The 144,179-nt window shown below is 44.4% G+C and overlaps 1 non-coding gene and 2 pseudogenes across 1 annotated transcript; 2 read left to right on the forward strand and 1 right to left on the reverse strand.

Moving 5' to 3' along the window:
• Positions 1–6,896: 6,896 nt before the first annotated feature.
• Positions 6,897–49,110, reverse strand: LOC138988583 (small ribosomal subunit protein uS14-like; annotated as a pseudogene).
• A 19,453-nt stretch (positions 49,111–68,563) lies between these two features.
• Positions 68,564–68,636, forward strand: TRNAG-UCC (transfer RNA glycine (anticodon UCC)). The gene has a single exon. It is a non-coding gene; the product is annotated as a tRNA-Gly (tRNA).
• Positions 68,637–78,272: 9,636 nt separating this feature from the next.
• Positions 78,273–79,172, forward strand: LOC138988584 (mitochondrial transcription rescue factor 1 pseudogene; annotated as a pseudogene).
• The last annotated feature ends 65,007 nt before the right edge of the window (positions 79,173–144,179 follow it).

Consider the following 144,179-nt stretch of genomic DNA (forward strand, 5'->3'; position numbering starts at 1 on the left):
ATATTCAATATGCTGCGATAAATGGTAAGAAGGCCTTGTGTTAGCCAGTTATGTCTGACTCTGCCACCCCATGGACTGTAGCCTACCAGGCTTCTCTGTCCATGGAATTCACCAGGTTCCTGTGAAACCTGTATGCAGGTCAAGAAGCAACAGTTAGAACTGGACACAGAACACACTGGTTCAAAATTGGGAAAGGAGTATGTCAAGGATGTATATTGTCACCTTGCTTATTTAACTTATATGCAGAGCACATCATGAGAAATGCTGGGCTGGAAGAAGCACAAGCTGGAATCAAGATTTCTGGGAGAAATATCAATAACCTCAAATACGCTGATGACACTACCCTTATGGCAGAAAGTGAAGAGGAACTGAAGAGCCACTTGATGAAAGTGAAAGAGGAGAGTGAAAAGGCTGGCTTAAAGCTCAACATTCAAACAACAAAGATCATGGCATCTGGTCCCATCACTTCATGGCAAATAGATGGGGAAACAATGGAAACAGTGATAGACTTTACTTTCTTGGGTTCCAAAATCACAGCAGATGATGACTGCAGCCACAAAATTAAAAGACACTTGCTCCTTGGAGGAAAAGCTATGACAAACCTAGACAGTGTATTAAAAAGCAGACACATTGCTTTGCCAACAAAGATCCGTCTAGTCAAAGTTATGGTTTTTCCAGGAGTCATGTATGGATGTGAGAGCTGGACCATAAAGAAGGCTGAGTGCTGAAGACTTGATGCTTTTGAACTGTGGTGTTGGAGAAGACTCTTGAGAGTCCCTTGAACTGCAAGGAGATCAAGCCAGTCAACCCTAAAAGAAATCAATCCTGAATATTTATTAAAAGGACTGATGCTGAAGCTGAAGCTCCAATACTTTGTCCACCTGATGTAAGGAGCCTGTCCAACATACATTTCTCTTTCTTCTGTTAATATAGTTCTTCTGATTTTCTTTTTGGGGAATCATTGTCATTAGAAAAGAACCTGATGCTGGGAAAGATTGAAGACAGGAGGAGAAGGGGATAACAGAGGACAAGATGGTTGGACAGCATCACTGACTCAATGGACATGAGTTTGAGCTAGCTCCGGGAGATGGTGAAGGAGAGGGAAGCCTGGTGTGCTGCAGTGCTGCTGCTGCTGCTGCTAAGTCGCTTCAGTCTTGTCCGACTCTGTGCGACCCCATAGACGGCAGCCCATCCCTGGGATTCTCCAGGAAAGAACACTGGAGTGGGTTGCCATTTCCTTCTCCGTGCTGCAGTGCATCGGGTCACAAAGAGTCGGACACGACTGAGTGACTGAACAACAACAGCAACAAGAATACTGGAGTGGGGAGCCATTCCCTTCCCCAGGGGATCTTCTCAACTCAGGGATCGAACCTGGGTCTCCTGCATTGCAGGCAGATTTTTTTAACATCTGAGCCACCAGGGAAGCCGGTGATAAACCCTAATGGATATTAAAAAGGAATATATGTATGTATAACTCAATCACTTTGCTGTATATCATAAATTAAGACATTTAAATCAACTATGCTTCAACAGAAAAATTAAAAATAAATGATATCCATAAAGCCCTTTGGAGAAGGCAATGGCACCCCACTCCAGTACTGTTGCCTGGAAAATCCCATGGGTGGAGGAGCCTGGTGGGCTGCAGTCCATGGGGTCGAGAAGAGTCAGACATGACTGAGTGACTTCACTTTCACTTTCCACTTTCATGCATTGGAGAGGGAAATGGCAACCCACTCCAGTGTTCTTACCTGGAGAATCCCATGGACAGAGAAGCCTGTTAGGCTGCAGTCCATGGGGTCGCACAGAGTCGGACACGACTGAAGCGACTTGGCAGGCAGCATAAAGCCCTTTAAATCAATTATCTCTAAAAAATTTTTGTCCCCCAGGAGAGAATCAAGACCCCACCTCTTCCCACCATCCAGTGGATGACAGTTGGATGGTTAAGAAGACACGTCATCCTGAACACATCCTAAAACTTAGGTAATAGTGTGTACATATGCTTTAGCAGTAAGAGCAGAGCTCCTCTTTTCATTCCATACATATATGACTTAAAGTCTACTTATTGAAAAATTATAGGCCAAAAGTACTGCTGATGCAAATGAGTGTTATTAAATACTGTAGGATTTGCCAAACAACCCATGACAAATTAAACTGATAATAACAAGCTAAGCCCACAGTAATTTATCATTAGCTAAGCAAAAAGAACAGCATTCAAAAACCATGGCCAACTCAAGAGAATACAAAGGCAAAATGTTCCTTCAGGGAATTATGGAAATTCCTACTATTGGTGTATACATGTGTGTGTGATACTGTGGGTTATTATTTGGCAGCCAGAATTCTAGGTGGAATACCAAATAAAAATGCTCAGTTAACTGCAGTGACTTGCTATTTTAAATTTATAAACACTATGTTTTAGTAAGCCTCAATGACTCACTTAGCATATATAGGCATAATGGATATCTGTTGGGTTTGCCTGTCCAACATACATTTCTCTTTCTTCTGTTAATATGTTTCTTCTGATTTTCTTTTGGGGAATCATTGTCTCATTCTATTTTTTTTTTTTAATTTATTTGGCTGCACCGGGTCTTAGCTGTGGCACAGGGAATCTTTGTTGGCACGTGCAGGATCTTTGCTTCGCCATGAGGATCTTCTGTTGTGGCATGCAGGCTCTTAATTGCAGCATGTGGGATCTTAGTTCCCTGACCAGGGGTCGAACCCAGGCTCCTCTGCATTGTGAGTGTGGAGTCTTAACCACTGGGCCACCAGGGAAGTCCCCATTGTCCCATTCTTATCCATGTGACTTGAGAAGGGCCAGCTTTAGAACTGGGCCTAGAACCAAGACTGGCCATTCAGTGTATGACATCTTTTTGCTCATAGTTCAGCCATGAGCACATATCTCAAGGTGATGAGACTTGCTTCCAGGATTTCTGCCATAGTTGCTAAGCTTGGAGAATGAAACTGCCTACAGCAGGGAGAACCAGACAGCTAACGGAGACAACAGAAAGGGAAGCAGGGCTGGGAATGGACAAACAGATTCCTGACACTGTTTGAACACATGCATCCAGCCAAGCCTGAAGCCTTAGGTGAAGTCTCCCTTAAGAATCAAGGGATTTGTACTTTTGGAAGGAATGATGCTAAAGCTGAAACTCCAGTACTTTGGCCACCTCATGCGAAGAATTGACTCATTGGAAAAGACTCTGATGCTGGGAGGGATTGGGGGCAGGAGGAGAAGGGGACGACAGAGGATGAGATGACTGGATGGCATCACTGACTCGATGGATGTTGAGTCTGAGTGAACTCCGGGAGTTGGTGATGGACAGGGAGGCCTGGCGTGCTGCTATTCATGGGGTCACAAAGAGTCGGACATGACTGAGTGACTGAACTGAACTGACTGAGGTGTCTCAAGGGGCTTCCCTGGTAGCTCAGCTGGTGAAGAATCCTCCTGCAATGTGGGAGACCTAGGTTCAATTCCTGGGTTGGGAAGATCCCTTGCAGTGGATTGCAGGGCAATCCACTCCAGTACTCTTGCCTGGAGCATCCCCACGGAAGAGTCGGACATGACTGAGCAACTAAGCACAGCACAGCACAGGTGTCGCAAGACCATACTCTGAAAAAATTCTAACCTGCACATGCTGAAACCTTGTACAAGCCCCTGTGTCTTTGTCTTTTGAAGTAAAATGCTGACTCAAGAGCGAATGAGTGGGAAATGTGAAGGTGTAGAAACAAAGAATAACTGTTGGGCTAGGGAACTGGTAACAATTTAGACAATAATTCCGCTGCATAGCAGAATCACTGAATTCCCAGTTCCCTGAAAGATACAGATAAAGGCCTGGCACACCGTCCTAAGTTGTTTTTACAGGAAGCAGACCAGATGAAAACTGCTTACCACAAGAACACAGACCCCAGACTGGATGAAACCAGAAGGTTGATGAGGCTTGAAACTTCACCTTGATGCCAACCAATCCAAGAACTGTCCATGAGCTGATCATGCCCCTGCTCCTTGAACACTATAAAACTCCTTGCTACCCCCTCCAAGGTGGGTCACATGATCTTGAGGGCATTGGCCCACTGTGGAGAAGGCGACGGCACCTCACTCCAGTACTCTTGCCTAGAAAATCCCATGGATGGAGGAGCCTGGTGGGCTGCAGTCCATGGGGTCGTGAAGAGTCGGACACCACTGAGCGACTTCACTTTCACTTTTCACTTTCATGCATTGGAGGAGGAAATGGAAACCCACTCCAGTATTCTTGCCTGGAGAATCCCAGGGACGGGGGAGCCTGGTGGGCTGCTGTCTGTGGGGTCGCACAGAGTCGGACACGACTGAAGCGACTTAGCAGCAGCAGCAGCAGCAGCAGCAGCCCACTGTGGCCCCCTGTGCCTGGCAAAGGAATAAAAGCTGCTGTTTGCTACTTCACCCCAAACTCCCTCTGTGTGTTTCTGTTCGGCACCTGTGAACAGAGGCCAAGTTTTGGCAGCAATGCCAATAAAGTCATATTTTATTTTTTTAAATTTATGTGGCCATGCGGAGTCATAGTTGCAGCATATGGAATCTTTGGTTGTGGCACATGGGCTTAGTTGCGGGCCCCGGGCCCCCACATTGGGAGCTTAAAGTCCTAACCACTGGACCACCAGGGAGATCCCTAAGTCACATTTTATAACTGAGGATATGTGTTGGAAAAATAAACCCCAGATGGGATTTTTTTTTTTTTTAATGTTTGCTATTGGTTGCTGAGTGAAATTCAAGAGCATTTCTTCTTCCCAGAGATTATGAGGGAAAAATAAGTATACCTCCTCCTGTAAGCCGGTTCTCTGATGTGATATGAGCTCAAAACTTTAGGCTTCAGGATATGATAATAAATGATGAAAGCAAATCACCCAGAGAAAAAGAGAAATGGAGAGAGAAGATGAGAGTGGAGTGACTGTGTTTTGAGAGGTCACTTGACAGTTATTTTTCCAGTTGTTCCAAAATGTTCATTACAGATGTTAGACAAGTCTTGGCAAACATGTGCTTCAAATTTCCTGTGTGGTTGTGTTTGTTTGCTAGGATTGCCGTAACAAAGTGCCATAAGCTCAGGGGCTTAACAGCAGGGATTTATCGTCTCATAGTTCTGGAGGCTGAAATCTGGGATCAAGGTGTCAGCGGGTTCTTTTTTCTTTCTAATAATTTTATTTCTTTAGTTTTGGCTGTGGTGGGTCTTCATTTCTGGGCACTTTTTTTTCTCTAGTTGCAGCAAGTGGGGTTACTCTCTCGTGGCAGGGGCTTTTCTTTGCGGTGGCTCTAGGGCTCATGGGCTTCAGGAGTTGCGGTTTCCAGGCTCTAGAGCACAGACTCAGTAGTTGTGGCGCAGAATTAGTTACTCCCAGGCATATGGGATCTTCCCGGGCCAGGGATGGAATGGGTGTCTTCTGCATTGACAGGCAGATTCTTTACTACTGAGCTAATCAGGCAAGCCCAGCGCTGATTCTTCCTGCAGGTCATGAAGGAGAATCTGTCTCATGTCTCTCGCCTTACTTTTAGTGACTGGCTAGCAATCTTTGGTGTTCCTTGACTTGTAGAAGCATCTCCCCAATCTCTGCCTTCATCTTCATAATGGTGTTCCTCTTGAGTGTGTTTGTATGGGTGTGTGTGTCTGTCCAAATTTCTCCCTTTTCTAAGGACACTGGTCATATTGGATTAGGAGCCCACCCTAGTTCAGTATGGGGGCTTCCCTGGTGGCTCAAACAGTAAAGAATCTGCTTGCAGTGCAGGAGGTGAAAGTGACACGGCTTCGATCCCTGGGTCAGGAAGATGCCCTGGAGCAGGAAATGGCAACCCACCCCAGTATTCTTGCCTGGAGAATCCCATGAACAGAGGAGTCTGGCGGACTACAGTCCGTGGGGACTCAAAGAGTTGGACACGACTGAGCGATTAACACACTAGTCCAGTAGGACTTTAACTAATCACATCTGCTGTGACCCTATTTCCAAATAAGTTCCCATTCTGAAGTATTGGGGGTTAGGACTCCAGCATATCTTTTTTTTTTTAATTTAAAAAGTTCGTTTATTTTTCATTTGGATGCTCCAAGTCTTAAGTTACGGCACTCAGGGTCTTCATTGCCACGTGGGGAGTCTTCCTTGCAGCTTGCAGTCTCTTTAGTTGCGGCATGAAGGCTCTAATTCCCTGACCAGGGACCAAACCCAGGTTCCCTGCATTGGGAGCACAGAGTTTAAACCAATGGACCAAAATGGAAGTCTGCTAATTTGCCTTTTTTTTTTTTTTGGTAGGGGGACACAATTCAACCCAGAATTCTCCATCTCATTTTATAAAGTCTTCAGTATAGCTGTGCTCTCAGGGACACATTTGAGGGGTTTTGTAGAGCTGGACTCTCTCACCCATTGGTTTCTCCAGCCTCCCATGTTTACCTCCCTGGAAAGCCTTGTCCTGCTTTCATCAGTGGGGTTAGTTGCTCCATTGTGTCTGACTCTTTGCAACCGCATGGACTGTAGCCACTAGGTTCCTCTGTGGATGGGGATTCTTCAGTCAAGAATACTGGAGTGGGTTGCCTAGCCCTCCTCCAGGGGATCTTCCCAACCCAGGGATCGAACCCAGGTCTCCTGCACTGCAGGCTGATTCTTTACCAGCTGAGCCACCAGGGAAGCCCTCAAATGTCAGTGTATGTCTCCCCAAATGGGTAGGAGGATCCTCTCCCCAAGGACCTTGGCTCATTCAGGAATGCCCCTCCAACAGCCAGGAATATAACCTCAGGTGACAGAAAGTCCTCTCTTGTCTGTGCATCCAAACCACTCATGGATTTTTTTGGGGGGGGTAGTTTTTAAACTTTCATTTTCTATGCAAAGAGCTAATATTGTTTCCACATAAGGTAGATGTGCTGAATGATCTATCCAAGGAACTTCAGTTAGTCTGATTTAACAAAGCCAACATCCTTCATGTACTGGTGGCCCATATTGAGGCAGTGTTTCCGGATCAGACCGTGCCTGTTTGAGCAGACCCGGCAAGTGAGAGAACCTTTGCTGAATTTTCTCAAATGGCCCCATTAGAGCTGCTGGTGACCCACGTTGCTGTCTTGACTGCAATGAGGCAAAAGGCTCACATATTTTTTTAAATTAAACACATTAAGTTGTAGTCAACTATGTGTCATATACCATTTTAAAGTGCATACAGTGCAGTGGCATTTACTAGTTTCATGGTGTTCTGCAGCTCTCACCTCCATCTAGTTCCAAAACATTTTCATCACCCCAAAGGAAGCTCCATACGATTTAGCACTCCCTCCCCAGTCCTTCCCTCCCCCCCGTCCCTGTCAACCACTCATCGGCTTTCTGTCCCTATGGATTTATCCTGAATGTTTCAATACATGGAATCACTCAATATGTGACCTTTTCTGAGCGGCTACTTTCACTCAGCAAAATGTTTTTGAGGCTCATCCACACTGTACCAGGTATCAGTGCCTCTTTTCTTGTGGAAACCTTTTGGTTTTATTAATTTTGATTGGAGTACAGTTGCTTTACAGTGCTGTCTTAGTTTCTGCTGTGCAACAAAGTCAATCAGTTATACGCATACGCGTACCCACTCTGTTTTTTAAGAATTCCTTCCCATTTAGGTCACCACAGAGCACTGAGTAGAGTTCCCTGTGCTATACGGTAAGTTTTCATTTGTTATCTATTTTATACATAGTGGTATATATATGTCGATCCCAATCTCCCAATTCATCCCATCTCCTCTTCCCCCATGGTAACCCTCAGTTTGTCCTCTAAATCTGTGACTCTATTTCAGCTTTGCAAATAAGTTTATCTGTACCGTTTTTCTAGATTGCCTTGTGTAGCTTTTTAAAGACAGACTTGCCTGGACAAATACATCTAGGTAAGGGTTGAAAAACTACGCCCGATGCGGGGTGGGGCTTCCCAAGTATGGCTCCCTGCCTCTTTATATAGCCTGTGAACTAAGAATGATTTTTACCTTTTAAAATCATTTTAAAAAGTTAAGTGAAGAATAGTCCATGGTGAGAATGATATAAATCTGAAAATTCAGTGTCTACAAAGTTTTTCTGAACCACAGCTACTCCCATTTGTTTCCATTTTGTCTATGGCCCCTTTCAAGCTACCAAGACAGAGTACAAGACAGAGTTCAAGGCTGGTCTGAAGGTAGTGAGTTATCTCAATTGATTGTTCACAGTCAGTTACAGATCGAACTCCTCGTTCTGCTGACTAGAAAAAAAAAAAAAGAAAAGAAAAAAAAAGACACAAAAAAGACAGAGTTCAAGACGGAGACGGTCTGGCCCCCAAACTAATGATACTGACCACCTGCGCCTTTAAGGAAAGTCAGCAGATCACTGTCCCAGGGAATGGACACCACCTAAATTTTCATCCATTCCTTATAAAGGACTCTTTCTCTTTCCCCTCATCTTCCCCCCCGACAAATGAAGCCAAACTCCTCCCAGAATCCACACGGAGACCCCTCAGTTAGAAAGATTAGTTCAAACCCATACATATCAGTTTGCTATACACTTGAAACTAACACAACATTGTAAATTAATTATATTTCTGGGAATTCCCTGTCAGTCCAGTGGTTAGGACTCCAAGTTTCCACTGCAGGGGACATGAGTTCAATCCCTGGCAGGGGAACTAAGGTCTTACATGTTGTGAGGTGCAGCCAAAAAAAAAAAAATAGAGCAATGATGGAATAGAATCAGAGGACCTGGTTTAGAACGAGGAGATAAAGTAAGCCTCTCTCCAAGGAAGAATTTTGATTCTGATGATTCTGATACTAATTCCAATGTGTGGCTTCCCCTTCTCCCCGCTATACCACCAAGCAATTTTCCAACGTACTGGGTGTCTTGCATTTCCACTCAGTTTTGACACAACCTGCAGATAGCATCAGGGTCCACAGGTTAAGGACTCGGTCCCATATGACTGCCCCCACTGCAGATGCCGAGCACAGTTCCAGGTTGTTACCTGTGTTTCTGACCAACTGGGTATAAATCAGAGGTTCCCATTGAGTCAGGAGATGGATGAGCCCCCGGAGGAAACAGTTAGAGTTGGTTCTCTGTGGACCGATTCTCTAAGAAGAAAATAGTAGGACAGTCGAGGGAGGAGGCTAAGCCCTGCCCAGATCGAAGATAAAAGCACCACGTATTTCCCATTCTCGAAGTCAAGGAAACTCTCTTGATTAGAAAGCTCCTTGGAGGTAAAAAAATGGAGGGGGTGTCACACACCCTCTTGGCCTCTTCAGTGGAATATATCTTGACTGACAGATGTTCATACACACATAGGGGGATCCTGAGATATACCACATATAGACTCAGAAGCAGGTGAATCAAAATGATTGGCCAAAGGAAACCCCGAAACGAATGCCCCTTAAAAGTAATTGACTACCAGAAAGGGGTGACTCTCTCTCTGAGTCTGCCCACGAGACTATCCACATGTACTATACTCTTTTCTTCCTCCTAGTAAACACTTGTTTCGCTGTGTGCTGTGCTAAGTTGCTTCAGTCATGTCTGGCTCTTTGTAACCCCATAGACTGTAGTCCGCCAGGCTCCTCTGTCCATGGAATCCTCCAGGCAAGAATACTGGAGTGGGTTGCCATACTCTTCTACAGGGCATCTTCCTGACCCAGGGATGGAACTCGGGTCTCCTGCATCGCAGGTGAATTCTTTACCTGCTGAGCCACCAGGGAAGCCCCACTTGTTTCACTACTTCTGTCTTTGTGGGAATTCTTTTTCTGCAAAGTTGAAGAGCCAGGGTCTTGTCACTGGGCCTCTGGTCTAGTGGCTAGGATTTGGTGCTCTCACCGTTATGACCCAATCCCAATCTCTGGCGGGGAACTGAAACCGTGCTTCAAGGCACTGCAGGACGAGGCCACCTGAGATCACCGTGACCCCCTTCTTGGGTTTGATTAATTTCCTACAGTGGCTCACTGAACTCAGAATACTAGAGTTTACTCACTAGATCATTTGTTTATTACAGTGAGACTCAACAGCCAGATTCAGAGAGATACACAGGCAAGATCCTGAACAAAGGAACTTCTGAAAGTGTTCTGGTTCACCAACCTAGAAGTTCTCTGGACCCCAATCTTTGAGTTTTTATGGAAGCTTCATTACATAGACATGATTGATTAAGTCCTTGATCACTGGTGATTGAACTCAATCACCCCAGAGGTTGGGAAGTGGGAGTGGAATTTTCAACCCTCTAATGACAAAGCTGGTTCCAATGGCAACCCACCCACATCTCTGTGTGCTTTCCCTAGCAGAACAAGACACGTTCATCACTCTTATCACAGAAATTCCAAGGTTTTAAGAGCTATATGATAGAAACAAGGATGAAGACCAAATATATATATTTCTTTTTATTTCTTTATTTTAGTTTTGATGTGCTGGGTCTTCGTTGCTGTGCTTGGGCTTTCTCTAGTTGCGGAGAGTGGGGGCTACTCTCTGGTTGCAGTGCGCGGGCTTCTCACTGTGGTGACTTCTCTTGTTGCGGAGCAGGGCCCTAGAGAGTGGGCTCAGTAGCTGTGGCACATGGGCTTAGTTGCTCCAAACCATGTGGATCTTCCTGGACCAGGGATTGAGCCCATGTCCCCTGCATTGGCAGGCAGATTCTTAACCACTGGACCATCAGGGAAGTCGCAAATATATGTATTTCTTATTATAAATCACAATATCACAGATCTCAAGCTTCCCTTTCTTGACTTGTCAATCCCAGGAAATTCCCATGATTTTCTGCCTGTCCATAAAGTATCTGGAATTGTCGATGGCCAGCTGCCTTATCACCTTAGGAAATCCTTGTGTAAACTCTCTTTCCCCCCATGAGTGAGAAACGTGGTCTCCATGGCAGCGAGGTTAAAGTTCTCTCTGATTTCATGTCACTTCATTGGCAGTTTAATTGTCCAGGACATGAGAAAAACAAAACACCAAACGCCTTATACTGATATGTGTACAACACAGATTTTGAATAATGCCCCTGAGGGAAACATTTCTACCTTTCTTTTCTGTTGCTCCATAATAAATTCTCAAAAATATTTCCCTGAAGCAATGTGCTTCAGTGCTTAAAATCTGCCTTAACATCTAGTGGAAATGAGACAGGAGGGAAGGGGGCAGACACAGCCTTTAAAAGAATGATGTAATCACTGAGGATACAACAAAAACTGATTAAAACTAATTAGCCCCAAGATGACAGGCTGCCCTGGGGGCTCAGATGGTGAAGAATCCACCTGCAATGTGGGAAACCTGGGTTTGATCCCCGGGCTGGGAAGACGCCCTGGAGAAGGGAATGGCTACCCACTCCAGTATTCTTGCCTGGAGAATTCCATGGGCAGAAGAGCCTGGAGGGCTACAGCCCTGGTGGGCTGTACTCCACAGGGCCACAAAGAGTCAGACCCAACCGAGCAAATAACACTATAGCACAGGGAACAATATTCGATATTCTGTGATAAACCATAACAGAAATATGTGTGTAACTGAATCACTTTTACTATACAGCATATACTGCCACAATAAAATTTTTTACAGAGTCAGCCAATCTGAGATATTCTGTTATAGCAGCCCAAACAGACTAAGACAGTTTCTATAATGGAAGAATTACTATTAAAAAAAGAACTCCACCTTGCTTATGTATCCTTCAGGTCTATGTCCTTGCGGGCAATGTGTCACTTGGAAAATCCCATGATCCAGATGGGAGCAAAAGTTCCCAGCTGTAGCCAACTGGCTTCCTAAATTGAGACTAGATGTTTGGATTGGCATCTCTGGTGGCTCAGATGGTAAAGAATCCACCTGCAATGTGGGAGACCTGGGTTCGATTCCTGGGTTGGGAAGATGCCCTGGAGAAGGGAACAGCTACCCATTCCAGTATTCTGGCCTGGAGAATTCCATGGACAGAGGAGGCTGGCAGGCTACAGTCCATGCGGTCTCAAAGAGTTGGACACAACTGAGTGACTTTCACTTTCAGAGGTACCGTGTGTGCCTGGGCTGATCACTAGTGTCTAAGGCTGTTCAATTTCTTAGTACATGTGATGCTGAAATTCTGTGATGTTCTGCCACTGGAAAGACACTCAGCCGTGGGATTCTGAGAGATACTCTGTGGTTGTCATGGGAGCACTTCAGGCAGAAGAGATGATCAGTTCCTAGAGTTAGGAGAAAGCTGTCCTCATAGAGTTAGGAGAGAGTGAAGGGCATCAGGAAGAAATTTAATGTTCAGAATGGCTAGCTGAAGTGAAGCCAGAAAGAAAAACAAAAGCCATATGATATCACTTATATATGGGGCTTCCCAAGTGGTGCAGTGGTAAAGAATCCACCTGCCAGTGAAGGAGATGCAGGAGACGTGGGTTCAATCCTTAGGTTGGGAGGATCCCCTGGAGTAGGAAATGGCACCCCACTCCAGTATTTCTGCCCGGGAAAATCCCATGGACAGAGAAGTCTGGCAGCCTACAGTCCATGGAGTCGCAAAGAGTCAGACGTGAATGAGCAGCTGAAAACACACACACGCACACACACACACACAAGCATACATACATATATGTGTGTGTGTTCTTTTATCAGATTACTGATATATATATATATATATATATATATATATATATATATGTATGTATGTATCTGCCATGTGCGCTCAGCCATGCCCGACTCTTTGTGACCCCATGGACTGGAGCCTGCCAGGTTCCTCTGTCCATGGAATTTTCCAGGCAAGACCTGGAGTGGGTTTCCATTTCTTACTCCAATATGTATGTGACTGAATCACTGTGCTGTACACCTTAAACTAAAATGATATTGTAAGTCAACTATACTTCAATTAAAGAAAAGAAAAAAACATTATTATTAGAGCACTAATTCTTAAACTTTTTGGTCTCAGGCCCCCCTCTTCACTCTTAAAGTTACTGAGGACCCTACTCAGCTTTCTTAAATGTAAGTTGTAGCTATCAATACTTACTGTTTAAACATTAAAATTGAGAAAATTTACAATGTGCATTTAAAATTTACTTAAAATAACAATAAAACCCATTGAATGGTAACATGAACAACATATTTTATTATATTTTCCAAACCAAAAAATTTAGTTAGTTAGAAGAATAGCATTGCTTTAAATATTTGCAAATCTCCTAGAAGACAGTTGTATTCTCATTTGTGAGACTACCTTATTACTCTGTTGTGAAATGTCATTTTAGTCCAAGTCTATGAAGAAAACCTACAAGCATCTAGCTGAAAAAAGTATTTCAATAGACTTCTCAGGAACTCAAGAATTCTTCTTTCAGATCAGATCAGATCAGTCGCTCAGTTGTGTCCGACTCTTTGCAACCCCATGAATCGCAGCATGCCAGGCCTCCCTGTCCAACACCAACTCCCAGAGTTCACTCAGACTCACGTCCATCGAGTCAGTGATGCCATCCAGCCATCTCATCCTCTGTCGTCCCCTTCTCCTCCTGCCCCCAATCCCTCCCAGCATCAGAGTCTTTTCCAATGAGTCAACTCTTGGCATGAGGTGGCCAAAGTACTGGAGTTTCAGCTTCAGCATCATTCCTTCCAAAGAAATCCCAGGGCTGATGTCCTTCAGAATGGACTGGTTGGATCTTCTTGCAGTTCAAGGGACTCTCAAGAGTCTTCTCCAACACCACAGTTCAAAAGCATCAATTCTTCGGTGCTCAGCTTTCTTCACAGTCCAACTCTCACATCCATACATGACCACAGGAAAAACCATAGCCTTGACTAGATGAACCTTTGTTGACAAAGTAATGTCTCTGCTTTTGAATATACTATCTAGGTTGGTCATAACTTTCCTTCCAAGGAGTAAGCGTCTTTTAATTTCATGGCTGAATTCTTCTTTAATGCTATACTAAAACTTGAAAAACTGGTAATTTAGTCAAGGTTAGTTGTAGTGAGGACTCTCCATTTCAGTGAGTTCTATTTTATTAAAATCCATTTGTCTACCTTGCACTTTTCATGTATTTCTTTTTTTTTTCTCAATATCACAGACATGTGGGATCTTAATTCCCTGACCAGGGATCAAATCCATGCCCCCTGCATTGGAAGCACAGTGTCTTAATCACTAGACTGATAGGACAAGTCCTACCTTGCACTTTTTATGACTCGTTCATTGGTCTTTTGAATAATATTACTTCACTAAGTCATACAGATCTTCCAAACATCGACGCATTTCATTACATAATATTTTAAAAACTCCGTTTGTTAATATCACCACCAATCTCAGAAAAGTCTTTCAGCGTTGGAACATTGTCAAACATGGTGACAAACACGTGTCTTCCAAAATTAAAATTTTCCCTTGAAGCTCAAATTTTACCACTGGCAACAAACACTGTCAGTTGTTTTCCTTGAACCAGCAAGTTCATTTCATTCATTTTTGAGAAAATTTCTGCCAGAACCCAAGTTGAAACCTCATAGACTGTCAGTTTTTTCCAACAAATTATAGTTCATGGAAAACTGGCCAATTCAACTCTTAAACACTCAACCAACTGCGGCCTTAAGGTATCTACTATCTGTCTATTGTGATTTGCTCAGAGGTGGTCATGTGATAAAGGCTGGACCAATCAGAGTGCATCTCAGAACAAAGAATTTCTATCTCCTTCCCTGAAGTTTGAAGCTTCAGGGCTACTGGCAGAGAGCTTTTGACCATAGGGTTGGCCAACCATAGTTTGAAGCCAACATCGTGAAGGGCACAGCAGAGAGACGGGAAGAAACTAAATTATTGATCACATCACTGAGCCAGAATACCAAGTCGTTCTTAAAAACACATCTTACTTTTTCATTTATGATGTCTGCTTGGGTGTATCATCCACTGGGTGACTTAAATAACAGACATTTAATTCTTACAGTTCTGGAGGCTAAGAAACCAACATCAGTGTTCCAGTCAATCAGGTTTCTAGTGAGAGCTCTGTTTTTGATTTTCCGATGGCCTCCTTCTTGCTATATCCGCACATGGCCTTTCCTTGGTTCAGGAACATGGTTGTTCGGTCACTCTGTCATGTCCCACTCTTTGCAACTCTATAGACTGCAGCATGACAGGCTTCCCTATCCTTCACCATCTCCCGGAGTTTGCTCAAACTCAGATCCATTGAGTCAATGATGCCATCCAACCATCTCATTTTCTATTGCCCTCTTCTCCTCCTGCCTTCAATCTTTCCCAGCATCAGGGTCTTTTCAAGAACATAGAGACAGTGTGATTTCTCTCTCTTCCTCTTTTAAAAATGTTTTATTTATTTATTATTTTTGTCTGTGCTGGGTCGTCATTGCTGCACAGGCTTTCTCTGGTTGTGGTGAGTGGGGGCTACTCCCTAGCTGAGGTGTGTGGGCTTCTTATTGTGGTGGCTTCTCTCATTGTGGAGTGTGGGCTCTAGGGAACACGGGTTCCAGAATTGCAGCATACAGGCTTAGTTGCTGTATGGCAAGTGGGATCTTCCTGGACCAGGGATTGAATCTTTGTCCCCTGCACTGCATTGGCAGGCAGATTCTTAATCACTAGACCACCAGAGAAGTCCCTCTCTTTGTATCAGGACTGCAGCTTTACTGAATTAGGCCCCACCTTTATGGCCTTATTTAGCCTTGGAAGTGAAAAATGTTAGTCATTCAGTCACATCCAACTCTTTGCCACCCACAAACTTGCAGCCCATCAGGCTCCTCTGTCCATGGAATTCTCCAGATTTCTGGAATAGAGAGTCCAATATTGGACTAGAAGTCATAGAATACTTAGAATTCTATACATAGAATACATGGAACAGAAGAATACTGGACTAGATAGTCATTCTCTTTCTCTAGGGGATGTTCCCAACCTAGAGATCGAAATCAGGCCTCTTCCTTTGCAGGCATATTCTTTACCATAATTGCCTCCTAAAAGCCTTAATCCAAATACAGTCAAGTTGGGGGTTAGGGCTTTAGCATATGAATTTTAAAAGGATGCAATTTGGTCCGTGGCAGCTAATGCTATGTCCAATTCAGTTTGAGATTTTAGTCACAACCAGAAGTATCCTAAACAATGCAGTGGAAACTTAAGTGATTTTTAGTAAGTCTGAGCCTCAGTTTTCTCATCTGCAGAATGTTTAAAAGCAGGAGGTCCTTGTCATCATCCACCACGGAGATTAAGTGAAACAATAAATTTGTGAATATTTGGAATAATATAAAGTTCATGGAAGATATTAATTAAAATTAACAAGAAGGTTGGAGGACTTCCCTGGCAATCCAGTGGTTAAGAATTCATGCTTCCAATGCAGGGGCTGTGCGTCCAATCCCTAGTCTGGAACTGGGATCCTGCATGCTTCGTGTTTGGGTCAGAAAAATAAGCAAATAAAATAAACAAGAAGGCTGCCAGACCAAGGGTCAGAGGTAGGCACAGCAAGGTGAGGAAAAAAGAGAGAAATGATAACCCTGTTTTTCTAAAGAGATAGATAAATAGTGATAGGAGCATGCATACTTGGGATATGCATGCCTGTCTCAGAAATACAAAAATAAACCTTCAGACCCTAAATGGGGAGAGTAATTATAAATAGAGCAATATTAGCTGTGAGTAACAAGCCCAATTAGAGAATGTAAAGATGATTTAGAAGGTCTTCATGCAAAGCATCTTGGGTTGCTATAAAAATATTTGATATTTACAGCTCAAGAAAGAGATGAAAATTAAGAGAAGATAGTTCAGGATCTGACTGTTGATCTGCTCTGTTGTAGGTGCTGTCAATGCCCAGTTTTTTCCTTCTCACTGTCAGTCATTACACCCTGGCCCAACTTCCAAAGGCCAGCTCTGCTGAGCTGTGCTCAGTCACTCAGTTGTGTCTGACTCTTTGGGGCCCCATGGACTGTAGCCAGCCAAGTTCCTCTGCCCGTGGGATTTTCCAGGCAAGAATACTGGAGTGGGGTGCCATTTCCTTCTCCAGGGGATCTTCCTGACCCAGGGATTGAACCTGCATCTCTTGTGTCTCCTGCATTGGAATCAGATTCTTTACCTGCGGAGCCAATGGGGAAAGCCATCAAGGTTGCCTGGAACCACTTTTAAAGTGGTTGGCATTGAAATGAAAACTGACCTTTTCCAGTCTGGTGGCCACTGCTGAGTTTTCCAAATTTGCTGACATTGAGTGAAGCACTTGAACAGCATCATCTTTTAGGATTTGAAATAGCTCAGCTGGATTCCATCCCCTCCACTAGCTTTGTTTGTAGTAGTGCTTCCTAAGGCAAACGACTTCACACTCCAGGATGTCTGGCTCTAGGTGAGTGATGAGACTGTCATGAGCATCCTGGTCATTAAGATCTTTTTTTGTACAGTTCTGTGTATTCTTGCCACCACCTTTTCCTTTTAATTTCTTCTGCTTCTGTTAGGTCCTTACCATTTTTGTTCTTTATTGTGCTTGCTTCATCCTTGCATGAAATGTTCCCTTGGTATCTCTAATTTTCTTGAAGAGATCTCTAGTCTTTCCAATTCTGTTGTTTTCCTCTATTTCTTTGGACTGTTCACTTAAGGCTTTCTTCTCGCTCCTTGCTATTTTCTGGAACTCTGCATTCAGATGGGTGTATCTTTCCCATTCTCTCTTGCTTTTCACTTCTCTTCTTTCCTTGGCTATTAGTAAAGCCTTACCAGACAATCACTTTGCCCTCTTGCATTTCTTTTTTGTGGGGATGGTTTTGGTCACTGCCTCCTTTACAATGTTACGATCCTCCATCCATAGTTCTTCAGGCACTCTATCATATCTAATCCCTTGAATCTATTTGTGACTTCCACTGTATAATCATAGGGATTTGATTCAGGTCACTCCTGAATGGCCTACCGGTTTTCCCTACTTTCTTCAATTTAAACCTGAATTTTGCAATAAGGAGCTGATGATCTGAACCACAGTCAGCTTCCAGTGTTGTTTTTGATGACCACAAAACAGCTTAGAGCTTCTCCATCTTCAGCTGCAAAAACATGATCAATCTGATTTCGATATTGACCGTTTGGTGATGCTCATGTGTAGAGCCATCTCTTGTGTTGTTGGAAAAGGGTGTTTGCTATGACCAGTGTGTTCTGTTGGCAAAATTCTATTAGCTTTTGCTCTGCTTCATTTTGTACACCAAGGCCAAATTTTCCTGTTACTCCAAGTGTCTCTCGGAGAAGGCAATGGCAACCCACTCCAGTACTCTTGCCTGGAAAATCCCATGGACGGGGGAGCCTGGTGGGCTGTCGTCTATGGGATCGCACAGAGTTGAACACGACTGAAGTGACTTAGCAGTAGTAGCCAAGTGTCTCTTGACTTCTTGCTTTTGCATTCCAGTGCCCTATGATGAAAAGGACATCTTTTTTTGTGTGTGTGTTAGTTCTGGAAGATCTTGTAGGTCTTCATAGAACTGGCCAGCTTCAGCTTCTTTGGCATCAGTGGTTGGGGCATAGATTTGGAGTACTGTGATATTGAATGGTTTGCCTTGGAAACAAACCAAGATCATTCTGTTGTTTTGGAGATTGCACCCAAGTACCATGCATTGGGTTTTGCAAGTAAATGCAAAACTTGCATTTACTTGCACTTTGGACTCTTTTGTTGACTTTGAGGGCTACTCCCTTTCTTCTAAGGGATCCTTGCCCACAGCAGTAGATATAACGGTCGTCTGAATTAAATTCACCCATTCCCATTCATTTTAGTTCACTGATTCCTAAGATGTCAGTGTTCACTCTTGCCATCTCCTGCTTGATCACATTCAATTTACCTTGATTTATGGACCTAACATTCCAGGTACCTACGTGATATTCTTCTTCACAGCATTGGACTTTACTTTCATCACCAGATACATCCACAACTGTCATTTCCACTTTGGCCCATCCGCTTCATTCTTTCTGGGGCTATTAGTAATTGCCCTCCACTCTTCGCTGGTAGCATATTGGACATTTTCCAACACGGGGGGCTCACTTTTCAGTGTCATATCTTTTTGCTTTTTTTTTTAACTTTTATTTTATTTTTAAACTTTACAATATTGTATTAGTTTTGCCAAATATCGAAATGAATCCGCCACAGGTATACCCGCGTTCCCCATCCTGAACCCTCCTCCCTCCTCCCTCCCCTACCCTCCCTCTGGGTCGTCCCAGTGCACCAGCCCCAAGCATCCAGTACCATGCATTGAACCTGGACTGGCGACTTTTTGCTTTTTTATGCTGTTCATTGGGTTCTTGCGGCAAGAATACTAGAGGGGTTTGCCATTCCCTCCTCCAGTGGACTATATTTTGTTAGAGCTCTCCGCCATGACCCGCCCATCTTGGGTGGCCCTGCACAGCATGGCTCATAGCTTCATTGAGTTCCACAAGCCCCTTGGCCACGACAAGGCTGTAATCCATGAAGGGGACATACACTGTACTTCCATTTATATGATCTCCCGGTAATGACAAAACTGTAGGGACAGATTGCTATGGGCTGAAGATGCCGGGAGGAGTTAATTACAAAGGGTCTTGAGGGAACTGCTTGGGGTTGATGAAACTGTTCTATATCTTGATTTTGGAGATGGTTCCACAGCTGCGTGCATTTTTCAAAACTCATAGGACTGTACACTAATCAAGGGTGAATTTGGCTGGATGTAAATTAAGCCTCAATAGAAAAGGTCACTTAAAGAAAGAGCGTTCATCATCATTGTCTTAGCTGGTTGTCATGACAACCCGGCAACAATCAGGCATGATTATTCATTTTTTCAGCCAACTGTTTTGAGCCTATCTGCACTTTGCAATGCCGCGTCCTTCTAAACCTGCTACTGATTGCTTTCTAGCCCACCAGTCCTCTCAAATTGTTCTTGTCGAGGTCATTAGTGACCGCATATTTGCTCAAGCCCGTGGTTAATTTTCAGCTCTCACTTCCTTGACCTTTTTTCTTTCTTCCTTTCTTCCTTCCTTTCGCTCCTCCCTCCCTCCCCCTCTTTCCTTTCTTTTTTAATTTTTTTCAAGAAACAATCTCAATTTTTTAAAATGTTTTTTAAAAATTTTAATTGGAGGCTAATTACAATATTGTGGTGATTGTTGCCATACATTCACATGAATCAGCCATGGGTGTACATGTGTTCCCCATCCTGACCCTCCTTCCCACCTCCTTCCCCATCCCATCCCTCAGGGTCAAGGTTATTTATTTATTTATTTGGCTACACTGGGTCCTAGTTACAGCAGGTGAGGTATTTTAGCCGCAGCACACAGAATCTTTTGTTGGGGCACACAGACTCTTAGTTGCTGCATGTGGGATCTTGTTCCCTGCCCGAGGGTCAAGCCCAGTCCTCCTGTATTGGGATCAGGGAGTTTTAGGCATTGGACCACCAGGGAAGTCCCTCCTTCTTTCTTTTTCTCTCTCTTTCATTCTCTCTTTCCCTCCCTCTCTCTCTCTCTCACTGTCTTTCATTCTTTCTTTCCCACTTGGCATCCCAGATGCTCACACCACAGCTCTGTCTCCTCCAGCCTGCAGCTTTCTCAATGCTGCTCTTTCCTGCTCTGCCTTTGACTGTCCTCAGTTTCTTCTTTACCCCATCCCTCCCCATTCACCTGCTTTTCCTCTCCTCCCCACCTCCCTAGGGGAGCACATCCAGCCTTTTGGCACCAGATAGCTCTTAGATACTCATGACTGCCAAATCTGGTTTGCATTTTATCCCCTTCCTTCCTGCGTACCTGGATTTCCAGTGTAATTTTCGTCAGTTGATTTTGCAGTCTCCAAAAAGACATTAAATCAGGGAAGCTTTGACTCACAGCTCAGGGCTGCTGTCACTAGGTTTCGGGCCACTTACTTCACTTCACATTTTCTTTATCTGTTTATTTATTGATGGACATTTAGCTTGTTTTCATATCTTGGTCATTGTGAATAATACTGCAATGAACATGTGAGCCTCAGATATCTCATCAAGACCCAGATTTCTTTTTCTTTGGATATACACCCTGAAGTGGGATTGCTGTCTCACAGGGTAGTTCTATTTTTAATTTCTTGAGAAACCTCCATACTGTTTTCTGTGATGGCTGCACCAATTTGTATTTCCTCCAACAGTGCACAAGTGTTGCTTTTCTCTACATCATTGCCAATACTTGTTATCTCCTGTCTTGTTGAGAATAGCAAAGGTTCATAATCTTGACCTCAACTGGCTAAAGACAACACTGTCCTGAATAAAGCTGATTAAAAGAGCACTATTTCATCTTCTTTTGAATTTGTATAGCTGTAAAAGCTATACACTTCAAAAATGCAAAAACTGGAAACTGATGACCTCCATTAATCTCTCATCGAGAGCTCACCCATATTTGTAGCTGTTGTTCAGTGGCTAAGTCATGTCCGACTCTTTGTAACCCCATGTACTACAGCACGACAGTGTCCCCTGTCTGTCACTATCTCCCAGGGTTTGCTCAAACCCATGTCCATTGAATTGGTGATACCATCCAACCATCTCATCCTCTGCCACCCCCTTCTCCTTTTGCCTTCAATCTTTCCCAGTGTCAGAGTCTTTTCCAATGAGTCAGTTCTTTGCATCAGGTGGCCAAAGTATTGAAGCTTCAGCTTCAGCACCAGTTCTGCTGTTGCTGCTGCTGCTAAGTCGCTTCAGTAGTGTCCTACTCTATGCGACCCCATAGACGGCAGCCCACCAGTCTCCCCCGTCCCTGGGATTCTCCAGGCAAGAGTACTGGAGTGGGTTGCCATTTCCTTCTCCAATGCATGAAAGTGAAAAGTGAAAGTAAAGTCGCTCAGTCGTGTCCAACCCTTAGCATGGACTGCAGCCTACCAGGCTCCTCCGTCCATGGGATTTTCCAGGCAAGAGTACTGGAGTGGGGTGCCATTGCCTTCTCCACGGCACCAGTTCTTCCTGTGAATATTCAGGGTTGATTCCCTTTAGGATTGACTGGCTTGATCTCCTTGCTGTCCATGGGACTGTCAAGAGTCTTCTCCAGCACTACAATTAGAAAGCATCAATTCTTCAGCGCTCAGCCTTCTTTATGGTCCAACTCTCACATCTGTTCATGACTACTGGAAAAACCATATTAGTGATTTGCAATTAATCCTCTCAAACATTTATTTATAAATGCCAATTTTCAAAGTCAGAACATGTTGTACATTCTGTTCTATCTGATTTATTTACTTGATAAGATATATTGGCTGTCTAGTGATTTGGTAATTGATTAATTAATTGTATATTTTTGGTTGCTCTGGATTCTCGTTGCACGTGGGCTTTCTCTAGTAGTTGGGAGCAGGGGCTACTCTTTGTTGCAGTGCGTGGGCTTCTCATTGCAGTGGCTTCTCTTGTTGAGGAAACAGGCTCTAGGTGTGCAGGTTTCAGTAGTTACAGCTCGTGGGCTCAGTAGGTGCGGCTCATGGGCTCTAGAGAGCAAGCTCAGGAACTGTGGTGCTCAAGGGCCCAGCTGCTTCTTGGCATGCGCAATCCTCCCAGACCAGGGATCAAACCTGTGTCCTCTGCACTGACAGGTGGATTCTTATCCACTGCACCACTAGGGAAGTCCAGAGACAGGATGTCTTTTAATTTTTGCCTCTGGTCAGTGTTTCTCAATGGGGGAGAGTTGTCCCCCAGGGGACATTTGGTTATAACATTTGAGGGTGGTCGTGTCCATGGTATCTTGGGGGTGGAGGCTGAATATGCTATTAGATGGAAACATCTTACACAGAACAAGACAGCCCTGCCCTACCCCCCACCACAAAGAGACATCCTGGATTATCCAAGTGGTTCCAAATGTAATCACGTGCATGCTCCATTGCTTTAGTCGTGTCCAACTCTTTGCAATCCCATGAACTGTAGCGCACCAGGCTCCTCTGTCCATGGGATTCTCCAGGCAATACTGGAGTGGGTGTCATGCCCTCCTCCAGGGGATCTTCCCAATCCAGGGATCAAATCTGGGTCTCCTGCATTGCAGGCAGATTCTTTATTGCTGAGTCACTAGGGAAGTCCAATGTAATCACAGGTGTCTTTATATTAACAAGGGGCAGGAGATCAGAGGCAATGTGATGATGGAAGATGGGGGAGAAAGGTACCTGAAGATACTACACTGCTGCCTTTGAAGATGGAGGAAGGGGACGAATCAAGGGATACAAGAAATGCATCTCTAGAACCTGGAAAAGTCGAGGAAGTATGTTCTCTTCTAGAGCTTCCAGAGACATCAAGCACAGGCCTACCAACACTTTGGTTTCAGGTCAGTGGAACCCAGCTGTGAAGTTAAAAGATGCCTTCTCCTTGGAAGAAAAATTATGATGAACCTAGACAGCATATTAAAAAGCAGAGACATCACTTTACCAACAAAGGTCCATGTAGTCAAAGCTATGGATTTTCCACTGGTCATGTATGGATGTGAGAGCTGGACCATAAAGAAGAATGAGCACTGAAGAATTAATGCTTTTAAACTATGGTGTGGGAAAATACTCTTGAAAGTCCTTTGGACAGCAAGGAGATCAAGTTAGCCAATCCTAAAGAAATCAACCCTGAATGTTCATTGGAAGTACTGGTGCTGAAGCTGAAGCTCCATTACTTTGGCCACCTGATGCAAAGAGTGACTCTGTGCAAAAGACCCTGATGCTGGGAAAGATGGAGGGCAGGAGGAGAAGGGGGGGCAGAGGATGGTTGGATGGTAGGATCAACTCAATGGACATGAGTTTGAGCATACTCTGGGAGATAGTGAAGGACAGGCAAGCTTGGGGTGATGCAGTGCGTGGGGTCGCAAAGAGTCAGACACAACTGAGCAACTGAACAGCAACAACAGTGGAACCCATTTCAGACAATACAGTTGTGCTATTTTAAGCAACTGAGTTAATGCATGTTTGTTAGAGCAGTGAGAAGAAACTAATACAGATGCTGTTCCATGTTGTGGCTTAATTTATCTAACCAATTTCCTACTGATGTCATTTAGGTTACTTAGAAAAGGTTATTTTATTTTGTGGTTTGTTTGTTTAGAAGGATAATTGTTTTACAGAATTTTGCTGTTTTCTGTCAAACCTCAACACGAATCAGCCCGTGTTTGTTTGTTTTTGTTTCTTTGGCAATTACAAATGATGCACATGGTAGATTGCCAAAATGGTATCAATTCTTCACGCTTCTCTTTTGCCAGTCACTTTGTAGCATTTTATTATTTTTGAATTTTAATTAAAATTTATTTATTAATTTATTTTCGGTTGCACTGACTCTTCGTTGCTGCACAAGGGCTTTCTCTAGTTGTGGTGAGTGGGGGCTGCTCTCTGTTGTGGTTCAGGAGCTTCCCATCGCAGTGGCTTCTCTTGTTGGGGAAAGCCCTGGGAATGTGAGCTGCTCAGTGGTTTGCTGGCTTTAGAGCTTGGGCTCAGTAGTTGTGGCACATGGTCTCAGTTGCTCTGAGGCACGTGGAAAGTTCCCAGACCAGGGATCAAACCTGTTTTCCCTGCTTTGGCAGGTGGATTCTCAATCACCAGACTACCAGGCAAGTCCTAGCATCCTACTGCTTTTACTGTGGGTTTACTATGACTTGCTTTGGGTCAATGGCATGTTGGTAGGAACATGCTTGAAAGGTCCCTATGTGACTAGGCTAACTCTTGCACCACTGACATCACCACGAGGACACACTGGGGATCGCCTTCAGGAGAGTGAGAGACGTGCGGCACAGAGCCAAGTTGCTCTTGTCACTCCACGGTCAGCCAGCTAACCATCAGTCATGTGAGCAAAAAGAGCTAAGATCAGCAAAGCCATTTGATCCTCCACTGACCCCAGACATATGTGCAACAAATTTACTGTCGTATGCCATTGATCACGACGCAGACTTTCTTATCTCTCCTTGCTATTCTTAGGAACTCTGCATTCAGATAGGTAAACCTTTCCTTTCCTCCTTTGCCTTTAGCTTCTCTTCTTTTCTCAGCTATTTTGTAAGGCCTCCTCAGACAACCATTTTGCCTTTTGCATTTCTTTTTCTTGGGGATGATCTTGATCACTGCCTCCTGTACAATGTCACAAACTTCTGTCCAGAGTTCTTCAGGCACTCCATCAGACCTAGTCCCTTGAATCTATTTGTCACTTCCACTGTATAATTGTAAGGGATTTGATTTAGGTCAAACCTGAATGGTCTAGTAGTTTTCCCTGCTTTCTTCAATTTAATTCTGACTTTTGCAATAAGGAGTTCATGATCAGAGCCACAGTCTGCACCAGGTCTTGTTTTTGCTGACTGTATAGAGCTTCTCCATCTTCGGCTGCAAAGATTATAATCAACCTGATTTCTGTATTGACCATCTTGTGATGTCCATGTGTAGAGTCATCTCTTGTGTTGTTGGAAGAGGCAAAGGAGAAAAGGAAAGATATACCCATCTGAATGCAGAGTTCCAAAGAATAGCAAGGAGAGATGAGAAAACCTTCCTAAGTGATCAATGAAAAGAAATAGAGGAAAACAATAGAATGGGAAAGACTCTTCAAGAAAATTAGAGATACCAAGGGAACATTTCATGCAAAGATGGGCACAATAAAGGACAGAAATGGTATGGACTAACAGAAGCAGAAGATATTAAGAAAAGGTGGAAAGAATACACATAAAAACTATACAAAAAAGATCTTAATGACCAAGATAACCACAATAATGTGATCATTCACCTAGAGCCAGACATCCTGGAGTGTGAAGTCAAGTGGGCCTTAGGAAGCATCACTACAAACAAAACTAGTGGAGTGATGGAATTCCAGATGAGCTATTTCAAATCCTAAAAGATGATGCTGTTAAAATGCTGCACTCAATATGTCAGCAAATTTGGAAAACTCAGCAGTGGTCACAGGATTGGAAAAGGTCAGTTTTCATTCCAGTCCCAAAGAAGGGCAATGCCAAAGAATGCTCAAACTACTGCACAATTGCACTCATCTCACACACTAGCAAAGTAATGCTCAAAATTCTCCAAGTGAGTTTTCAACAGTATGTATACCTTGAACTTCCAGATGTTCAAGCTCGATTTAGAAAAGGCAGAGGAACCAGAGATCAAATCGCCTACATCCATTGGATCATAGAAAAGCAAGAGTTCGAGAAAAACATCTGCTTTTGCTTCACTGACTATGCCAAAGCCTTCACTGTGTGGATCACAACAAACAGTGGAAAATTCTGCAAGAGATGGGAATACCAGACCACCTTACCTGCCTCCTGAGAAATCTGTATGCAGGTCAAGAAGCAACAGTTAGAATCGGACATGGGAAAAAAAAAAAAAGAATCGGACATGGAGGAAAGGAGTACATCAAGGCTGTATACTGCCACCCTGCTTTTTTAACTTATATGCAGAGTACATCATGCGAAATGCCAGGCTGGATGAAGCAAAGCTGAAATCAAGATTGCTGGGAGAAATATCAATAACCTCAGATATGCAGATGATACCACCCTTATAGGAGAAAGCCAAGAGTAATAAAGAGCCTCTTGATGAAAGTGAAAGAGAAGAGTGAAAAAGCTGGCTTAAAACTCAACATTCAGGGACTTCCCTGATGGTCCAGTGGTGAAGACTCCAAGCTCCCAATGCAGGGGGCCTGGGTTTGATCCCTGGTCAGGGAACTAGATCGCATATGCTGCAACTAGGACCTGATGCAGCCAAATATATATATATATATGAACTCAACATTCAAAAAATCAAAGATCATGGCATATGGCACCATCACTTCATGGCAAATAGATGGGGAAACAATGGAAACAGTGACAGACTATTTCCTTGGACTCCAAAATCACTACAGATGGTGATTGCAGCCTTGAAATTAAAAGGAACTTGTTCCTTGGAAGAAAAGCTATGACAAACCTAGACAGGATATTAAAAAGCAGAGATGTTACTTGCCAACAAAGGTCCATCTAGTCAAAGCTATGGTTTTTCCAGTAGTCATAAATGGATGTGAAAGTTGGACCATAAAGAAAGCTGAGCACCAAAGAATTGAACTGTGGTGTTGGAGAAGACTCTTGAGAGTCCCTTAGACTGCAAGGAGAGCAAACCAGTCAATCCTAAAGGAAATCAGTCTTGAATATTCATTGGAAGGACTAATGTTGAAGGTGAAGCTTCAATACTTCGGCCAGCTGATGTGAAGAACTGACTCACTGGAAAAGACCCTGATGCTGGGAAAGATTGAAGGCATGAGGAGAAGGGGATGAAAGAGGATGAAATGGTTGGACGGCATCACTGACTCTATGGACATGAGTTTGAGCAAGCTCCAGGAGTTGGTGATGGACAGGGAAGCCTGGCGTGCTGCAGTCCATGGGGTTGCAGAGTCGCACACGACTGAACGACTGAACTGATGCCACTGATATTTTGTGTTTATTTGTTACACAATATTATCATAGAAATAGGTAACTGATACAAGCTTGTTCTGAACATTTTTACAATTATCTCTCTGGGTTAGGGTTAATGTCAGAAGTGAAATGTTAAGAAATTGGATATCATAGTGGATACCTTTTGGAGTATCTACTTGTCCACAATCCTCTAACCTCCACCCCCTCTCTCTGGGAATCATTCTCCCATCCAAAGGAATGGTTCAGGAAGCCATGTTGGTGCAATGTGATTGCTCTTTCCTCCTAAATTCCAGACACAGTTGATTAGATTTGGAAGTGTATCTCACCCAAACTGTTTTAAAGCCTTAACTCTCCTTTGTAATTGGGACTAAAAGATTTTTTGGTTTAATGTACGCTTGTCCATTGATTGGAAAGCACCATGGAAAGGGGATTATTTTTATTTCATTCCCAACATACTGCATGTAAGAAAAGAATCACCAACCACAGGGAGTGATTACTGGGTTCCAGTCATTCTGCGTTTATTATCTAATTTTCTCACACTAGCCCTATTATTCAAGTCCCATGGTCATTCCCAATTTACAGATGAGAAAACTGAGACTTAGATTAAATACTTTGCCCAAGAGCACGTGTCAGAAAGAAGCAGAGACAGATCTGCCTTTCACATAGCCAACCACAGTGCCGTGTATTCTGCCAGCACGTGGCAGGTGGTCAGTAAACATTTGAACATGAATGAAGGGATGGAATCTTTTTTTGGTGTTAATTCTAGCAGGTCCTGTAGGTCTGCATAGAATTGTTCAACTTCAGCTTCTTTGGCATTAGTGATTGGGGCATAGACTTGGATTACTATGATGCTGAATGGTTTGCCTTGGAAACAAACCAAGATCATTCTGTCGTTTGTGAGGTTGCACCCAAGTACTGCATTTCGAATTCTTTTGTTGACTATGTGGGCTACTCCATTTCTTCTGAGGGATTCTTGACCACAATAGTAGGTATAATGGTCATCTGAATTAAATTTTTCCTTTCTGTCCATTTTAGTTCAACTGATTCCTAAAATATCAGTATTCACTCTTGCCATCTCTTGCCTGATCACATCCAGTTTACTTTGATTCATGGACCTAATATTCCAGGTTCCCATGCAGTATTGTTATTTACAGCATCAGACTTTACTTTCACCACCAGACACATCCACAACTGGGCATTGTTTCTGTTTTTGCCCAGCCTCTTCACTCTTTCTGGAGCTATTTCTCCGCTCTTCCCCAGTGGCATATGGACATCTACCCACCTGGGGGGCTCATCTTCCGGTGTCGTATCTTTTTTGCCTTTTCATACTGTTCATGGGGTTCTTGAGGCAAGAATACTGGAGTGGTTTGCCATTCCCTTCTCCAGTGGACCACACTTCATCACCGACTCAATGCACATGAGTTTGAGCCAACTTTGGGAAATAGTGAAGAACAGGGGAGCCTGGTGTGCTGTAGTCCATGGGGTCACAAAGAGTTGGACATGACTTAGCGACTGAGCAACAGCAATAGGGATGGTGCAGAGTGAGAAGACTGAAGCTAACGTGCAGGTATTGAAGACCTACTACGTTGTGATGATTTTTTAGGACAGGTCCTAGTTCCTGTGAGAAGAAAATTTGTTCTGCATTATATGCGGTAAGGCATGTCCTTCCCTTTTAACATCATTATCAGCATAATCATAATTTTGCTTAAGCTACCTTTATTTAGCTTATGCTAAGAACTTCTAAAAAATAAATAAACATAAGATGCATATTTAGGTTTTAAATAATATTTCTGTAATATAAATGTAATAAATAATATTAATATAACCTTGCCCTCCCAACAGTTTATAACAATGTTTACTCCCACAACAGCATAAATTAATGTCTGTCTTTCCACATCCTAGCCCGCACTAGATATTACCAATTAAAAAAATTTTTAATTTACTTTTTGTTTAAAAAAATATTTATTTATTAATTTGACTGTGCTAGGTCTCAGTTGCAGCATGCAATGTCTTTAGTTGCAGTGTCCAGGATCTTAGTTCCCTGACCAGGGATCTAACCCTGGGCCCCCTGCATTGGGAGCGTGGAGTCTTAGCCACTGGACCACCAGGGAAGTCCTTCAGTTTTTTTTTTTTTAATGTACAGGGAAGAGACAAGCTTCCTTTTATTTTCTCCAGGCTGGTAGATAAAGTTCTCCTGGTACCCATTCCCTAGGGTACTACCTAGTCCCACCGGAGTTCCAGCTCTATGTGGAAAATGTCAATTGCTATTTATCTGTTCACTCAGGACATGAGGCCCCATCTCTTGCCTTGCAGAGTCAGTAAAGCCCCTAATACTTCCTCTGTATTATGCTCTACAAGCTTTCTTGGTGCCATGTTGCATGCTTACCTCCTGACTCTCAGCTGTCTCTTTTCTGACTTCTGGGAAACCTTTTATTTCTTTTAAACGTTTTGTTTATTGTTTATTGGCTGCACCGGGCCTCTGTTGCTGTGAAAGGGCTTTCTCTAGTTGCGGCGAGGTGGGCTACTCTCTAGTCGCGGTGCGAGGGCTTCTCATCATGGCAGCTTCTCTCGTGGTGGAGCATGGGCTCTAGAGCATGCAGGCTTCAGTGGCTGTGGCACATGGATTTAGTTGCCCCTTGGCATGTGGGATCTTCCCAGACCAGGAATCGAACCCATGTCTCCTGTACTGGCAGGTGAATTCTCAACCGCTGGACCACCAGGGATGTCTCTTTTATTACTTTAAAGCTCACTTGTGCGTGTATGGGGCTTCCCAGGTGGCTCAGTGGTAAAGAATCTGCCTGCCAATGCAGGAGCCACAGGAGACTCTGGTTCAATCCCTGGGTCGGGAAGATCCCCTAGAGGAGGAAATGACAATCCACTCCAGTATTCTTGCCTGGATAATTCCACGGACAGAGGAGGCTGGTGGGCTATAGTCCATAGGGTCACAGAGTCAGATATGACTGAACACGAATGCAGAGACACACACGTGTCTATTTGTATGGCATCATTGAACATTAGGGAAATGCAAATGAGAACCCCAGCAAGATTTGACTACACACTCACCAGAATGACTATCATCCAAAGGATGGATGATGCCAATTGCTGGCAAGGCTGGGGAGTATCGTGCCCACTGCCGATGGAAAGCAGTATGGTAAAAGCTTTTTTATGGAGTTAAATGTATGCTCACCAGATGGTATTTCCAAAGCTGAGTACTTACCCAGGATAAATGAAAACACATGTCCACACCAGAGCTTGTATGTGATCATTCACAGCAGCTCTGTTTGTAATAGGCAAACATTAGCAGCAAGCCAAATGTCTATCAACAGGTGAGCAGACAAACCGTGGTCCAGCCATACAATGGCATATAATACAAAGGAACAGAAACTGGTACACAGACCAATGTGGATGAATCTCAAAAGCATTATGTTTCGTGAAAGGAGCCGGACACAAAAGAGGAGTTCATTTGTGTAAAATTATAGAATAGATGAGTTTACTCTACAGTGACAGAGAACAGATTGGTGGTGACTTGGAGGCAGGGATAGGGTGTTGATAATAAAGGGGCAAGAGGGAACTTTTGGGGTGATGGAAATGTTCTGAATGTTGATGGTGTTGGTGGTGATTACAGGTGGTGTGCGCTAGTAAAAACGCATCAAACTGTATACATCAGATGGATGCATTGTATTGTAGGCAATTTCTATCTCCATAACATTGATTACAGTGTGTTCTGTGTTATCTGGTAAGGACTCAATATATTGTCAGGGTTTTCTCCATCAGACTCCACCTGGAGGTCTTCAGCATATCTTTTGCCAGACCAACCGTTTTTAAGGACCCACTTTGTGGGGGACAGTAAAGTGATGTCTTTTTAAAAATAATTGTATTTATTTATTTATTTTTGGCTGTGCTGGGTCTTCATTGCTGCGCATGGACTTTCTAGTTGAGACCAGCTGGGGTTGCTCTCTGGTTGTGATGTGGGGTTGCTCTCTGGTTGTGATGTGCAGGCTTCTCATCACAGTGACAACTCTTGTTGCAGAATATGGGCTCTAGGTGTGTGGGCTTCAATAGTTGCGACTTCTGGGTTCTCGAGCACAGGCTAGATAGGTGTGGCCAACAGGCTTAGTTGCTCTGCGGCATGTGGGACCTTCCCGGATCAGGGATGGAACCTGTGTCTCCTGCATTGGCAGGCAAATTCTTTATCACTGAGCCACCAGGCAAGCCCCATAAAGTGCTTTCTTATTTAATAATCCCTTCATCATGATTATCCATTCAAGATTTTTAATTTTAGAAGGCTTCATAGTAACTGTTATGGATTGAATAATTTTTCCCCACAGTCTTAGACCCTTCAGGCTGCTATAACAGAATATGATAGTCTGGATGGCTTAAAAACAACAGAATTTATTTCTCCCAGTTGTGGAGGTTGGGAAGTTCAAGATCAAGGCACTTATAGATTCAGTACCTGTCGAGGGCCTGCTTCCTAGATGGCCAACTTCTCCTTGTGTTCTCAGGTGGCAGAAGGGATGAGGGAGCCCTCTAGGGTCTCTTCTTAAAAGGACATGAATCAGGACTTCGCTGGTGGTCCAGTGGTTAAGAATCCACCTTGCAATGCAAGGGACACTGGTTCAACCTCTGGCCCAGGAACTAAGATCCCACATGTTGCAGAGCAACTAAGCCCATGTGCCACAGCTACTGAGCCAGCACTCTAGAGCTTGGAAGCTGCAACCACTGAGCCCATGTACTACAGCTACTGAAGCCTGCGCACCCTAGAGCTCACGCTGCACAACAAGAGAAGCCGTTGCAGTGAGAAGGCTGCGCGTGGCTATGAATAGTGCCCTTGCTTGCTGAACTGAAGAAAGCTAACATGTAGCAATGAACACCCAACACAGCCAATAAATAAATAAATCTACAACAAAAAAGGACATGAATCTGAATCCCACTCTAGAAGGCTCCACCTTGATAGCCTGATTGCCACCCAAAGATCCCCTACCGGCAATTCCATCACATTGGGGTTAGGATTTCAACATATGACTTTTGGAGGAATACATTCAGTCCATAGCATACTTGAAAGTCTTACCTTGAAGCCCTATCTCCCAGAACATGGGAACCTGACCGTATTTGGAAATAGGGTCATTGCAGATGTAACTGGTTAAAATGAGGTCATTAGAGTGGACTCTAATCCAATATGACTGATGTCCTTGTAAAAAATGGGAAGCACAGTCACAGCCATGCCTATAGGGAGAATGCCATGTGAGCATGAAGACAGCCATCTAGAAGCCAAGGAGAGAGGCGGGAGCGGACTCTTCCCTCACAGCTCTCAGAAAGGACCAGTGCTGTTGCCGGCTTGAGTTTGGACTTTTAGTCTCCAGCACCATGAGTGAACAGTTTGATTGTTTAAATGTCCCAGTCTTCCTTCAGTATCTGTGGGGCATTCTTTTCAGCACCCCCACGGGTACCAAAACTCAGGGATGTTCAAATCCCTTACAGTTGGATTTATGAATTCATGGGTCCCCAGATCTGAGGACTGGTTGAATCCCTGGAATCCCTAGAACCCACATATGCCGAGGGCCAATTGTAGTTCATCCTGGCTGACCTAGAAAACTAAAACAGCAACTTAGGGTTCACTTTGTTATACAGCAGAAACCAACACATCATTGTAAATCAACTATATCCAATAAAATTAATTATACCACATACATACTCACACACACATATGTACATGTATATATATATGTGTGTGTGTATATATATATATAAATCATTAAGATAGGATGTGCCAAAGCTGGGGGTCTGACCACAGATTCAATTCCAGAGTTTGATCGCTTTCACTGTGTCCTTTCTTGGTTAAATGATTGGCTCACACGAGTAAGGGACGGGGGCATTTCATCTAGCATTTTGATCTCTTGCTTACCTCTCTCCTGATTGCCTCCCCCTCACTTTACAGAGAGACTGGACTTTGCTCAGGATTTATAAGCAGCAATTCTCCAGCCTGGGTGGCTGGCAAAGACATTCGCCGTGTGGGCGGTGGATGGTGTCAGAGTGTCGTATTTCCCAGCAGCTCCGTGTGTGCAGTTTCAGCTATGGGACTCAGAGAGTGACCTCCACCATGCTGGAGGGCATGATATGTTTGGCCAGCTGCCTGCTCTTTCGGCCAAAGGAAACATGATTGGGAGAACATAAATAATGACCCTCTTCCTTTGGGAGAGCTGGCTTAACGAGAGAGATCACTATAGATGTAAATGTGTATGTGGAACAGTTCTTAAGATTTATTGGGGGTGAGTGGGATGGATTAGGAGATTGGGATTGATATATATACACTGCTATATATAAAATAGATAATTAATGGAACCTACTGTATAGCACAGGGAACTCTACTCAGTGCTCTGTGGGGACTTAAATGGGAAGGAAATCCAAGGAAGAGGGGATATATATAGACACTTGTGGCTTCACTTTGCTGTGTAACGGAAACGAACACAACATTGCAGAGCAACTACATGCCAATAAAAATGATTTACTGGGGATTCCTTGGAGAATGTATTTTCCCTTTTGTATCTGTTCCCTTTGGTAGCCAGTGAAGAAAAAAAAAAATCAGGTCAAGCACACTGCTGAGAAAAATGACCTGAATCACAGGGATTCAGAAAGTAACTGATGGTGCTCTGGCAACAAAAAACTCGTTAAAACTCCATTTGCCATCCGGTTCCACTCTCTCCTGTTTTCTACCTTGTTCTGTGCCGTTGGAGGCTAACCAGTAAGAATGACATCACTGGGTTTTATTGTCTCCTGGCGTACTGGTGAGTGTTCTCCTGAGTAACAACCAATGTGGTTGTTGTTCAGTCGCTAAGCCATGTCCGATTCTTTGCAACCCCATGGACTGCAGCATGCCAGGCTTTCCTGTCCTTCACTATCTCCTGGAGTTTGCTCAAACTCATGTCCATCGAGTCCGTGATGCCATCCAACCATCTCATCCTCTGTCACCCCCTTCTCCTCTTGCCCCCAGTTTTCCCCAGCATCAGGATCTTTTCCAGTTGAGTTGGCTCTTCACATCAGGTGGTCAAAGTATTGGAGCTTTAGCTGCAGCATCAGTCCTTCCAATGAATATTCAGGACTGATTTCCTTTGACGGGTTTGATCTCCTTGCAGTCCAAGGGACTCTGGAGTCTTCTCCAGCACCACAGTTTGAAAGCATCAATTCTTCGGCACTGAGCCTTCTTTATAGTCCATACATGACTACTGGAAAAACCATGGCTTGATTAAAGAGCCTCTTGACGAGGGTAAAACAGGAGAGTGAAAAAGCTGGCTTAAAAGTCAATGTTTGAAAAACTAAGATCATGGCATCCAGTCCCATCACTTCATGGCAAATAGAAGGGGAAAAAGTGGAAACAGTGACAGATTTTATTTTCTTGGGCTCCAAAATCACTGTGGATGGTGACTGTAGCCATTAAATTAAAAGACGCTGGTTTTCAGGTTAGGTACAGAAATGACCTCTCTGAGTGAGTGATATTGTTAATGAAAGTGGGGGTCCAGCTGCTCACTGCTCACAAGTGCATAAAGGGGCAAAGTCGGTGGAAGGGAAAGTTTACTTTATCTGGGATGTTGGCAACTAAGTGGGTCGGGGAGGTGGGTCCAAAGGCTGACCTCCCATTCTGCACTCTACACTTTCCACCTGAGCCCCGATTTTCCCCTCTCACACAGTCCCCGCCCTGGGAAGGCCACTGACAATCAGCGGGCAAGAGCTTTTATAGATGGAGGGAGGGGAATACATGCAGAAAAAGCACAGTCAGCTCTGACAATCATCTTGAAATTGCTCGTGCAGTCTGACAAATGTCATCTTGATTTTTTTTTTGGCCCTGCCTCACAGCTTGTGGGATCTTAGTTCCCTGCCCCGTGATTGAACTTGGGACCCCAGGAGAGAAAGCGCAGCATCCTAACCACTGGACCGCTAAGGACTTCCCCCATCTTGATTGTTTTTAGTCGAGTTAATCTTCAGTTCCAGGGTCAGTTTGTCCCCATTTCCTTGAGGCCAGTTCTTGGAACTGTGGAAGCTTATGTCACGGCTAAAGTCTGGTCATCATGTCGTTAACTTCTTCCACCTGGTGGGGGTTTCAGTATCTACCAGACAGCTCACAGAATGTGGCTCAGAATATTATCTGTAGCCCTTGGGAAGGAACTAAAGGGCCTGGACTTTGGTTACTGACTAAACTATTGTTGTGTAGTCTTGTTTGACTGCTTGTCTTCGTTTCTGCATTTTCTTGCTTCTCTGATTAAACTTACTCTGTGGGTAAAGTTTTTTCACAAAAGGCAGGTGGAGGACATGGTGGGAAGGACCATAGGGTCCCACTCCATTACAGTATTATATCAGAGACCTGAACAAGTGATGGGGTGAGCTTGTGGGTTCCCTGAGACAAGGCAGAGGGAACAGCTGGTATGAAGCCCCTGAGGCCTAGTTTTTTGGCTAAATGTTCAGTGGGGAGAACACGTTTATTGAACACCTTAGCATCTCGCAGAAAGTTTATTAAGTGATCTCACCACACATTAAATCATTCCAGCAATGACTGCTGAGCATTTACCAAAATCCACCCCCTCTTCTTCTCAGGGATGCAGCTAGAATACATTCTCCAGCCTTTCTTGCAGTGGGTGCAGCTGATTTAAGTGGGAATTAAATGAAGTACCATCCTGGATATGTCTGAACTGGCTGACCATTATCCTCCCAGTCTTCTGATTGGCTCAGCACGTTACACTGCCTTCTAAAACGTCTTCGGTCATCATTTTTGTGGGCAGAATTGGAAAAGCAGTGGAAATTGTTGAGAAGGTACCCAGACTTTATCTGTTGGGCCAACTTCATCTTTCTTTGGGCTTCCTTGATAGCTCAGTTGGTAAAGAATCTGCCTCCAATGCAGGAGACCCAGTTCAATTCCTGGATTGGGAATATCTGCTGGAGAAGGGAATGGCTACCCACTCCAATATTCTGGCCTGGAGAATTCCCTGGCCTGTATAGTCGATGGGGTCGCAAAGAGTTGGATTAAACTGAGTGACTTTCATCTTTATTCCTTTGAAATTCTGTTTTAAACTTTTTAATTGGAGGATAATTGTTTTACAGTGTTGTGTTGGTTTCTGCTGTACAACAATGCGAATCAGCCATAAGAATATATATCCCCTCCCTCTCGAATCCCTCCCACCCCACCCCCATCCTACCCCTCTAGGTGGTCACAGAGTGCCAGACTGGGCTCCCTGTGTTATATAGCAGCTTCCCACTACTTATCTATTTTACACATGAGTGAGTGAAGTCGCTCAGTCGTGTCCGACTCTTTGCCACCCCATGGACGGTAGCCTACCAGGCTTCTCGGTCTATGGGATTTTCCAGGCAAGAATACTGGAGTGGGCTGCCATTTCCTTCTCCAGGGGATCTTCCTAACCCAGGGATCGAACCCAGGTCTCCTGCATTGCAGACAGATGCTTTACCGTCTGAGCCACTAGGGAAGCCCTATTTTACACATTAGTAGTGTATATATGTCAATGCTACTGCCTCAATTAGTCCCACTTTCTCCTTTCCCTGCTGTGTTCTCAAGTCCATTTTCTGCATCTGCATCTCTATTCCTGCCCTGCAGATAGTTTCATCAGCACCATTTTTCTAGATTCTGTATATATATGTGTATGTGTGTGCATTAATATACGATATTTGTTTTTCTCTTTATAACTTACTTCACTCTGTATAACAAGCTCTAGGTTAATCCACCTCAGTTCAACTGACTCATCAATACTTTAATAAGTCCACGTAAAAATTCACTCTAGGTGCCTTGATTATACGCTGCTTATATAGAATGTTTAGACATGGAAGCAATATCTAGACCATGCGAAAGAGATGAAATGGTTACTCCTTCTCAGTGTACATTGTTTTACCCCATGCATATAACTGCTCATAGCATGGAGAAACTGTCACAACAAATCAATGGGAAGCATCTTTCTTTTTACTTGTAAGCAGTAAAAAGAAAATTAAAAGTAATTTTTTTTCTGAAGAAGTAAATTTCTTTAATTAATTATTTTTTTGTTTGTAAAATTTTTACAATTTTGTGTGGGTTTCTGCCATACAACAACATGAATCAGCCATAGGTACACATATATCCCCTCCTTTTTGAACCTCCCTCCCATGTCCCTCCCCATCCCACCTCTCTAGATTGATACAGAAGCCCTGTTTGAGTTTCCTGAGCTATACAGCAAATTCCTGTTGGCTATATATTTTACACATGCTAATATGAGTTTCCATGTTACTCTTTCCATACATCTCACCCTCTCCACCCCTCTCCCCATGTCCATAAGTCTGTTCTCTATGTCTGTTTCTCCACTGCTGCCCTGTAAATAAATTCTTCAGTACCATTTTTATAGATTCTATATATATGCATTAGAATACGATATTTATCTTTCTCTTTCTGACTTACTTCACTCTGTATAATAGGTTCCAGGTCCATCCACCTCATCAGAACTGACTCAAATGCATTCCTTTTTATGGCTGAGTAATTTTCCATTGTGTATGTGTACCACAACTTCTTTATCCATTCACCTGTTGATGGACATCTAGGTTGCTTCCATGTTCTAGCTATTGTAAATAGTGCTGCAATGAACAATGGGATACATGTGTCTTTTTCAATTTTGGTTCCCTCAGAGTATATGCCTAGGAGTGGGACTGCTGGGTCATATGGTGGTTTTATTCCTATTTTTTTAAGGACTCTCCATACCATCTCCCATAGTGGCTGTATCAATTTACATTCCCACTGACAGTGCAAGAGCTTTCCCTTTTCTCCACACCCTCTCCGGCATTTATTGTTTGTAAACGTTTTGATGATGGCCATTCTGACTGGTGTGAGGTGATATCTCATTGTGGTTTTGATTTGCATTTCTCTAATAATGAGTGATGTTGAGTATCTTTTCATGTGTTTGTTAGCCATCTGTATGTCTTCTTTGGCAAAATGTCTGTTTAGGTCTTTTTCCTACTTTTTGATTGGGTTGTTTGTTTTTCTGGTATTGAGTTGTATGAGCTGCTTGTATATTTTGGAAATTAATCCTTTGTCAGCTGTTTCATTTGCTATTATTTTCTCCCATTCCGAGGGTTGTCTTTTCACCTTGCTTGTAGTTTCCTTTGCTGTGCAAAAGCTTTTAAGTTTAATCATGTCCCACTTGTTTACTTTTGTTTTTATTTCCGTTACTCTAGGAGGGGGGTCATGGAGGATCTTGCTTTGATTCATGTCATCGAGTGTTCTGCCTGTGTTTTCCTCTGAGAGTTTTATAGTTTCGGGTCTTACATTTAGGTCTTTAATGCATTTTGAGTTTATCTTTGTGTTTGATGTTAGGAAGTGTTGTAATTTCTTTCTTTTACATGTAGCTGTCCAGTTCCTAGCACCGTTTATTGAAGAGGCTGTCTTTGCCCCATTGCGTATACTTGTCTCCTTTGTCAACAATAAGGTACCCATGAGGGCACCTTGCGCTGCAAATGCCTGCACAGCGGAGCAACCCTGAGTGGTTGGCCCAGCCGACAGGTCTTACCAGTTAGCGCGGATGGCTCAACCAGAGAACGTGTACACTCTGAATGGATTTACTGTCAGATCCAAATGTGTTGTGTGGTCAAGTCTCAGAAACATGTGGTCTAAATGTGAGATTTTGGAAATAACTGAAGAGGGCACAAAGGTTTTGGACCTTTCAAATGGCATAGAGGAGGTGGTGAACACTGAGATGTCTGGAACGGTACACCCAAATTGGATAAGAGTCCATCTGAGAAAAGAGGCCTGGAGATGACAGAGATTTAACTGTGGATCTGTATGTGTGATCAGTCAGTCCAAAGCTGCTCTGCAATAAGTGCCATCTTTACCAGACCAACAAAAATATTTGAGAAAATTGAGAGGTGTAGACACGAGAAATTGTCATTTTTGAAAACTTTGTGTTGAAAACAAAACAGATCTTAGACTGCCTGTGTGGTGTATTCATAGTGCTGTTTCTGTATATGTGGAGGTGAGATGTTTCCTCTCCCTTTAAATATGTCGTCTTTCTAATCAGTTGGGAGGATTTATTTTGCTAAACAGTTTGCTAACACATATACTCACATTGCAAAAAAAAAAAAAAGGGTATTTTGGTTTCTTCTGAATAATAGTGTTTAAGATGGAAAATTATAGGTTTCTGACAAGCATATTATATGATACTACTTGGGGGGATGGCTTTGTTAGCAGTAACTCCTACAAAATTTTTGTTTTGTTTCTGAAGCTTTGCTGTTCCAGTTTGACTAATACTCTGAATTTAGAAGTATACTAATATGACACAAGATTTAAATAAAGTTTGTCCTTAAAGTTAAAAAAAAAAAAAATACTCATAGGTGCGTGGATTTATTTCTGGGCTTTCTATCTTGTTCTGTTGGTCAATATTTCTGTTTTTGTGACAGCACCATACTGTCTCATTGACTGTAGCTTTATAGTATAATCTGAAGTCAGGAAGGTTGATTCCTCCAGCTCCATTCTTCTTTTTCCAGATTGCTTTGGCTATTTGGGATCATTTGTGTTTCCATGTGAATTGTGAAATTTTTTGTTCTAGTTCTGTGAAAAATGTCATTGGTAATTTGATAGGTATCTCATTGAATCTGTAGATTGCATTTGGTAGTATAGTTATTTTCACAATATTGATTCTTCCTACCCAGGAGCATGGAATATCTCTCCATCTGTTTGTGTCATCTTTGATTTCTTTCATTAGTGTCTTATAATTTTCTGTGTACAGTTCTTTTGTCTCCTGAGGTAAGTTTATTCTAGATATTTAATTCTTTTTGTTGCAATGGTGAATGGGAATGATTCCTTAATTTCTCTTTCTGATTTTTCATTGTTAGTATATAGAAATGCAAGTGATTTCTGTGTATTGATTTTGTATCCTGTAACTTTGCTAAATTCACTGATTAGCTCTAGTAATTTTCTGACACTATCTTTAGGGTTTTCTATATACAGTATCATGTCATCTGCAAAGAGAGAGAGGCTTACTTCTTCTTTTCTGATCTGGAATCCTTTTATTTTTTTTCTTCTCTGATTGCTGTAGCTGGGACTTCCAGAATTATATTGAATAATAGTGGAGAAAGTGGACACCCTTGTCTTGTTCCTGATCTTAGGGGGAATGCTTTCAGTTTTTCACCATTGAGAATAATGTTTGCTGTAGGCTTATCATATATGGGTTTTACTATGTTGAGGTAGGTTCCTTTTATGCCCATTTTTTGAAGAGTTTCAACCATAAATGGGTGCTAAATTTTGTCAAAGACTTCTTCTGCATCTATTGAGATTATCATATGATTTTTATCTTTCAATTTATTAATATGGTGTATCACATTGATTGACTTGCATACATTTAGGAATCCTTGCATCCCTGGAACAAATTCAAGTTGATCATGGTGTATGAGCTTTTTCATGTGTTGCTGAATTCTGTTTGCAAAAATTGTGTTGAGGATTTTTGCATCTATGCTCATCAGTGATGTTGGCCTGTAGTTTTCTTTTTTGTGTGTTGTCTTTGTCTGGTTTTGATATCAGGATGAATGGTGGCCTTGTAGAATGAGTTTGGAAGTGCTCCTTCCTCTGCAATTTTTTGAAAGAATTTTAGAAGGATAGGCATTGGCTCTTCTGTAAATGTTTGATAGAATTCTCCCTTGAAGCCATCTGGTCCTGGGCTTTTGTTTTTTGGGAGAATTTTGATCACAGCTTCAATTTTAGCACTTATAATTGGGTTGTCCATAACTTCTATTTCTTCCTGGTTCAGTCTTGGAAGATTGAATTTTTCTAAGAATCTGTCCACTTTTTCAGTTTATCCATTTTATTGCCATATAGTTGTTCATAATAGTCTCTATAATCCTTTGTATTTCTTCATTGTCTGTTTTAATCTCTCCTTTTTCATTTCTAATTTTGTTGATTTGATTCTTCTCTCTTTTTTTCTTGATGTGTCTGGCTAAAGGTTTGTCAATTTTGTTTATTTTCTCAAAGAACCAGCTTTCAATTTTATTAATGTTTACTATTGTTTCTTTCATTTCTTTTTCATTTATTTCTGCTCTGATCTGTATTATTTCTTTCCTTCTACTAATTTTGGTGTGTGGGTGTGTGTTTGGTTCTTTTTCCAGTTGTTTTAGGTATAAAGTTAGGTTGTCTATTCGATGTTTTTCTTGTTTCTTGAGGTAGGATTGTATTACTATAAACTTCCCTCTTGGAATGTGGCACCCCACTCTAGTACTCTTGCCTGGAAAATCCCATGGATGGAAGAGCCTGGTAGGCTGCAGTCCATGGGGTCGTGAAGAGTCGGACACAACTGAGCGACTTCACTTTCACTTTTCACTTTCATGCATTGGAGAAGGAAATGGCAACCCACTCCAGTGTTCTTGCCTGGAGAATCCCAGGGACGGGGAAGCCTGGTGGGCTGCCGTCTATGGGGTCGCACAGAGTCGGACACGACTGAAGCGACTTAGCAGCAGCAGCAGCATAGGTTTTTGAGTTGTCATGTTTTCATTGTCATTTGTTTCTAGAAATTTTTTTACTTCCCTTTGATTTCTCCAGTAACCTATTTGTTATTTAGAAATGTATTGTTTAATCTCCATGTGTTTGTGTTTCTTACAATTTTTTCTTGTAATTGATATCTAGTCTCATAGCATTGTGGTTGGAGAAGATGCTTGATGTGATTTCAATTTTCTTTAATTTACTGAGGTTTGGTTTGTGACCTAAGATGTGGTCTATTCTGGAAAATGTTCCACGTGCACTTGAGAAGAAGGTGTATTCTTCTGCATTTGGATGGAATGTCCTGAAGATATCAATGAGAATCCATCTCATCTAAGACTTGTGTATCATTTAAGACTTGTGTTTCCTTATTAATTTTCTGTTTTGATGATCTGTCCATTGGTGTGACAGGTGTTAAAGTCTCCTACTATTATTGTGTTACTGTCAGTTTCTCCTTATATGTCTGTTAGTGTTTGTCTTATGTATTGAGGTGCTCCTATGTTGGGTGCATAGATATTTACAATTGTTATGTCTTCCTCTTGGATTGATCCTTTGATCATTATGTAGTGTCCTTCCTTATCTCTTGTAATCTTCTTTATTTTAAGGTCTATTTTGTCTGATATGAGGTATTCTTCTCCAGCTTTCTTTTGCTTCCCATTTGCATGGAATATATTTTCCCATCCTCTCACTTTCAGTCTATATGTGTCTTTAAGCCTGAAGTGGGTTTCTTGTAGACAGCATATACATGGGTCTTGTTTTTGTAACCATTCAGCCAGTCAGTGTCCTTTGGTTGGAACATTTAATGCATTTATATTTAAAGTAATTATTGATATGTATATTCCTATTGCCATTTTTTTAATTGTTTGAGATTGATTTTGTAGAACTTTTTTCTTCTCTTGTATTTCTTGTCTATATAAGCCCATTTAACATTTGTTGTAAAGCTGGTTTGGTGATACTGAATTCTCTTAACTTCTGCTTGTCTGAAAAGCTTTTTATTCCTCCATCAATTTTGAATGAGATCCTTCCCGGGTACAGTAATCTTAGTTGTAGGTTTTTCCCTTTCAGTACTTTAAATATATCCTGCCATTCCCTTCTGGCCTGCAGAATTTCTGCTGAAGGATCAGCTGTTAAATCTTTGGGGTTTCTCTTGTATGTTGCTTGTTGCTTTTCCCTTGCTACTTTTAATATTCTTTCTTTGTGTTTAGTCTTTATTAGTTTGATTAGTGTCTTGGTGTGTTTCTCCTTGGGTTTATCCTGTATGGGACTCTGTTCCTCTTGGACTTGATTGACTATTTCCATTTCCATGTTGCGGAAATTTTCAACTATAATCTCTTAAAAAATTTCCTATACCCTTTATTTTTCTCTTCTTTTTCTGAAACTTCTATAATTCAAATGTTGGTGCATTTGATAATATCCCAGAGGTCTTGGAGACTATCCTCAGTTCTTTTCATTCTTTCTACTCTATTCTGCTCTTCAGAAGTTATTTCCAGCATTTTATCTTCCAGCCCACTGACTCATTCTTCTGCTTCAGATATTCTGTTATTGATTCCTTCTAGAGTATTTTTAATTTCAGTAATTGTGTTGTTTGTCTCTGTATGTTTATTCTTTAATTCTTCTAGGTCTTTGTTAATTGATTCTTGCTTCTTCTCCATTCTGTTTTCAAGGTTTTTGATCATCTTTACTATCATTATTCTGAATTCTTTTTCAGGTAGTTTGCCTATTTACTCTTCATTTATTTGGACTTATGTGTTTCTAGTTTGTTCCTTTTCATTGTTATTTTTTTAAACTTACTGTGTTTGCAGTCTCCTTTTCCCAGGCTTCAAATTTGAATTCTTTATTCCTTTTGGTTTCTGCCCTCCTAAGCTTCGACATGGAACAACAGACTGGCTCCAAATAGGAAAAGGAGTACGCCAAGGCTGTATATTGTCACCCTGCTTATTTAACTTATATGCAGAGTACATCATGAGAAACGCTGGGCTGGAAGAAACACAATTTTCCTGGAATCAAGATTGCCAGGAGAAATATCAATAACCTCAGATATGCAGATGACACCACCCTTATGGCAGAAAGTGAAGAGGAACTAAAAAACCTCTTGATGAAAGTGAAAGTGGAGAGTGAAAAAGTTGGCTTAAAGCTCAACATTCAGAAAACGAAGATCATGGCATCCAGTCCCATCACTTCATGGGAAATAGATGGGGAAACAGTGGAAACAGTGTCAGACTTTATTTTTGGGGGCTCCAAAATCACTACAGATGGTGACTACAGCCATGAAATTAAAAGACGCTTACTCCTTGGAAGGAAAGTTATGTCCAACCTAGATAGCATATTCAAAAGCAGAGACATTACTTTGCCAACAAAGGTCCGTCTAGTCAAGGCTATGGTTTTTCCTGTGGTCATGTATGGATGTGAGAGTTGGACTGTGAAGAAAGCTGAGTGCTGAAGAATTGATGCTTTTGAACTGTGGTGTTGGAGAAGACTCTTGAGAGTCCCTTGAACTGAAAGGAGATCCAACCAGTCCATTCTGAAGGAGATCAGCCCCAGGATTTCTTTGGAAGGAATGGTGCTAAAGCTGAAACTCCAATACTTTGGTCACCTCATGCAAAGAGTTGACTCACTGGAAAAGACTCTGATACTGGGAGGGATTGGGGGCAGGAGGAGAAGGGGATGACAGAGGATGAGATGGCTGGATGGCATCACTGACTTGATGGATGTGAGTCTGAGTGAACCCTGGGAGTTGGTGATGGACAGGGAGGCCTGGCGTGCTGCGATTCATGGGGTCGCAAAGAGTCGGACACGACTGAGTGACTGAACTGAACTGAAGCTTGGTCCTGTGGTTTGTGTAAGTTTTATATAGGGTGAGATTTGTGCTGAGGTTTTGTTTGTTTGTTTGTTTTCCTCTGATGTGCAGCATTGAGTGAGGTGGTGATCCTGTCTGCTGATGATTTGGTTTGTATTTTTGTTTTGTTTGTTGTTTAGATGAGGTGTGCTGCACAGGGTGCTACTGGTAGTTGGGTGATGCCAGGTCTTGTATTCAAGTGGTTTCGTTTGTATGAGTTCTCACTATTTGATCCTCCCTAGGGTTAGTTCTCTGGTAGTCTAGGGTCTTGGAGTCAGTGCTCCCACTCAAAAGGCTCAAGGCTTGATCTCTGGTCTTAAGACTCAGTGAAGTGAAGTGAAGTCACTCAGTTGTGTCCAACTCTTTGCGACCCCATGGGCTGTAGCCTACCAGGCTCTGAATAGCCTCTCAGTCCATGGAATTTTCCAGGCAAGAGCACTGGAGTGGGTTGCCATTTCCTTCTCCAGGGGATCTTCCCAACCCAGGGATGGAACCCGGGTCCCCGCACTGCAGGCAGATGCTTTACTGTCTGAGTCACCAGGAAGCCTATAAGGTTCAGAGGGAGGAGCAAATCTGAAAGGCTAAAGCTGAAATACAGTGAAAGTCTATCTTCATTAAATTCTTTTACCCACAGATCCTATGTCTAGGAGCTGTCTTCACAGGATTCAGCAACTTTCTGTGGGTCTCACTTTGTTGCCAAAAATATAGTCATTGCTTTTACATCCTTCATTAAAGAGACAACAATCCATGGATTGGGATAACAAGCAGCACAGCCCTCTTTACAAGGGATTTGGGACAAAAGCGAGTTCTACAGAGCATTAGAAGGGACAATGCAGAAGTGGGGCACCAGAAGTATTTTTAATTCAATCTCATTGTGCTTGAATTTCACAGGCTTTGGGCTTCTTCTCTGGGCCAGTGGATCAGATGTTCTTGTTCAGTTGCTCAGTCATGCCTGACTCTTTGCGACCCTATGGACTGCAGCATGCCAGGCTTCCCTGTCCTACACCTTCTCCTGGAGTTCCTTAAACTCATGTCCATTGAGTTGGTGTTGCCAACTCAATGCCAACCATCTCATCCTCTGTCGCCCCTTCTCCTCCTGCCCTCCATCTTTCCCAGCATCAGGGTCTTTTTCAATGAGTCAGCTCTTTGTATCAGGTGGCCAAAGTATTGGAGCTTCAGCTTCAGCAGCAGTCCTCCCAGTGACTATTCAGGGTTAATTTCCTTTAGGATTAACTGGTTTGATCTTGCAGTCCATGGGACTCTCAAGAGATTGTTGCAATTGTGCTGCATTACAAACTACCCCAAAGCTCAGTGAAGTGAAGTGAAGAGAAGTGAAGTGTTTGTTGCTTAGCCATGTCTGACTCTTTGACCGCATAGAATGTAGCCTGCCAGGTGACTCTGTCCATGGGATTCTCCAGGCAAGAATACTAGAGTAGTAGTCATTCTTTTCTCCAGGGGATCTTCCTGACCCAGGGACTGAATCTGGGTCTCCCACATTGCCAGTGGATTCTTTACCATCTGAGCCACCAGGGAGGCCTAAAGCTCAGTGGCTTAAAGCAATAGACATATATACCCATGCACCTCTGAGTCTGCTGGGTTGGCCAATCTGGATAGGGCTCGACTGGTTGACTCAGCTCCATTGGTCTTTTATCTTTATTCTGGGATAGTTGTGCTCATGCTGACAACTCTTTTGAGAAGCAAGAGGGCAGGTGGGGCATGGGAGGTCTCTTTAGACCCAGGCTTGGAACTGGCTTATTGCCACTTCCGCCCACATGCTGTTGATCAAAGCAAGTCCAAAGTCAAGGGTTGAGGAAATACATGACACTCACAATAAGCTGTGACGAAGAGGGATACAGGAAGGAGTGAATAATTGAGGCCAACCTATTATTCACCAACTCTTGCAAAAGGCACAAGAGTTTAAAAGTTGGTTGACTCAGGATGGCCTCATTTGCATAAAGGAAAAAGCAGAACTTTTTGACATTTTCAAAGGACTTTTAAAGAAACCAGGATGGCTATTTATGTTCATCATCAAGTGACTCATACAAGTCATGTGATTTAAAAATAGGAAAATTCAATGCTAATTGCATAGGCTTCTGGCTTCTGGCATAACAATAATAACATCTTACATTGCAGAGCATTTTACAGCACACAATGCCTTTTCATATCATATGTCTCATTTTATACCCAAAACAGTCCTTCTCAAGTGTTATTATCCTAGTTTTGAACAGGAGGTGATGGAGGCTTAAGTGACTTGCTCAGGGTCACACAGCTTGCCACAGTTCAGCTCTGTCCTCCACACTCTGGCTTTTCTTTGAGTTACTTTGAAGCCTGGGGGTTCACCTAGTTGCTGAACTGAGGTTCCAGTCTCCCACAGAGAATCCCCCTCTACCCCACTTCTGTTGGTCCAAACCCACCTTCAAGGGCTGCATTTTTCCTAATTAATGTTTACCTCCATCTCTTTAAAAAAAAGAACATTTTAAGCACAAAGCAAAGAGAACACAATGAAAATAACAGTGGACGCCCTTGTCCCCAGAAGCCAGCTTCTTCAGTGAGCAATGTTGTGTTGGTCATGTTTATTTTCCCCTCCCTTTTGCACTGCATTAAAAAAAAATTGGTGGGAAATTCCTTTCACATGAAATTAACCTTTTTATTTACAATTTTTTTTTTCTGGCTGTGCCAGGTCTTAGTTGTGGCATGTGGGATCCAATTCCCTGACCAGGGATTGAACTTGAGGCCCTCTCCACTGGGACTCTGGAGCCTTAGCCGCTGGCCCACCAGGGAAGTTCCTAAAGATTTTTTTGATGTGGATCATTTTTAAAGTCTTTATTGAGTTTGTTACAATATTGCTTCTGTTTTATGGGGGTTTTTGTTTGTTTTTTGGCTCCTTGACCAGCCAGGGATTGAACCTGGCTGGTTTGAACCTCCTGCCCTGGAAGGCAAAGTTTTAACCACTGGACCAGCAGGGAAGTCTCTAACCCTTTCAAAGAGAACAATTCAGAGCATTTAGTACATTCACAGTATCATGCCACTTTTCTATCTCATTTTAGAACATTTCCATCACCTCAAAATGCAACCCTATACCCACTAGCAGGCACCCCCTATCTCCCCATCCCCCTGCTCCTGGCAACTGCCGATCTACTTTCTGTCTCTGTGGATTTGCCTATTTTTGGATATTTCATATAAAGGGAATCATACACTACATGACATTTTGTGTCTGGCTTCTTTCACTCAGCATCATGTTTTCGAGGTTCAGCCATGTTGTAGTATGTCTCAGTGCTTCTTTACCTTTAATGTGTGTGCGTTAATCATTCAGTCATGTCTGACTCTTTGAGATCCCATGGACTGTACCCCTCCAGGCTCCTCTGTCCATGGAATTCCCCAGGCAAGGATACTGGAGTGGGTTGCCATTCCCTTCTCCATCAGATCTTTCTGACCAGGGATTGAACCTGATTCTCCCACATTTCAAGCAGATTTTTTACAGTCTGAGCCATCAGATCAGATCAAGTCAGATCAGTCACTCAGTCGTGTCCAACTCTTTGCTACCCCATGAATCGCAGCACGCCAGGCCTCCCTGTCCATCACCAATCAGGGAACCATTATTTTTAATGACTGAACAATATTCCACTGTACAGAGGTGTTACTGAATCCAAGCTCCTACTGCTTGCTGCACAACAGGCCAATAAATCAAGAAACAAGTTGTGGGGTAAGCAATATCGACTTTATTTGGAAAGCCAGCAAACTGAGAAGATAGTGGGCTAATATTCCAAAGAACCATCTTCCCTGAGTTAGAATTCAGGCTTCTTTGATACTGAAAGGGGAGGAGGTGTGGTTGGTTGCTGCAAACTTCTTGATGTCAAGAATCCTTTGTTCGTGCAGCTGTCTGGGTAGGTCAGGTCACCATGTTCAAGTAAACCTCCAGCAAGACAAATGTCATTCTCTGTTCTGCAACTTTGCGGGGGGTGCAAACTGTGTTTATTGTAGTCTGCCGCTAAGTCACTTCAGTCGTGTCCGACTCTGTGTGACCCCATAGACGGCAGCCCACCAGGCTCCCCCAGCCCTGGGATTCTCCAGGCAAGAACACTGGAGTGGGTTGCCATTTCCTTCTCCAATGCATGAAAGTGAAAAGTGAAAGTGAAGTCGCTCAGTCATTCCTGACCCTTAGCGACCCCATGGACTGCAGCCTACCAGGCTCCTCCATCCATGGGATTTTCCAGGCAGGAGTACTGGAGTGGGGTGCCATGGCCTTCTCCGTTATTGTAGTCTAGGGCTTATAAAAAGAGATTGGAAAACACGTGGAATTAGAAAAAAACATTTAAACAGCAAACATTGATAAACACAGTACATCTGTGGCTACAAGGGGGGAAATCCATGGACGTTTGGCCAGAGTACACTGTTTGGGGCAGGCACTCAACAGGGGGTCTTTCCAGCAGAGCATGAGAACCAATGGCTAGAAGCGTACCCAGTACTGACTCTGGTCAGGGCGAGCTGGTATGTGTATCCAAACCAAGCAAGTTCAGTCGGAGGAACCCAAGCACGTATTCAGCAGAATGTGCCAGCTGCCCTCTGAAACAGCTGTTACATAATCATTTATAAAACAGGGGGCAAGAGCGAGAGGCTGTGGGGCAAGAGAGCCTGACCACGCCATCTTGGCTAATTTGCTCTCCCCCCACAAAAAGAGGAAATTGTAGGAAGGCAGGAGGAATCAGCATTTTCAAGAACCCAAATCTGCACATCCTGTGATTCCCATCAGCAACGTCAACCCATCTTGTTGCAATTGTTGTTTAGTCACTAAGCCGTGTTCTACTCTTTGCAACCCTATGGGCTGTAGCCCACCAGGCTCCTCTATGAATGGAACTTCCCAGGTAACAATGCTGGAGAGGGTTGCCATTTCCTTCTCCACATTCTGCAACTTGTTATTTCTATGTGAATGGTAAAGTGTTATACCTTTAAAGGTCAGAGGCTTGAAAATGGGCTATCCAGTATATTTCAGGCTATAGGCAACATTATTGTAGCAAAAGCAATAGACTACAAAGGTTAAAGTAAAAGATTCAATATGGAGTCACATTTCTTCTCCCCTATTACAGAGGATCTGAAATTTTGTTTATGCATTCATTACTCCTGGAAACGACCTATCACCTTAAGCATAAATACTTCAATATGCATCCCTAATACATAAAGACTTTAAAAAACAACATAATCAAAATACTGGGATTCCCAGGTGGTAACAGTGGTAAAGAATCCACCTGCCAATGCAGGAGACACAAGGGATATGAGTTTGATCCCTGGGTAGGGAAGATCCCCTGGAGTAGGAAGTGGCAACCCAGTACAGTATTCTTGCCTGGAAAATCCCATGGTCAGATGAGCCTGGCGGGCTACAGTCCATGGGGCAGCAAAGAGTCAGACAGGACTGAGCACAATCAAAATACTACTAAGAAACTTTATAAAAAGAACACTAATGCTTTAATATTCCTTAACACCCAGCCCAGGTTTAATTGCTCCTGTCTAAACAATGCTTCTTTCCCCAGCGAGGTAAATCCTCCCATTTTGATTCCACCTTACGAAAAACATGAGGCTTCTCTCTGCCCTAGATGCCTCTTATAAGACATACAGCTCATCTTTAAAAGGAGCTTCCTTTAAAAGGAGAAAGGGGGTCACCCCAGTTTTGGAAACCTAAGTCTACGCATGCAGCAAACAAACCTGTGAAGCTTGCCATCAATTGCCTTTTTGCATCCAAAGACTCAAATTTTCTTCTTGCTGCCTTTGTATTCAAATCATACAACTGCCTTTGCCTTAAGGGGGTGGGAGGGAGCTCAAAGAAAAGCTATTTCGCCGGAGAACAGAAGAGGCTGGGGGTGGGGTGGGGTTAGCAGCTGTCCTCTAATTAGTGTTTTTGTAAGGGCATCAATAATTTAGGTAATCTGGCGGAGGGGAGATGGTTAAATTATAAGTGTGATTCCACATCCATGCTGCTTCCCGCCTGCTACACACGCCCCTTCCGCAAACCCACTAAGTAGGAGAGACAGAGCCTTTTCTGGCTCCTTAAAAGAAGCTGCTCTGGAAGAAGGTAGAGGGGTGATACACAGCATCCTTCCAGAGAGTCCTGCCCCGTGCTGGGAGGTCGCGGTCCAGTGTTAAGGGGCAGAGAGAGGAGAGTAAGAATTCCCTTTTATTTTCCCCTGAGGAGCACTGTGGATGGGAGGCTGGATAGTCTCCCTGTGGTGGGTTCCCGAGCACTAAGTACTTTGCTGGAGATGATCAGGGGCTGATGACACGTTAGTCCTCCCCTGTCTCCTCCCAACATTAGGGAAACCTCCTCCTCTTCCTTCTCCCTTTCCCCCCTGTCAGCTGGCACAGAAGCCCCATTTGGCACCTGCCTTTGTGGGGAGCCCTCAGCTCCGAGCTTGGCTGCTCTTGGCATCCCCTTTCTCTCTCCTTTCTCCGGGGCCCCCTTTTCCTTTCCATTGGGCAGGCAATGGATGTGTGGGCATCTGCTGGCTTGGACCCCTGGGCGCTGACAAGGTGGGACCCTCGGGACAGCCAGAGGACTCGCTGCGCTGCCCACTAACCAAACAGCCTGAGCGCCAGAGCCCATGCCACACAGGTGAGTGAGCGATAAAATCTGGGGGGCAGAGTTTTGCAGGGAGTCTAATCTTTATTTCCTTTTTGCAACCTTACCTGTATAGGCAAAGGTAAGAACCCAATGACTCCCTCTTTCCTCTGAATAGCTTTTCTTTGGGGGTGGGCAGTTTATTTCTCTCCGCAGTTTCTCTTGCTGGGGGCAGACCCCCTGATTTCCAGCTTTTACTTCTTGCTGAAATATTCATTTTCTCTCGACTGCCCTTAGCCCTCGTGTACTACTTGATGTCTCTGCCACCTGCTCTGGGCCTGTGACATTTCCCCAATATTGATAGTTTCTAAGCTAAGTCTAATTCTACTTTTTTTTTAATGTCTCCCCCAACCCCGTCTCCTGTCCTCCACCCCGCCCCCGGCCATCACTCAAGTCTAAATTAGTCTCTTTTTGCTTTAAGATCCAGGCAGGCTGGACTAAGTGACGAGCTTAGAATCTTGCGCGCCTTCCCCTCCCCCATCGCCTACGACTTTGTTGTGGGGTGGGGGGACGGGGTGGTGGTCCCGGAAACAAAAGTTCACATCGCCCGTGTCGCCGGTCCTTGTTTGCTGTGCTCTAAGCAGCGTGAATGCGTTTGGAAAAAGGGAGATGGCAGATGGCTGTTGAGGATAATTACGCCGTCTTAGGCAACCTCTTGTTCTGTTTAATATTTAATATTCTGCCCTCCCTTGCTCCAAATGAAAAGCAGAGACAGTGCTTGGCACCCCTCTAGACCAACCCCTCCCTTTAGGAAATGTTTGGACAGAGCTGACTCTCCGGGTGGCTTTTATTTCTCAAGAAATGAGAGAAATCACTCTCCTTTCTGGCTCTCGCCCGCTGACAGCTTCTGAGAACACGTGGCTGGTGGGGGCGGGAGGGGGAAGCACCCCGCGGGCTGGGCTTCTCTGCCTTTTCCCGGGGCTCGGGCTTTGAGGGTTCCTGAGGGACTGAGCTGGAAGAAGGAATCAAAAGGAAATGTAAACAGGAGGACCAAATAGCTTCCAAGAGGCAGTGGCCTCCGCCGTGGTGAACAGACAAGAGGGGGCGCTCTTCCCTGGGCCGCCGCCTCATTCCTTAGCTCCTAGGTGCGGGGGTGGGAGTGGGGTAGGGATCTCCACTAGGTATTCCGGCTCCATCCTGAGTTTCCTGTTCAGAGTCTGACCTGCCATTTCCCCTGCGGGGTCTTTCAGGGACAGTCTTAGGTCTCTGGGGGATGGAGGAGGGATGCGGGGGCGGTGGGGAGGTGGGGAGAAAGGCAGTCTCCTGTGTCTATGGCTGACTCTGGCCCTTCACCCCCAACTTGGCTTCTAGACTTTCGAAACCCAAGCCCGGGGTTGCAGGAAAGCTCCCAGCTCCAGAGGTCTTAGTAGCTGACTATCCCATTGGTGTTTTCCTCTAAAACACTGGGATATACAGGCACGCATAAAGGTATTCCACCCAATGTATGGTGCCTAACTCTGCTTTTTGTAGAAGGAAATGGAAACCCACTCCAGTATTCTTGACTGGAGAATTCCACGGACAGGGAAGCCTGGCGGGCTATATAGTCCTTGGGGTTGCAAAGAGTCCGAAACGACCAAGTCATTGAGCACATAAAGATATTACTTGAGGCAAATGCCATCATCCCTCTAGATAAGACTAGATTACTTCAGTGCTGCCCCTCTTGCTCCCCCAAAGTAAGTGGAAAGATCAGAACTAAGCTTTTGGAGGCAAAGGGCAGATTTTTTTTCTTAACGTGTGTTTTTTGGGGTGGGGTGGAGTCGGGGGAGGTGGGCAGCACTGGCATATGGGATCTTAGTTCTCCCAGCAGGGATCAAACCCATGCCCCCTGCAATGGACGTGTAGAGTCTTAACCACTGGACCACCAGGGAAGTCCCCCAAGGGTGGATTTGACATTGAACAAATTACTGGGTAAATGACCTGCAAAGTAATGCCAAGTGCAGCTCTTGAACATCATAGCATCAGCAGAAGGTTTGACTTACTTGTTTTCTTATTCTTTTCAAAATGCTAGCTTACAGGACAAGAGGGCCCTTAGTGGCCGAGGGCAAGTGAGAGAAAATCTTATTCCAGGATCTTTCAAGCCAACTGTCTTCACAGTGACAGGCAAGGGCTCTTGGCATGCTCTCCTAACCCCCTCCCGGCAAGGCCAAGCCTGTCTGATGGCGGTCAGCGGTCAGCGAGACTGACTTAACTGAGCGGAGGAGGGGAGGAGGAGGGGAGGGGAGCTGGTCAGAATCCTCAGACCTTCATCTCAAAGTGCAGACCCTGGACTGACAGCATACTCTGCGAATGCAGAGTCTCAGGCCCCACCCAGGCCTATTGAGTTAGAATCTGCATTTCAACTGGTTTCCAGGGCAGAATCAGTTTCTTAGAAACTGGGGGCATAAGTCTGTTCATCAGTGTTCCTAGTTGACAGGCCAGTTGTGGCATCCCAATAGTAGAGGTCCTGGGAGACCAGGCCAGGTGATGCTCAGTGCTGGGCACACAGTAAGTGCTCACTAAATCTTGGCTACTTGTTTGTTGTTGATATTCTTGCAAGAATTGATTAATGAATGTAATGTGGTTTTGTAAAGTTTCATTTATTATGGGCTTCCTAGGTGGCTCAGTGAAAGAATCTGTCTGCCAATGCAGGAGATGTAGGAGATGCAGTTTCAATCTGTGGGTCAGGAAGATCCCCTGGAGGAGGAAATGGCAACCCACTCCAGTATTCTTGCCTGGGAAATCCCATGGACTGAAGAGCCCGGTGGGCTACAGTCCATGGAGTCACAAAGAGTTGGACACTACTGAATGACCGACTTGTTGTTCAGTTGCGAAGTTGTGTTCGATTCTTCACTACCCCATGGACTGCAGCACCCCAGGCTTCCCTGTCCCTCACCATCTCCCAGAGTTTGCCCAAGTTCATGTCCATTGAATTGGTGATGCCATCCAACCATCTCATCGTCTGTCACCCTCTTCTCCTTCTGCCTTCAATCTACCCAGGATCAGGGTCTTTTCCAGTGAGTTAGCTGTTCTCCTCAGGTAGCCAAAGTATTGCAGCTTCAGCATTAATCCTACCAAAGAGTATTCAGGGTTGACTTCCTTTTGGATTGACTGGTTTGATATCCTTGCTTTTCAAGGGACTCTCAAGAGTCTTCTCTAGCACCACAGTTCAAAGGCATCGGTTCTTCAATGCTCTACCTTCTTTATTGTCCAGCTCTCACATCCGTACAAGACTGTGAAAAGACCATAGCCTTGACTATGTGGACATTTGTCAGCAAAGTGATGTCTTTGCTTTTGAGCACACTGTCTAGGTTTGTGATAGCTTTCCTGCCAATAAGCAACCGTCTTCTAATTTCATGGCCGTATGCACCATCCACAGTGATTTTAGAACTCAAGAACAGGAAATCTATCATTGCTTACACCTTTTCCCCTTCTATTTGCCATGAAGTGATGGGACTGGATGCCATGATCTTAGTTTAATATGGAGTTTTAAGCCGGATTTTTCACTCTCCTCCTTCACCCTTATCAAGAGGCTCTTTAGTTCCTCTTCATTTTCTGCCATTAGAGTGGTATAATCCATGTATCTGAGGTTGTTGACATTTCTCCTGGCAGTCTTGATTCCAGCTTGTAACTCATCCAGCTCGGCATTTCCCATGATGTTCTCTGCATATAAGTTAAATAAACAGGGTGACAATAAACAGTCTTGTCGTGCTCCTTTCTCAATCCTGAACCAGTCAGTTCCGTATAGAATTCTAACTGTTGCTTCTTGGCCCGCATACAGGTTTCTAGGAAGACAGGTAATATGGTCTGGTATTCCCGTCTCTTTAAGAATTTTCCACAGTTTGTTATGATCCACACAATCAAAGGCTTTAGTGTAGTCAATGAAACAGAAGTCGATGTTTTTCTAGAATTCCCCTGGTTTCTCTATGATCCAGCAAATGTTGGCAATTTGATCTCTGGTTCCTGTGTCTTTTCTAAACCCAGCTTGGACATATGGACGCTCTTGGTGCACATAATGCTGAAGTGTAGCATGCAGGATATTGAGCATGACCTTTCTAGCATGGGAGATGAGTACAATTGTCCGATGGTGTGAACATTCTTTGATACTGCCCTTCTTGGGAACTGGGATGCGGTCTGACCTTTTCCAGTCCTATGGCCACTGCTGGGTTTTCCAATTTGCAGACATATTGAGTGCAGCACTTTAATAGCATCATCTTTTAGGATTTTAAATAGCTCTGCTGGAATTCCGGCACCTCCAATAGCTTTATTGGCAGCAGTGCTTCCTAAGGCCCGCTTGACTTCACACTCCAGAATGTCTGGCTGTACAAAAAAGATCTTAATGACCCAGATAACACAAGGATGTAGTCTCTCACTCAGAGCCAGAATGAACGACTTAGCACAAACTTATTTATTACCTTTCTAATCATTAAAAAATTGAAGTATAGTTATTTTACAGTGTTGTTAATTTAATGTTGTGTTAGTTTTAGGGGTACAGCAAAGTAATTTATATATACACACACACAATGCAGGAGACCCTGGTTTGAATTCTGGGGTCGGGAAGATTCCCTGGAGAAGTGATAGGCTACCCACTCCAGTATTCTTGGGCTTCCCTAATGGCTCAGCTGGTAATTATCCACCTTCAATGTGGGAGACCCGGGTTTGATCTCTGAGTTGGGAAGATCCCTGGAGGAGGTCATGGCATCCCATTCTAGTATTCTTGCCTGGAGAATCCCCATGGACAGAGGAGCCGGGTAGGTTATAGTCCAGGGGGTCTCAAAGAGTCAGACACGACTGAGTGACTAAACACAGCACAGCATATGTATGTATATATTTTCTTTCTCAGATTCTTTTCCACTGTAGGTTATTACAAGATATTGATCACCCTTCTCTGTGCTAATTTTGGCTACTTTTAAATTTCTCTCCAGAGCAAGGATGTGTATCCAGTTTCTTTTCTAATTTAAAATACACCCAACATAAAGTTTACTGTTTTTACCATTTTAATTTCACCAGTTAAGCAATATTAGTATATTTGTAATGTTGTGCCACCATTAACTCTATTTATTAATAGTTCCAGAATTTTCTGTTCATTTCAAAGGGAAACTCTCTACCATGAAACAGTTGCTCTCATTCCTCAATCCCCTGGCACCTGGCAACCACCTACCGGCTTTCTCTCTTTATGGATTTCCCTCTTCTCCGTACTTCATAGAAATGTGTCTGGCTTCTTTTCACTTCTGATTTCTTTTGTAGCTCAGACTTCAACTTTCCCTTTCTTTCACGTGTCCCACCCACCCCTCCCTTAGAGCATGCAGGTCAGATGAGTATTGGAAACATATCCTAAACCCTATTATTCCACACATTCATTCTTTTTTATTTTGAACTTTTTTTAAAATTGGCGTAGAGCCGATTAATGTTGTGATAGTTTCCGTGAGCAATGAAGGGACTCAGCCATACACATACATGTATCCATTCTTCCCAAATCCCTTCCCATCCAGGCTGCCACACCACATTGAGCAGAGTTCCCTGTGCTATACAATACGTTCTTGTTGATTATCCATTTTAAATACAACAGTGTGTACATGACTGTCTCAAACTCTCTATCCCTTCCTCCCCTGCCCCAGCAACCGTAAGTCTGTTTTCTAAGTCTGTGAGTCTCTTTCTATTTTGTAAGTAAGTTCATTTGTATCATTTCCTTTTAGATTCCACAAATAATAGATATCATACGCTATTTCTTATTCTCTGTCTGAATTGCTTCACTGAATATGACACTCTCTAGGTACATCCGTGTTGCCATGAATGGCATTATTTCATTCTTTTAATGGCTGAGTGATATTCCATCGTGTATCCACATCTTCTTCATCTATTCCTCTGTCAATGGACATTTAGGTTGCTTCCATGCCTTGGCTGTTGTAAATAGTTCTGAAAGAACGTTGGAGTGCACATATCCCTTCGGATCATGTTTTTCTCTGGATATATGCCCTGGAGTGAGATTGCAGGGTCATATAGTAGTTCTAGTTTTGGTTACCTTAAAGAACCTCTGTCCTGTTCTCCATAGTGGATGCACCAATTTACATTCCCACCAACAGTCCCATGTTCATTCTTAGTGAGCAAGAACAATGTAGGGAGGCTCAGTCTTCAAATATTCTTTTTTCAGGACTGGACACCCAGACTACTCACATTTTCTTTTTCTAAAAGTGATTCCGATTTTGGTATCCAGCTCTTTCCCTCCAGCCAAAACCATCACTACAATTTCTTTCAGCTCCAATGGGGAGGCTGTTTCTAGATGATATCTTGAGAGTTTTAAGCTCTCAAGGTGTGGAATAATTGAGTCACAGTGCCACAGAGTTGGTACACAGTAAATATTTGCTGAACAAACGATGTATGTCAGCACTGACGATTACTGTCATAACGGATTCATGTCTTCACGTAGTAATATGTTGATAACCATCCACAGCCGCTGGCTGGTCAAAGGGGCAGAATGAATGAGGGAGATCATGAAGTTCCTATTAATGCTAAATGCCAAGTCAAAAACACATGTACTGGGGACTTCCCTGGAGCTCCAGTGGCTAAGACTCCGTGCTCCTAATGCAGGGGGCCTGGGTTCCATCCCTGGTCAGGGAACTAAATCCTGCATGCTGCAACTAAGAGTTTGAATGCTGCAACTAAACATTCTGTGTGCTGCAGCTAAGCCCCGGTGCAAGCAAATAAATGAATAAAACCCATGTATTGAAGGCAAAGGATTCCAAAGATGCAGTTTGTAGGCAAAACTGTGCCCCTAACCCTGAGAACACAGAGGACAGCAAATGTCCCTTAAATGTTTAGTTTAAGGGAACAACATTAGAGCCTCATTCTCTCCTGGGAGGAGTTCTATTTTATTTTTTCCTGGCAGTCTATTTTTTTTTCCATTTAACCTTCCGGTTCCAATGGATTCAAGTAAGTTTAAGAGAGAAAGCGACAATAAAGGATGACAAGTGGAGTCAGTCGTCTGGAGCATGACTCCAGTTGTGATATTGCTCTGCACAAGAGGATCTGCCTTGTTTTTTTTGCCACACAACTTGTGGGATCTTGGGTTTCCCTGGTGGCTCAGACGGTAAAGAACCTGCCTACAATGCAGGAGACCCAGGTTCGAATCTTGGGTTGAGAATATCCCCTGGAAAAGGAAATGGCAACCCACTCCAGTATTCTTGGCTGGGAAATCCCACGGACAGAGGAGCCTGGCGGACTACAGTCCAGACACAACTGAGCATGCGTGCACTCCTCACATGTAGGAAATTACCATGTGTGGGTCACTGTTGCAAGCACATTACGTAGAATGAAATGATTTCATCTTCACAAGAGCTTGATGAAGTCTGTGCTCTCATCATCCTCATTCTACAGATGGGGAAACTAGCTCAGAGAGGTGAAGTGGCCTGCCAAAGGTCACACAGCAGGAAGGGACTGATCCAGGAACCAAGCAGGCTGGTTGCAAAGCTGGGGGCATTTCTCCACCAACTCTCATCAATCATTAGTTGAGGAATATTCCAAGGGTATTAACTTCGCAGAACCTCTGGCCTGTCCTTCGATCCTGCAGCCAGAGCTAGCCCCATGCAGGGAGTGGCAGATGCTGGAGGTAGAGAGCCATGGACACGTGAGCAGGTGAAGGATTTGGGCGCTGGTAAATTCTCTTGGAGGCTTCATGGCAGAATAATCTTTTTTTTTTTTTTTAAGATTCATTTATTTTTGGCTGTTCTGGGTTTTCATTTCTGCCTGAAGGCTTTCTTGAGTTGTGGTAATCAGGGGCTACACTTTGTTGCGATGCTCGGGCTTCTCACTGCAGTGGTTTCTCCTGTTGCAGAGCACAGGTTCTCAGTTCGCAGGCTTCAGTGGTTGTGGCCCAAAGGCTTTGTCTCTCTGAGGCATGTGGGATTCTCCCGGACCAGGGATCAAATGTGTGTCCCCTGCATGGGCTGGTGTTTTCTTAACCACAATTTGTCATTGTTGTTCAGTTGTGTCTGACTCTGCAACCCCATGGACTGCAGCACGCCAGGCTTCCCTGTCCTTCACTATCCCCTGGAGTTTACTCAAACTCATGTCCATTGAGTTGATGATGCCATCCAACCATTTCATCCTTTGTTGGCCTCTTCTCCTCCTGCCCTCAATTGCCACTCATTAACCACTAGACCACCAGGGAAGCCCCAGAAACATCTTAAAAAAAAAAAAAAAAACTACAATTCCCCTTTTATTTATTTATTTTGGCTGTGCCCAGGGGCATGGAAGATCTTAGTTCCTTGACCAGGGATCAAACCTATGTCCTCTAGCACTGGAAGCGTGCAGTCTTACCACTGGACTGCCAGGAAAGATCCGCAGAAACATCTTTTGAGCTGGACTTTGGAGGTGGGGAGATAGAAGGATATTCAGGATGGAGGCAAAGAGGTGTGGAAGTTAGGTTGTGTTCAGGATTGGCAGTGGGAAGTCTTTTGGGGATTGGCCAACAGATAACCTGATAGGCTATGATGAATTGAAGGGAGAGTTAGGGCTCAGAACACAGAGGAAAAGATTACAGTCCCTCAGCATGGATCGAATGAGGGTCTGAACCTTGGCAAGTGAAAGTGAAGTATGAGGCAGAGTTAGTAGCCCTGATGATGAGTAGAATGTGGGGTGAAGCAGGGAGAGAGGGAGCCCCACAATGGTTGGGTGATCACTTCTACGACTTTTTGGGTTTCTTACAAATCTGACCTCCAGGGAACGCCTGAGAACACCTGAGTCAGGTCATGTCCCTCCTCTGCTTAGAATCTTCCATGGCTCCCATCTTCAGTCAAATCAGTTCAGTCGCTCAATCGTGTCCAACTCTTTGTGACCCCATGGACTGCAGCACACCAGGCCTCCCTGTCCATCACCCACTCCTGAAGTTTACTCAAACTCATGTCCTTTGAATTGGTGATGCCATCCAACCATCTCATCCTCTGTCATCCCTTTCTCTTCCCACCTTCAATCTTTCCCAGCATCAGGGTCTTTTCCAATGAGTCAGTTCTTTACATCAGCTGGCCAAAGTGTTGGAGTTTCAGCTTCACCATCAGTCCTTCCAGTGAATATTCAGGACTGATTTCCTTTAGGATGGACTGGTTGGATCTCCTTGCAGTCCAAGGGGACTCTCAAGAGTCTTCTCCAACAGTTCAAAAGCATCAGTTCTTCAGTGCTCAGCTTTCTTTGTAGTCCAACTCTCACATTCATACATGACTACTGGAAAAACCATAGCCTTGACTAGACGGACCTTTGTTGGCAAAGTAATGTCTCTGCTTTTTAATATGCTGTCTAAGTTGGTCATAACTTTTCTTCCAAGGAGTAAGCGTCTTTTAATTTCATGGCTACAGTCACCATCTGCAGTGATTTTGGAACTCCCCAAAATAAAGTCTGTCACTGTTTCCATTGTTTCCCTACTATTTGACATGAAGTGATGGGACTGAATGCCATGATCTTAGTTCTTTGAATGTTGAGTTTTAAGCCAACTTTTTCACTCTCCTCTTTCCTTTTCATAAAAAACAACAAAAACAGCAACAGCAAAATCCTATGTCCCCTCTGTAATCCAGAAGGCTCTCTACCATCTATCTCTGTCACCGTCCTCTCTCAGCTCACTCGCTCACTCTACTCCAGCCACACGGGCCTCCTTGTTTTTCCTTGAACTCATCAGGCACGCTCCAGCCATGGGGCCTTTGCACGGGCTGTTCCCTCTGCCTGGACCTCTCTCTCCCTCTCCTCCCCCCACCCTCATGGCTCCTCCCTTACCTCCTTGAGATCTTTGCTCAAATGGATCTTTCCCACAAGGGTCCTTTCTGACTACCTTCTTCTTCTTTTTTAAATTATTATTATTTTTTTTATTTTGGCTGTGCAAGGTCTTTTTTTGCTACATGTGGGCTTCTCTAATTGTGGAGCATGGTCTCTGGCTCAATAATTGCGATAGGCAGACTGAGTTGCCCCACAGCAATGTGGGATCTTAGTTCCCCAACCATAGATGGAACCCGCTTCCCCTGCATTGGAAAGCGGATTCTTAACCGCTGGACCACCCGGGAAATCCTACCTTCTGTAAATGACATTCCGCTTCCCCTTCCTTTTCCTCCTCTTCTGTTTTCTTTCCTCTGTCTGCATACTTTTACTTGTTTATCTTGCTTCTTGTCTGTCTCGCTTACTAGAATGTCAGTTCCATGAGGGCAGGGAATCCATACTCCCTTTTGTTTACATATTCTCCTTTGATTACTGCTGGGTCCCCTACGATAGACACATAGTAGGTGCTCAATAAATATCACTGGCTAGATGAATGAATGAATGATGGAAAGGATAATGGAGCCATGAAACTATAATTGGGAGGAAGAATTCAGCTTGCGGTATTTCCCTGGTGGTCAAGTGGTTAAGAATCCACCTCCCATTGCAGGGGATGTGGGTTCGATCCCTGATTGGGGAATTAAGATCCCACATGCTGCGGGGCAGCTAAGCCTGCCAGCCTCAGCTAGAGAGGCTGCTTGCTGCAACTACGGAGGCTGTGCACTCTGGAGTCCGAGCACCACAACTGGAGGGAAGCCCATGCCCTGAAAGTACGACCTGATGCAGCCATAAATAAATAAATATCAGTGGTTCACCTGGATGTTGCCCAGAAGCCTGCACCGCAAGGGTTTCCCCTCCTTTCTCCTTCCTAAAGCCCAATCGGTGTCCAGAGGCTGCTGTGAAAAATCATCCAGCAATCCCAGGGAATCTGTTCATCCTGGTGGGAGGGAGTGTGTGTCTCCCTGCACTGTGATGGGCAACTGAGCAAGCAGGTGAAAACCAAGCCCAGCTGCGACATAGTTTCTTCTCACCAGGGGAGGGACCTTTGCAGCTGTACTCAGGGCTATTGCTGGCGTGCTGGTCTCAGCCTAGCCTTCAGCCTTTGCCATCTGGCTTGGCATTTTCTGTAGCTCTGTTCTCGTGTATGTGGGGCAATTCTGGAGTTTGGCCCCAAGTGACAAGAGCTCTTATTGGCCCTGGTTTTTTTCATTTCACCTGTCTCTTAGCTTCTCTTGGCGTAGGTGGGGTATGGGGTGAATTCACTCTGCCTTAGACAGAGTGGCTTTGGGTTGTCTGAATTAGCATGAAAGCTCTGATCTATGTCTAGATCTACTTATTGGTGCCCTCAATAAGTGGATGTCTGCACTGCTATATTTAAAATGGATAACCAGCAAGTACCTACTGTACAACACAGGGAACTCAGCTCACTCCGCTCCTTATTATGTAACAACCTAAATGAGGAAAGAGTTTGAAAAAGAAGAGACATATGTATATGTATAACTGAATCACTTTGCTGTACACCTGAAACCAACACATTGTTAATCAGCTATACTCCAATATAAAAGAAAAAGTTTAAAAAACAGGGTATTTTTAAAAATTTATTTATTTTTGATTGTGCTGGGTCTTTGTTGCTGTGCTCAGACTTTCTCCAGTTGCAGCGATGGGCGGCTTCTCTCTGTGGTTGCTTCTCTTGTTTCAGAGCACTGGCTCTAGGCAGGCTGGCTTCAGTAATTGCAGCATGCGGACTCAGCGGTTGCAACTCAAGGGCTCTAGAGTGCTGGCTCAATAGTTGTGGCACGTGTGGGATCCTCCTGGACCAGGGTTTGAACCCGGGTCCCCTGCACCAGCAGCCAGATTCTTAACCACTGGACCACAGGTAAGTCCCATAAGTGGGCATTTGACAAGACAAGAAGGCTGAAATGCTGGGGCAACTGTGAATAGTTAAGTACCTCCAAGAAGATGAGTGGATGTTTTTTGATCACCTGTTAAAGAGTTTTTTCCTATATGTTTTTTTGGGGGTAAGATAGACATAACATATCATTTACCAGTTTAACAATTTTTCGGTGGTCTTATGTGAAAGTGAAAGTCACTCAGTCATGTCCAGCTCTTTGCCACCCCATAGACTATACAGTCCATGGAATTCTCCAGGCCAGAGTACTGGAGTGGGTATCCTTTCCCTTCTCCAGGGGGTCTTCCCAGCCCAAGGATCGAACCCAGGTATCCCGCATTGCAGGCAGATTCTTTATCAGCTGAGCCACAAGGGAAGCCCAGGAATACTGGAGTGGGTAGCCTATGCCTTCTCCAGCGGATCTTCCCTACCCAGGAATCGAACCAGGGTCTACTGCATTGCAGGTGGATTTTTTACCAACTGAGCTATCAGGGAATTATGTACATTCATAATATTTTGCATCATCGCTATTCATCTCCAGGACTCTTCTTCGTCTTCTCAAGTGGAAACTCTGTCCCCATTAAACATTAAATCCCATTTGTCCTCCTCCCAGCCCCTGGCAACCCACCATTCTACTTTCTGTCTCTATAATTTGGCCTCATATAAGTGGAATCACAATAAACTGTGGAAAATTCTGAAAGAGATGGGAATACCAGACCACCTGACCTGCCTCTTGAGAAACCTATATGCAGGTCAGGAAGCAACAGTTAGAACTGGACATGGAACAACAGACTGGTTCCAAATAGGAAAAGGAGTACATCAAGGCTGTATACTGTCACCCTGCTTATTTAACTTCTATGCAGAGTACATCATGAGAAACGCTGGGCTGGAAGAAGCACAAGCTGGAATCAAGATAGCTGGGAGAAATATCAATAACCTCAGATATGCAGATGACACCACCCTTATGGCAGAAAGTGAAGAGGAACTCAAAAGTCTCTTGATGAAAGTGAAAGAGGAGAGTGAAAAAGTTGGCTTAAAGCTCAACATTCAGAAAACTAAGATCATGACATCTGACCCCATCACTTCATGGGAAATAGATGGGGAAACAGTGGAAACAGTGTCACACTTTATTTTTGGGGGTTCCAAAATCACTGCAGATGGTGATTGCAGCCATGAAATTAAAAGACCCTTACTCCTTGGAAGGAAAGTTATGACCAATCTAGATAGCATATTAAAAAGCAGAGACATTACTTTGCCAACAAAGGTCCATCTAGTCAAGGCTATAGTTTTTCCAGCGGTCATGTATGGATGTGAGAGTTGGACTGTGAAGAAAGCTGAGCGCCGAAGAATTGATGCTTTTGAACTGTGGTGTTGGAGAAGACTCTTGAGAGTCCCTTGGACTGCAAGGAGATCTAACCAGTCCATCCTAAAGGAGACCAGTCCTGGGTGTCCATTGGAAGGATTGATGCTGAAGCTGAAACTCCAATACTTTGGCCACCTCATACAAAGGGTTGACTCATTGGAAAAGACTGATGCTGGGAGTGATTGGGGGCAGGAGAAGGGGATGACAGAGGGTGAGATGGCTTGATGACATCACTGATTAGATGGACGTGAGTTGGGTGAACTCTGGGAGTTGGTGATGGACAGGGAGGCCTGGCGTGCTGCGATTCATGGGGTTGCAAAGACTCGGACACGACTGAGCAACTGAACTGAACTGAACTGAAGTGGAATCATACAGCACTGTCCTCTTGTAACTAGTCTCTTTCATTGAGCATAATACTCTCAAGGTGCATTCATATTGTAGCATGTGACTGGATTTCCTTCCTTCTCAAAGCCAAAAAACATGCCATTGGATATTTCGTTTGTCTTCATCTATCGATGGACATTTGGATTATTTCCCTGTTACCTTTCAGCTCTTCCACCAACAGTGCACGAGGGTTCGCTTTTCTCTGTATCCTTGCCATCACTTGTCATCTTTTATCCTTTTAAAATAATTTTATTTATTTATTTACTGGTTGTGCTGGGTCTTCGTGGCTGCTCAGGCTTTTCTCTAGTTGGGGCGAGCAGGGGCTATTCTCTAGTGGTGCAGACTTCTCCTTGTGGCGGCTTTTCATTGTGGAGCATGGGCTCAAGGGCGGGAGAGTTTCAGTAGCAGAGGCACATGGGCTTAGTAGGTGCGAGTCCCGGGCTCTGCAGCACAGGCTCAGTAGTTGTGGCATATGGGGTTAGTTGCCTGCCGGCAGGCGGTATCGTCCTGTATCAGGGGTCCCACCCATGTCTCCTGCGTTGGTAGAAGGATTCTTTACCACTGAGCTGCCTGGGAAGCCCTCTTGTCTTTTTGATGGTAGTGATTCTAAACAGCGTGAAACAGTATCTCATTGTGGTTTTGATTTGCATCTCCCTGAGAATTGGTGATGTTGAGCACATTTTCATTTGACTATTGGCCATTTGGATGTCTCTTTTAGAAACATGTCTATTTAGTGCCTCCATTTATTTTTTTTTTAAACTATGTTTTGACTGCACTGCAAAGCATGGGGCATCTTCATTCCCTAACCAGGGATCAAACCCATGCCCCCTGCAGTGGAATGTTGAAGTCTTAATCACTGGACCACCAGAGAAATCCCCTCTGCCAAGTTTTTTAATTAAAATTTTTATTTTGTATTGGAGTATGGCTGATGAACAGTGTTGTGATAGTTTCAGGTAGACAGCAAAGGGACTCAGCCAGACAATCAGTTTTTTTTTTTTTTTTTAAGCTACTGAGTTGTATGAGTTCTTTACAGATTTTGGATACCAACCCTGTATCTGATATATGGGGCTTCCCCCAAGTGGTGCTGGTGGTAAAAAATCCACCTACCAATGCAGGTAGATTTTAGAGACCCAGGTTCCATCCCTGGGTCCAGACGAGCCCCTGGAAAAGGAAATGGCAACTCACTCCAGTATTCTTGCCTGGAGAATCCCGTGGACAGAGGCACCTGGTGGGCTACAGTCCTTAGGGTCGCGCAGAGTTGGACACAACTGAAGCGACTTAGCACTCACATCCGATGCATAACTTGCAAGTATCTGCTCCCATTCTGTAGACTGCCCTTTTGTTTTGTTGATGGTCCTTTTGCTGTACAAAATCTTTTTAGTTTGATGCAGTCCCACTTATCGATTTTTGTTTTTGTTACTCCCTATTTTTTTTAATTTGAAGAATTATTTTTAAGTCTTTTTTTCTTCCCATTTTAAAAAAGTTTTAATTGAAGGATAATTGCTTTACAATATTGTGTTGGTTTGTGCCATACATCAACATGAATCAGCCCTAGGTATACATATGTCCCCTACCCCTTGAACCTCCTTCATCTTTTTTTTTTTTTTTGGCCTCACTTCGTGGCATGTGGGATCTTTCCTGACCAGGCTTCAAACCCATGCCCTCTGCATTGGAAGTGTGGAGTCTTAACCACTGGACTGCCAGGGAAGTCCTTTTTTTTGTTATAAGTTTTTACTTCTGGGTAGAACCCTGCACTTGTCCCTTACCTGTTCCAGAGATTGTTTAGGATCCAGAAATCACTTTTGCTGCTGCTAAGTCGCTTCAGTCGTGTCCAACTCTGTGCGACCCCATAGACCACAGCCCACCAGGCTCCCCCGTCCCTGGGATTCTCCAGGCGAGAACAGTGGAGTGGGTTGCCATTTCCTTCTCCAATGCATGAAAGTGAAAAGTGAAAGTGAAGTTGCTCAGTCGTGTCCGACTCTTAGCGACCCCATGGACTGCAGCCTACCAGGCTCCTCTGTCCATGGGATTTTCTAGGCAAGAGTACTGGAGTGGGTTGCCATTGCCTCCTCCAAGAAATCACTTTTACTATCAGCCAAGTAAAACATCTAGAAAGCGATGAATGCATTTGAAGGGCGGTTGAAAATGACATTTGAATTAGCTTCGTCCTGGCTGTTAGAATCCACGGTCTGTTGACTTTCATACTCTTCAGCCTAGAACTCAGGAAGAGATACCATTTTTTCCATAGGTCTTAGCAACACTTGTTTAGCCTGGGGCTAGTTAAGATGCCTTATTAACGGAGATCTTAGCACACAGAGCAATACAGGAAGGCATGAAACTACCTAAGAGAGCTCAAACAGCAAGTGGAAGAGAGAGAATGAAGGCTGAGAGAGAGGACAAGAGGGAAGAGGTGAGAGCAAATGGTTTTGTGCAGAGATGCTATCTTTAGCTGTCTTTTTAATGAACACTTTGGTGTTCTCAACAGGACTCCACACCTGTGTGAATTCTCCTTGAATGCAAAGCTTTCAAGGCATGAGAAAAACATTCATTGAATGAAACCAGTGTTGCTTCTATGAAGTAGTGTATCAGTTGTGTGTGTTAGTCACTCAGTCATGTCTGGCTCTTTGTGACCCCATTGACTGTAGCCTACCAGGCTCTTCTGTCCATGGAATTCTCCAGGTAAGAATATTGAAGTGGGTTGCCATTTCCTTCTCCAGGGGATCTTCTTGACCCAGGTCTCCTATATTGCAGGCAGATTCTTTACCATTAGGGAAATGCTATGTACTGGCTTATGTCCCCCTAAATTCATATCTTGAAGTCTCTAACTTCCAATGGGATGCTATTTGGAGATGGGAGGTCATGAGGTTTAAGTGAGATCAGGAGGTTGGGGCCCTCGTGATGGGATTGTTGCTGTTCAGTTGCTAAGTCGTGTCTGACTCTGTGACCCTATGGACTGTAGCCAACCAGGGTCCTCTGTCCATGGGATTTTCCCAGCAAGAGTACTTGAGTAGGTTGCCATTTCCTTCTCCAGGAATTACTGCCCATATAAGAAGAGACACCAGAGCACGCAGTCTCTTTCTTTCTCCTCCATGTAAGGACACAGAGAGAACGTGGTCATCTATACACCAGGAAGAAAACCCTCCTCAGGAACTGACCTGGTCTTGGAGTTCCAGCTTCCCAAACTGCGAGAAAATAAACGTTTGTTATTTAAGCCACTCAGTCTACGGTATTTTATTATAGCAGCCAAGCTAAGACAGGAATCCTACAGTAACAAATAGGCCCCCAATTGGGTGGAAAGTTAAAGGAAGAAGTTTGTTTCTAACTCACCTGATTACCCTGGAAGGCTGTTTCTGGTCAGTGGATGACTCTCCTCCTCCACATGGTGACTCAAGAACCCAGGTCCCCACCTTTTCATGGCTCCAGCACGCACAGGGCCCTTACTGTCTCCCATGTCTAGCCAGCAGAGGAGAAAAGGAACTTGTTGAGGGCGTGCCTGCTCCTTAAAGCTTTGACCCAGGGTGACACTTTTCACTGCTGCTCACATTCCATGGGTGAAGATGAGGCACATGGCCACACCAATTCAAGAGGAGCTGGGAAGGTAATCCCTGGCCACTGTTTATTCCCCAGGGTGGTGCCTCGATTTTGGTTGCAATATCTGTCAAATTTTCTTTTCTTTTACCATTTGATTGGTTGATTGATTTTTGGCTGCTCTGGGTCTTCATTGGTGCATGCTGGCTCTCCGGTTGTGGCAAGTGGTGGCTACTTTCTAGTTGAGGTACATGGGCTTCTCACTGCGGTGACTTCTTTTCTGCAGAACACAAGCTTGGGTCTCCCAGGCTTCAGTAGCTGTGGCTCACGGACTCTGGGGCACAGGCATAATAGCTGTCGTGCACGGGCTTAGTTGCTCTGTACCACGAGGGATCTTCCTGGATCAGGGATGGAACCTGCGTCTCCTGTATTGGCAGGCAAATTCTTTATCACTGAACCACCAGGGAAGCCCTTCTGGCAAAATTTAAAATGCACACAATCTTTGAAACAGCAATGCTTCTTCTAGAATTCATTCTACAGAAATACTTGTAGCATGGACTTCCCTGATGGTCCAATGGTTAAGACTCTGCACTTCCAATGCAGGGGGCACGGGTTCAATCCCTGGTCAGGGAACTGGGTCCTGCATGCTGCATGACATGGCCAAGAAATAAAAATAAATAAGAAAAGTAAAGAAGTTAATAAAAGAAATACTTGCAGCAGCTTCATGGGGATTTATATATAAAATGATGGCTACAACATTTTGAGGAATAGAAAAAATGAAAAGATCCAGATGTCCACACTAGATAAATTCTATGGGTTCGTGGAAAACTATAGGAACTGGTGTAGAATGTTGTTTAAGATATAATATTAAGTGCAAAAAAATTCAGACTTTTATGTATATACACATACATAAAACATATATGTATGTGTCTATATAGACAACTATGTGTATATGTGAATATATGTATATATATGTATATGTGTGGTCAGTTGGGCCTGACTCTTTGTGACCCCATGGACTGTAGCTGACCCACCGGGCTCCTCCATCCATGGCATTCTCCAGGCAAGAACACTGGTGTGGATTGGCATGCCCTCTTCCAGGGGATCTTCCTGTCTCAGTGATTGACCCAGAGTCTCTATGTCTTCTGCACTGGCAGGTGGATTCTTTACCATTGTACCACCTGGGGAGCACCCATATGTGTGTGTATATATATGTATAATTTCACTTTTTTTGGGCTAAGCCACGTGGCATGGGGGATCTTAGTTCCCTGACCAGGGATTGAACCTTGGCCCCTGCAGTGGAAGCATGGAGTCCTAACCAGTGGACTGACAGGGAATTTCCTTTTTTTTTAAATCTCACTTTTTTTTTTTTTAAACAAATGCTTGTACAGTTCTTTTTGTACACATATGGGATTGTGTAGTATTTTTTCTATGCTGCCATATCTAATTACCACAAATTGAGTGGCTTACCAACAGCATGCCGTTTCCATGGGTTGGAGGTCTGATAGGCTTGACTGGGTTGCAGTCAAGGTGTTGGTGGGCTGCGTGCTTTTCTGGACACTAGGGAGAGTCTATTTCCTTGTTCATTCAGGCTGTTGGCAGAAGTTGGCTTCAAGCTCTTGCAACTGACCTGGGGTTCTGTTTCCTTGCTGGCTGGCAGCTGGACGTTGTTCTTAGCTTCTTGAGGGTACCAGCATTCCTTTGCCTGTGGCTCCTTCATCTCAGAAGTAATGACCCAGGGTCAAGTCCCTCTCTCTCCCATGCTTCAAATCTCTCCTGCCTCATCTTCTGTTGCATTGCTGACCTATTCTTCTGCCTCCCTCTTACTTTTTTTCTTTTCTTTTTTTTCCCTTTTCTCTGTCTCTCTCTCTCTCTTTTTTTTTTTTTCGGTTTATTTTCAGCCTGGTGTTGAGGGCTGACTTTCAATACATCGCAGCGAGGGAGCTTCTCTGCTACTTCTGAAACTCTGACCTCTTTTACTTTTTAAAAAAATTTAATTTATTTTCAGCTGGATCTTCATTGCTGCTTTTGTTTGAGTTGTGGTGAGTGGGGGGCTACTCTCTGGTTGCAATGCTTGGGCTTCTCACTGTGGCGGTTTCTCCTGTTGGGGAGCGTGGGCTCTAGAGTGCAGCCTCAGTAGTTATGGCTCACAGGCTCAGTTCCCCCTCGGTATGCTGAATCTTCCTGGACCAGGGAACAAACCTTTGTCCCCTGCATTGGCAGGTGGATTCTTAACCCCTAGGCCACCAGGGACGTCCTGCCTCTTCTTTTAAAGACCTGTGTGATGAGCTTGGGCCCACGGGAATAACCCAGGATATCCTCCCTATTTTAAAGTGTGTAACCTAGGACCAGTTTCTTTCACCATGTAATATAACATACTCAGGTGCCAAGATCATGGGGGACACACTCTTGCCTACTACAGATTATGTTTCGGGAGAAGTGTTCTTGGTATGAAAAAGGCTTAGTGTCAGACTCTGGGTTGGACCTCAGAGAGAGGTGTTAGGAACCCCGAGAAACCTAGATTTGTATCCCTGGCCTGTTTGTTCCATGCCGTGGGACCTTTGGTGAGTGGTTGCACCTCTGAACCTCAGTCTTATCTATAACACAAGGGAGTAGATTTCCCACTTCCTCTGGGGCTTGTGTTTGGGTGGGGAGATTTGGCTAATATCCCTTTTTCTGCCCAAATCAAAGCTTAATTGTAGGGAGGAAGGGCATATCTACTTGCTCTTAGTGAATTTAATATGATTATTTTGCCTTTAAAAATATTTGTTGGTATTGTTGTTCAGTCACTTCCTGTCTGACTCTTTGTGACCCCTATGGACTGCTGCACACCAGGCTTCCCTGTCCTTCACTATCTCCCGGAGTTTGCTTAAACTCATGTCCATTGATTCAGTGATGCCATCAAATCATCTTATTCTCTTTTGCCCCTTTTCCTCCTGCCCTCAATCTTTCCCAGCATCAGGGTCTTTTCCAATGAGTTGGCTCTTCGCATCAACCCACTCCAGTGTTCTTGCCTGGAGAATCCCAGGGACGGGGCAGCCTGGTGGGCTGCCGTCTATGGGGTCGCACAGAGTCGGACACACTGACGTGACTTAGCAGCAGTCCTCTTTATGGTCCAACTCTCACATCCGTGCATGACTACTGGAAAAACCATAGCTCTAACTACACGGATACCTCTGCTTTTTAATACACCGTCTAGGTTTGTCATAGCTTTTCTTCCAAGGAGCAAGCGTCTTTTAATTTCAACAAACATGCCGAAAAATGCACAAATGAATTTTTACACAGAGTGTCAGACTTTATTTTTCTGGGCTCCAAAATCACTACAGATGGTGACTGCAGCCATGAAATTAAAAGACGCTTACTCCTTGGAAAGAAAGTTATGACCAACCTGGATAGCATATTCAAAAGCAGAGACATTACTTTGCCAACAAAGGTCCGTCTAGTCAAGGCTATGGTTTTTCCTGTGGTCATGTATGGATGTGAGAGTTGGACTGTGAAGAAGGCTGAGCGCCGAAGAATTGATGCTTTTGAACTGTGGTGTTGGAGAAGACTCTTGAGAGTCCCTTGGACTGCAAGGAGATCAAACCAGTCCATTCTGAAGGAGATCAGCCCTGGGATTTCTTTGGAAGGAATGATGCTAAAGCTGAAACTCCAGTACTTTGGCCACCTCATGTGAAGAGTTGACTCATTGGAAAAGACTCTGATGCTGGGAGGGATTGAGGGCAGGAGGAGAAGGGGACGACAGAGGATGAGATGGCTGGATGGCATCACTGACTCGATGGATGTGAGTCTGAGTGAACTCCATGAGTTGGTGATGGACAGGGAGGCCTGGTGTGCTGCGATTCATGGGGTCGCAAAGAGTCGGACATGACTGAGCGACTGATCTGATCTGATCTGATATACTATGTTCCTACCAGGAACCACGTAAAGAGTTAAGGAATTTCTAACCCTCAGTGGGCTGTCAGTTTAAACAAATTAAAAAATATAGAGAACACGTAGTTAAATTTGAATTTCAGATAAACAGTGAATAGATTTTGAACTTCCTATCAGTAGAATCACACAGTGGGTCCTCCTCTGTGTTGTTCTGTGAGATTCATCCACGCTGGTGCCTGTAATGCTTTCTTTTTCATTGATGTGTAGTGTTCCACTATACGGATACACCACAATCTTCCTATTTTCTTGTTAATAGACCTTTGGGTTGCTTCTAGTTTTAACCTACTAAAAATAGAGCTTTGTGAACCTGACTTTCAGTGGCTAGATGCACTTAGGAGCGAAACTACTGGCCATTTTTAGTTTAAAAATTTTCCTCCCAGATGGGAGAAAAAGACATCCTCCCACACCAGTGAATAAATTGAAGTCTTGTAGGTTACATTCCAGCCCCCAGCCTGGTCTTATTTTTATTTCCTGAATGAAGGACCTTGTGAGCATTTTGAGTTTCCATCTTCTCTAATGGGTCTAAGGAGCCTGTGAAGCTTTAGAGAATGTTTTTTCTCTACTTTTAATTTTATTTTCAATTTTGTAATTGAAGTATAATTGATTTACAATGTTATGTTAGTTTCAGGTATGTGGAAAAGTGATAGTTTCACAGTGATTCAGGAACATGTCCTTCAGTCACTAAGCTGTGTCTGACTCTTTAGACCCTGTGGTACTCTGGGCTTCTCTGTCCTTCACCATGTCCCGGAGTTTGTTCAAACTCACGTCTATTGAGTCGGTGATGCTATCCAACCGTCTGTCCTCTGTCGCCCCCCTTCTCTTCCTGCCCTCAATCTTTCCCAGCTTCAGGCTCTATTTTCAGTGAATCGGCTCTTTGTATGGTGGCCAAATACCTTTTCAGATTCTTTTCCTGTATAGGTTATTACAAAATACTGAGTATAGATCCCTGTTCTATACAGTAGGTTCCTGTTGCTTATCTGGTGTTGTATGTTACTCTCAAACTCCTAATTTATCCCTCCCCTCCCCTCTACGTTTCCCCTTTGGTAGCCTTAAGTCCTCTAATTTTAGGGGCCATATCTTTTACTGATTTTTAGGAGAGAGAAGGCTGCTTCAGGAGTTATTGGTACTTGTTTAACCCATGGATGGTGAATCCTGGTGCCCAGCACAGCCATGTAACTGTCCCTGTCCAAGTGGGGGTGGTGCACAGAAGCCACGCAGACTGCCTTGCAGTCCCTGCCTCCCTGCTCCCTCTCCCATAGCTCCTCAACCAGCTATATTCATCAGGAGCATCTCCAGGTGCCATCTGGTTGCTATGGCAACTCAGGCTGGTCCAGGCTTGGCAGTGGGGGTCAACCCCCATCTCGGCTGCAGTTCCAATTTGGATTCAGGGAAATAGATACACACGATACCTGGTGCTTTGAGGAAGTCCTGTTCTGATTACATTAACAGTAAGATTTTTTTTGTGGTCTCAGGCTTAATGCCGCTTCTTTTCTTCTATTTGCTTTACCTCCATTGTCATCTCTTTGCACCGTCTGTTCGTGAAACCTGGCCTCTTTCTAAGGGATGCAAACCCCACGCGCTTTGCCATTTCCTCTGTGCTGTGGTTGAGCAAACAGAGAGGGAGCAGCACACCTGGTCACAAGGCCCAGCAGGCGCCAGGAACGGACCCCCGGCTGGAAGCGCCCATTGGCTGGGGATGTGTTTGCTTCTTGTGTGTACACACGGGGCAGCTGGGGCTCTGTTGTTGGAAGCGCGCGTGATGGCTCTGCAGAGTGAGCTCCGTGGTGTTGCTTGAGCAGCCGTCCCCATCGCCCCCTACCTTGCCCCAACCCATCCAGCTTCCAGGCTCCACCCACCTGCCACAATGTCAACCTGAGAGCCAGTGTTGACCAAGCGCTTTCCATGGCCTGGCGCTGTGATCAGAGCTCTGACAGGCGCCCACTGACCCTTCACTATGGCTCCCTGTACTACTTATCCTTATCCCCACCTTGTGCAGGAGAAAGAGACTCAGAGGATTAAATAATGTTGGGGAACACACAGCTAGTTGATTGTGTGCTGGAGTCTGACGGGCCTGGCTCTGGAATAAATCTTTCCCACCACAATTTATCCCTTCCCTGCCCTAGACCCCAGGGAGCAGTGTTCTATGTGTTTGGTGATGTTTTCTTGGGTAGACTCATCTTTAAGATCATTCATCCATTCAGAATGCATGCAGGCTCAGTCGCTCAGTTGTGTCTGACTCTTTGCAACCTTATGGACTGGTGGGCTACAGATCTTCCCGACCTAGGAATGGAACCAGCATCACCCAAGTTGGCACATACATCCTTTACCATCGAGCCACCTGGGAAGCCCAAGTTGTCAGGGACCCAGTGGCAAGCAACATAGATCAAGATCCTTGTATGCATAACACTGACATCCTACAGGGGACACCAAAAGGCCACGAGGAAGACCTCATTGGAGGATGTGATGAGGAGTGCCTACATCCGACCGCAGCCTGAATAATGAGAGGGAGCCGACCCGTCACAGACGAGGGGAAGAGCATTCTAGGAAGTGGCCTGTCTGCATGCTTGCTCAGTCATGTCCGACTCTTTGTGACCCCATGGACTCTAGCCCACCAGTCTCCTCTGTCCGTGGGATTTTCCACACAAGATATACTAGAGTGGGTTGCCGTTTCCTACTCCAGGGGGTCTTCCAGACCCAGGGTTCGAACCCGTGTCTCTTGCAGCTCTTGTGTCTTCTGCACTGGCAGGCAAATTGTTTAGCGCTGCTCCACTAGGAAGAGGGAACAGCAATTGCAAAGATGGAATGAGCTTGGCAGAGACCAGGAGTGGCCAGGCCAGTGACTCTGGAGCTTAGAGGCAAGAGGGGGAAGGGGAGGGGTTGGGGCAGCCTGTAGGGAGTGGCTTTTATTTCTCTAAGAGCAAAAGAGTGACTGGCTCTTTTCAGAAGCTTCTCCACTGACTGCAGAGCAGAATGCAGGCTGGACGTGGGGAGTGAGAAAGCCAGCTGGCCCAGGAGAGGCAACTGCCCAAGTCCAGGCCAGCAGCGAGGGAGGCTTTGCCATGGAGGAAAGTGATTGCATATGGGATCTATTTTGGAGGTGAATGGATGGCACCAGCTGATGGCTTTCAATCAGAGAGTGAAGGGAAAGGGAGAACCATGTGATTTGGGCACCAAGTTAAATTGGGAGGCCTGTGATGAGATGGGGGATATTGGGAGCAAAGGGCTGTAGAGAAGGAGCAGGGAAGGGAGGTTTCTGTCTTGAGCCTGTGGGACCAGCAGGTGGATGTCTCAAAAGATGGCACTTGGGCCTGTGCCTTAGGTTTTGTCTTTCCCACTCCGTCTCCCATTTTCCCAGGTACAAACCTCCCTTCTCTAGGTGCCTGAAGCTTTTTCCATCACGCCTTGGCTCTGGGGTTTTAGTTGCATTGGGGATACTACACGGAACATCCAAGTTGTAAGCTAGGTTCTTTTCATTTTTCAAAAATTTTAAAGTATGATTGATTTTCAATGTTGTGTTAGTATTGAAACAGGAATCTGAATTCATGTTCACAGAGCTGAAGAATGAACTTAACAAACATGCAATCAATCACAGTAGCAAGCACATAGGATTTATTTTAAAGAGACGAAAAGAACAAAGCTCTCAGCATAGACACTGAGAGACACTGAAGTGCCCCCAAATGTGGGACTTACAGCATTTATAATTAAAATGCTTACAGCACTTAACAGCATTATATCCTTTCTAGTATCGATCTGTACTTTTTTGGTTGGCTCTTGTCCTTAACGTATGTCATTTCTAGCCAATCAGTTTAAAGGTTACAGTGTTTAACTTGGCATCTTTATGGCTTCTTTTGATCCCCAGTTTCTAAGTCTCACACTTTCAGTCACCATCGTGTGACCCTATCTTACGAGCCCTGGCCATTTCACAGAGGATCAGATATGGGCCAAAAGTTGATGGTCTACCTGTTGCTTTTCTTTTAGATAAGAGGGCCAGGAGTTAATGGTTGTCCTGTCCTGCATCTGGGTGTTGATGATCTACCAGACCAAGGATGCATTCCTCTGAAAGTCAGGAAACTGGAACAAAGGATATAGCTTTAGGTTAGTAGAGTGAGATGTTTACTGAAAAAAAGACTGAGGTCTCAGTCTCACACTGACTGCCTAGCAATTTCTACCTCAGTTTCAGGTATACAGCCCAGTGATTCAGTTTTATAATCTGTGTCTATATCTATTCCTTTCCAGATTCTTTTCTCTTATAGGTTATCACAAAAATATTGAATATAGTTCCCTGTGGTGAATTCTTTCTTTAATATTGACACAGTAAGCACATTTTGGGGAATGGGACGGGCGACTCCAGGAAGTAGAAATGGAACAGGTAGCAAGACACTTGAACCTTCCTTTTATCCTCAGTTTTTTAAAAGTGTGTGTGTGTGTGTGTGTACACATACATATATTTATTTTGGCTGCACCAGGTCTTAGTTGAAACATGCAGGATCTTTTTTAGTTGCAGCATGCAAACTCTTCTTTTTCAGATCTGGCATGTGGGATCTAGTTCCCTGACCAGGGATCAAACCCAGGCCCCTTGCATTGGGAGCGGGGAGTCTTAGCCACTGGACCACCTGGGAAGTCCCAGTCTTCAGTTTTATTTCTATAAAATGGGAAGGAAAATGCCTTTGAGGCATAAGTGCTTATAAAAGGAATAAAAGGCTTTTTTTTTTTTTTTCAATGCGAAGGGAATGTATTTAGAAAAACACAAAAGGCTTTATAAATTCACAGTTGTAGGCGATTAAGAGTAAGTTTTCATGGGAGTAAATTGAACCTTAAAGGCGTCATGAAGATAGGCCTATTAAACTCCATTAGTTACAAGATTTGAAAAAAGAAACCTCCCCGGAGGGAAACAGCGTTCATTAAACTGATATTGAGTTGATCTACTTAGGAGAGGCTTACTTAGGAGAGGGAACGTTCTTACTTCTTGGAAGCCTTCAAGCAGAGCAAGAAGAAATAGTCAGCAGGGAGATAAGCCTCCACTCCCACTCCCGTTTCTTTGCACCATCTTCTTACGCCTCTGGGTGTTGAGGTGACTCTTGCAATGTTTATGCATGGGATTTAGGCTCCTAATTCTGTGTCATTCAGGCTGGCCTTCCTGTGGATTTCCTTTTCTTGGACAGACACTGGGAGGCTAGTGATGGGGGGCTGTTAGGTGGAAAAACTCAGTTTGGGTTGAAAATATGTTGTTGGGTAAGCTGTGGATCTGAACACCATGGGCCATCTCACTCCTAGAAGGAACAAGAAAAATTTTCTTCCCATGGCCCACAAGGTCCTGTGTGATCTGCTCCATTACCTCCCCACCCTCAACCCTATTACACTTCTCCTCTCACAGCCACTCAGGCCTCCTCATTGTTCCTTGAGCAAATCACACACAGCCCTGCCTCAGGACTTTTGCACATGCTGTTCTCTGCCTGGAATGCTCTTCTCTCATACCCAGCATGGCTACTGCTTCAAGGTTCAGATGTCACTTCCTCAGAGAGGCCATCTCCGACCCCCTATTTAATACAATAGCCCACCCACCACTTCCTGTCATCCTGTGGTGAGCAGAATTGTGTCTCCTGCCCCCAAATTCATGTGGTACAGTTCTAACCCACAGTAGCATGTGACTGTATTTTTTCTTAAAGATTTTTTTTTTCTTTTGACATGGGCCATTTTTAAAGTCTTTATTGAATTTGTTACAATATTGCTTCTGTTTTATGTTTTGGTTTTTTGGCCCCACGGTATGTGGGATCTTAGCTCCCTGACCAGGGATGGAACCCGCCCCACCCTGCGTTGGAAGGCAAAGTCTTAACCAGTAAGACTGCCAGGGAAGTCCCAGCATGGGACCATATTTGGAGATAGAGCCTTTACAGACATAATTAAGGCTCCTCTCCCCTGGCTGCATTCCTGCTAGGCCTCCACATGAATCCCTCGTGTCCTGCCTTGGCCTGATCAGCTTGGGATGCCCTGTAGACCCTGGAGGTGGGTGCTGTAGGGCCGTAGGAACCTGGTGGGCTGAGGCTGTCTGCCCCCTGGACTGCCTGGCTGCTCCTGCTGGCTGGAGATCCAGATCAAAAGCCCAAGGATGCTGGTGTTCAGTTTCTCTTGACTTTGAGGACCTGGGAAGGTCATATGCACCACGGGTATGACTAGTGTCAGATTGCCCAGCAGTATTTTAAGAAAGCCAGATGCCTGGATTGGAGACTGCAGACACCTTCACACAGACACTGTGCTTTCCTGTAACTGATACTTCTATTTTTCTAGCATCAAGTTAAATGCATAATATTATAAAACTTTTTTTTTCTTTTTTGCCACATGTCAAAGCTTGCAGGATCTTGGTTCCCCAACCAGGGATGGAAACCAGGCCTCCTGCAGTGGAAGTACAGGAAGTGTGTATTCCTAACCACTGGACTACCAGGGAATTCCCATAAAATACTCTTTTATAACATCATCTCACTGAGATCTCCAGGGCTTTTATGTTCACTTTTTTTTTAGTTTTTTTAAGAATTTTTTTTTGATGTGGACCATGTTTTTTTAAAAGTCTTTATTGAATTTGTTACAGTATTGCTTCTGTACTATTTTATTTTAATTTTTGGTTGCGAAGCATGTGGGATCTTAACTCACTGACTAGGGATTGAACCCACACCTCCTACCTTGGAAGACAGTCTTAACCACTAGACCACCAGGGAAGTTCCCCCAAGGCTTTTAATATCTTCAGAATCTATATTCCCACTTTCCGAAAGACTCAAAAGTCATATAAACTCTAAGAAATCTACTAAAAAGATGATGAAAAAAATCAGAAGATGAAGGGGACTCTGATGAAGAGTGTGACCATAAATGAGATGAGTGAGCAAGAAGAGAAGCCCGAGGACAAACCCAGGGTGGTTAGACAATCTTTATTAGGTGAAAGTGGTGTAGTCTTTTCCATAGGATGTTATCCTGAAGCCAGACCCAGATAGTGGAAGAAATAAGTGAACGCTCCAAAGGTGGACTCAGGCTGAATAGGGGAAAAATTATGGAAGACGAGAAGAAGGTTGAAAGTGGGAGATACACTGGCTCTTCTAATGGGAGAGGATAAATAAGCAGAAATAGAGATGGTGATGCAGATTCTCCTGGAAAAAAAAAAGTGTTTGAAGAGAAGACTGACAGAAATACCGAGTGGTGCTACGACGGTGGAAAAAGTAAAAATTGCCTAAAAAGAATATGCTCAAATAAATGAATTGTTTTTAGCAATAAACCTGCTTTCTAGTGGTGGGGCAAAGGACCAGGTTAAAAAGAGGATTTTTTTTTTAAATTAAAATTAAGTTCTCCTATCATTTGGAGTGGGAAAGAAAAAAGAGAAAAAATGAGAGAAGAAAAAAGAGGCAATTAGGGGCTTCCCAGGTGATGCTAGTGGTAAAGAACCCGGCTGCCAATACAGGAAATGTAAGAGACTCGGGTTTGACCCCTGGGTTGGGAAGATTCCCTGGAGGAGCGCATGACAACCCACTCCAGTATTGCTTGGGGGATCCCATGGACAGAGCAGCCTGGTGGGCTACAGTCCATAGGGTTGCAAGAAGTCGGGCACGACTGAAGCAGTTTAGCAGGCATGCATGCAAAGTAAAATTAGAAGGACATTAAGACACACACATACCCCGAGGGGAGACCATGAGAAGACACAGGGAGAAGACGGCAGTCTACGAGCCAAGGAGAGAGGCCTCTGAAGAAACCAGCCTTGCTGACCCCCTTGATCTCCAACTGTAGCCTTCAGAACTGGGAGGAAATAGATTGCTGTTGTTTAAGGCACCCTGCATGTGGTACTTTGTTACGGCAACTCCAGCAAATGAATATACCTCTCCTGCTGAATTGCCCTCCATGGCACTTTAAACAATTTTTATTTATTCATATGGCTGTTCTGGGTCTCCATCGCTGCTTGGGCTTTTCTCTGGTTGCGGCAAGTAGGGGGCTACTCTTTAGTTGTGGCGCTTGGGCATCACGCTGTTTGAGGCTTCTCTTGCTTTGGAGCTTGAGCTCTGGGTGTGTGGGTCTCCATAGCTGCAGACACTGGGCTCGGTATTTGCGGCTCCCGGGCTCTAGAGCACAGGTTCAGTAGTTGTGGCACATGGGCTTAGTGGCTCCGCTGCATGTGGAGTCTTCCCAGACCAGGGATCGAACAGGTGTCCCCCCACATTCAAGGGCAGATTCATATCCGCTGGGCCACCAGGGAAGTCCCTCCACAGCACTTTTCAACTCCCAGGCTCCACATGAGGTATTTATTTTCTCCACAGGCTGCCTCCCCCTCTAGAACCTCCATTCCAGCATAAGGGTGACATTTGTTTGTCTCATCCACACTGTGTCCCCGGCAGCCAGCGCAAGACCTGCATGCAGCGGCAGCTCACTCGGCGTTTGTTGAGTGAATAAGTGAATGACATGGAGACAAAGCTTTTTCCTGGCTCTCAGACCCTCTGGGGTTTAACCACCTGAGCATTCATAAAGGACAAGAACTCTGTCCCTTTTCTCTTTTATTAAAATTTTTTAAATTTATTTTTTTGGCTATGCCTCACAGCATGTGGGATCTGAGTTCCCAGACCAGGGATCGAACCCACATCCCCTGCAGTGGAAGTGTCCACCCCAGGGAAGTCCCCATTTTCTCTTTTTAAAAAACCAGCCAAGGTGGCAAAGGGCAGGGCTCACTCACAGATGGCCATATCCTGTGTGGGTTTTAAAGCCAACCCATAAACTCCCCCTTTTAGTTTTCTAAGTGACTCTCTGGAGCTCAGAGGATCCAGGGACCAGAGGAGAGTGAACAAGTAGGCTCCTGGCGGCCCATTTTGCAGAGAACGCTGAGATGCTGAGAAATCACCAGAACCGCCCTCGGTGGCCGGCACCTGGGAAGTGGAGCGAGTGTCCTGCGACACAGCCTCCGCGGTCTTTTGCGCCACGGTGCTGCCTTGGTTGCCGGGCAGCTCCTAAGAACTGGCTTCCCAGGCCTGAGTTGCCAAGGAAATACTAATTCCCGTTGGGCCGGTCCTGGGGTGTTTTTTGACTTCCTGTGAAGGAGGCTGGTCGCCTGTGCGGTCCTGGTCCCCTGAGCGCCCTTGTCTCTGCATCTCCCTCACTCTTCCTCTTTCTTGCTCTCTCCTGTCTCCTCCTCTAGTTTCCTCCCGGGCTGGAGGCAGAAGACCCTGGGATTTCTGAGTGAGGCCCATGGATGTCGAAGTCCTCCCGGGTCCTGGACCCCATGTTCTCGCCCCGCAGTTACTATGATGCCCTGTACGACCGCGGCTTGGGCCCCTCAGGTCCAGACGGCGCCCCCGCGGGCACAGCCCGCGTCCCGCCGGACGCGCGGTCCCACCTGATGAGCGGCGGCAGCTGCGAGGGGCCCCCTCTGAAGCGACGGGGCGGCGTGGTCGACCACCGCGATGTCATCTTGGCCCACCAGGCGCACAAAATCCACAGCACCCCGCAGGCCAGAAGGAAAGAATGGGAGTGAGTATGCACGGGGTGGGCGACCGACCCCCAGCATCCCGGGATGGGGAGCAGCAGTAAACCGGGGTCTCTTGGGGTCAGGAAACGCCTATTTCTGACAAGCTTCTGGGGCGGGGGAGGGGGGGCCATTCGTATGGCTGGTTGCTGAAGTCTCCAATTCCTTTCCTACCAGTTGATCGCATAGCCTTTGCCTTGAGTCCCTTCGGTGAACCCCCGGGGCACACACGGTGCAGCAGCAAAGGGGTTAATTGTGGGCGTGGCAGGGCGTGCTCAGGATCCTGCTCTGTGAGTGTCCACTCAGAGGGGTCGGCAAATATTTCCCATGGGATGGACATTCCCGAACCAGGCTGAGAAATGCTCCTTTCTCGGGGGTGGGGGTGGGGGTGAGGTGGGGGGATGGGGTGGGCAGCTGAGGGGTGGAAAGAGGAAATCACACTGTTACCTCAAGGCTTCAGTCTAAACCTGAAAAGTGGTGTGGGAGTGGGGGTGGGGGTTTGGGAGGATGTGATTCTGATCCCGGGTTCCCTTTCTCTTGGCCAGTGACCCTGAAAGTGGGTCTTCTCCTGGGAGCCATCGTTGGATGGACGAGTGGGGTTAGAAATGGCTCCGGGGGCTCGCTCTCCACAGTGAAATCTTTCCAGGCTGTTTGAAGATTAAAAGCGGTTTGTGTGAAGAAGGTTCAGTCCCCCATATGGAGGGAGAGCCGGTGCTTTTTTTCTTTCTTTTTCTCAAGAGCTGCTTTGGCCAAGGCTTAGAGCTGGGGGGATTCTTGGGCAGACAGCAGGCAAGTGGGATGTGAATACGAATTCAAGGCTATTGGAGCTGAGGCTGTCAGGGTTGCTAATCACTCTTGTAGCCCCAGAAATCCCTTCTCCCACCCACCTCACACCTCCAGGTCTGACCTCTTGGAAACTAGCAACTTCATCACTAGGCTTAGGCTCCGGCCTCCCCCACCTCGTGCCCCTCATCCCCATTTTCTGTCTCCTTGAATAGGGAACTGGGTTATAATGCCAGTTGGGTTCTGGCTGTAGTGATGAGGGAAGTATAATTACAGAATGCAATGAAAACTGTATTATCAAAATGTTCAGTTGCTCAGTTGTGTCCCAACTCTTTTCGACCCCATGCACTGCAGCACACCAGGCTTCCCTGTCCTTCACTATCTCCCGGAGCTTGCTCAAACTCCCATCCATTGAATCAGTGATGCCATCCAACCATCTCATTCTCTGTCGTCTCCTTCTCCTCCTGCCTTCAGTCTTTCCCAACATCAGGGTCTTTTCCAGTGAGTCGGATCTTCTTATCATATGGCCAAAGTTATGGAGCTTGGAGCTTTAGCTGAAGCATCAGTCCTTCCATTGAGTATTCAGGGTTGATTTTCTTTAGGATTGACTGGTTTGATTATTATCAAAATGAGCCAGTGTTTGTTTTGAATCAGAGGGCTTCAGGTAAAGTGAAAAAGGTGGCTCCAGTGTGGACTCTGACATGGTTTCCTGAGGTTAGACTGACATCTGGTGGCATGTTTGGGCATCACATATAATAGGAAATGGTGTAACCAAACTGTTTTTTTTAGCCCATGCTGTCTTCCTTTTGACATTTGCTCCTCTCCATCCATACATCTAGCCACCTGCCCACCCACCTTCCTACTGGACCGTCCATCATCCATTCATCCATCCACCCATCCATCCATCCACGCAGCAATCTTCCTATCCATCTATCCATTCATCCATCTCCCCACCCCTCCCTCCTTTTACCTACACATATTTCTATCCATCCATCCATCCATCCATCCATCCATTTACTCACCCATCTTTTTATGCGTCTATCAATTCATCATCTCCCTGTCTTTCCTCCCCTCCACTCATTCATCCATTGGCCTTCCCTGTTTCTATTCATCCAACCTCCCACCCACCCATCCATCTTCCATTTGTTCACCCATCGTATGCCATTCATATACCCACTGATCTATATCTCTGTCTAGTCTTCCTCTCTCTACCCATCCTTCTATTCCTCAGTACATTCATCCATCCGTCCACCCACCTATCATTTCATATTTCATAAATAACCAGTGTTTTAGTCGCTAAGTCCTGTCTGATTCTTGCGACCCCATGGACTGTATAACCCACCAGGCTCTTCTGTCCATGGGATTTCCCAGGCAAACATACTGGAGTGGGTTGCCATTTCCTTCTCCAGGGAATTTTCCTGACTCAGGCACTGAACCCACATCTGCATTGCAGGTGGATTCTTTACCTACTGAGCCACCAGGGAAGCCCTAAAGTGTTTGTTGCTCAGTTGTTTCTGACTCTTTGCAATCCCATGCACTGTAGCCCACCAGGTTCCTCTGCCCAAGGAATTCTCCAGGCAAGAATACTGGAGTGGGTAGCCATTCCTTTCTCCAGGGGATCTTCCTGACCCAGGGATTGAACCCACGTCTCCTGCATTGCAAGCAAATTCTTTACTTTCTGATCCAGCAGGAAATGGTACGTCTAATAAATGCAGCTGCAACGCTAAATACCGCTCCTCTATTATGCCCTCTCTGGGCTTCCCTGGTGGCTCAGATGATAAAGAATTTGATTGCAATGCTGGAGACCTGGGTTCGATCCCTGGGTTGGGAAGATGCCCTGGAGAAGGGAACAGCTACCCACTCCAATATTCTGGCCCAGAGAATTTCATGGACTGTATAGTCCATGGGTTCACAAAGAGTCAGACATGACTGAGCAACTTTCACTTTTTCACTTTCATTATCCCCTCTCTAGGATTCACCTGCTCTCTCCTCTCTTTTCCCATTTATTTCCATTCTCCTCTTGTTTTATTTTTTATTGAAAAAGAAATTTGATTAACTCTCAAAGAAACAGCGAAGCTTCTTTAAGGGGTTAGAATGAGTTATATCAGATGACCTGCAGAAAAGAGATTTTTGGGATAAGGAAAAGTGTCAGTGAATTAAAGAATTAAAAAACCCGTTGCTCAAGGGAAATGATAACTATAATTTCTAACAATAATGACAGCTAATGTTTATTGGCCACCTACTGTATGCCAGACACTTTTTAAAAAAATGTTTATTTATGGCTGTGCTGGGTCTTCGTTGCTGCGTGGGCTTTTCTCTAGTTGTGGTGAGCGAGGGCTACTCTTGAGTCGTGGTGCTTGGGCTTCTCATTCCTGTGGCTTTCTTGTTGCAGAGCACAGGCTCTAGGGTGCATGGGCTTGAGTCATTGTGGTGCCCAGGCGCCAGAGCACAGGCTCAATAGTGGTGGCGCGTAGGCTTAGTTGCTCCGCGGCCGTGGGATCTCCCCGGATCAGGGATTGAACCCGTGTCTCCTGCATTGGCAGGCAGATTCTTTGCCACTGAGCTACCAGGGAAGCCCTGCTTGATACTTCTTGTCATACCTCTGTCCGCTGTAGATTCTGCATTATCTGTACATTACAGATGAAACCAGAGAGGGTGGGATAGGCAAAGTAACTTGCTAGAAAGTGGCAGAACTGAGATTCGAACTCCGGCCTGTCAGACTCTGAAACTCAAGCTCTTTGTCATTTGGCCAAAGAGTTTTTACTTGCCAAATAGTAAGTGGCAAAGATTTGCTTTCCGCTAACTCAGAAAACAAAGAAAGTCAATCACATCAGGGAGAAAGACAGAAGAACCATGGGATTAGGTGTCTCGTCTACCACAGCCTCACTGGATGGTTAACTTCTGCCTTAGCTTGCCATCGCTTTCCCCCAGTCTCTTTCTGGGACCATAAAATAGTCCTGGAGAATCTTTCTAGCCATAATCTCCAAACTTCTGAACGCCTACCTCTGCCAGCAAAGCCAACACATTTTCAGCACGTGTACATATTTTTTCAGCTTTATTTTTGTTGTTTATTGCCTATTTTTCTTTTCCATTATGGTTTATTATAGGATATTGAACATAGTTCCCTGTGCTATGTAGTAGAACCGTGTCGTTTATCTGTTCTGTGTACAGTAGCTTGCTTCTGCTAATCCCAAACTCCCAGTCCTTCCCTCTTCACCTCCCCTCCAGCTCGGCAACCATAGGTCTGTTCTTTATGTCTTTGAGTGTGTTTCTGTTTTGTAAGTTCATTTGTGTCTTTTTTTAGATCCCACGTGTAAGTGATATCATATTGTATTTGTCTTTCTCTTTCTGAGTTGATTCACTTAGTGTGATCATCTCTAGGTCTATTCATGTGGCTGCAAGTGCTGGCATTATTTCACTTTTCACGACTGAGTAATATTCCATTGTATATGTGTACATGTTTATTCATTCAGTGGTCAATGGACGTGTAGGTTGTCTCCATGTCCTGGCTATCGTGAATAGTGCTGATATGAACATAGGGGTGCATATATCTTTTCTTTTCTTTTTAAACTATAGGATTTTTTAATTTAAAAAAATTTTTTTTTAAATTTTATTTTATTTTTAAACTTTACAATATTGTATTAGTTTTGCCAAATATCGAAATGAATCCGCCACAGGTATACCTGTGTTCCCCATCCTGAACCCTCCTCCCTCCTCCCTCCCCATACCCTCCCTCTGGGTCGTCCCAGTGCACCAGCCCCAAGCATCCAGTATCGTGCATCGAACCTGGACTGGCGACTAGTTTCATACATGGTATTATACATGTTTCAATGCCATTCTCCCAAATCTTCCCACCCTCTCCCTCTCCCAGAGTCCATAAGACTGATCTATACATCAGTGTCTCTTTTGCTGTCTCGTACACAGGGTTATTGTTACCATCTTTCTAAATTCCATATATATGCGTTAGTATACTGTATTGGTGTTTTTCTTTCTGGCTTACTTCACTCTGTATAATAGGCTCCAGTTTCATCCACCTCATTAGAACTGATTCAAATGTATTCTTTTTAATGGCTGAGTAATACTCCATTGTGTATATGTACCACAGCTTTCTTGGAGTATAGTTGAGTTGCAGTGTTGTGTTAGTTTCTGCTGTAAGGCAGAGTGAATCAGTTATGCATATACATATATCCACTCTTTTTTAGATTCTTTTCCTGTATAGGCCATTACAGCATGTTGAGTAGAGTTCCTTATGCTATACAGTGGATATGTATTAGTTATCTATTTAATATATATATGTATATAGTATTGTATATATGTCAATCCCTATCTCCCAATTTATCATTTGCCCCCTTACCCCTGGTAACCATGAGTTTGTTCTCTACATCTGTAACTCTGTTTGCTTTGTAGATAAGTTCATCTGTACCCTTTCTTAGATTCCACATATAAGCAATATCTTAGATTTGTCTTTGTTTGACTTACTTCACTCAGTATGACAATCTCTGGGTTTACCAGTGTTGCTGCAAATGGCAGTGTCTTTTTCTTTTTCTTTTTCTAGCTGAGTGCCCTTCCGCTGTATTTGTGCACCTGTCTTCTTTATCTAGTCCCCTGTTGATGGACGTTTGAGGGTGGTCCCGCGTTCCGGCTGTGGTGGACAGTGCTGCTGTGAACCGTGGGGTGCATGTATCTTTTCAAATTGGTTTTGCCCAGATAAACGCCCAGGAGTGGCACTGCTGGAGCACATGGCAACTCTGTTTCTGGTTCACTGAGGAACCTCCGTATGGTTCTCCATAGTGGCTCTTCCTCACATTCCCATCAACAGTGTGGGAGGGTTCCCCTTTCTCCACACCCTCTACGGCACTTCTTATTTGTAGACTTTTTAATAATGGTCATTTCTGACCAGTGTGGGGTGATACTTCATTGTAGTTTTGATTTGTATTTCACTAATAATTACTGATTTTGAACATCTTTCCATTAACATATTTTTATTTATGTGTTTATATAAATATTCCACTAAAATTATTATATGCACTATAAAATCTACAAAAATCAAAATGTTAAAAGAGATAAACATTTTTAAGTGGCTTTAATTTTTGAAAGTTATCCTGTGTTTTGTAAGAGCTTTTAAGGGCTTCCCAGGTGTCACAGTGGTAAAGAATCTGCCTAACAATGCGGGAGACACAGAACATGGAGCTCAATCACTGGGAGGAGGAAATGGCACGCCACTCCAGTGTTCTTGTCTAGAGAATCCCATGGACAAAGGAGCCTGGAATGCTGCAGTCCACGGGGTGGAAAAGAGTCAGGCACGACTGAGCACGCACGCACGAGCTTATTCTGAAAATATTCAAATACACTAAGAGTAGAGAGAAACCCACATACCCATTACCCAAATATAATTATCAGCATTTAGACTTATAAGTCCATTTTTCTCTTTATTTTTGAGCTACTTTAAAGCAAATTCCAGACCTCATATGATTTTACAATCTTCCGTCTACATCTCTTAAAAGCACACACGTATTTTCTTACTGCTATCACACTGACAAAATTAACAATGATTTTTAAATGTCATCTAATTTACAGTCCACATTCGGATTTTCCTGCTTGTCTTTTTACAGTCAGTTTCTTTGAATCGAGAAAGTCTGTCTCTTACATTTGGTAGTCATATCTCTTTTTACAAACTGTAGTGAAATAGACATAATATAAAATTTGCCATTTTCACCACTCTGAAATGGTGACGTTCAGTACATTCATATTTTTATGCAGCCACCACCGCCATTCATCTCTAGAACTCTATTCATTTTGCAAAGCTGAAACTCTGTCCCCATTAAGTACTAGCTCCCATCCCTCTCCCCCTTCTTTCGGCAACCACCATTCTACTTTCTGTCTCTATGAATGTGGCTGTTCTGGGGACCTCATATGTGGAATCATACAGCATTTGCCTTTTAGCATAATGTCCTCAAGGTTCATCCATGTCACACGTGTCAGAATTTAGTTCTTTTTTGAGGCTGAATACTATTCCACTGTGTGAATGAACTGCATTTTGTTTATCCATTCGTCCACTGATGGACACTTGGGTTCTTTCTGCCTTTTGGTGATTATGAACAATGCTGCTGTGAAAATACGTATATATCTATATCTATCTTTGAGACCCTGCTTTCAGCTCCACTGGGTCTGGTACACAGAGTGGGAATTGCTGGATCATATGGTAATTCTGAATCATATGGGCTTCCTAGGTGGCTCAGTGGTAAAGAATGCCAGCCAGTGCAGGAGCTACAGGAGAGGCAGGTTCGATCCCTGAGGTGGGAAGATTCCCTGGAAGAGGAAATGGCACCTGACTCCAGTATTCTTGCCTGGAAAGTTCCGATGGACAGAGGAACCTGGTGGGTTACAGTCCATGGGGTCTCAGAAGAGTCAGACACAACTGAGTGACTGAGCACACACTCATGGTAATGCTATAGACTTTTTTTTTTCAACGTTTATTTATTTGACTGCGTCTGGCTTAGTTGAGGCATGTGTTGTGGCATATGGGCTTCCCTAACTGCAGCACACAGGCCCAGCTGCCCTGAGGCATGTAGAATGCCAGTTTCTTGACCAGGAATCAAATCCGAGTCCCCTGCACTCTAAGGTGGATTCTTAACCACTGGGCCACCAGGGAAGTCCCCTATATTTGTATCTTTGAGACTCTACTTTCAGCTCCTCTGGGTCTGTTGTACACAGAATGGGAATTGCTGGATGATATAATTCTATGGGCTTCCCAGGGGGCGCTAGTGGTAAAGAACCTGCTTGTCAATGCAGGAGACGTAAGAGACGTGGGTTCTATCACTGGGTCAGGAAGGTCCCCCGGAGGAAGGCACAGCAACACACTCTAGTACTCTTGCCTGAAAAATCCCATGGACAGAGGAGCCTGGCAGGCTACAGTCCATAGGGTCACAAAGAGTCAGACATGGCTCTTTGAGCACAAGAGCACGAAGGAAAATGAAGTGTATCGCCACAACACGGTTATTTATCTTGTTTCTAGTCTGTCTTGCGCAATAGAATGTCCACGGAAGGGATGGTTGTCTGGGTCCTCAGTACCTGAGACTGAGGCTGGCACTCACAGGTGCTCAGGAAATATCTGTTGAATGAAAGCACCAGATAAGAATGAGTGAGCGGGGGTTGAGCTCAGACATGTGGATTTGGTCCACCATATACGCAGGATTAAGAAAGTGCAACACTTTGTTTCAGATGAAACAATAGCAGACATGGAAGTTTGAGTATTTGGTTCTACACGTTCACAGATGTCCTCTCTGGGGTGGCCCTGATCCACTCTGGAGGTTCTTAGACCCAGAGTTGATTGCAAAGAGGCTCACTCCCCCTCCTCCTCTCCCTCTGTGTTTTCCCTTCTCTCCTTCACTGCTCCCTCCTTTCGTCTCGCTGGCTCCTCCCTCCCTTCTTCCCTCTACCACTCCATCTCTTTTTCTCAGCCCCACATCTCTTCGTCCTTCTTTACTACAGCACCCTCTCTCTGCCTCCCTCCTATCCATCCCCTCCTCCCTTCTCCTCTCCACACCCTCCCTCCTCCCTTCTCTCCACCCTTCCCTCCTCCCCTCTCCTCTCCATCCCAGCCCTCCTCCCTTCTCTCCCCTCCTCCCTCCTCCCTTCTCCCCTCCACTCACCCCATCTCCTTTCCTCACCCCTTCACCTCTCCCTGCCTTCCTCCCCTCTCTCCCTCCACCAGTATTTAGGACACCACCATGCTCAGCTCAGTGAGGGGCCTTGGGGATGCATCAGTCAACAGTCAGCTCTTTCCAGAATGACACTCTGCAGTCAGCAGGAAAATCCAGCATGAAGCAAATGGTGACAAGCAGGAAGAGTGCCCAGAAAGGGGCTGTATAACAGTCTGGGGGAGCCTGGGGAGTGTCCCCAGGAAGAAATTTCCAGGCTAGTTCCTCTCACACTTGACTATACTTTTGAACCTCTATAGAGGGATTTTTTTGGAAGGAATGATTCTAAAGCTGAAACTCCAGTACTTTGGCTACCTCATGCGAAGAGTTGACTCATTGGAAAAGACTCTGATGCTGGGAGGGATTGGGGGCAGGAGGAGAAGGGGACGACAGAGGATGAGATGGCTGGATGGCATCACTGACTCGATGGACGTGAGTCTGGGTGAACTCCGGGAGTTGGTGATGGACAGGGAGGCCTGGCATGCTGCGATTCATGGGGTTGCAAAGAGTCGGACACGACTGAGCGACTGAACTGAACTGAACTGGAGGGTCTTGTTAAATGCAGATTCTGACTCAGCAGATCTGGGCCAGGGCCTGAGACTCTGTGTTTCTTTCTAAGAGTCTCCCAGCTGGAATCAGTGCTGTTGACTGTGGACAGTAGTCTGAGTAGCCAATTCTGAGCCATCATTATCATTATCATCAAACAGAGGATGTGGGTGGGAGAATGGAGGGCAGGGAGAGAAGAGCTAAGCAAACTGCAAAGAGTATCGTGAATAATACTCGTGCTGTGATGATAACGATGATAACAAATATTTGTGGAGGACTTAATATCTGCAGGGCACAGTTCCGAGCCCTTTATATTAACTCATTTAGTTCTCATCATTGTTATAAATAAGATTGGGCAGCATGCTATTGTTTTCCTAAGCATTTCTAAGTTTCATATCTGACTGCAAGCACATAACAGTCTCATGAAGCAGCCAGGGCAGGCATTTTTGCTGTTATTATTTTTTTATTGTGAATTTATTATTATTATTTTGGCTGTTCTTTGATCTTCGTTGTGGGGCTTCCCTGGTGGCTCAGATGATAAAGAATCCTTCTGCAATGCAGGAGGCCCAGTTTTATCCCCAGGGTCAGAAAGATGCCCTGGAGAAGGGAATGATAACCCACTCCAGTATTCTTGCCTAGATAGTCCCATGGACAGAGGAGCCTGGCAGGAGTCCGTGGGGGTCGCAAAGAATTGAACACGACTGGGCTGGAACAGCGCCTGGCACAGAGTAAGTGTTCTGTAAGCAACCAGCTTTGGTCATTGCGTGGGGAGAAGGAGGCCGGGGGACCCTACTCTCCCCTGGGTTCACCCCTTTTCACTTGCGGCTGCCACCAGGTGGCGCTGTGGCTTCCGCGTCTGGAGAGCACAGAACAGAAGCGAGGTGCTGGAAGCGGTCCGCGAACCTTCCACAGTACCTATTTCCTGGCTTCATCCTTCCTGCTCTCGGTGGTCTGAGAAATGGACTGCTGCTGCTGCTAAGTCGCTTCAGTCGTGTCCGACTCTGTGCGACCCCATAGAGAAGACAGCCCCAAATCAAGAATCCAGTTTTCATCAGCTAGTACTCAATCGTTCCATATATGGCGATTTCTTTTCCATACACAAAGTGCTTGGTAAAGACGCATTGAGAGGACTCAGGGCTTGATTAGCTTCCAGAAGCGCTAAAAGGTTTCAGGTGGGTCCTGGGGTCAAGTGTGGGGCCCAGCTGTCTTTGTTCGGGGGTGTGGTTGAATTCCTGGACTAGGAGCCAGATACTGCTAAGTCACTTCAGTCGTGTCCGACTCTGTGCGATCCCATAGACGGCAGCCCACCAGGCTCCCCCGTCCCTGGAATTCTCCAGGCAAGAACACTGGAGTGGGTTGCCATTTCCTTCTCAATGCATGAAAGTGAAAAGTGAAAGTGAAGTCGCTCAGTCGTGTCCGACTCCTAGCGACCCCATGGACCGCAGCCTACCAGGCTCCTCCGTCCATGGGATTTGCCAGGCAAGAGTACTGGAGTGGGTTGCCATTGCCTTCTCCGAGGAGCCAGATAGCAGGGGTTCAAATTGCAGCTCTGGCTCTCCCTGACTCTGGGATTATTCTCTGCTTTGCCTCAGTTTCCTCATCTGTAAAATGGGGACAACGGTAACACCCGCTTTTGGGCTTCTGACAAAGATGAAATTCAATGCATTATTAGATAGCAAGCGTTTAGAACAGTGCAGGTGTATAGTAAGCCTTGATAACCATTTGCTATGGTCTGGAGAAGGGTAGGCCTTTAAGCTTCTGGAAGCCTAAGTTAACACACAGTTACAAAGAAGAAAGAACAGCAGGTTGTGAAGACATCAAAACTGAAACCTGGCCTTTAAAGAAGACCTGCTTGAGAATCAGAGCACCTTTTTTTTTTTTCCTTCTCTTTTCAGGGAGGCAGTTGGACAATTCTAGCCTAGTTGATATTAAAAAAAAAAAATAGGTCTGGTCCCAGGGAGCTTCTTTTTCAGTGCTGCTGTCTGGTTTTAGTGCAGAAAGACCCTCCTTTTGTCCTTTGAATTAGCAGCTTTGGCTGCAGCTAGCAGTGGAGGGCCTGGGGAAGCCACCCTGCCCCCCAGAGATGGCGTCCTTTTTGATCTATCAGATTTTCCACGTGGGTCTTTGGAACCCAAGCAGCTGGTGCGATCCTCCCAGAGTCACCATCCTGCTTACCGCTGCCGCCATCTTTTATTCTGCCACCATCACTCCGAAAGTCTGCCCTTACAGCCCTGCAAGGCTCTTTTGATGGTGTCTGTGCACTTTCGCTCCAGGCTCTCGCAACCGCTTCCACCCAGGGGGCTCTATCGGCTTCATCTCTGCCTACGCTTTTACTATTATTATTCTCACTTTTGGCCAGGGCTCACTAGACACTTTGCTGTTCTCTGTGTTTGCAAGTGCTGCTCACCTCAGGACCTTTGCACTGGCTCTTCCCTGACCTGCAGTGCTTTTGCCATGGCTGGCTCCAGCTTGCCTTCCAATCTCAGCACAGATGTCACCTCACGTAAAGCTGCCCCCTCCCCTTCCCAGGGATCACATCACTCTGTTCATTACCGTTAGGTATTTTCTCTTACATTATTAGACTGCCAGCAACTTGAGGGCAGGTTTTCTTTTGATCTTTCTTGTCCACTACTGTGTCCCCAGGGCTTGGGAAAGTGCCCAGAGCATAGAAGGGGCCAGTGTTTGTTGTTGCTCAGTCGCTAAGTCATGTCTGACTCTTTGAGACCCCATGGACTGCAGCACATCAGGCTTCCCTGTCCTTCACTATCTCCTGGAGCTTGCTCAAACTCTTGTCCATTGATTTGGTGATGCCATCCAACCATCTCATCCTCTGTTACCCGCTTCTCCTCCTCCTGCCCTCAATCTTTCCCAGCATCAGGGTCTTTTCCGATGAGTCGGCTCTTTGCATTAGGTGTTTGTTGAGTGAATAGCCAATCAATCCTTGGGAACCTGAACATCTGTATTGATGATCTTTCTATGTCTCTGGCTTAGAGACCCAAAAGCCCCTTAAAACAAGTGAACCCAATTTTCTTTTTTTAGTTCTCTGCCCGGGGCATCCTCTGGTTCCAAGTTCTGCATGCTCTACTCAAGGGGGTCTGCCTGGAAGAGGAGACAGACAAGCAGACTAGTGATTGCCCACAGTCTCCAGTACACTGGGACCAGTCTCTGTTTATCCCACAACTGCCAAAAGGCCAGCCTTGGGCTGACGGGCTTAAGGTATGGGCTCAAGATGCCCTTCCCCCAGCACCCATTTCACAGAGGAGGCAACTGAGGCACAGAAAGAAAAATAATGAATCCAGTAGGGCAGAACCAACCTTGGAACCAGATCTGTTCAAGTCCAGAACCCAGGTTCTTGATTTCTCTCCTTACATGATCATGAATTTGGAAACACTTGGCACACAGTGGAATGAATGAATGAAGTGTAATCATTAAGTTTCCCCCTGCATTTTAGGTACTCAAATCCACAGAGGCAAAGCCTTTCTCTATTGATCCTTGAATCTTTGGAATTGTTGGCACAGAGCTTGTGGGTAGAAGGCACACATATCTGTTGAACTTGATTGTGTCAAGTCTGAGATGGTTTCAGAATGAAATCTATAAAATCCTGAAGGCATGACTCATTCTCTAAATCCTGGCCACTAGAATGAGCCTGATGAAGGCCAAATTGGGATAAAATGATATAACTTCTTACCTTCTAACATTTCCAATGTTTCAAAGCTCCTTTGGATAGGGGCAGGCCTTATAACCCTCAGATGAGCCCAGAGCCACAGAGCAGATCAACAACAGTGCAGTTCAAAAATAATTCCACCATCTCCTTGAAATGCCACTTTGCAAAGCCAATGTGTTCTGTGGGCTTCCAAGAAGGCTATTCTTGCCTGTTTAAAGGTTTTCTGGACTCCTCCAGGCAGACCCTCTGAAGTAAATCACACAGGACTTGGAACCAGAGAATGCCCTGGGCAGAGAACTAAAGAGAAAATGGAGTTCACTTATCTTAAGCGATTTTCAGGTCAGCTCTCTAAGCCAGAGACATAGAAAGAGCATCAGTACAGATATTCAGGTTCCCCGGGATTGCCTAGTTATTCACTCAACGAACATTCCCTGGAGACGGAAATGGCAACCCACTCCAGTATTCTTGCCTGGAAAATCCCATGGATAGAGGACCATGGCAGGCTACAGTTCATGGGGTCACAAAGAGTTGGACACAACTGAGCGACTGAGCACAACAAACATTGTTGCCTTCTATGCACTGGGCATAGCACTGGGGACACAGTAGTGGACAAGAAAGACCAAAAGAAATCCTGTCTTCAAGTTGCTGGCAGTCTTAACATAGGAGAAAATACCTACCTGTAGATAATAACCAGAGAGATATGATCCTTGGGGCGGTGGGTGTGGGTGTGTGCTCTGTATGAGGTAACATCTGTGCTGAGATTGGACGGCAAGTTTAGGCCAGCCATGACAAAATCACTGCAGGTCTGGGAAGAGCCAGTGCAAAGGTCCTGGGGTGAGCAAGCACGTGCAAATACCAAGAACAGCAAAGTGTCTAGTGAGCCTTGGCCAAAAATGAGAGCAATAATAGTACTGCTTTTCTGGAGGGCCCCAAATGTGGGACAAAGAAGAGATTGGAAAGCAAAAGGAGCTGCCTTCCAATCTGAGACCATCCCATTAGAGCTGGGTGATCCTGAGCAAATGCCACAGCCTCTCTGAGTGCTGGGGGAGGTTACAAAAGTTCCTGGTCTCGGGAGTGCATTGATGAGGCAGGGCTCAGATCACAGGGTTTTGGAGGAAAATTCACTCTCGTCTTTCCCCCTTTCTAGTCTGTGGACCACCATGTAGCTCCTCCAGTTTGCATCTTGGCTCAAGGGGTGCTGAATAAGAGACCCACACAGCTTAGGGGTTCTGGAGTTAGCCTGGCTGGATTTATGCTCTGGTTCTTCTATTTGCTGTGTGACCTTGGACAAGTGACCCCACCTCTCTGAGCATTGGGAGCACGGAGTCTCAGGCACTACACCACCAGGGAAGACCCTGAATGTGTTGAGTTTTTCTGCAGCTGTGTGGTTGAAATTCCTTACAAATTGGTGTGGAGCCTGCCTGTGCATTGGGCCTATTGATCAGCCTATTGGAACATTCTGGAACTCTTCAGTTCTTGCTTCTGAATAAGAAGTCCCCATTTAAAAGAGGTTTCATCAAATGAGGCCATACTGGAGAGCTGATTTGGTTTCTTAGCCATGAATTAGTTCCTGTAAGTGCTGCCAACTCTTTAGATCTGTGTCTGAAATCTCCGGTCCTGAGTTGGGTATGTGTACTGGACTCCAGCTGATCTCAGCAGGTTAGCAGCATGGCAAGTCTTGGATTTCTTTGTGGTGGAAAAGAGTTTTTGGTGACAGTGCATCCGTGTGGCTTTGGCTGTCCTGCAGGATAATCAGTAGAAATGTTTTAATTCTGGCAGCCTTCACAGCTCTAAGCACCCTTTTGTTGTTGTTCAGTCAGTAAGTCGTGTCCAACTCTTTGCGACCCCATGGACTGCAGCATGCCAGGCTTCGCTGTCCTTCACCATCTCCCGGAGTCTGCTCAAACTCATGTCCATTGAGTCGGTGATGCCATCCAACCATCTCGTCCTCTGTCATCCCCTTCTCGTCCTGCCTTCAGTCTTTCCCAGCATCAGGGTCTTTTCCAATGAGTCGACTCTGCATCAGATGGCCAAAGTATTGGAGCTTCAGCCTCAGCATCAGTTCCTCCAATGAATATTCAGGGTTTCTTTCCTTTAGGATTGACTGGTTTGATCTCCTTGCTGTCCAAGGGACTCTCAAGAGTCTTCTCCAGCACCAGCATTCGAAAGCATCAATTCTTCAGCACTTAGCCTTCTTTATGGTACAACTCTCACATCCATACTCTTTAGAGGGACTGTGAAAAAAACTCAGGTATGGGGCTTCCCCGGTGGTCCAGTGGTTAAGAATCTGCCCACAAATGCAGGGGACACAGGTTCCATCCCTGGTCCGAGAAGATCCCACATGCCATGGAGCAACTAAGCTCGTGCGTGCGTTTCACAAGTACTGAGCCTTCAGGCCTACAGCCCATGCTCTGCAAGAGGAGAAGCCACTGCAAGGAAAAGCCCTCACATCACAGCTAGAGTAGTCCCTGCACGCCACAACCAGAGAAAGCCTATGCACAGCAACAAAGACCCAGCACAGCCAAATAAATAAATTAAAACAAACAAACAGATCACAGGTATTGCAGGGCCCACTTGGAGGTTTTGATTCAGCAGTTCGGGGGCCTGAGCATCTGTACTTCTTACAAGTTTCCAGGTGATGCTACTGCTGGTCCAGGGAGCACATTTTGAGAAGCATGTATTTCATTAAGTAGTTTCCAACTTAAATGCACATGAAGATCACCCGGGAAGGGACTTGCCTGGTGTCCAGCAGCTAAGACTCCACACTCCCAATGCAGGGGTTCAATCCCTGGTGAGGGAACTAGATCCCACATGCCACAACTAAGAGATTGCATACTGCAACTAAAAAAAAAATTAAAAAAAGATCTTGTGTGCTGCAAGCAGGGTCCGGCACAGTCAAATAAATAAATGAATGTTGTTGTTGTCATTCAGTCACTAAGTCGTGTCTGACTCTTTACGACCCCATGTACTGTAGCCCACCGGGCTCCTTTGTCCATGGGATTTCCCAGGCAAGAATGCTGGAGTGGGTTTCCTTTCCCTTCTCCAAGGGAATCTATCCGAACCAGTGATAGAACCCACGTCTCCTGACTTGGCCGGCAAATTCTTCACCACTGAGCCAGTTGGGAAATCCCCTTGGGAAGCCCTAAATAAAAAAATATTTTTTAAAAAAGGTTACCTGAAATGTTTTTAAAAATTCCCAACACCCAGGTGGTACCCCCATTAAATCTCTGTCTGGGGTGGAGTCCAAGCATGGGCACTTTGAAAGTTTCCAGGTGATTCTCATTGGCTATTATGCTTGAGAACCAAAGGGTAGGTCGTCACTCTTCACTTTGCTCATGATACACTCACAGGAAGCTCCCAAGTTTACATACAACTAGCAAATTAAAAATCTGCTGGGGGGATTAAAAAAAAAAATCCTGGTGTACTAATCCATTCCTCAATGTGAAATTATTCTCCTCTGATTCGTGGCTTGGATTCTTACTCTTTTGGCTTCAGTGATCTCCTCTTTGTGTATTCAGTAGAGATGTTCAGCTGGGAAACATCGGTATAGCTGACTGTTCAAATACTAGCATAGTTCCATACTGGTTCAGTTCAGTCAGTCGCTCAGTCGTGTCCGACTCTTTGCGACCCTATGAACTGCAGCACACCAGGGCTCCCTGTCCATCACCAACTCCCGGAGTTCACTCAGAGTCATGTCCATCAAGTCGGTGATGCCATCCAGCCATCTCATCCTCTGTCGTCCCCTTTTCCTCCTGCCCTCAATCCCTCCCAGCATCAGGGTCTTTTCCAATGAGTCAACTCTTTGCATGAGGTGGCCAAAGTACTGGAGTTTCAGCTTCAGCATCAGTCCTTCCAAAGAACACCCAGGACCTATCTCCTCTAGAATGGACTGGTTGGATCTCCTTGCAGTCCAAGGGACTCTCAAGAGTCTTCTCCAACACCACACTTCAAAAGCATCAATTTTTTGGCACTCAGCTTTCTTCATAGTCTAATTCTCACATCCATACATGACCACTGGAAAAACCGTACTGGTTAGTAGCTATTGTCTGGAGCCCCCGAGTCAGTTCCACCTCCAGTCACGTCCCTTCCTGGGTTCTCCTATGCCTCCTGGTAACCTACATTCCAAGGGTGGTACCTCTTGCTGGTCATTAAGTATTCTGAATTTCTACACAGTGCATTTGACCTGTTTGCCCATCTCTATATTTTTAGCTGTTTTTTTTTTTTTTTTTTTTGTCTGAGCAAAGGGGTATCTGGAATAGGTAGAAGGTGGGTTTGCAAACTCAGGAATGCATGAAAGTGCCTTTATGTTTGGAGAGGGGGTGGTGCTGATTCCAGTCCTGGCTGTGATCTTGACCTGCTGGGGAAGTCCTCTAACCTCTCTGTGCTTCAGTTTCCCTCTATGGTTTGGGTGAAGCTCAAATGAATTAATGCATGGACAGGTCTTAGAATGGGACCTGCTCTGTAGTTATCATCATTTAAGTGCTAGCTATTTCTGCTTTATTGATTATGGCAAAGCCTTTAACTGTGTGGATCACAATTAACTGTGGAAAATTCTGAAAGAGATGGGAATACCAGACCACCTGACCTGCCTCTTGTGAAACCTATATGCAGGTCAGGAAACAACAGTTAGAGCTGGACATGGAACAACAGACTGGTTCCAAATAGGGAAAGGAGTACGTCAAGGCTGTATATTGTCACCCTGCTTATTTAACTTATATGCAGAGTACATCATGAGAAATGCTGGGCTGGAAGAAGCACAAGCTAGAATCAAGATTGCCAGGAGAAATATCAATAACCTCAGATATGCAGATGACACCACCCTTATGGCAGAAAGTGAAGAGGAACTAAAGAGCCTCTTGATAAAAGTGAATGAGGAGAGTGAAAAAGTTGGCTTAAAGCTCAACATTCAGAAAACTAAGATCATGGCATCTGGTCCCATCACTTCATGGCAAATAGATGGGGAAACAGTGGAAACAGTGTCAGACTTTATTTTGGGGGCTCCAAAATCACTGCAGATGGTGATTGCAGCCATGAAATTAAAAGATGCTTACTCCTTGGAAGGAAAGTTATGACCAACCTAGATAGCATATTCAAAAGCAGAGACATTGCTTTGCCAACAAAGGTCCGTCTAGTCAAGGCTATGGTTTTTCCAGTGGTCATGTATGGATGTAAGAGTTGGACTGTGAAGAAAGCTGAGTGCCGAAGAATTGATGCTTTTGAAGTGTGGTGTTGGAGAAGACTCTTGAGAGTCCCTTGGACTGCAAGGAGATCCAACCAGTCCATCTTAAAGGAGATCAGTCCTGGGCGTTCATTGGAAGGACTGATGCTGAAGCTGAAACTCCAATACTTTGGCTACCTCATGCGAAGAGTTGACTCATTGGAAAAGACTCTGATGCTGGGAGGGATTGGGGGCAGGAGGAGAAGGGGACGACAGAGGATGAGATGGCTGGATGGCATCACTGACTCAATGGACATGAGTTTGAGTGAACTCCGGGAGTTGGTGATGGACAGGGAGGCCTGGTGTGCTGCGATTCATGGGGTCGCAGAGTCGGACGCGACTGAGCGACTGAACTGAACTGAACTGAAGTGCTTGTGTTTGTATTAGTTATCTAGTGCTGGGTAACAAATGGTCATAAACCATGTAACAAATTCCCACAAACTTAGTGACCTTTTTGTGTGTGTGTGTGTGGCCACGCCATGTGGCATGCAGGATCTTAGTTCCCTGACCAGAGATCGAACCTGTGCCCTGTGCCCTGGAAGTGCAGAGTCTTAACCATTGGACCACCAGGAAAGTCCCTGTAGTGGCTTTAAATAACACATGTTTATTATCTCACAGTTCTTATGGATCAGGGATCTCCATGTTACCTCACTGGACCCTCTGCTTTTGGATCACTCACAAGGCTATAATCAGAGTGTTGGACAGAGTTGGGTCTCATTCAAAGGCTCGACTGGGGAAGGATCTGCCTTCAAGCCACACCTGGTTGTTGGCAATGTTCAGTCCTTGCAAACTGTTGAACTAAAGGCCTCAGTTCCTAATTGTTGGACAGAGGCCACCCTCAGCTCATCCCGAATATGACAGCTTGCTTTGTCAAAGTCAATATAGAGAGTCTGCTAGCAAGACAAGCTGGAATGTTTTGCAGCCTAATTACAAAAGTAACATCTTTTTGATACATGGATACAATGGAATACTGTTGTTGTCTTGTGTTTATCACTCCAGTTGTCTCAGACTCTTTGTGACCCCATGGACTGGAGCCTGCTAGGCTCCTCTGTCCATGGAATTCTCCAGGCAGGGGATACTGGAGTGGGTTGCCATTTCCTTCTCCAAAGGATCTTCCTGACCCAGGGATTGAACCCAGGTCTCCTCATTGCAGGCAGATTCTTTACTGTCTGAACCACTAGGGAAGCACACAATGGAATACTGCTCAGCCACAAAAAAACCAAAATAATGCCATTTGCAGGAACACAGATGCAATTAGATATTATCATACTAAGTGAAGTAAGTCAGACAGAGAAAGACAAATACCATATGATATCACTTATATGTGGAATCTAAAATATGGCAGAAATGAACTTATCTACAAAGCAGAAACAGACTCACAGACGTAGAGGTCAGATGTGTGGTTGCCAAGGGGATGGGGTAGGGAGAAGGATGGACTGGGAATTTGGGGTTGGTTCAGTTCAGTTCAGTTCAGTTTGGTCACTCAGTCGTGTCCAACTCTTTGCAGCTCCATGAATCGCAGCGCGCCAGGCCTCCCTGTCCATCGCCAACTCCCGGAGTTCACTCAAACTCACGTCCACCGAGTCGGTGATGCCATCCAGCCATCTCATCCTCTATCGTCCCCTTCTCCTCCTGCCCCCAATCCCTCCCAGCGTTAGGGTCTTTTCCAATGAGTCAACTCTTTGCATGAGGTGGCCAAAGTACTGGAGTTTCAGCTTTAGAATTGGGGTTGGTAGATGCAAGCTATTACATTGAGCATGGGTAAACGACAAAGTCCTGCTGTATAGTACAGGGAATTATATCCAGTCTCCTGGGATAAAGCATAATGGAAGCGAATATTAAAGAATGTATAAAGTGTGTGTTAGTCGCTCAGTCTACACGTGTAAAACTGAGTCACTTTGCTGTACAGCAGATGGCACAATAATGTAAATCAGCTCAACTTCAGTAAAGTGACATCGTCTCAATGCTGAGATATTCCATTGGTCAGAAACAACCTCTTCAGGAAAGAGAACTCTGCAGAGCCGTGAGAACAAGCAGGTGGAGTCCATTGGTGCTGTCTTAGAAGCTGCCTTCTGCAGTATTTTTTTTTTTTTCATTTTTGGATATAGGTAATATAACCTTGGCCTTCCTTGGTGGCTCAGATGGTAAAGAATTTGCCTACAATGAAGGAGATTCAGATTCAGTCCCTGGGTCAGGAACATCTGCTGGAGAAGGGAATGGCAACCCACTCCAGTATTCTTGCCTGGAGAATTTCATGGACAGAGGAGCCTGACAGCCTACAGTCCATGGGGTCACAAAGAGTCAGACACAACTGAGCAACTAACACACACACACACACACACACACTGTAACCTCAGTCATCATTTTTCCCTCTTGGGGCATGGGTATCTTGGGGCAGTATCAAAGCATCCAGAAGCCCCTTGAATCATCAGTCCTCACTGGTTACCTTTGAGACCTTCCCACGTCCCAGAATGCAGGACTCCTTCAAGTTGGAGATTCATTGGCTTCTGAGACAAGTTGGGGACCTAGGAATCTTTGGGGTTGCCTAGAACTTTTCATGAGGGTCTAGCCACCCTGGATACTCCATGCATCCTTCTGCTCTTTGGGAACATTTTGCTCATGGGGAATCCCCCAACCTCCAGGTCTTCCACTTGCTGACCCTTCAAGGCATCTGGGGACCTTTGGGCACAGCTAATGTAAGTTCCTCAGTGAGTTCAGGATTTCCTAAGAGACAAGGAAGGTGTTGACTTCAAAGCTTTTTTGTCTCTTCTGAGGCAGGAGACCACAGCTTTCTGTAACAGAAAGATGTTCCGTGTTGGAAGAGAGTCATACAGCGAATTTCCACTGGCCATCTATCTTACATATGTTAGTGTATATGTTTCCATGCTGCTCTCTCCATCCTGTGGGGATTTTAATGTAATGTGTTCAGTCGTGTCCAACTCTTTGTGGCCCCATAGACTGTAGCCTGCCAGGTTCCTCTGTTCATGGAATTTTCCAGGCCAGAGTACTGGAGTGGGTTGCCATTTTGTCCTCCAGGGGATCTTGCCGACTCAGGGATTGAACCTGCATTTCAACATCTTCTACATTGACAGGCAGGTTCTTTACCACTAGCACCACTTGGGAAGCCCTATGGGGCTTTTATAAGGATTAAATAAGGAAGTATTTGTAGAACATTTTGTAAATCAGCATTGCCAGACTTAGTTGTCATGTAACAAAGGATTGGAGCAGGCTTGATTTAAGGTGAGACATTTGAGTGAATTCTCAGCTTCCATCCCAGACAACAGGGAATGGTGAGGCCTGTGGCCAGTTGGAAAGCTCCAGCCCTGCCCCCTCTCCCCCTCCCCAAGGATACGGTCGTCATTTGAAAGAAGCTGGTTGATGCCAGATGGGGATATGGCTCAGTGTGGCTAAACCTACTGATTTTATGAGAAGAGGCAAAAATTCCATCTTTATGTGTAATCTCCTGATTGTCCTTGTATTTATATCTTAAGATGTAGGTAGACCAAGGATGTTTTTGTGAGCTCTCTTTAGCATCTGCCATAAAACCTAGTACTCTAGATACTAGTTATTAATTTCCCAAGGGTTCGTAAAACTGGAAGGCAAGGTGAGCCAGAGGGAGACCTAGAAGGAGGAGATGCCTTGTGACAATGAAGATAAGGTGGATCTGTACTGGGACAGTAGTGTGGAGAGCAAAGATTGGAAAGACCCAGAAACATTTCAGATGGAGGATCAGTATCATTGACTAGGGCAGAGATCCTTCACATTTGCTGAGTCATGGAGCCCTATGGGGGCTTCCCTTGTGGATCAGCTGGTAAAGAATCCACCTGCAATGTGGGAGACCTGGGTTCTATCCCCGGGTTGGGAAAATCCCCTGGAGAAGGGAAAGGCTACCCACTCCAGTATTCTGGCCTGGAGAGTTCCATGGACTGTATAGTCCAAGGGGTCGCAAAGAGTCGGACACGATGGAGCCCTTTGGAGTCCAACAAAGCCCAGGAACCCTTTCCCAGAATTTGCAGATTTTTTTTTTTTTTTTGGCCATGCCATGCAGCATCCAGGATCTTGGTTCCCCAACCAGGGATCAATCCCTTGACCCCATGCATTTGGAAGCGCAGAGTCTTAACCACTGGACCATCAGGGAAGTCCCCAGAATTGTGTTTAAATGCATAAAATCAAACACAAATAAGACCAATTATATTGAAAATTCATTATCAAAATATCTTTAAGTGGTGGATTTGCATACGTAACTAATGTGCTTCTTTAATAACCTGTGAGAAATAAGACCTGATGACAGGCCCGACAATTTCAAGTAGTGATGAGAAGCCATGATATTTTAAGACACCTACAGTGATTGTAATGCAACATAAACAGACACTTTCTGTCTATGACAGAGTCACAGGTGCTGCTAACACTGTTAATACGACTGTGATTTGTTACCCCCATTCATAGTTTTGGCTAGAGGTAGTGAAAATTAAGATGTGACTTTTTTTTTTCCCAACCAAAGTCACAGACTCCTCGAATTAAAAACAAGTTCAGTACCACTTCGTCTTGGAAGTGAAGGAAGAGGTAGGTTCAGAGGGAACTCTGGGGAAGATCATGGTGGAGTTACCCAGCAACCTGTCAGAAATTACAGGAGAGAGCATAGTGGTTAAACCCATGGGCTTGGGAGCCTGAGTGCCTGGGTTCAAATCCTGATCCAATTTCTTATCAGCTTTATAATCATAGTGTGTTCAACAGCACTCCACTTCTGGTACCAAATCTAGACTCCACGGGCTTGTATATGCACTACTGGCTCAACCTCTTGTGCCTCAGTTTACCCAACTGTAACATGGGGTGATAATTGTACCACCTACCTTCTAGAGGTAGTACAGCATCAAATGAGTGAATTCATACATGCAAAGCATTTGGCAAACAAGTACTGTAAATTCTTGGCACATAATAAGTACTGTACATGCATGCTTAGTCACTCAGTCGTGTCTGACTTTTTGTGACCCCTTGGACTGTAGCCCACCAGGCTCCTCTGTCAATGGGATTCTTCAGGCAAGAATATTGAAGTGGGTTGCCATTTTCTCCTCCACGGGATCTTCCCGGCCCAGGGATCAAACTTGCATCTCCTGTGTCTCCTGCATTGGCAGGTGTATTCTTTACTACTGAGCCACTAGGGAAGTCCCCAGTAAGTACTCTATAGACATAGCCATTATTATTAAAAAGAACGGAAGTGGATGTTTATTCATTAATCACTCATTCAACGCAGTATTCATTGGATACTTTGAGATAGAGGACAAACCAGACAAGGACCCTACTTTGATGGGGTTTAAATTCCCTAAGGGGAGACAAATGATATGTAAGTAAATAGATAATGGAATAATTTTAGAAAGTGATAAGTGACAATAAAACAGGGTGACGGGTGAAATGTGATCAGGACAGGATCTTTTTTTTTAAGCATTCTTTTTTCTTTTTTTGGCTATGTCACACACTGTGTGACTGTTCCAGTGAAGTAAATGCTTTCAGAGAGGTATAATCGAGAAATTAGTCACAGCTTTTTAAATTTATTTTTATTAAAATTTTTTTGTAGGAGTATAGTTGATTTACAATGTTATGTGAGTTTCAGGTGTACAGCAAGATGAATGCATTATACGTATACCTATATCTACTCTTTTTTAGATTTTTTCCATATAGGTCATTACAGAGTATTGAGTATAGTTATCTGTGCTATACAATAGATTCTTATTATTTACCTATTCTTTTTGCAGTGTGTATATGTCAGTCCCAATCCCCAAGTTTATTGTTCCCCCTCACCCCTAGTAACTATAAGATTGTTTTCAATGTCTGTGACTCTGTTTATGTTTTGTAAATAAGCTCATTTCCCCCCTTTTTTTTTTAAGATTCCACATATAAGCAATATCATATGGTATTTGTTTCTCTGACTTACTTCACTCAGGATGATAATCTCGAGGTCTAGTATTGCTGCAAATGGCATCATTTCCTTTTTTATGGCTAAATAATATTTCATTGTATATAGGTACCCCATCTTCTTTAGTCACAGCTTTCTAAAGGACTCCACAATCAAGACCCAAATCAGGAAATCAACTCCAGAACAGAACAAGAAAGATCATAGATGCTACCTAGAAGAACCAGCTAAAGAGATCACAATTAGATCACGAAAAGCAAGGGAAGGTAGTGTTTTGAGGAGAATGGGGTCCTCAGGGTCAGATCCAACAAAGAGACAAGTAGAGAGACTGGGAAGGAGTCAGGTATTGGCCAAGTGGGGGATTTCCAGGTGAGCAATGGCTGAAAACCAGATGGTTGACTCATGGGTAGTGGAGAGGGACTTGGGTGAGCTGTACATTCTTTTCCTAATCACTGAGCCTCAGGATGTAGGAGTCAGGTTTTGACTCATCTCTTCCTTTCAGTTTTGGTAATCAGTGTGTCATCGAGCACTTTCCATTCTTGCTTTGAAATGTCTTGCTCATCCACCATTGGTGGGTATCAAAGAACCCCACTTCCAACACCAAGTTCTGTTCTTCATAACTTCTGTGCCAGTGAATGGACCAACCTCTTCACTATTTTCTCAAACTTCTGCCTCCTCCATCCATGTATCATTTGTACTTTTTCAGTGTGCTGCACTTTCATTTGCTGCCAAACCTTCACATTTGATTTATCATCAGATATTTACTCTGCTCCTATGTTGTTCCAGACATTGGGATGGGGGTTCAATATAGCCATTGTTACCATTTATTGAGCACCTAACTTTGCAAAGTCAACTTGAATGAGGTTCTTACTCATGAGCAGTCTACAGTCTGATGGAAAGAGCAATTAGGGAAGTGATGATCAACCTAGTTATTGGTGATATTTATCGCTAGTGATATTCACTGAGTATTATCATTGGTGCTCTTTCTGGTCCTCTGATTCTTCTATGTGGAGGATAGATATGACCACATGACTTGCTCTGGTTAGTAAGATGTAAGTGAAAGTGACTTGAGTCATTTCTAGGTGGGAGTTTTAAAAGCCAGCGTGTGACATGCCACATTCCCTTTTTCCTGCTGTGATGAGATGGAACTTCTGTCATCCTGGATCCAAGTTATAACCTCCTGTCTCCTCTGTTGGGAATGAAGCAGGGGAAAAATGAAACATTTGTTTTGTTAAGTCCCTGGGACTTGGAATTCTTTGTTATAGTGGTGAAATTGGGCAATCCTTTGGTCATAGCATTTGTGAATCACCTAGATATTGCATGCTGGTTTCTCCTTTACTATTATGACCACATTCTTCCTTTTGTTTCTTTTTCTTCTTAAGATTTTTGTTTTATGTGGATCATTTTTCAAGTCTGTATTGAATCTGTTGTGATATTCCTTTTGTTGTTTATGTTCTGGTATTTTGGCCAGGAGGCCTGTGGGATCTTAGCTTCCAGACCAGGGATTGAACCCCCACTCCCTGCATTGGAAGGTGAAATCTTTACCACCGGACCTTCCCTTCCCTTCACTTCCGATTCCTTTCCAAATCCTGCTGCTGCTGCTAAGTCGCTTCAGTCGTGTCCGACTCTGTGCGACCCCATAGACAGTAGCCCACTAGGCTCCTCTGTCCCTGGGATTCTCCAGGCAAGAACACTGGAGTGGGTTGCCATTTCCTTCCTATCACTGTTTAAAAAACAGTTTCAGTGAAGCCTTCTTTCTTGAAAATTGAAGTATAGTTGATTCACAATGTTGTGTTGGTTTCTGGTACAGCAAAGTGATTCAGTTATAAATATATATATGCATATTCTTTTTCATATTCTTTTCTATTATGGTTTATTACAGGATATTGAATATAGGGTTTCTCTGATGGGAATACCAGACCACCTGACCTGCCTCTTGAGAAATCTGTATGCAGGTCAGTAAGCAACAGTTAGAACTGGACATGGAACAACAGACTGGTTCCAAATAGGGAAAAGAGTACGTCAAGGCTGTATATTGTCACCCTGCTTATTAACTTATATGCAGAGTGCATCATGAGAAACGCTGGGCTGGATGAAGCACAAGCTGGAATCAAGATTGCCAGGAGAAATATCGATAACCTCAGATATGCAGATGACACCACCCTTATGGCAGAAAGTGAAGAGCCTCTTGATGAAAGTGAAAGAGGAGAGTGAAAAAGTTGGCTTAAAGCTCAACATTCAGAAAACTAAGATCATGGCATCTGGTCCCATCACTTGATGGCACATAGGTGGGGAAACAGTGGAAACAGTGTCAAACTATTTTTTTGGGCTCCAAAATCACTGCAGATGGTGACTGCAGCCATGAAATTAAAAGACGCTTACTCCTTGAAAGGAAAGTTATGACCAACCTAGATATCATATTGAAAAGCAGAGACATTACTTTGCAAACAAAGGTCTATCTTGTCAAGGCTATGGTTTTTCCAGTGGTCATGTATGGATGTGAGAGTTGGACTACAGAGAAAGCCGAGCACTGAAGAATTGATGCTTTTGAACTGTGGTGTTGGAGAAGACTCTTGAGAGTCCCTTGGACTGCAAGGAGATCCAACCAGTCCGTCCTAAAGGAGATCAGTCCTAAATATTCATTGGAATATTGAAGCTGAACCTCCAATACTTTGGCCACCTGATGCAAAGAGCTGACTCATTTGGAAAGACCCTGATGCTGGGAAAGATTGAAGGCAGGAGGAGAAGGGTATGACAGAGGATGAGATGGTTGGATGGCATCACCTACTCAATGGACATGAGTTTTAGTAAACTCCAGGAGTTGGTGATGGACAAGGAAGCCTGGTGTGCTGCAGTCCATAGAGTCGAGAAGAGTTGGACACGACTGAGCGACTGAAGTGAAGTGAACTGAACTGAACTGGTAGCTCAGCTGGTGAAGAATTCACCTGTAATGCAGGAGATCCCAGTTCAATTCCTGGGTCAGGAAGATCCACTGGAGAAAGGAACAGCTACCCACTCCAGTATTCCGGGCTGGAGAATTCCATGGACTGTATACTCCATGGGGTCACAAAGAGTCAGACACGACTGAGCGACTCACTTTTCTTTCCCTTTCATTGAATGTAGTTCTCTGTGCTATACAGTAGGACCTTGCTGTTTATCTGTTTTACATACAGGAGTGTGTATCTGCTGTTTATCCCTCCCCCTGCCCCCACAAACACAACTCTGTTCTCTACGTCTGTTTCTGTTTCATAGATAAACTCATTTGTATCGGATTTTAGATTCCACATACAAGTGATATCGTATGGTATTTGTCTTTCCCTGTCTGACTTACTTCGCTTGATATGATCATCTCTAGATCCATCCATGTTTCTTCGGATGGCATCATTTCATTCTTTTTTATGGCTGAGTAATATTCCATTGCATATATGTACCACATCTTCTTTATCCATTCCTCTGTCAACGGACATTTAGGTTGGGTGAAGCCTCCTTTTTATGCTCATAACGTTTACAGTCCCTCCATCACTATTTAACAGCTGGTTGTTTGCTGCGGAGTTTTGGCCAGTTTCATAGGTTAGTCTTATTTCACTATTAGGGGCTGAATCATCCCCCACCCGCCAATTTACATGCTGAACTTCTAACCCATAGAACTTAAGAGTGTGGCTGAATTTGGAGATGGGGCCTTGAAAGAGGCAAGTAATGTAAAATGAAGTCATTAGGGTAGGTCCTCCCCCAGCGTGACTGGGATCCTTTTAAGAAGAGGGGCCTAGGACAGACATGCCCCGAGGCAAGGTGATCATGAAGACACAGGGAGACGATGCCAGCAGCCAACCGAGGAGAAAGGCCTCAGACATACTGATCTCAGGCTTCCAGCCTCCTGAGCTGTAAGGAAATACAGTTCTGCTGTGTAAGTTGCCCGGTCTGTGGCGCTCCGTTATGGTGGCTCTAAAAGACATTTACCATGGAGACCAAGAACTTCTTGAATGTTGGGACTTGGAAGTTTCTATTCCCTCTTCTTGAAATGCTTTTCCCCTGGATATTCTCATGGCTCCTCCCTCACCTTCAAGGCTTTCTTCAGATGTCACCTTTCTAGTGAGGCCTTTCCGGCTACTCTGTCTATAATAGGAGCCCACGCATTTTCCCTATTCCCCATTCCTTTGAATATCTTTTCTTTCCTCTCTCTCTTTTTTAAGGTAGAAGAGTTCTTTTTTTTTAAATATTTATTTTGATTAATTTATTTATTCATTTGGCTGCCCCGGTTCTTAGTTGTGGCACACAGGATCTTCAACCGTCTTTGGGGCGTCTTCTAGCTGCGGTGTGAGGAATCTTTAGATGTGGCGTGGGATCTAGTTCTCTGACCAGGGTTTGAACTGGGGCCCTCGGCTTTGGGAACACAGAGTCTTAGCCACTGGACCACTAGCTGCCACTGCTGCTGCTAAGTCACTTCAGTCGTGTCCGACTCTGTGCGACCCCATGGACTGCAGCCTACCAGGCTTCTCCGTCCATGGGATTCTCCAGGCAAGAACACTGGAGTGGGTTGCCATTTCCTTCTCCAATGCATGAAAGTGGAAAGTGAAAGTGAAGTCACTCAGTCGTGTCTGACTCTTAGCAACCCCATGGACTGCAGCCTAACAGGTTTCTCCATCCATGGGATTTTCCAGGCAAGAGTACTGGAGTGGGCCACTAGGGAAGTCCCCCAAATCTCGAACAGTTTGCCCAATCTATTATACACTTTACTTATTTATCCTGCTTATTGTTCATTTCTCTCCACTTACAATCCAGAACATCGGCCCTCCCTAGGTAGGACTTTTATCTGTTTGCTGTCTCTCAGCATCTAGAACCGTGCCAGGAGTCAGTAGGTATTCAGCACTATCTCTGAATGAATGAGCAGATTGATGAATAAAGAATGAGAACTTTTGTGGAACTTCTTTTGAATCCCTCATATTGCCTTGGCAGTGCAAAGTATATAGTAGTTGCATAATAAAAGCAGGCTGATTGAATGAGTGAAATCACAGCTTCTTCCCAGGAATGTAGGTCTTAAATTTTTTTTCTTTAATTTGGAGTATAATTGGCTCAGATGGTAAAGAATCTGCTTGCAATGTGGGAGACCTGGGTTCGATCCCTGGGTTGGGAAGATCCTTTGGAGGAGGGCATGGCAACTCAATCCAGTATTCTTGCCTGGAGAATTCCCATGGACAGGGGAGCCTGACAGGCCGTATTCCATGGGGTCACAAAGAGTCAGACATGACTGAGCGACTAAGCACAGCGCACAGCACATAATTGCTTTACGATGTTGGTTAGTTTCTGCTATGCAACAACATGAATCAGCTATATGTGTACATACATCCCCCATCCTCTGTGTCTCCCTCCCACACTGCACCCTTCTAGGTCGTCGGAGAGCATCCAGCTGAGCTCCCTGGGCTACACAGCAGGTTCACACAACCTGTCTATTTCACGCATGGTAGTGTATATATATCAATGCTACTCTCTCAGTTCATCCTACCTTCTTCTTAAATTTTTCTGAAAATTGAAGTAAGCCAGAAAGAAAAACACCAGTACAGTATACTAACGCATATATATGGAATTTAGAAAGATGGTAATGATAACCCTGTATGTGAGACAGCAAAAGAGACACAGATGTATAGAACAGTCTTTTGGACTCTGTGGGAGAGGGAGAGGGTGGGATGATTTGGGAGAATGGCATTGAAACATGTATAATATCATATAAGACACGAATCGCCAGTCCAGGTTCGATGCAGGATACAGGATGCTTGGGGCTGGTGCACTGGGATGACCCAGAGGGATGGTACAGGGAGGGAGGTGGGAGGGGGGTTTAGGATGGGGAACACGGGTACACCCGTGGCAGATTCATGTTGATGTATGGCAAAACCAATACAATATTGTAAAGTAATTAGCCTCCAATTAAAATAAATAAATTTAAATTAAAAAAAATTCTATCTGGAATTTTAGGTAGAGACTTGCTAATAAAAGACAAGATGAAAAAAAAAAAGACAAGATGAATATGGGCTAGCATAAGGAAGACAGAGTCTGAAGGTTGGTAATGCAAACAAGTCTGAGAAATATGGACACAGGAAATCATGTCCATAGGATTCAGGGTAGGAGAGTGGAAAACTCAGTTTTGGGGTCATGGTTATGAAGTTTTGGCTGTGAGTAACAGAAAACTCAACTCACATTTTTTTAAATTGAAGTATAATTCATATAATATAAAATGAACCACTAGTCACTTAAAAATATGCAATTCAGTGGCATTTGGTACATTCACAATGCTGTGCAACGATCACAAGACATTTTCATCACCCTAGAAGGAAACCCCATATTTATTATTGTCTTTTGTTGATTCTCATAGCCACAGGTCTAGTGGGATGTGGGCTTCAGGCAGAGTTTGATCAAGGATCCAGTTTTATCTGTCTGCTATTCTTTCAGCATTCACCTTCCCTGAGAGCTGGTTTTGTTTCCAGGCTGGCTACTCTCAGGTTTGCACAATGGTTGTTATCCCAGGTAACAAGGCCTTTGCTTACATCTAGGAAGAAGGAAAGACTGGCTTCCTGGGATGCTCTCTTTAGAACAAGAAGCTTCCTTACCAGAACCTCCTCCTGCGCTGTAAATCTTTCCTTGGATCATTTTGATCCTTGCTGTCCCCTGCCATCCATCCATGAACCAATTGCTAACAATGGTTGACCATTGTTGTCATTCAGTCATTAAGTTGTGTCCAATGCTTTGCAGCCCCATGGACTATAGCATGCCAGGTTTCTCTGTCCTCCATTATCTCCCAGAGTTTGTTCAAACTCATGTCCATTGAGTCAGTGATGCTATCTAAGCATCTCATCCTCTGCCGCCCCTTTCTCCTTTTGCCCTCAATCTTTCCCAGCATCAGGTCTTTTCCAGTGAGTCAGCTCTTCACATCAGGTGGCCAACATACTGTAGTTTCAGCTTCAGCATCAATTCTTCCAATGAATAGAGTTGATTTCCTTTAGGACTGACTGGTTTGATGTCTTTGCAGTCCAAGGGACTCTCAAGAGTCTTCTCCAGCACAGTTTGAAAGCATCATATTTTGGTGCTCAGCCTTCTTTATGGTCTGGCTCTCATGTACTTTCCAGTAGTATATGACTACTGGAAAAATCATATACAGACTTTTGACTATACGGACCTTTGTTGGCAAAACAAGCATCTTTTAATTTCATGGCTGTAGTCACCGTCTGCAGAGATTTTGGAGCCTAAGAAAATAAAATCTGTCATTGCTTCCACTTTTCCCCCTTCTATTTGCCATGAAATGATGGCACTGGATGCCATGATCTTAGCTTTTAAAATTATGGTTGACCATAATCCACCTAAGGGCTTTGCTCATAGCTCAGTCGGTAAAGAATCTGACTGCAGTCAAGGAGACCCTGATTGAATTCCTGGGTTGGGAAGATCTCCTGGAGAAGGAGATGACAACCCACTCCAGTATTCTTGCCTGGAGAATCCCTTGGGCAGAGGAGCCTGCAGGCTACAGTCCATGGGGTCTCAAGAGTCGGACATGACTTAGCAACTAAACCACTGCATAATCCACCTAAATTAGCTAGTTAGATGGCTGGGCTCTGACCCACTGCCTGAAATGAGCATGAGTGTGCATTCCTAATCCATCAACTCCTAGCTGTGTGATTATTCACCGATGACTCAACCTCTCTGAGCTTCAGTTTCCTAATCTGTGAAATGGAGATCAATAATGACACCTGTTCATAGAGTTCCTAGGAGGATAAAGTGAGTGACAGATACAAAACACCCAGTGTAGTCACTGACAATTTTTCCCACAACCAACATCCTAGCAGATAAAGGTGTTAGCAATAGCAGCTATGTGCTGCTGCTTTGCACAAGTCCTGGATCACCCTTTACACAAGCTAAATACGCAGTGGTGCCCCCTGGAATTGTATAGCATGGCCAATTTCCAAAATGTTTTCTAAGGATTAACTTTAAGGATCTTAGGACTTCCCTGGTGGTGCAGCAGACAAGAATCCGCCTGCCAATTCAGGGGACACAGGTTTGATCTCTGGTCTGGGAAGATTTCACATGCCTCAGAGCAACTAAGCCCTGTGCCCCAGCTACTGAGCCCGAGCTCTAGAGCCTGTGAGCTGTGTGTCTGTGTGTCGCAACTACTGAATTGCACGCACCCTAGAATTCGCATGCCACAACTACTGAGCCCCCGAGCCCAGAGCCTATGGAGAAGCCGCTGCAGTGAGAAGCCTTCGCACAACAAAGAGTAGCCCCCGCTTGCCGCAAGCAGAGGAAGCCTACGCACAGCTATGAAGACCTAGCACAGCCAAAAATAAATAAATGATGTTTTCTTTAAAAAGAAATCTTACGACAACTCCATGAGTTAGGTAGTATCATTGGCCCCGTTTTGCACATGGGGACTCTGAGGCAAAGAGAGGTGAGGTCACTTGCCCTGGATCACACAGGGCTCATGTGACGCTTGAGCCCAAGCAGCCTGCCTCCAGTTCTTGTTCCTTGTAACCACTGAGCTGTTGGTCTCCAGTTATGCGTGTGTGCTCAGTTTCCGAGTCGTGTCTGACTCTGTGACCCTATGGAGTGTAACTCACCAGGCTCCTCTGTCCATGGGATTTCCCAGGCAAGAATACTGCAGTGGGTTACCATTCCCTCCTTCAGGGGATCTTCTTGACCCAGGGGTTGAACCCAGGTCTCCTGCGTGTCCTGCATCTGTCTCCAGGCGGATTCTTTACCACTGAGCCACTTGGGCAGCCCCTTGGTCATCAGTACTGCCAGCCGTTGTGCTCAGCCCCCAACATTTCATCATTGAGGCACAAATCATCAGTACCATTTACAGGTGCACTGAAACAGAATGCCCTAGTGCTGGGCAGGTCAGTTACAGGAGCTGGGATCGAACTCATGTCTGCTTGACGCAAGCGTGCAGCCTCTTAACCCCTGTACCAGGTATCACAGACGGTTTGCACCAACCTGAGCTCCCAAGAGACAACCAAGATGGAAATCCAAGCCATTATTGTGATGGTTGCAAATATTTTAGTGAGTGGGTTTCAAACACTGTTAACAGGTTTAGTCGTCTTCCACTTTTTTTGCAGTGAGGCAATTTACTCAGCACAGAGTAACCCGAGCTAAATTTAACCAACCAAAAAGCTGGTGAGCCAGGGCAGGAGCCTGGAGGAGGGACTACCTAGGCAGTACCACATAAGATAGCTCGGTGCTCTGTGATGACCTAAAGGGGTGGGATGAAGGGGTGGGAGGGAGGTTCAAGAGGGAGAGGATATGTGCTGGGAAAGATTGAAGGCAGAAGGAGAAGAAGGTGACAGAGGATGACATGGTTGGATGGCATCATCAATCCAATGGACATGAACTTGGGCAATCTTCAGGAGGTGGTGAGGGCAGGGAAGCCTAGCATACTGCAGTCGGTGAGGTCGCAAAGAGTCAGACATGACTTGGCAACTGAACAACAACAAATAGCTGATTCACTTTGTTGTAGCAGAAACTAACACAACATTGTAAAGCAATTTTACTCCAGTAATAATGATAATAATAAAAAGGCAGCCAGTGCATCCCAGTGCCTTGGAGCCCAGTCGGTGTTGGGGCAGGAAGTGGGTAGAGCTCCCAGGACCTTAACATGGATTGTAGTCATGCCTTTGGACACTGGGGCCAAACCTTTTGCATCACTCCCATCACCAATGTTTCCCACAACTGTGCCTTGTCAGTCCCATTTTACAGATAAGGAAACTGAGGCATGGTAATTGTAATCACTCTATCTCCTTCAGATCCCACTTTAAAAGTTTTTTTTTTTTTTTTTTTTTGCCACACCCCGTGCCTATGTGGGATCTTAGTTCCCAGACCTGGGATCGAACCTGAAACACCCTGAATTGGAAGCATGGAGTCCTCACCACTGGACTACCAGGGAAGTCCCATAAATGTATACATATATCTGAAGTTATCTTTACACACTTGTGGCCTGATCAATAACCCTTATCTCTTTATTAGAACATCAGCTCATTGAGGGCAGGGATATTTATTTTGTTCACAGCTGTATCCTCAGACTAGAACAACATTTGGCATACAGCAGGTGCTCATTTGTTGCCTCTCTGACTGGTGTTTTGATTGAGTGACCCAGATAGTTCATTAATGTGCACTGGATTCCACCCTGAAGGGATCCAGAAATTCTGAATTTTCAAGTGGAAGAAAGCCTAAAAATATGGCCAAAGGAGTCAGCTTGGCTCATTCAGTGCCTTACCAAGGCTAAGACTCTAATGAGAGCTGCTACATCCATCGGAGGGGAAATGTCAGCTGTCCTGAGAGGGAGGCTGCTGTGTGCAGTGGAAGAGAAGAGAATTAAAAATAGTGTGTGAACTTTCTTGTTTCGTGGGCAATTGTGATGTGGTCCAAGGGTTTTGTGGCTCCAAGCCCAGCTGCAGGATGGACGGTTGGCTGTGTGTCTTGAGCAAGGTCCCTGGCCTCTGTGAACCCATTGCCACATCTGAAGAATGGGGACAAGAGAGTCTCTCTCCCAGTTTTGTTAGAAGAACCCTAGGGAAGACTCTGGCTTGGGTGTCTTGTGTGCAGTAAATAAACTCTCTCCAAATGAGGCAGCGTTACATTGCTACTAGAATCAACTAATAATTATTAGTAATGAATATTCCTGATGATTAATGTTATTATCATTAGAGTAATCATTAAGACTGTTATAGCCACAATAGTCAGGGGGCAGCTGTAACATAGCAGTTCAGAGACTGGACAGTTGGCCCAAATGGTCTGGGTTCGAGTCCTGCTTCTGCCACTTACAAGCTGTGTGACTTTGGGCAAGTCACTTCACCTCTCTGGGCCTGGGTTTCCTTATCTGTAGGGTGGGATGGTGATCACATCTGCCTTGTTAAGGTGAGTTAATATGTGTAAAGTGCCTGGTATGTAGGTAACACTAGGAAAGTACTTCCTATTTAATCTTTTAAAACATTTTTATTTATTGATTTATTTTTGGCTGTGCTGGGTCTTCACTGCTGTGCAGGCTTTTCTGTAGCTGCAGCGAGCAGGGGCTGCTTTCTAGTTGCAGTACATGGACTTCTCACTGCGGTGCCTTCTCTTTTTGTGGAGCACAGGCTCTAGGGCACGCGGGCTTCAGTGATTGCGATTCCTGGGCTCTGGAGCACAGGCTCAATAGTTGTGGTGCATGGGCTTAATTGCTCCACTGCATGTGGGATCTTCCCGGACCAGAGATCGAACCCATGTCTCCTGCACTGGCAGGTGGATTCTTTACCTCTGAACCACCAGGGAAGCCCCCTAATTATTCATATTCCTATTCTCGTCACTACTATTACATCTGTCAAGTTTGAACCTTCCCTGTAATTTGAGATTTCTTCTTTGTGCAGAAAAATGGGTAATAAAATAGCTGTTTCCAAAATAACCTCTTTGGATGGTGCCTACACCCCTGAGTGGCTTCCCTCTTCTCTTCCTCTCCAGCACTTCTGTCCCTTCCCCCAGTTCTTGCGTATGTGTTAGTCACTCAGTTGTGTCTGACTCTTTGCGACTCCGTGGACTGTAGCCCACCAGTCTCCTCTTTCCGTGGAGTTCTCCAGGCAAGGATACTGGAGAGGGTTGCCATTTCCTTCTCCAGGGGATCTTCCTGACCCAGGAATTGGACCCAGGTCTCCTGCATCACAGGTGGAGTCTTTATCATCAGAGCCACCAGGGACTCCCAGTTCTTAGGAAGATGCTGAAGGTCAGTGGAAAGGTCAGAGAGATCCAGCCCAGGCAGCCTTCAGCAGGCTTGCATTCACACGGTTGATGTGCCAGGAGGATTTTGGTGTGTCTTGAAATGGTCGAAGTGTCAAAGCGTTGCATCTCAAGACGGCCAGTGCCATGGTTCCCACATACTAATGACCAAGGATAAAGGCTTTCTTCAGAGTGGCTTTCACACCTCAGAAGCAAACATAAGAAGTAGATGAACAAGGCAGAGCTGAAATTGCCAAGGGGGTCAACTTGAGAGATGACAGAGACAGCATCAGTCTTGCCACTTGCTTTCTTTTTTTATGGTTTATCAGAAGATATTGAATTCAGTTCCCTGTGCTACACAGTAAGGACCCTCTTGTTTATCCATCCTATACATGATAGTTTGCATCTGCTAACCTCAAACTCCCAATCCATCTCTCTCCTACCCCCTCCCCCTTGACAACCAAGTCTGTTCTCTGTGTCTGGGAGTCTGTTTTGAAGGTAAGTTCGTTTGTGTATATTTGTGTGTATTTTAGATCTCACATGCAAGTGATATCATATGCTATTTGTCTTTCTGTATCTGACTTCCTTCACCTGGTATGATAATCTCTAGGTCCATCCATGGTGCTGCAGATGGCATTGTTTCATTCTTTTTCATGGCCAAGTAATATTCCATTGTGTACATGCACCACATCTTTATCTATTCAGCTATTAATAGACATTTAGGTTGCTTCCATGTCTTGGGTATTGTGAATACTGCTGCAGCGGACAAGGGATGCATGTATCCTTTTGAAATAGAGTTTTGTCTGGATATAGGCCCAAGAATGGAATTGCTGGATCATAGGGTAGCTCTATTTTTATTTTTTTGAGGAACCTCCATACTGTTCTCCATAGCGGCTGCATCCCTTTACATTCCCGCCAACAGTGTAGGAGGGTTCCCTTTTCTCCACGCCCTCTCCAGCATTTATTTGTAGACTTTTAATGATGGCCATTCTGACTGGCGTGAGGTGGTACTTCGTTGTAGTTTTGATTTGCACTCTCTAATCATTTTGCTTCTCTCTCAAAACATCTTTGAGGGGGAATGAGGGATGCAGAAAGAATAGCCTTGAGGAAGGGAGAGGTGAAGCCCCAGGATGGCAGCAGGGGCGGATAAGAAAGAGACCAGTTTCTTTAAGCTTCCTCAGCCTGAACATGTCTCTTTGGAAGGCAGAGAAGGAATATGCAGAGGTGGGTGAGGACCCACTGGCCACAAACTTTAAATCATGGAAAATGCCAGACAATGATTGCCTGGATCAAGGGGAGGCAAGTGAGACATTTGGTTTGCATGCAGAATTTAAGAGGCACCCCAAAAACTCAGTCTTCAAGATACATATTTTAATGCAATATTTGAAAACATAAAAATCAATGCAAAAATCCTTCATGAACAAAATACCACCATTTTATTTTTTTTAGTGTTTTTTTAAAGTTTTATTTTGTTTTTGGTCACTGTGTCTTCATTGCTTCATGGGCTTTTTTTCTCTAGTTGCGGCAGGTAGCGTAGTTGCGGTGCACAGGCTTCTCGTTGCGGTGGCTTCTCTTGTTGAAGAGCACAGACTCTAGGGCATGTGTCTGCTGTCACCCTGTTTATTTAACCTATACGCTGAGCACATCACAAGAAATGCCGGGCTGGATGAGTTACAAGCTGGAATCAAGGTGAGGTGAAGTGAAGTGAAGTCGCTCAGTCATGTCCAACTCTTTGCAACCCCATGGACTGTAGCCCACCAGGCTCCTCTGTCTATGGGATTCTCCAGGCAAGAATACTGGAGTGGGTTGCCATTTTCCTTCTCCAGGGGATCTTCCCAACCCAGGGATCGAACCCAGGCCTCCTGCATTGCAGGCGGATGCTTTATCCTCTGAGCCACCAGGGAAGCCATCAACAACCTCAGATAAGCAGATGATACCACTCTAAAGGCAGAAAGCCAAGAGGAACTAAAGAGCCTCTTGATGAGGGTGAAGGAGGAGAGTGAAAGAGCCGGCTTAAAACTAAATATTAAAAAATGAACATCATGGCATCTGGCCCCATTACTTCATGGCAAATAGAAGGGGAAAAGGTGGAAGTAGTGGCAGATTTCCTCTTCTTGGGCTCTAAAATCACTGCGGATGGTGACTGCAGCCGTGAAATCAGAAGACGATTGCTTCTTGGCAGGGAAGCTATGGCAAACCTAGACAATATGTTAAAAAGCAGAGACATTACTCTGCTGATGAAAGTCTGTATTGTCAAGGCTTTGGTTTTCCCACTGGTCACATATGGTTGTGAGAGCTGGACCGTAAAGAAGGCAGAGCACTGAAGAATTGATGCCTTTGAACTGTGGTGCTGGAGAAGACTTCTGAGAGTCCCTTGGACAGAAAGGAGACCAAACCAATCAATCTTAAGGGAAATCAACCCTGAATACTCATTAGAAGGACTGACGCTGAAGCTGAAGTTCCAGCATTTTGGTCATCTGATGCAAACAATTGACTCACTGGAAAAGACCCTGACGCTGGGAAAGATTGATGGAAAAAGGAGAAGAGGGTGTCAGAGGATGAGATGGCTGGATGGCATCACCAGTGCAATGGACATGAACTTGGGCAAACTCTGGGAGACAATGAGGGACAGGGAGGCCTGGCGCGTTGCCAGGGTGTCCATGGGTTTGCAAAGAGTTGGACACAACTGAGCAACTGAACAACAACAACTTTTCCTTTTAGGGCTGCCCTGGTGGCTCAGACAGTCAAGAATCTGCCTGCAATGCAGGAGACCCAGGTTCGATCCCTGAGTTGGGAAGATCCCCCAGAGAAGGGAATGGCAATCCACTCCATTATTCTTGCCTGGAGAATTCCACAGACAGATGAGCTTAGCTGGCTACAGTCCATAGGGTCACAAAGAGTTGGATGTGACTGAGTGACTAACACTTAACTTGTTTCTTTCCTCCCTCCTTCATTCTCTCCCTTCCCTTCTAACTTCCTCCCTCCTTCTTTCTTTTAAATAACAGCTTTTAAAATGTGATTTACAATATTATATTAGTTTCAGGTGTACAGCAGAGTGTTTCAGTATTTTTGCAGATTGTATTCCATTATAAGTTATGACAAGATAATGGCTATTAATTCCTGTGCTATGCAATATATCCTTGTTGTTTATCTATTTGTTTATATAGATATATCATATGTTTATAGACATGTATGTCTATATCATATATGTTTATGTATATATTTATACATAATAGTTTGTATCTGTTAATCCCATGCACCTCTTTTGCCCCTCCCTCTTACCTCTCCCCTTTGGTAAACACAAGTTGTTTTCTATATCTGTGAGTCTGTTTTTGCTTTGCATATACATTCATTTGTATTATTTTTTTTAGATTTCATATACAAGTGATATCCTACAGTATTTGTTTTTCTCAGTCTGAGTTTAAATAACAACTTTCTTGAATTCACATCCATAAAATCCACCCCTTTAAAGTGTTTAATTCAGTGCCTTTTTAGAATATTCATAAGGTTGTTCAACCATCACTAACATCTAATTCCAGAACATTTTCATCATCTCCCTAAGAATCCCATATGCATTCTAGGCTATTGTCTTCTGGGTTCAACATAAAACCAAAATGACTTAGCTCAGGTCTTACCTGACCAGCTCACATAAAGCTGATGACACGTGAGTTTCCCCACCAAGGACTCATCTCTGTGATAATCGGATCGGGCACTGGGGTCAGTCAGTCAGAGTTCGTAACCCTAGTGTAGGGTCCTGGGTCTCCTTTAAGTACCGAAATCACCCCTTTAAATGCTGGTGTAAGGGGAGGTCCAGGATGGCTTGGAGGAAGCTCCCAGACAGCAGATGGTAGGCCCTCAGGGAGACTAGAAATAGTAGTTATATATCAACTGGAATAAAAGTATTTCACAGTTGTAACAGCCCAAAGGGTGAACAACAATTGCGATTATATCCTCCCAGTTGGAGATTTCTTCTTTTAAACACTAACTTCCCAATTAGACCTTGAGCTATTTAAGAGCAGCGATCCACAAATCAGTTATCAGTGGCTTTGGTGCATACATGGCCATTTTGTGAGTGCTCAACAAACGTTTGTCCAATTGAAATTTAAAGCCTGGAGAGTAACCAAGTTTGTGGGGGGAAAAGATGGTGAGCCGGGTTTCCCCCACGATGAGCTTGCAAGAAGAGTACTCCCTTTTGGAGGGGTGCAGCTTGTTGGACAGTGATGTGGTTAAAAGGTGGAATCTTGCGCTCATCCATGTTACCTCCTTACTGTGTCACCTGGAATGGCCTTGAGCTTTTTATGTTTCCAGGTCTGTAAGTTGGAGGTGATAACAATTCCTCCTCTGGCTGAGTTTGGGGTCTCCGGAGGCAGATCCCGAGATAAGAATTCAAGTGCAGGACTTCTCTGGTGGTCCAGTGGTTAAGACTCCGTGCTTCCAATGCAAGGGATGCAGGTTCGATCCTTGGTGGGGGAAACAAGTTTCCACATGTTGCATGTTGTCGGTCAGTTGCTCAGTTGTGTCTGACTCTGCCACCCCATGGACTACAGCGTGCCAGGCTTCCCTGTCCTTCACCACCTCCCGGAGTTTGCTCAAACTCATGTCCATTGAGTCGGTGATGCCATCCAACCATCTCATCCTGTGTTGTCCCCTTCTCCTCCTGCCTTCAATCTTTCCCAGCATCAGGGTCTTTTCCAGTGAGCTGGCTCTTTGCATCAGGTGGCCAAAGTATTAGAGCTTCAGCTTCAGCATCAGTCCTTCCAATGAATATTCAGAGTTGATTTCCTTTAGGATGGACTGGTTGGATCTCCTTGCAGTCCCAGGGACTCTCAAGAGCCTCTTTAATGCCACAGTTCGAAAGCATCAATTGTGTGGTGCTCAGCCTTCTTTATGGTCCAACTCTCACATCCATAAGTGACTACTGGAAAAACCATGGCTTTAACTATCTGGACCTTTGTCGGTTAAAAAAAAGATCGCAAAAAATTAAGTGCACATACTTATGTGGAAGGTGATCCCAGGAAACACTAGGAGAGAAAGGGGGAGGGAAACAGGGAGAGGAACTAGCTGGTGGGTGGTGTTATCAAACCAGTTACCACTGTGGGAACTGGGGCTCTGTTCCAACAGTGACCTCCATGAGGCAGCAGACAGCATGCTCTTCAGATTCATCCCACTTAAGTAGAGATAGAGCTAGCATATTTATCTACCAGTTCCCATCTGGTGTTGATTGAGGACATTAATTACTTCTCAGGATGTTAGCCACCCAGCACTTCTGTCTGTCTTCCCTCTTTTAAAACTCACCAGGGGCGATGTCATGGGTGGGACGTCCAATAGCAGCTGGCTTAGGGTTCTTATGAAAATTTGCTGAAACAATGCAAAAATTTTGAGACAATTTCAAACAAAAATTTTGAAACAATTTCAAAATTTGCTGAAAACCACAGGTCCTCAGCTTTGGGTGCTCTTATCTCTGAAGCTCTTATCTTATCTCTTAGCTCCCAAGCTCAATGTAAAGAAGGCAAATATAAGGTTAGGCGAGGCTGCTAGTACTAATTCAGTGACTTAAAGAGGGTAGGAGTTTAATCCTCTCTTTTGTTGTAGACTGGATTGGTGGTGTGGCTCTGCTCCAGGCAATCATTCAGGGGCCAGGTTCCTTCTATTCTCTGGTTCTGCCATTGAGTAGATGCGACTGATGCTTCACCCATAACTCCCCGGCACTTTTGCACCTGCAATTACCATTCTCAACAGACAGCACCTGCACCTCTTTGTCTGAGAGCTTTTCCTGGTAGCTGGAGCTCACTGGGTGTACAAGTAAGGTAAGCTTGAAGTGCTGGAGAACTTCCCCTCTCCAGGGAGCAACTCCCGCCAATGACCACTGAGGCTTGGTGGATAAATACAACTCCCTCCCCCTTGCATGGGATGGCTTTGAAGTGTGTGTTCTCTGCTGCCTTCTAGCACTCTAGCAGGATTGAATCTCAGGCACCCATGGTGATAACTGGCTGCTTCCCCTACTCTGCCTTACTTTCCCACTCCCTTGCTGTATTTTTTTCTGGGATCACTTCACAAATAAATATTTACATTTGAAACCTTGTCTCAGGGTCTCCTTTTGGGGAACCCAAGCCTAGATAGCATCATCCTCTAGGTATTGTCATTTGCTGGCTCACCAAAGGTGGCAGCTAAATGGGAAGAGATGTCCTTTTCCTTAAGGTCCAGAATGCATTTCACTGGTCATTTGACCACACTGAATCACAAGGGTAGCTGGGAAATGTAGTCCATCTTCATGCTAGGAGATTGGTGAATATGACTAATCTCTTCTGCAAAGGTGACTGATGGAGAATGAAAACGTGACAACCTTTTTTTGTAAAGTGCACAGTTCGCTGGTGGATAGCATCGTGTTCATAATCACGTCTTCCTCCCTACCTTAACCTAAAGTTTTCTTTTTGACTCATTTCCAAGAGCAAAACAAGTTACCTGCCCGAAATCTTAGTATAACAGCACCTGAAAAGTGAAATGTAGAGAAATCTGCCTTTTTTTTTTTTTCTGATTAGATGATACATCTAAGGATTAGATGTCTGGACCCTAAATTACCTGCCCTGATACAAGGCTGCCAACCAGACAGTCACAGAGCCCCAAAATACGCATGCATTTTTTTAGTTAGGTTGACCTAGTATTTGTACCCAGTTTTCTTGGGAACACTTTCTGGCTAAATATTCTTTAGAGGGCTTAAAAATATTTTTTAAAGTGAGCTCTATTATCATTTTCTGTGGGGGGAAGGGGAAGTTGCTGGTGAAGCTTAAACATCCTGACTCTTTTCTCTAGAGGAAGCAGGTATGGGTGGGAATGTCTCCAGCCTGCCAGGCAATGCATCCAGAGCCCAGAAAAGCTGGTTCTTCATCCTTTTTGCCTTGGAAGCATTTTTTTCCACCACCCCAGCATCTTGCCAGCCAGTTCTTCCATGCTCTCCTTTTCCTCCCCCGACTCAGAGCCTTTCTTCAAAGCTCTCAGATTAAAAAGTGCTGAGGCCAGTGTCTCTCAGTGCTCTGCCATCCTGTTGCCATGGCAAAAGGAGCTGACAAAGATGCACTAACTCATTCCTCCTCGGGACTAGCAACCTGGGGCCATGGTTGAACCTAGGGCTTTAGCCCCTCATAATTCCCAGTAGCAGCCCGAAACCAGCTTGAGTGTCACCCTTACTTATTATTTACTTACTTGTTTGTTTAGTTAGTCATTGCATTGAACAAGTCTTTTAAAAAATGAAATGTGCAAAGCATATATACTTTAACTTCATAGCTTCTTGAATTCTTTTTTATTTTTAGTTGGAGGATGGTTGCTTTACAGTGTTGTTAGTATCTGCCATATAACAATGTGAATCAGCCATATGTACACATATGTGCCTCCGTCTTGGGCCCCCCGCCCACTCTCCCCCCATCCCACCCCTTCTGGCCATCGCAGGGTACCGAGCTGAGTCCCCTGCGTTGTGCAGTGTTCCATTAGCTGTTTCACGCATGGTAGTGTACACATGCCAACGCCACTCTTTCCGTTTGTCCCACCCTCTCCTTCCCCCGTTGTGTCCACAAGTCTGTCTTCTGTGTCTGTCTCTCTTCCTGCCCTGCAAGGTTCATCAGGACCGTTTTTCTAGATTCCATATATGTGCATTAATATATGATATTTCTAATCTTTACCAAGGTGTATAACAATGCCAACATACTCCGATCCAGATGTAGAACAACCCTGCCCCTGCAAGCCTCCTCAATGCCCCTTCCCAGTGCCCCCATTATTCTATTCTATTACTATTGGTTAAGTTTACCTATCTTTGAACTTCAATACATGGAAACCCCCACTGTGTTCTTACTCTTTGCCATAGACAATTGTCATTTTCCCAGCTATAATTGTAACTAAAAACATTTTTATGAAACTTTCCTGTATTTGATTGACTTATGACAATAATAGCAAGTGTTTTCATTGTTCTTACTGTATGCTGGACACTGGTCTGAGTGCCTTGCTTATATCAATTCTTTTTTTAAAAAGCTATTTTTATTTATATGGCCGTACTGGGTCTTTGTTGCAGCATGCGGGTTCTTTAGTTGCAGAGTGTGAGATCTAGTTCTCTGACAATGGCACCCCACTCCAGTACTCTTGCCTGGAAAATCCCATGAATGGAGGAGCCTGGTAGGCTGCAGTCCATGGGGTCCCTAAGAGTCGGACACGACTGAGCGACTTCACTTTCACTTTTCACTTTCATGCATTGGAGAAGGAAATGGCAACCCATTCCAGTGTTCTTGCCTGGAGAATCCCAGGGACGGGGGAGCCTGGTGGGCTGCCGTCTATGGGGTCACACAGAGTCGGACACGACTGAAGCGACTTAGCAGCAGCAGCAGCATGATCATTTCTCCTTTATCTTTTCCCTTCTTTTCTTCCTCCATCCATTTCTCTTTTGCGTGCCTTCTCCCTTTTCCTTTTCATAGGGAGGAAGGGTGCTTGAATTCCGACAGTATTCTGTGTGGGTCTGTTACCAGTGGCTGGGAAGAGAAGAATGAACTAAATTAGAAGATGCATTTGGCTAGCTCAGGGAGCAGTGGTGGAGAGTTGGAGCCAGCTGGAATGAAATAGACACATCTTCCTCCCTTTTTCCATCCGATCTCCCCCGCCCCCTCCTCAGACAAATTATTTCTCATTGTTTCTGGGGATCCAGAGGAGCTGAGCCTGGCAGGTGGGCACGGGGGGCCAAGGCTGGACACACAGCAGAAGATGAAAGAAAGGCCGGCTGCTGGCAAGAGCCACCCACTCCTTTATCTGCCTGTCTCTGAAGTCCCTCTGTTCCCTTCCCACACACCTTGCCTGCTATTTAATTGGGGGAGAGAATGCAAGCCTGAGCCCTGAAGCCACCATCCGGCCTTTGTTTTTCTTTCCCTTTATAAAAATAAATCCATTGTCAGAGGAAGGTGACACTTTTACTATTTAATCATTCATTTACTTGTTCATTCAACACAACAGCTATTTACTGGGTGCCGCTGGGGTCAGCACTGTGAACATAAACGTAAAAAGGCCCTCATATTTTCTTGCCAAGAGTGAGCAGTCTAGTGCGGCTGAAACATAGATCAACAGTCATCGCGGTGTCAGACAAATGCTGCAGTGGGGAACATGCAGAGTGCAGTGGGAACCCCCTAGCTTTGCTCTGTGGAATCATGGAAGCTTACCCAGTGGAGGAAACGTTGAGTGGTCAGCTAAAGTTTGTTAGGCTGATAAATGTGTTGGTCTTGGGGAGGGCATTCCAGATGGATAGGAAAACCCAGAGTTATCATTTTTTCGGGCTTCCCTGGTACCTCAGCTGGGAAAGAATCTGCCTGCAATGCAGCAGACCCTGGTTCGATTCCTGGGTTGGGAAGATCCCCTGGAGAAGGAATAGGCTACCCACTCCAGTATTCATGGGCATCCCTGGTGGCTCAGATGGTAAAGAATCCACCCGCAATGCGGGATACCTGGGTTCAATCCCTGGGTCGGAAAAATTCCCTGGAGGAGGGCATGGGAACCCACTCCAGTATTCTTACTTAGGGAATCCCCATGGACAGAGGGCTCTCGTGGGCTACAATCCATGGGGCCGCAAAGAGTCAAACACAGCTGAGTGACTAAACAGCATATCATTCTTTTAGTTGTAAGAGGTGGAAACAATGCAAACTGACTCAGGTTAAAAAAAAAGAGTGGTGGTACTGGTGAATTTTATTGATTCAGATAACTTTAAAATAAGGCTTCAGTGCTTGTATCCAGGGACTGAAATAAGGTCGGTTTTTAGGAATGGCTGCATTCTGGGGCTGGAACGAGGTCCTCAACCAGTGGCATATTAATAATAAAAAATATCTGGGCTTTGTCCCCAGTTCCAGAATACAGCTTCTAAAACCCCTGGGATCTTCAGAGTGATGGGTGCTTTTGGTATGCTAATAGGGTGACTTTGGGCTGAGGGGCTCCTGTTTGTCAGCAACTGTTCCGATGGAGGGGGCTGCAAAAGATAAGCCGCAAGCTGTCCTCTCAGGAGTCTTACGTTCTAGACGGAGCAAGCAGCCATGGTGAGATAGGGATACACAGGGACTCCAGGGGCGACTGGTTGGTTCTTTTGAGAACTATTAGAAAAGAATTTATTAAGTGTGGGGTTCTTTTTAAAATTCATTCATTCATTAATTTTTGGCTGAGCTGGGTCTTCATTGCTGTGCACAGGCCTTCTCTAGTTAGGCTCAGTGGGGGCTGTGCTTCCCTGCGGCTCGAGGGCTTCTCATTGTGGTAGCTTCTCTTATTGCAGAGCCCAGCCTTTAGGCTGCATGGGCTTCAGGAGCGGTGGCACCCAACCTTAGTTGCTTCATGGCAGATGGAGTCTTGCCAGGCCAGGGACTGAACCCATGTCCCCTGCATTGGCAGGCAGATTCTTAACCCCTGGACCACCAGGGAAGTCCCAGTGTGTGATTCTTGATATGGGTTGGTGCATATCAGACACTCAGGGAGAGAGCGGGTTTCCAGGGTGAAGGGAAATTGGTACCCAAAGGCCTAGAGGTACGATACATCTTTGGAACTGCTGCGGCTGTGCTGTGCTCAGCGTGTCCAACTGTACAACCCCATGGACTGTCGCCCTGCCAGGCTTCTCTGTCCTTGGGATTTTCCAGGCAAGATTACTGGAGTGGGTTGCCATTTTCTTCTCCAGATCTTAAGTACTAGAGGAATGGAAAGTGGCTGAGCACAGCTGCCTATGCTTCTCCAAGAAGCCTGCTCATCTGAAGTTCTGGGGATCTTAAAAAATAAAATGCCAATGCCAGGACCATGCTGCCGACCTAACGAAACAGACTCTCAGAAGGTAGGTTCTGGAGACTCTAATGGGCAACCAACATCTCTGGGCTAGAATTTATGGTTCAAGAAGGATGCAGCAAGATAATGATCAGGTACACAGAAATAAAATCAAGGCTTTTGACTTTATCCAGTGGGCAGAGGGCAATCTCTGGTAACAGTGTGGGTGCTGAGTGAGAGGCATAGAGACCTAGAGCAAAGGAGTTAACCAAGAAGCAAGAGTCATTAAATGAATTACCATTGGTTGCTGTGTCGTTCAGTTGCTCAGTCATGTCCGACTCTTTGCAACCCCATGGACTGCAGTATGCCAGGTTCCCCCATCTCCTGGAGTTTGCCCAATTCATGTCCATAGAGTTGATGATGTCATCCAACCATCTCATCTTCTGTCACCCCCTTCTTCTCCTGCCCTCAATCTTTCCCAGCATTGGGGTCTTTTCCAGTAAGTCAGCTCTTTGCATCAGGTGGCCAAAGTATTGGAGCTTCAGCTTCAGTCCTTCCAATGAATATTCAGGGTTGATGTCCTTTAGGATTGACTGGTTTGTTCTCCTTCCTGTCCAAGGGATTCTCAAGAGTCTTCTCCAGCACCACACTTTGGAAGCATCAATTCTTTGGTGCTTACGAGTATATACCCATAAGAATTGAAATCTGGGTCTTGAAGAGATGTTTGTATACCATGTTCCTCGCAGCACTATCCACAATAATCAAAAGGTAGAAGCAGCCTAAGTGTTTACCGATGGGTGAGTGGATTTAAAAATGTGATGCATACATGTAGTAAAGTATTAATTCAGCCTTAAAAGGGAAGGAAATTCTGACACATGCCATGACATGGATGAATCTTGAGGATATTACACTGAGTGAAATAAATACAAAAGGACTAATACCGTATGATTCCGCTTATATGAGATCTCTAAATTAGTCAGAGTCATAGAGGCAGAAAGTGTAAGACTGTCCTTAACGCCACTGAGCTGTATATTTCTGCTGTGCTGTGCTGCTCCTGCTGCTGCTGCTAAGTCGCTTCAGTCGTGTCCGACTCTGTGCGACCCCATAGACGGCAGCCCACCAGGCTCCCGCTTCAATCATGTCCAATTCTTTGTGACTTCGTGGACTATAACCCTCCAGAAGAGAATACTGAAGTGGGTTGCCATTTCTTCCTCCAGGGGATCCTCCTGACCCAGGGATCAAACCCAAGTCTCTTTCGTTCTCCTGCATTGACAGGTGATTGTTTAGCACCACCATACACTCAAATGTACTTAAAATGGTAAATTTTATGTTATATGTGTTTTCCCACAATTTAACAAAAAAGAGAGTCACCAAAGAATTTTGAACCAGAGAGTCCTCGGTCAGAAGTGTGAGAAAGAGTCGTCTAGGGGCAGTGTGAGAGATGATGGAAGGAAATTAATAGGGAGGATACTGCAATGGTCCAGGCAATTGATGTCGGAGGCCTGAACTGACTGGTAATGGGGATGAAGAGGAAAGGATGGGCTAGAGGGGCATTTGACAAGTGCCTGGTTGATTATTTGAACAGTGATGGTAAAGAAGGCCTTGAATCTCTTTAGTTCTATCTGTTGTTCAGTTGGTAAGTCGTGTCCAACTCTGTGACCACATGGACTGTAGACTGCAAGGCTCCTCTGTCAATGGGGTTTCCCAGGCAAGAATACAGGAGTGGGTTGTCATTTCCTTCTCATGAATTGACAGATTCTTTACCACTGAGCCAATTGGGAAGCCCAGGAAACTATATAACACAGGGAACTATATTCAGTATCTTACAATAACCTATAATGGAAAAGAATCTGAAATGAATATATATACATATTCTGAAAAGATATAGATCCTTATATCTATATATAGCTATAGATATATATGATTGAATCACTTTGCTGCTCACCTGAAACCTTGTAAATCAACTATACCTCAAGAAAATAAATAAAAATAAACACACATGATTTAAAAAAGAGTCCATTAAAAATTGCAATTTTTAATTGCAAACACAATACCATTTTTTCAAAATAAACTTTTAATTTTTATTATTATTATTTTCGGCTTCACCACGTGACATGTGGGAATCTTAGTTCCCTGACCAGGGATTGAACCCATGCCCCCTGCTGTGAAAGCACAGCACCCTCACCACTGGACTGCCAGGGAATTCCCTAAAACTTTTCATTTAAAAATGATTTCAGATTTACAAAAAGTTGGAAAGATAATGAGGAATTCCTGTGTGCCCCTTGCCCAGTGTCTGCTAATGTTATCATTTTACATTAGTGTGATCGTTATAGTGGTACATTCCTATTGACTGAACCACAGGTTTTATTCAGATTTTACCAATTCAAAAATGACAATAGTTTTATAAAATAATTCTATTTATTGTTTGACGGTGCTGGGTCTTTGTTGCTGCTCAGGCTTTTTCCAGCTGTGGTAAGAGGGGGATATGCTTTGGTCCATGGGCTTCTCATTGCAGTGGCTTCTCTTGTTGCAGAGCACGTGCTCTGTGGCACGTGGCTCAGTGACTGCAGCTGCCTGGCTCTAGAGCATAGGCTCACGAGTGTGGCACACAGGCCTAGTTTCTCTGGGTCATGTAGGATCTTCCCGGAGCAGGGATCGAACCTGTGTCTCCTGCATCGGTCAGCAGATTCTTTACCACTGAGCCACCAGGAAAGCCCCAACTATAGTTCTTTAATATCATCAAATATCCGGTTATTATCATCACCACCCTCGTTGGTTGATACGTCTCATAAGTCTCTTGAAATCTGTAACTGTTCAACCGCCTTTTTGTCTTATTGTCATTTATTTATGGAAGGAACTGGATCGTTTGTCCTGGAGACCATTCCACACATTGAATCTTGCTGATTGTATCATTTGCGTGCGTGCTAAGTCACTTCAGTTGTGTCCGACTCTCTGAAACCCTATGGACAGTAGCCCGCCAGGCTCCTCTGTTCATGAGATTCTCCAGGCAAGAATACTGAAGTGGGTTGCCGTGCCCTCCTCCAGGGGATCTTGCTGACTCAGGGATCAAACCCACATCTCTCTGTCTCCCGCATTGGTAGGCAGGTTCTTTACCACTAGCTGCCAGCTGGCATCCTTGGTAGTGTTGGTTTAGCATGGTCCTCTGTCTTCCAGATGCCCTGTGAACTGGTGCCTAGATCAAGCACAGAAAGACAGTATTACAGCGGCACGATTGAGGATGGCTGAGGAAGAGGGAGAAGTTGAGGTTCCCTCCTCCGTCTCACCCATGAATCCCTTCCCCGGTGCCTGAGTGTGATGCAAAGGCGATCACAGCATCCTGCTCCCCTGCCCACCATCACTTGTCTTTCCTGTGCTCCAATCTCTCTTTTTTATAGACACATAACTGTGCCTGTTCCCAGGTGCCCCATCATCACCCCTCCTCCCTGACCTGACTACACACACAGGTGCAATGCTACCCAGCTGTGTAATTTGGGCGAGTTACTGACCCTCTCCGGACCTCAGTTTTTTCACCTGTGAGATGGGTTGGCTGTTAGGGTATATCTACATGGCTGTAATGAGTTAATACATTGTTGTTCAGTTGCCAGATTGTGACCGACCTTTGCGACCCCATGGACTGAAATGCCAGATTTCCCTGACCCTCACCATCTCCCAGAGTTTGCCCAAGTTTGTGTCCATTGAATCAGTGATGCCATCCAATTTGATTGAAATATAGTTGGTTTACAAAGTTGTGTTAACTGCAGGTGTACAGCAAAGTGATTCAGTTAAGCACGCTCAGTCATTCAATCATGTTCAACTCTTTGCAGCCCTAAGTTCTGTAGCCTCCAGGCTCCTCTGTCCATGGAATTGTCTGGTCAAGAATACTGGTGTGGGTTGCTGTTTCCTCCTCCAGAGGATCTTCCCAACCCAGGGATTGAACCTGTGTCTTGTGCATTGGCAAGCAGATTCTTTACCACTGAGTCACCTGGAAATCCTGCTTCAGTTATGCGTATGTGTATATCTTACCTGCCTCCTGAGAAATCTGTATGCAGGTCAAGAAGCAACAGAACCGGACATGGAGCAATAGACTAGTTCCAAATTGGGAAAAGAGTATATTAAAGGTTGTATATTGTCACCTTGCTTATGTAACTAATATGTAGAGCATCATGAGAAATGCTAGACTGGATGAAGGACAAACTGGAATCAAGATTGCCAGGAGAAATATCAATAACCTCAGATATGCAGATGACACCACCCTTATGGCAGAAAGCGAAGAGGAACTAAATAGCCTCTTGATGAAAGTGAAAGAGAAAAGTGAAAACACTGGCTTAAAACTCAACATTCAAAAACTAAGATCACGGCATCTGGTCCCATCACTTCATGGAAAATAGATGAGGAATCAATGAAAACAGTGAAAGACTTAATTTGGGGGGCTCTAAAATCACTGCAGATGGTGACTGCAGCCATGATATTAAAAGATACTTGCTCCTTGGAAGAAAAGCTATGACTAACCTAGATAGCATATGAAAAAGCAGAGACATTAGTGACAAAGGTCCATGTAGTCAAAGCTACAGGTTTTCCAGTCATGTATGGATGTAAGAGTTGGATCATAAAGAAAGTTGAGTGCCAAAGAATTGATGCTTTTGAATTGTGGTGTTGGGAGAGTCCCTAGAACAGCAAGGAGATCAAACCAGCCAGTCCTAAAGGAAATCAGTCCTGATACCTTGGCTACCGGATGCAAAAAACTGACTCATTCACCCTGATGCTGAGAAAGATAGAAGGCAGGAGGAGAAGGGGACGACAGAGGATGAGATGGTTGGATGGCATCACCGACTTGATGGATATGAGTTTGAGCAAGCTCTGGGCGTTGGTGATGGATAGGGAAGCCTGGCATGCTGCAGTCCATGGGGTCACAAAGAGTAGGACACAACTGAGCAACTGAAATGAACTGAACTGATATATCTTTTCAAGATTCTTTGCCTTATAGGTTATTGCAAGATATTGAGTATAATTCCACATGCTATACGTAGGTTGTTTTTGATTGTCTATTTTATGTGTAGTAAGTATATATTAATCCCAGACTCCTAATTTATCCCTCCCTCCCCTTTCCCCTTTGGTAACCATACCTTTGTTTGCTGTGTCTGTGAATCTACTTCTGTTTTGTAAATAAGTTCATTTGTAACATTTTTTAAGATTCCATATAAAAGTGATACCGTGTGTTTGTCCTTACTTCACTTAGTATGATAATCCCTAGATCCATCAGTGTTGCTGCAAACGACATTGCCTCATTCTTGGCGATGGCACCCACTCCAGGACTCTTGCCTGGAAAATCCCATGGACGGAGGAGCCTCGTGGGCTGCAGTCCATGGGGTCCCTAAGAGTCGGACACGACTGAGCGACTTCACTTTCACTTTTCACTTTCATGCATTGGAGAAGGAAATGGCAACCCACCCCAGTGTTCTTGCCTGGAGAATCCCCGGGACGGGGGAGCCTGATGGGCTGCCGTCTATGGGGTCACACAGAGTCGGACATGACTGAAGCGACTTAGCAGTAGCAGTAGCAATGTTCTGTTATATGTGTGTGTGTGTGTGTGTGTGTATAGTGTATATATATCCATTCATCTGTCTATGAACACTTAGGTTCTTTCCACGTGCTGGCTATTGTAAATAGTGCTGTTATGAACCTAGAGGTGCATGTGTCTTTTCAAATTAAATTTATGTCCGTATATTTGCTCCGGAGTGGGATCACTGGTTCCTATGGTAACTCTATTTTGAGCTTTCTGAGGAGCCTCCGCACTGTTCTGCGTAGTGAGTGCACCATTCACACCTCCAGCAGCAGTGTCGGAGGGTTCCCTGTTATCCACACCTTCGCCAGCACTTACTGTTTGTGGACTTTTTGATGATGCCCGTTCTGACCATATAATGCATTTAGAATAGTGCCTGACATGAAGTGGGTGATACGAATCTGAACTATGATTATTATTTTTTGTGGTGGTCCATAATGCATTAAACCACTGATGGATACAGGGGTTGTTTCCAATACTGTACCATTCTATCCAATGCTGCAATGAGTAACACTGTGCCTCTGCCGCTTTGAAAAGCATGTCAAGTGTAACATGGACAATGGGAAAGATACGTTTGGAGACATTGGATTGCTGGTCAAAGAGTAAAAGCCTGGGTAATTTTGACTGACACTGCCAAATGACCTTCCATGAGGCCCACACCAATTTCCATTCCCTCCTGCCCCCCTGGTGCCCCTCAGCCCAGCTGGCAGGGCCCATTATCATGCCTTCAGATTTCTGCCCATGTGCTAGGTGGGAAGTGGCATCTCAGTGCAATTTTTGTTTTGTTTTAAATTTATTTTTTTTTTAATTGAAGGATAATTCCTTTACAGAATTTTGTTGTTTTCTGTCAAACCTCAACATGAATCAGTGATGGGTATACATATATCCCCTCCTTTTGAACCTCCCTCTCATCTCCCTCCCCATCTCACCCCTGTAGATTGATACAGAGCCCCTGTTTAAGTTTCTTGAGCCATACAGGAAATTCCCATTGGCTATCTGTTTTACATATGGTAATGCAAGTTTCCATGTTACTCTTCCCATACATCTCAGATTCTCCTCCGCTCTCCCCATGTCCATAAGTTTATTCTCTATGTCTGTTTCTCCATTGCTGTCCTGTAAATAAGTTCTTCAGTATCATTTTTCTAGATTCCATATACATGTGTTTGAATACTGTGTGTATCATTCTCTTTCTGACTTACTTCACTCTGTATAATAGGTTCTAGATTTGTCCACCTTAGTAGAACTGACTCAAATGCATTCCTTCCTTTTTATTGCTGAGCAATATTCTATTGTGTATATATACAAGAACTTCTTTATCCATTCATCTGTCGATGGACGTCTAGGTTGCTTCCATGTTCTAGCTATTGTAAATGGTGCTGCAATGAACAATGGGATACATGTGTCTTTTTCAATTTTGGTTTCCTCAGGGTATATGCCTAGGAGTGGGACTGCTGGGTCATATGGTGGTTTTATTCCTTGTTTTTTAAGGAATCTCCTTACCATCTTCCATAGTGGCTGTATCAATTTACATTCCTACCAATAGTGCAAGAACGTTCCCTTTTCTCCACATCCTCTCCAGCATTTATTGTTTGTAGACTTTTTGATGATGGCCATTCTGACTGGTGTGAGGTGATATCTCATTGTGGTTTTGATTTGCATTTCTCTAATAATGAGCGATGCTGAGCATCTTTTCATGTGTTTGTTAGCCATCTGTATGTCTTCTTTGGCGAAATGTCTGTTTAGGTCTTTTTCCTACTTTTTGATTGGGTTGTTTGTTTTTCTGGTATTGAGTTGTATGAGCTGCTTGTATATTTTGGAAATTAATCCTTTGTCAGTTGCTTCATTTGCTATTATTTTCTCCCATTCCGAGGGTTGTCTTTTCACCTTGCTTATAGTTTCCTTTCTGTGCAAAACCCTTTAAGTTTAATCAGGTTCCACTTGTTTACTTTTGTTTTTATTTCCGTTACTCTAGGAGGGGGGTCATGGAGGATCTTGCTTTGATGCATGTCATCAAGAGTTCTGCCTATGTTTTCTTCTAAGAGTTTTATAGTTTCTGGTCTTACATTTAGGTCTTTAATACATTTTGAGTTTATCTTTGTGTTTGATGTTAGGAAGTGTTGTAATTTCATTCTTTTACATGTACCTGTCCAGTTTTCCCAGAACCATTTATTGAAGAGGCTGTCTTTGCCCCATTGTATATTCTTGTCTTCTTTGTCAAAAATAAGGTGCCCATGGGTGCATGGATTTATTTCTGGGCTTTCTATCTTGTTATATTGGTCTATATTTCTGTTTTTGTGCCAGTACCATACTGTCTGATGACTGTAGCTTGGTAGTATAACCTGAAGTCAGGAAGGTTGATTCCTCCAGCTCCATTCTTCTTTCTCAAAACTGCTTTGGCTATTTGGGGTCTTTTGTGTTTTCATATGAATTGTGAAATTTTTTGTTCTAGTTCTGTGAAAAATGTCATTGGTAATTTGATAGGGGTCTCATTGAATCTGTAGATTGCATTTGGTAGCATAGTCATTTTCACAATATTGATTCTTCCTACCCAGGAGCATGGAATATCTCTCCATCCGTTTATGACATCTTTGATTTCTTTCATTAGTGTCTTATAATTTTCTGTGTACAGTTCTTTTGTCTCCTGAGCTAAGTTTATTCCTAGATGTTTAATCCTTTTTGATGCAATGGTGAATGGGATTGATTCCTTAATTTCTCTTTCTGATTTTTCATTGTTAGTATATAGAAATGCAAGTGATTTCTGTGTATTGATTTTGTATCCTGTAACTTTGCTAAATTCACTGATTAGCTCTAGTAATTTTCTGACACTATCTTTAGGGTTTTCTATGTACAGTATCATGTCATCTGCAGACAGGGAGAGTTTTACTTCTTCTTTTCTGATCTGGAGTTATTTTATTTCTTTTTCTTCTCTGATTGCTGTAGCTGGGACTTCCAGAACTATGTTGAATAATAGTGGTGAAAGTGGACACCCTTGTTTTGTTCTTGATCTTAGGGTGAATGCTTTCAGTTTTTCACCATTGAGAATAATGTTTGCAGTAGGCTTATCATATATGGGCTTTACTATGTTGAGGTAGTTCACTTCTATGCCCATTTTTTGAAGAGTTTCAATCATAAATGGATGCTTAATTTTGTCAAAGGCTTTTTTGGCATCTATTGAGCTTATATTGTATTTATCTTTCAATTTGTCAATACGGTGTATCACATTGATTGATTTGCATATATTGAAGAATACTTACATCCCTGGAATAAACCCAAGTTGATCGTGGTATATGACCTTTTTGATGTGTTGCTGAATTCTGTTTGCTAAAATTGTATTGAGGATTTTTGCATCTATGTTCATTAGTGATATTGGCCTGTAATTTTGTGTGTGTTGTCTTTGTCTGATTTTGGTATCAGGGTGATGGCGGCCTTGTAGAATGAGTTTGGAAGTGCTCCTTCCTCTGAAATTTTTGGAAAGAGTTTTAGAAGGATAGGCATTAGCTCTTCTCTAAAATGTTTGATAGAATTCTCCTGTGAAGCGATATGGTCCTGGGCTTTTGTTTTTTTGGGAGATTTTTGACCACAGCTTCAATTTCAGTGCTTGTAATTGGGTTATTCATAATTTCTATTTCTCCTGATTCCATCTTGGAAGATTGAATTTTTCTAATAATCTGTCCATTTCTTCCAGGTTATCCATTTTATTACCATATAGTTGTTCATAATAGTCCCTTATAATCCTTTGTATTTCTACATTATCTGCTGTAACCTCTCCTTTTTCATTTCTAATTTTGCTAACTTGATTCTTCTCTCTTTTTTTCTTGATGAATCTGGCTAACGGTTTGTCAATTTTGTTTATCTTAAAGAATCAGCTTTTAGTTTTATTAATCTTTACTGTTGTTTCTTTCATTTCTTTTTCATTTCTTTTTGCTCTGATCTTTATCATTTCTTTCCTTCTACTAATTTTGGGAGTTTTTTGTTGTTGTTGTTGTTCTTCTTTTTCCAGTTGTTTAGGCATAAGGTTAGGTTGTCTATTTGATGTTTTTCTTGTTTCTTGAGGTAGGATTGTATTGCTATAAATTTCCCTCTTAGAACTGCTTTTGCTGCATCCCATAGGTTTTGAATTGTTATTTCATTGTCATTTGTTTCTAGAAATATTTTGATTTCCCTTTTGATTTCTTCAGTAACCTGTTGGTTATTTAGAAACATGTTGTTTAAACTCCATGTGTTTGTGTTTCTTGCAGTTTTTTTCTTGTAATTGATATCTAGTCTCATAGTGTTGTGGTCAGAGAAGATGCTTGATATGATTTCAATTTTCTTAAATTTACTGAGGTTTGATTTGTGGCCCAAGATGTGGTCTATCCTGGAGAATGGTCCATGTGCACTTGAAAAGAAGGTATATTCTTCTGCATTTGGATGGAATGTCCTGAAGATATCAATGAGATCCATCTCATCTAATGTATTGTTTAAGACTTGTGTTTCCTTATTAATTTTCTGCTTTGATGATCTGTCCATTGGTGTGACAGGTGTTAAAGTCTCCTATTATTATTGTGTTACTGTCAGTTTCTCCTTTTATGTCTGTTAGTGTTTGTCTTACGTATTGAGGTGCTCCTATGTTGGGTGCATAGATTTTACAATTGTTATGTCTTCCTCTTGGACTGATCCCTTGATCATTATGTAGTGTCCTTCCTTATCTCTTGTAATCTATTTTAAGGTCTGTTTTGTCTGATTGCTATTCCATCTTTCTTTTGCTTCCCATTTGCATGGAATATATTTTCCCATCCTCTCACTTTCAGTTTATATGTGTCTTTAGGTCTGAAGTGGGTTTCTTGTAGACAACATATATATGGGTCTTGTTTTCATATCCGTTCAGCCAGTTTGTATCTTTTGGTTGGAGCATTTAGCCCATTTATATTTAAAGTAGTTATTGATGTATGTGTTCCTATTGCCATTTTCTTGTTTGGGGTTGATTTTGTATATCTTTTTCCTCTCTTGTATTTCTTGACTACATAAGTCCCTTTAACATTTGTTTTAAAGCTGGTTTGGTGGTACTGAATTCTTTTAACTTCTGCTTGTCTGAAAAGCTTTTTATTCCTCCATCAATTTTGAATGAGATCCTTGCCAGGTACAGTAATCTTAGTTGCAGTTTTTTCCTTTTCAGTACTTTAAATATATCCTGCCATTCCTTCTTGCCTGCAGAGTTTCTGCTGAAAGATCAGCAGTTAAACATATGGGGTTTTCCTTGTATGTTACTTGTTGCTTTTCCCTTACTGCTTTTAATATTCTTTCTTTCTGTTTAGTCTTTGTTAGTTTGATTAGTATGTGTCTTGGTGTGTTTCTCCTTGGGTTTATCCTGTATGGGACTCTTTGTCCCTCTTGAACTAGATTGACTATTTCCTTTTCCATGTTGGGGAAATTTTCAACTATAATCTCTTCAAAAATTTTCTCATGCCCTTTGTTTCTCTTCTTCTTCTGGGACCCCTATAATTTGAATGTTGGTGCATTTGATATTGTCCCAGAGGTCTCAGAGACTATCCTCAGTTCTTTTCATTCTTTTTACTCTATTCGGCTCTTCAGGAGTCATTTCCACCATTTTATCTTCCAGCTCACTGATTGATTCTTCTGCTTCAGATATTCTGCTATTGATTCCTTCTAGAGTATTTTTAATTTCAGTAATTGTGTTGTTTGTCTCTGTTTATTCTTTAATTCTTCTAGGTCTTTGTTAATTGATTCTTGCATTTTCTCCATTCTGTTTTCAAGGTTTTTGATCATCTTTACTATCATTATTCTGAATTCTTTTTCAGGTAGATTGCCTATTTCTTCTTCATTTATTTGGACTTCGGTGTTTCTAGCTTATTTCTCTGTTTGTGTAGTATTTCTCTGCCTTTTCATTGTTATTTTTTTAAACTTATTGTGTTTGAGGTCTCTTTTCCCAGGCTTCAGGGCTGAATTATTTCTTCCTTTTGGTTTCTGCCCTCCTAAGGAGAAGGAAATGGCAACCCACTCCAGTACTCTCGCCTAGAAAATCCCATGGATGGAGGAGACTGGTGTCCATGGGGTCGCAAAGAGTCGGACACGACTGAGTGACTTCACTTTGACTTTGACTTTGAAAGTTAGTCCAGTGGTTTGTGTAAACTTTGTATAGGGTGAGATTTGTGCTGAGTTTTGTTTGTATGTTTGTATGTTTTTCCTCTGATGTGCAACATTGAGTGAGGTGGTGATCCTGTCTGCTGATGATTTGGTTCGTATTTTTGCTTTGTTTGTTGTTTAGATGAGTTGTGCTGCACAGGGTGCTACTGGTGGTTGGGTGATGCCGGGTCTTGTATTCAAGTGGTTTCCTTTGTGTGAGTTCTCACTATTTGATCCTCCCTAGGGTTAGTTCTCTGGTAGTCTAGGGTCTTGGAGTCAATGCTCCCACTCCAAAGGCTCAGGGCTTGATCTCTGGCAAATGCTTGTGCCAGGGCTCTGGCCCCACTGTACCAGTCACCACCTGGGTAAGCCTTGGACTGTGGTTGTTTTCTTCAACATTTCCCTATGCACAATTCTGATATGAATTCTTTACATCTCTCAGCTGCGTTTTTTTTTTTTTGCTCGTTGGCTTTATTTCCTCCAGATGGTGATCTTTCCTGTGCCCTTTAACACTGGTGGAGATGGATGAACTGGAGCTCCAGAATAAGGCTTATTATCCAAAAGGAGGGCTTCAGTGCAATTTTAATTGCTTTTGTCTTATTATGAGTGAAAATGGGCCCCTTGTCATCTATTTCGGGGCCATTTGTATTTCCTCGGGCACCTGGGGAAAGTGATTACTAAAGCAAAAGGCAGGACATGCATAATAGGTTGACTGGTCTATTTTTAAATCCCAGCCTCTGCTGCCAGTCAACAGTGGCAGCCCTGATTATCATTTGGCTTGGTTTTTGGCATGGAATTGGCATTCTCACCTGCTTAAGTGCCTGAAGTCTCGGATTAAACAACACCTCCCCAGAACACGTCTTGTGTGTCATCTTCTGGTGCCACCCAGTTCATTTGTATGTTTTCTATTGTCTTTGCTTGCTCCCTCGCCCTCATCTGCTCGCCCCCAAAGAGAATGCAAACCCCATGAAAACAAAGATGAAGGAGGATGTGGTTTTAGAGTTTTCAAAAATGGTTTTAGATGAGTTGTGCTCATCTAAATGGTTTTAGATGAGTTTTCATGGTTTTGCTGTGCTATGCTATGCTAAGTCACTTCAGTCGTGTCCGACTCTGTGCGACCCCATAGATGGCAGCCCAGCAGGCTCCCCCGTCCCTGGGATTCTCCAGGCAAGAACACTGGAGTGGGTTGCCATTTCCTTCTCCAATGCATGAAAGTGAAAAGTGAAAGTGAAGTCGCTCAGTTGTGTCCGACTCTTAGCGACCCCATGGATTGCAGCCTAACAGGCTCCTCTGTCCATGGGATTTTCCATGCAAGAGTACTGGAGTGGAGTGCCATTGCCTTCTCCTTCATGGTTTTAGAGTAGTCAAAATGACAGCTGTCCCTGGTTTCCTTTGGTCTCACAGGTTCAAACTCAGCATCTTGAGGAGAAATCCATCCATCCATTCATCCATCCATTCAAGCATCTACCTGTCTATACATCCTTCCATCCAATTGTCCATCCATCCAATCATCCATCCAACTTTCCCTCCAGTCATCCATCCAGCCATTCATCTATATTTATTAAAACATATTAATAAACCTGCTAAATGCCATGTGCCATGCTAGACCCTGCAAGCACAATAATGAACTGTACAGACATAGTCCCTGCCAGCCAGCATCCTAGTCAAGCAGGTAATTGGAGTTCTCTGAACGAAGGACAAGGTTTATAATTTCAGGGTCAAATTATAATTCCAAAAAAGGCTTCTTGGAACAGTGATTCAGTTGATAAAGAATCTTCCTGCAGTGCTGGAGACTTGGGTTTGATCCCTGGGTTGGGAAGACTGCCTAGAGAAGGAACTGGCAACCCACTCCAGTAGTCTTGCCTGGAGAATCCCATGGACAGAGGAGCCTGGCAGGTTACAGCTCATGGGGTCGCACACGACCTAGAGACTAAACCATCGCCACCCAAGCTGAAACCTGGAGTGAGCAGAAGTTGGTTGGGGAAGGGAGAAAGTAGGGGAGAATGCTTCTGACTATGAGGATGGTATTACAAAGATGAGAAAAAGTGATGGTGCATTTAAAGAATTGAAGGAAGTCCAGGGCAGCTATTGATAGAATGTAGCGTATGAGAGAGAGGAGGCTGGGACTGGGGTAGGGGCCAGATCATAGAGGGTCACATTAATGGAATTGGAATTCTTGCTAAGAGATGATGGTGGCCTGGAATTTGATGGAAACGATGATGGAGAGAAATGGATGGATTTGAGAGATATTTGGACATAGAATCAATACCTCTTGGCAACTGACTGAACAGAGTGGGATAAGGAAGAGGGAAGAGTTAAAAAAAATATTTACCCCCAGCTCTTCATTTCAGTAACTGAATTATCTTAAAAGCGTACATGCTTGGTTTGCTTAGTGGCTAGAGAACAGTATCTCCAAGGCCAAAGTCATGGATATGTTGTTTCCAACTGGCTTTTAATCTGGACTATAGCCGTAGACAGCATCTCTGCCCATTTGAAGCACATGCTTCAAAGTGAAATTGTTAATCCCTCAGTTGTGTCTGACTCTTTGTGACCCCATGGACTGTAGCCCACCGGGCTCCTCTGACCACAGAATTCTCCAGGAAAGATTACTGGAGTGGGTTGCCATTCCCTTCTCCAGGGGATCTTTTTGATCTAGGGATTGAACCTGGGTCTCCCACATCGCAGGCAGAGTCTTGACCGTCTGAACCACCAGGAAGCACATGCATGGTCCTGCCATATTCTTTTGTATTCCAGGTGGTGACCCGCGCAGGGGCAAAGACACAGAGGTGAGAAACCGGTTAGAGGGATTGTGACAGAGATGGGGATACCTAACAGACAGAGGTGCAGGTGCTCCAAGGATGGTCTGGGTCTTGAAGGAGGATGGATTCTCCCTCACGGGGAGGAAAATAAAGGTTGAGAGGCAGAATTGAAGAGAATGTCAACTCTCCTCAAAACCTGTTGGCTACCCGCACCATTATTGAAAAGGTGTATCAGTCATGATAAGTAATGCCAGCTGCTGTAACAAATAAGCCCTGAATGCTCAGTGGCTGGATATAGTGGAAATGTCCTTGCTCACTCTATCATCCAAGGTGGATGGTTCTCGTATGTAAACCAGATAGCCAGAGGGAAGCTTCTGTGTGACACAGGGCACTCAGTCCAGTGCTCTTTGACAAATGAGGGGTGGGATGGGGTGGGCAATGGGAAGGAGGAGACGTATGTATACTATGGCTGATTCGTGTTGGTGTATGGCAGCAACCAACACAGTGCTGTAAAGCCATTATCCTCCAGTGAAAAAAAAGGAACAGTGGATGGTTCTCTTGGGAAGCTTTTATCCAGGTGGTGACTCAGGGATCCAGGGTCCTCCATATTGTGCTTCTGCTTTCTCCTAGGTGGAGCTTTGGAACTCCCTGGTGGGTGCTTTTGTATTTGGCTGGCAGATGAGTAAAGAGAAAGAAGAATCTGGGGGACTGTGCTGGGCATTTCTTAGGGACCAGGCTTGGAAGAGGTTTATGTTACTTCTGTTTCAACATCATTGGCCAGAACACAGCTCCAGAGCCCTAACTAACTGCAGTGAAAGTTGGGACATGTAGCCTTGCTGTATGCCCAGGAGAAAAAGGAAATAGGATTTGGCAGATGTGTAGCTTTTTCTCCGCCACAAATGAGACTAGCAAGAGAGAGTGGTTGAATAAATAAAAATCCATCTCCACAATTTACTAAACTTGGAGGAAAATGAGTACATACCCAGGGTATACCCTTGGTGGTGAAGGGTCAGGAACATGTACTGTGAAGATAGATAGCATTTTTAAAAAAATGAAATATAGTTGATTTACAATGGTGTATTTGTTTCAGGTGAATGGTAAAGTGACTCAGTTACACATATATAAATATATCTATTCTTTTCTCAGATTCTTTTCAATTATAGGTTATTACAAGATATCAAGGGATTCTCCAGGTGGCTCAGTGGTAAAGAACCTGCCTGCCATTGCAGGAGACACAGGAGACCTGTGTTCGATCCCTGGGTTGGGAAGATCACCTGGAGGAGGAAATCACAACCCGCTCCAGTATTCTTTCCTGGAAAATCCCACAAACAAAGGAGCCTGGTGGGCTACAGTCTGTGGGGTGGCAAAGAGTCGGATGTGACTGGGTATGCACAGGATATTAAGTATAGTTCCCTGTGCTATATAGCAAGTCTTTGTTGGTGATGGATAGCACTTTAGGGTCAAAAGCCTTTTTCATCCTACCAAGATCCTACTGAATATCAGAAACTACTTTAGAAATAGCTTCTCCTTTTTTAAATACCCACCTTCCTTCCTGACCTCAGGGTCTCTTTATTTTGACAGGGCCTTCAGAGTATATATATATATATATTGGCCAATGCCTAGCTCCTAGGCTGATTTTCCTTTCAAATGTCTCCTTAAACCCTTGGTCGTTTCTCCAGTACAATTGATTATTTTCTTTGCCAGCCGCAGGCAAGAGAGAGACTGAGCAGTTGTATACTAATTACTAGGCTATTACTGTTATTATTCAGCTGTGGAAGAGAGCATTCAGAAAGCTCCAAATATAATTCACCTTGTTGACACCTCTCTCTGTCTCTGTCTCTCTGCCTCTCTCTGTGTATTTCTCTGTTTCTCCATCTTCATCCCTCTCCTATGCATACATATGCATGCTAAGTCACTTCAGTCGTGTCCAACTCTTTGTGACCCCATGGACTGTAGCCCTCTAGGATCCTCTGTCCATGGGATTCTCCAGGCAAGAATACTGGAGTGGGTTGCCACACCCTC

Source organism: Bos mutus, chromosome 7 (assembly GCF_027580195.1).
Source record: "Bos mutus isolate GX-2022 chromosome 7, NWIPB_WYAK_1.1, whole genome shotgun sequence".
NCBI classification, from domain to species: Eukaryota; Metazoa; Chordata; class Mammalia; order Artiodactyla; family Bovidae; genus Bos; species Bos mutus.